The 144179-nt window shown below is 47.2% G+C and overlaps 5 protein-coding genes, 1 non-coding gene and 1 pseudogene across 7 annotated transcripts; 5 read left to right on the top strand and 2 right to left on the bottom strand.

Annotated features, from left to right (window-relative positions):
• The first annotated feature begins 28452 nt into the window (after window positions 1-28452).
• LOC127348039 (uncharacterized) lies at window positions 28453-29214 on the top strand. Its single transcript, XM_051374154.1, has one exon. The coding sequence runs from the start codon at window positions 28453-28455 to the stop codon at window positions 29212-29214; it is 762 nt and encodes a 253-aa protein (XP_051230114.1).
• Window positions 29215-35384: 6170 nt separating this feature from the next.
• Window positions 35385-37295, top strand: LOC127297116 (putative polyol transporter 1). Its single transcript, XM_051327388.2, has 2 exons — window positions 35385-35614; window positions 35725-37295. The coding sequence occupies exons 1-2, from the start codon at window positions 35491-35493 to the stop codon at window positions 37161-37163; spliced, it is 1563 nt and encodes a 520-aa protein (XP_051183348.1). The 5' UTR covers window positions 35385-35490; the 3' UTR covers window positions 37164-37295.
• A 24482-nt stretch (window positions 37296-61777) lies between these two features.
• On the top strand, window positions 61778-64348 carry LOC127297117 (vicilin-like seed storage protein At4g36700). The gene is made up of 5 exons (XM_051327389.2): window positions 61778-62099; window positions 62208-62398; window positions 62486-62566; window positions 62662-62991; window positions 63080-64348. Exons 1-5 carry the CDS (start codon window positions 61811-61813, stop codon window positions 64037-64039), a joined length of 1851 nt encoding a protein of 616 aa, XP_051183349.1. The 5' UTR covers window positions 61778-61810; the 3' UTR covers window positions 64040-64348.
• Window positions 64349-68430: 4082 nt separating this feature from the next.
• Window positions 68431-74592, bottom strand: LOC127297118 (COP9 signalosome complex subunit 4). Of its 2 annotated transcripts, XM_051327392.1 has the most exons (14): window positions 74310-74591; window positions 74068-74219; window positions 72048-72151; window positions 71906-71966; window positions 71743-71835; window positions 71563-71663; window positions 71122-71230; window positions 69992-70036; window positions 69848-69916; window positions 69671-69762; window positions 69558-69600; window positions 69201-69260; window positions 69027-69086; window positions 68431-68807 (listed from the first exon to the last, which is right to left on the bottom strand). In XM_051327392.1, the coding sequence occupies exons 1-14, from the start codon at window positions 74443-74445 to the stop codon at window positions 68733-68735; spliced, it is 1200 nt and encodes a 399-aa protein (XP_051183352.1). In that variant the 5' UTR covers window positions 74446-74591; the 3' UTR covers window positions 68431-68732. The 2 variants fall into 2 exon arrangements, with proteins under 2 accessions (XP_051183352.1, XP_051183351.1); XM_051327391.1 differs by having other exon boundaries at window positions 74068-74592.
• A 9685-nt stretch (window positions 74593-84277) lies between these two features.
• LOC127297119 (zinc finger protein ENHYDROUS-like) lies at window positions 84278-87303 on the bottom strand. Its single transcript, XM_051327393.2, has 4 exons — window positions 86891-87303; window positions 86350-86746; window positions 86038-86258; window positions 84278-85366 (listed from the first exon to the last, which is right to left on the bottom strand). The coding sequence occupies exons 1-4, from the start codon at window positions 87006-87008 to the stop codon at window positions 84513-84515; spliced, it is 1590 nt and encodes a 529-aa protein (XP_051183353.1). The 5' UTR covers window positions 87009-87303; the 3' UTR covers window positions 84278-84512.
• Window positions 87304-127352: 40049 nt separating this feature from the next.
• On the top strand, window positions 127353-127425 carry TRNAF-GAA (transfer RNA phenylalanine (anticodon GAA)). Its single transcript has one exon. It is a non-coding gene; the product is annotated as a tRNA-Phe (tRNA).
• Window positions 127426-128118: 693 nt separating this feature from the next.
• On the top strand, window positions 128119-142804 carry LOC139830263 (putative pentatricopeptide repeat-containing protein At3g25970; annotated as a pseudogene).
• Window positions 142805-144179: the final 1375 nt, after the last annotated feature.

Here is a 144179-nt window from a genome sequence, read left to right as displayed (position 1 = left end):
CTCGGGACGAGCAGAACTAAGCTTGGGGATGCTGATACGTCTCCGACGTATCGATAATTTCTTATGTTCCATGCCACATTATTGATGTTATCTACATGTTTTATGCACACTTTATGTCATATTCGTGCATTTTCTGGAACTAACCTATTAACAAGATGCCGAAGTGCCGATTCTTGTCATTGTTTTTGGTTTCAGAAATCCTAGTAACGAAATATTCTCGGAATTGGACGAAATCAACGCCCAGGGTCCTATTTTGCCACGAAGCTTCCAGAAGTCCGAAGAGTAGACGAAGTGGGGCCACGAGGTGGCCACACCCTAGGGCGGCGCGCCCCCCCCCCCTTGGCCGCGCGGCCCTGTGGTGTGGGGCCCTCGTGCCGCCTCTTGACCTGCCCTTCCGCCTAGGTTTAACTTATCATCTCAATTTATAAGGTAAGATCATGCATTAGACATGATCAACTTATTCCTCACTACTCTCTCTACTCTATTACTTCTCTCAGCACACTCACTTAGATTCTTAGGGTTTATGATCATCACTCAATTTGTAATGATCAAAGTATGGGACTTATAATTATTCATTACTGAAACATGGTTCTTCTCTCCAAGATCCAGTATTGGTCCATATACTTGAGTATACCTCTTTAGGTTGAGCTCTTTTGAATAGGTAGGGTTCCTCTAGGGTTTATGATCATTACCTAGTTGTAATGATCACAACACTTGCCTCTCTATAATTACTAAAGAAATAGTTTCTTACTAAGTCAATTAGAGTTTAGTACTTGACTTATATTTATTATAACATTGGTTAGTATCAACAATTACCTCACTTGGATAAGGTTTAAATATTTAGCTAGGTTCTATTGAATGCATAATATAAGCATATGAATAGTTCTCTCCTTTCTCTAGGTTTAATGGTATGAGTTGGGAAACCAGATTGGAATGATCAAAAGTTAATGAAGAATGAATATGAGTGTTCTTGACTTGGTTCAAGTATTGTAGTTGAAAAGATATACCATGTGACTCATGGTAGGAACATTTATTTAGTAGAAGACATGGATAAGATAAGTATAGAATAGTTTCTTAATTAATTGTGTTCTTTGATTTATAGTTGCATAATTATTCATGTGTTGTTATTAGAATTACCATGTTGAGATCCTTTATAAGATCTTGTAGTTGATCCTTACTTAAAGTGTTGTTTGTTGTAAATCTACTTCTATTTGATCTAGCCCATAGATCAAACCATCTCTACCCAAAACAAGGTTTTAGCAAAGATCACAGTGAAGTTTATAGCGCTTGACTTGATGATCTTCTTCAATTCCAGCAAGTCAAGTGAAACTTCAGTTACTGTGGTAAGTTTTATTTGAAGCGCGAAAATTCCCCGGATTTTCTATGCATGAATGCAATGCACACTTTGGTGTTCTCTCATTTTATATCCTCTAAACCTGGGATATTACAATAGCTACCGGTAGAGCCCTCAGCCTCGGGGGAGAACTACTCCCTCCTCATCATGGGAGACAGCAATGGCGATGAAGATGGCGGTGGTGTCGATGGAGGTGGCTTCGGGGGCAATTCTCCATCCCGGCGGCGTGCCGGAACAGAGACTTATGTCCCCCGAAACGGAGTTTCGCGATGGCGGCGACGTCCCTGGAGTCTTTCTGGAGTTTCGTCAATTGGTATAGGGTTCTTAGGTCACGAGGGACTTTATAGGCGAAGAGGCGGAGTCGGAGGGGCAACAGGGCTCCCTCACCACATGGCGGCGCGGCCAGGGTGGGACCCGCGCCCCCCTATGGTGTGGGGCCCCCTTGGCCCCCCTCCGGCTCTCCTTCGGTGTTCTGGAACACTCCGGGGAAAATAAGGCCTTGGACTTTTGTTTCGTCCAATTCCGAGAATATTGCCTGAACAGCCTTTCTGGAACCAAAAACAACAGAAAACAGGAACTGACACTGTGGCATCTTGTTAATAGGTTAGTTCCAGAAAATGCATAAAATCATTATAAAGTGTGAGCAAAACATGTAGGTATTGTCATAAAACTAGCATGGAACATCAGAAATTATAGATACGTTGGAGACGTATCACGCTTCAGAAGCTCACACCGGCTCCATTGAAGATCTTTGGAATGCGATATTTTCCAATCACGCCAAGAACACTATTTGCACCGCGGTTGCTCGGAATGTTTGGAAGAGCGGGAACCCCCAAGTCTTCAATTCCGCTAATGAACTTCCCCCTCCTTGTTGAGAGACATTGCATTGAAGATGTCCGCCTTTGGACTTACTGACGCCATTAAAGATTTTTAATTTTGCTGGTGTAAGAGTAACACATTTGTTCCTTCCCGAACTGCTCGCGTTTCTGCATTCTCCCTTCGTGGATCAACTATCTTGTAACGCGGCTGTGTACTCCTTTTCAGGTTAATATGAAAAGGTTCAGGCTGGCTTTGGTCCTCTGTAATTAAGGTAAAAAAAATACTAGTTCGCTGAATGCATCTGTAGGAGGACGGAAATATAATTCAACGTTGAGCATATTGCTCAATTTTTCAAGCTTTCGGAGTGAGTATCCACCACATTTAACTCACAGAGGATGCTGCCGACACTTAATTTGGAAGCTAACTAAAAGGGGTTCCTAGTCTTCGTCATCGGCACTTTGTGGCAATTGCAAGCTATGTAAGCAAACCCATGAATCCGCCGCTTATATTCTTTTCATGTGCCGCTTCACAAAGAGAATTTGGGAAAACATCAAGGGGTGGCTTGGCTTTGAAGATATCAACCCGGATGATTGGCAAGACGCACAAACCATCAAAGAGTGGTGGAGTACCTTGTTAAGAAAAAGAGGTTATTCGAGGAAGGACATGGTTTCCCTTTACCATGCCTATCTCATGGGAATTTTGAAATGAGAGGTTTCCGGAACCTCTCGTCGACATTGCCATGGTAGTGACTAGAATCATAGAGGGGGTAAAGGTCTGGGTGCCAAAGCTTTGTATGTTGTCTATTGTAATACCGTGTTTGGGGCCTGGGTTTCGACCTAGACCCATGGGTCCGTAATACTCTAACAACTCCTCTATTAATTGAAATGAAAAATATTTTGACTTGTTTCAAAAATATTACTAGAGAAAAATTATTCTCATAGTAAACTTCCGTCTAAAAGTTACTCTAAATCCAAACGTAAACAACAAAAAGATCCGTTGATTACTACTTTTGTCCTGCTAATCGCTTGAGCAACATGTGATGAGTCGTTCCTTTGAGTTTGAGATGATTGTCCTGGAATGTTAGCAAAGGCCATGTGATCCTGCGTGTGCTAAGAGCATCTCCACTCGTTGGCGCTCCCCACATCCAAATCCGGCGAAAGTTTCGTCCGGATTGGAGGAAAATTTGGCCTGAGGAGCGCCGAAGTTCCAGCCGTCCCCCCGGAAGGAAACCCCAACCTCGACCATTTGACATATTTCAAACAAATTCGATATAAAATTTAACAAGTTCGGCCAACAAGAGTCAGAAAATTGTTGAAACAAATTCGGCGATAATCAGTACAATGTTTAACAAGTGCTAAAACAAATGAAGCACACAATTTCACAAGTTTTGAAACAAATTAAGACAGACTAGTTGGCGTCGGCGTTGGCGTTGCCTCTGAGCGCCCATATGTGCTCCACCAGATCATCTTGCAGCTGTTGATGCATTGTAGAGTCTCGAATCTCCTGGCGCATAACAATGAAGGCGGCCCATGATGTCGGCACCTGGTGATTAGGCTGTGCAAGAGGACCCTCTCTCTCATATGGTGCTTGTTGCTCAGCCAGAGGAACCGGATGTTTTCGCTCATTTTCAATAATCATATTGTGTAAGCAACCGAGGATGAGCATGTGCTCCTCGTCTTGGGCAGCGGCTGTCATCTCTTCTCGCATAAACTCGACGAACATCTGCTCCTCCTCTTCGTCCGAGTCCATGGCCGGCGATGGAAGAACACCTGACGGGCGTCGTCGAGGCAACCCGAGCCGCAAACGACGAGGAGTAGGCCGTCGTCGGAAAACAGGCCGGCGGAGGAAGAGCCAGATAGGCCGTCGTCGAAAGACGGCGGAATATAGGCAGGTGGGGAAGGAGGGACGGCGGAATCTAGGCAACAAGCCGGCGGGGTGGTGCCAGCGGCGAGAGAGACACGCGGGGTGGGGGAGATTTTGAGCGAGGTGGCGGTGGGGTTCGTGTGTCGAGTCACCGATAGATCGGGCCCTTCCCCGCTTTTCACTCGTCCGGACTCCCGGATAGAACCCCGGGGGACCGGGGCTTGGCGTGGGCTCGCCGGATGGATTTAGGTCCGAATCTGGACGAAATCGAGAAACCGGGGGCGCAACTGGACCGAATTACGCCGTCCGGATGGAAAAATCGTCCCTCGAGGACCTCGTCGGGGAGACGAGTGGGGATGCTCCAATCCCACGTCAGAAGATCCACCGTCGTACCTGACAATAGGTCCGGCGTGCACATCTCAGGAGCTCCGTCAGTTGAGTGTCAAGTGTAAGACAAGTCTAAGATGGCAGGCCGCAGGTAGGCACGGCATTCGTAGCTCCAGTCCGTACGGGTCACCTATTCTGCACTATTCATGCCGATGACTGATTGCAATGCTGAAGGTACACCCTACCTAACCTTTTTCGATTGGTACTCTGAAACTACAGGCACCCATTTCCACGGTATAGAGCTGTAGGCTGCATCAGATTTTACAAGACGGAAACCACCACAACAAGTTTGGAGATCGTCGGCGGAGCAATGGGTAAATGTACCGCGTTTCCTATTCGCCGCTTATTGCGGGAGTTAACTGGGGCTCCGCACAGGGCGTTTAAGGTTGGGCCGGCCCATTAGCACGGCAGTTGATTTTTTTGTTCAGCTTTCTGCTTATGTATTTTCTCGATTTTTGACTGTTTTTTATGTCATTTTCGTTGGTTTTGCATGTAATTTTTTTCTGTTTTTTTTAATAAATTCAATAATTTTTGAATTTGAACAATTTTCGAATTTGAATAGTTTTTAAATTTTAATATTTTTTGTTTTGAACAATTTTTTGAAGAAGTTTGAATTTCAACTTTTATCGATTTTCAATTTTTTTTAAATTTTTTAACATCTTTAGATATGAAAATTTTCATTGTTGGGCTATTTACATTTTTAAATATTTTTAATTCAAACTTTTTGAATTTGTTCAATTTTGAAAATTGTTCGTTCATAAAATTGTTTGATTTTGAATTTTGTTCTTGAAATTTGTTCAATTTTGAAAATTGTTCGTTTTTAGAAATCGTTCGATTGAAATTTGTTCGGTTCAAATTTTGTTCTGTTTTTTATTTTGTTCAGATTTTGAACCAAAGTAGACTTAGTTTGGGTTGTCCTGTAGACTAGGAGAGAATAGGACAGACTAAATGGGCCTGGCCCACTGGAGGTCCGCTCGAGCGGAGCTGTTGCTTGCTCCCGCTTAAAGCGGTGAGTAGGCGCTCCCGTAAATTGCCGAGGCGGCGATCAAATACTTTCTCTTATTCGTTCAAAAGATGTACTACCTTTTATTTCATGGACTTCGCTAAGGCTATTGCGGGAGAATGTCGGGCCTTGCTACACGCTACGAGTCCACCTCCGGTAATACTGCCTGTGTCGGGCCGCTATCGGGCTAAGAGAAAAACACTTTCTCGCATCTCCCTGTCACGTTTCAACCCATCTATGGGTATTCTTTTTCGGTGAATCCTATTCAATGCAACCATTAAGGCACCGACGATTAGTCCGGCGACCAGGCCAGCTTGTACTGCACGTCGCACACCTCCGCGCGCGGTACAGGTTCGCCCAGTTAGGTCCAGGCCGTCTTTAATGTCAAAAAAAAAGGTCCAGGCCGTCTTCTTTTTCAATTTTTGTTCTATTTCATTTTTCATTTTATTTTCTATTTCTTTTTTTTTCTTTTTTTTCTCTTTGCATATTTAAAAATTCAGAATTTCGAAAATATGTAGATTTTCAAAATTTTATATTTTTTTAAAAATAAAAAGATTTAAAATGATAAAAGTAAAAAGTGAAAATGGAAAACAATTAATCTTGACAATTGTTCAAGTTAGAAAAATGTTCAAACCCGAAAATATTCAATTTTGAAAAAATTAAATTTAAAATTTAAAAATGTTTAGATTTGAAAAATGTTCAATATTCTTTTTCCCATCAGCGCGAAGTGGGATTTTCGGATTTCTAGTTTTAGTTGTCCTTTTCAATTTCTGCTGATTTTTCGGTTCTGTTTTCCTTCAGTTTGCCTATTATGTTTTTTTGCAGATTTTAAATTTTATTTTATTTTTAAAATTTAACTTTTCTTAAGTTTAAACTTTTTTTTTCCAAATTGGACATTTTCAAATTTTCAAACTTTTATAAATCTAAACATTTTTAAATCTTATTTACTCCAGTTTGAAATTTTAAGAAAAAATTAGATATCATTAAAACTTAAACATTTTATAATATTTATATTTTTTTGAAACGGGCAAAAAAGCTTTTGCCTTATATTAATATAGGAGAAGCAAACAAGGGGATGGCAAGAGCCATAAAACAAAAAAAAAGGAGGGAAGAGGGGGGGCAAACATACCCCCCTCCCTCGAAAGAGAAAACCAATACAATATGGTCAGCCCACGAGCTCTGCTAGGCCCTTAGCACCGGCAAGAATCCAGTCTTTGCCCTCCTCCCTTATTTTGAGCATGATCTCCGAGGATAGGGAGGATTCATTGTTGAACACACGCTCATTTCGCTCCTTCCAAAAAAACAAAAGAAAGAAAAAGTAATATGGTTCGAGCCCATCTTAGTATGGGGCAAACGATCCTAAAGCGACCTTTGGTACCCATCAGCTGGTACCCATCAGCTGGCGCGTGCAAGTGGCAAGAACAAAGTCCAAATTGATGTTATTAATTTGGGTAGATGGCCACGAGGGTCTAGAATAAGGATGGCAATTTTACCCACGGGTATGGGTACACACAGGTACTGTACCCGCATGGGCAGGGTATGGGTACACTTTTATGCCCATGGGTAGTACCCATACCCTGCCCATTAAGTCATGGGCAGGGCACGGGTATAGCCTCGTACCCACGGGTATACCCATACCCTGCCCATTTATTATTAAATTCTTACGTGACACGTCAACTTCTGTTGACTTATGAGTTAGAATATGAGAATGTGATTTTTATATTATGTTAATTGTTATGTACTCAACTACCTATTATTGAGTTGAGATAATTAATTTTTTAATCAAAATTGTTATCGATAAATGTAAAATTGTGATTGACTTGTGTACAATTTATCCTACCCACCGGGTACCCAATGGGTACGGGTACCCGTCGGGTATGGGTATGGGTAAAGTTTTATACCCATGGGTACGGGTATGGGTCAAAGTTTGTACCCATTGACTATACGGGTACGGGTATGGTATTGCTCTACCTTGCCCATACCCTGGCCATTGCCACCCTTGGTCTAGAAAAAAAACTATACACTTATCAACGCCGTGCATTTCGTTTACACTGCATATAAGGGCCACCTATGGACATGGCCCATTATATACTGAGGTAGCACATCGATAATAGTTTTTTCATTTTTTGTCACCGATTGAGTTTCACCTGATTTTTCGGTCGATGTTTGTTTCCTGGTTTTCTTGTTTGTTTTTATGTTCGGTTTTTCTATTTGATTCTAAAATTTTCATACGTTTGAAAATAAGTCCAGATTTTTTAAAGTGGACTTCAATAGCATTTAGATTTTAGAAATTGTTCAGATTTAAAAATGTTTATTTTTAAAATCAGGTTTTCAAAACATTTAGATATTGAAAAACACAAAAAAGAAAATGACAATGAAAATAGAAAGAAAAATGGAAACAACATGAGCCCTGATGGGCCCGTGGCCCAACTGGATGCCCCTTACCTGCGGGATGGGTCGTGTTTCCATATGTCGCCACAACGAGCGGTTAATAAGCACTGCGCAACACGCGTCCACAGTGTCAATCCTATACATCAACCACGTCAGTGTTTACCAAACACCGCACACCCCTGATTGGGTATTAGGCCTAGCCTATTTTCGCTTTTTCTTCATTTTTTAGTTTTTCTGTTTTTTATTTTAATTATTTTAATGTTTTGTTTGCTTTTCTTTTCTGTTTTTTCCTTTTCTTTTCAAATTTTAATTTGAAAAATGCTTACATTTGTAAAAAATTCCAATTTAGAAATTGTTTAAATTTGTAAAATGTTTCAATTTGAAAAGTTTCATATTTCAAAATGTTCAAATTCATAAAGATATTCATATGTAAAAAACAAAAAAAATTGAAAAATATTTGTTTTTAAATTTTAGAAAATATTCAAATTTAAAATATGTGCATATTCAAAAAATTACATATTTTTAAAAATTAGATTTGGGAAAAGATAGTTGACGAAAAATGTTCAGAAAAAAAAATTGAAATTTAAAAATGTAAAAAAGAGAAATGAAATAGTAGAAAAAATAAAAACAGAAAAAGGAAAAACAAAAAGGCGACGATGGGTCGGCCCAACACGCAACCTAGGTTGTGCGGCACGTGGTAATGGCCGACCAAGGTCGGTGTATAGCACCTCATCCACAGGACAATTTTGTGGGCGTCGAGGTGCCATTTCGCTTAGGGCATCTTCAACAGGACGTTGCATTTTGGACACAATTTATGTCTATTTGCATCACAAAAAGTGGTCACATGTCCGCATGCGTGTACCCCTTCCCCACCGGCAGAGATGTATTTTCTGACCGCACGAGCATGCTATGCATTGATTATGTTGAAGAGAGAGAAAATATTTCATTTGTGTGGCCTCTATTGACCAGCACGCCTGCCCTGCATTAAAGGAGGGGAGAGGGGTTATGCAGGTCAAACAGACGTGCAGACGTATTCTTACGCATATTTATTTGATTCGCGGTTACGTTAAAATGAACGCTATAGGCGTCAGAGCGTATTTTTTGTCCATACAAACGTAAACGGAGGCTGGCCGTTAGAGATGCGACCGATCGTGGGAGACGCCCCTTTCCTTTTTGTCTTGTTGTGGTTATGGTTATGTTGTACGTTCCTTGGTTTTCTTTTCATTCGATACTTCCTTCATGTATGGGTTAACAAGTACTCCCTATGCCTCGTGTAAGGGTACATTACCCCTATGTGTGGTTTTGGTAATTAACGACAACCCCTATGGACTAATGTTTTCATTGAGTTTATATGAAGGAATATTCCATAGGTACTACTTGTACTCCATGTGTTGGATTCAAGTATGGATGCCATGAAGATAAATGCATACCTTGTGTATTGGTATCAAGATCATCGGTATGAAGATATATATGTAATATGATCAAGAAGAAGAAATAAAGATGGAGTTCTTATGTGGAACTCAATATTAGCCATTCTCTATCTTATGTGAGTATGAGAAGATACAAGGTTGAGTTGGGCAAGTTCAAGACGAGCATCTTGAGTGGATCACATGCTTGAAGCTTGCCGTCCATTGGGTGATAATAAACATGTGAAGATGTGCATCAATGGAGCTTTCTCATCATAGTGTATGGGGGAGCATTTGTGAGTCTTCACAAAGCAACATTGATCAAGTGAGGCATTCCGGCTTGTGTAGAGCTTGAAGACTTATCATCAAGATCAAGCAGGATGCGCAAGGCAAAGGTATGACCTTGATATGTTTTCCTTTTGCCGGTCTCAAGGTGGTCGATGGGAGACCGGATTATAGGATAGATAGCCGCACTATTAAGAGGGGCTTTCGGTTGGGTAACTTGATCACATCGTCTTAGGGAGCTCAACCCATTGCATACTTTGCATATCCTTATTGCTTCTTGGTGTTTCTCTGTGTGAGGTTCTTGAGCTTGTTGCTAGCTTTACAACAAGCCCAAGTTCATCGAAAACGAAATCCGCATGCATCTCCTATTGCGTTTTCGAGTTTGGACGTCTTCACCGTTTCTTGACGGTGGGAGACTCCCTCTCTAAAATCATCTAAAATGTTCTGTGATGAGTCTCCATATTTCCAACAAAATTGGTTTCATGTCAATCGGGGTCCGGACACAAAAGTTATCACAGTTTTTGTATAACATGTTTTCCTGCTCACCCGGTCAGGGACCCGGTCGGACCGGCCCATGCGCCGGCCGGTTCCGGTCTGCCGCCCGGTCAGCCGGCCTCCCAACCGGCTGGCCCGGCGTGCCGACCGGTCAACCGGGCGCCAACCGGGCGCCATCCGGGCGCCAACCGGGCGACCTCCTGAACGACACAAAGTTACCCCGGTCGGGGTCCGGCCTGCCGACCGGTTTGGACCGGCTGGTCCGGTCTATGGCCCGGTCTGACCGGGCCCTGGACCGGACGGCCCGGCCCCAGGCCCGGTTGACCGGCCTCCTCGACGGTTGACTCAGCCCAACTTTTTCCCAATGGTTATATTTGCTCTTGGGCTATAAATAGCCCTTCTTCCACCTTGGGCTGAGTCAGTTCTTCCCATTCTCTCTCCTCCATTGTTGCATTTGAAGAACTTGCTCTCTCTCTTGTTCTCCTCCATGGTTCTTGCTCATTCTTGAGGGATTTGAGAGAGAAGATCTAGATCTACACTTCCACCAATCCATTTCTTCTCTAAGTGAGGGGAACTCTTGGGATCTAGATCTTGGAGTCTTTTGTTGACTTTCCCCATTGTTCTTCCTCTCCAATCTCATCCTAGCATTTGTTGTTTGGGTGGGATTTGAGAGTGAAGGATTTGAACACCTCTAGTGTTCTTGCTTTGCATCATTGCATAGTGTTGAGCTCTCCACCACGATTAGTTCGAGTGAGAGACCGTGAGCTTGTTACTCTTGGAGGGAGACCTCCTAGTTGGCTTGGCGGTTGGTGCTCCGGTGATCTCTTCAAGAAGATTGTGAAGAGGCCCGAGCTTCTCCTTCGTGGAGCTTGTGAAGTGGTTGTGGAGCTTGCCATCTCCGGAGCGGAGGAAAAGCTAACCATAAGGAAAGAGCCATTATCCTTCGTGGGTGTGGTTCGGAGAATAGGGTGAGCCTTCGTGGCGCGGGGAATCCTTCATGGGACCTCCACTACTCCAAACGTGACGTACCTTCTTGCAAAGGAAGGGAACACAACAATACATCCTCGTCTCCGCGTGCCTCGGTTATTTCTATCCCGAGCTCTCTTTCCTTGTGATAGCCATCGTGCTTGAAGTACATATATCTTGCTATCACTTGTGCTACATATATCTTATGCCTATCTTGCTTAGCTCTAGTTGATATTGTTACACTTAGTTGAGCTTAGCATATTTAGGGTTTGTGCTTGTAAACTAAACGATAGTTTAATTCCGCATTCTTACAAGACAAATCCGCAAGAGTTTTTAATTGCCTATTCACCCCCCCCCCCCCCTCTAGGCGACATCTCGATCTTTCACGTTGGCAGTAGGCTCTATCATGTATGTCATGCTGTGTACTAGACCGGATATCGCACATGCTTTGGAAGCTGAGCTACTGGCATGTCGAGAAGGTTTAGAATTATCCGTTGCTCGAAGCCATATGCCAATCATAGTTGAATCCGACTGTACACGAGTCATCTCGGTTGCTTTGGAGAGGACTTTAGATCGATCTCCATACCTAAATATCATCTCTGATATTAAGTTGTTAGCGAGTCTTGATAGAGTTTGTAAGTTTGTAAAAGTAGACCGTTCGGAAGTTAGGGCTAGTCACTGTCTCGCAAATTTTACGAGAACAGAGCATAATACTTCTGTTTGGCTTGGTTCAGGACCTGACGTGGCTATTCAGGAACTTGAGCGTGAGCTAGTTGTAACCCCAATTTCTTAATAAAGGTCTATTTTACCCGCAAAAAAAAAGTACTCCCTCCAAAATTCAAAAAAACAAGTACTCCCTCCAACCGTATTTAATTGAGGCACAGATCTGAATGGGAGCAGTAGTAGTACTCCGTAGTAGTTACTTGTAGTCCCGTGTTGATTAATTGTGATAAGAGATAGTACTAGCATGGCATGCGCATCAGTGCACCAAGATTCCTAGCTCTATCCCACTTCACTGGGCCATATCCAATGCTCCTCCACAAATCAAATAAAAATGTGAGACTGATGTTTTGGCATTTGGATGCATATGCTTTCTTTATTTTGAAATAAATTTTGAATTACTTTCTCGTTTGGACCGTGACAACAAAGAATATCTTTTTTTGCAAATGTATACGAACACACAAAGATTATCAAGATGTACGTGCAAAAAAAAATTTTGAAATTTTTCAACAGTTATAAATATTTTTTTGGGTGAAGAGTGCACTCGGAAGCCAAATTGAATTTCTGAGAATTTTGTGCTTTCTCCATATTTCCTTCCTCACTCTATTACTTTTTTCTTTGGTTTATTCTCCTTGCACCAATCACGAGCTAGCATAGGGATATTGCGCTTATTTTATTTATTTTATGTTCTTTGTTTCCCTTTTTTACTTTTCATTTTCCATAGTTAGTCTTTGTTTCCCTTTTTTACTTTTCATTTTCCATAGTTAGTTTGTAATATTGATTTCTATTTTATTTCATTTATTTTCCATTTCTCTTTTCTTCTTCTTTCTTTGCCAAAAGGGCCACCGATTCATTAAAAATCATCAATAGCAGTACAAAAATATTAAAGGTAATAAAAATTACAAATAAATGTTTGGACCATCTATGAAGACTATGATCACTGGAGCAAGCCGAAGGCTCACCGCCGTCCTAGCCTCACCATCACCGGAGACGAGCAAAGCTTGTTGTAATATACATATTGGAAGTCGTCATGCTAAGGTACTTAAGGACTAAAGCGACTGGACACCAACCATTGCCAATAACGAGAACCGTAGATCAGAAGATCCAAACCGATAACCACACTGACTAACATGAAAACGGACTGGACCCCAAGAGATCCACGTTCACAAACCTCCACACGCCCTCCGCCGGTGCTAGGTGTACCACCAGAGCGAGGATAGGGCGGGGGTACTTTAATCTGGCGCCTCATCAACATGAAGAAGACACTGAAAACAAGCTAAAAAGAACCCTCCCGTCGACGTGTGGCCGTGGTCCACCCCGCCTCCAAGATCCTAATGAGGAACGGAACCCTACATAGATTTCACAGCCTCCTGGAGTACACGTACACATACGTGTTCGTGTTTCTCCCTTGCTTAAATTATCAAGATGTTACTTCCCCGTTGTACTCGTTTTTACATAGTCCCGAATTTGTGTTCTATTCGTAGTTTCGATTTTATTCCACGGTTGGATAATTTTGTTCCATTGACACTAGGACATTGTTCCGATGTTGTGTAAAGAATTCTATTCCCTAATACACTAGTCCTATTGTTCACGCGTAGCATCAGCCGGGGACCTGCCACGGCCCTCTCACCCGAGACGTCGCCGCGGAATGCTTCCAACCAAGAACCGATTGATCGCAACAGCAAGTGACTAAAATTCATTCCCTTCATTTTCACCTTTAAACTCTGTTGCAGAGAGCAGCTAGCTCGATCCCGTGGTGCCCGTCTACGTACGTTCCACGATCACCGCTCACTAGTGATTTGGACACAAGCTGGGATATCCACGTGAAAATCCCTGTTGCTCCTGCAATATTCCCTTGCGCGCCATGTCGATTTCCCCGTCATTTTAATTCCGGATGAGCGCACGCAGCACCAGCATGAACCGCTCTTATACGTTGGAGGGAAAATCACCGTCCTTGAGCAGAGAAGATATCTGCATTATGATGCGTACAACTAAATGCACTAAATCATCCAATCTTCACACTATAATAACAGAAGGACAAAAATTAACGAACCGTCGTTCCGCTCTTCCTCTCGTGAGAGGCGGTGGCGGCCAGCTCCTCCTATCCAGGGGCAGGCCCAGGATTTGGAGAGTGTGTATTCAAAATTTTGAAGTTTCCAAAAAAAAATTGGCAGTCTAAAATCTAGTTCTGCCTGCATTTTTTATTATTATAGGAGCATCAGTGATTACTGTAAAAACATGTATAAGTTATAACACAGTTTGAGCATAATATGATAGTTTCATAGAACATATCAAAAAGTTTAAACATATATAAGTACCAATTGTTCAACATATCAAAGGGAAACATCTAGAATATATTTATAGGACACAAAATAACAAAATGATAGGAGACTGGATTTCTTACAAGTTAGAGGTTAACTTTCCAATGCTTAATGGCTTGAAAAACTAGTGATGATGTCCACATCTATGACTTGCATATTGTCCTGATTTTTAATTTGATTTGCAGCTTGTCTCTTCTTTCCAACAACTCTTTCTAATAAAGCCTTCAAATGAACAACATGACCATTTTTCTCTTCATGTTTCAGACAAAATAAATCCTATGCAATCTGGAAAAAAACGAAAACAGCATTTATTCTTCTGAATTTTGGGCAAGTTCTGTCTGTACTTTTTCTGAATTTCACATCACCTGCACATCGACGCTCAAAGCTTGCCGATTGGAATGACTCCAAGAATCTGGAGTAGGGAGCTCGCCGGCAGTTCCACCCAAGACAGAGAAACTGTGGAAGGGTGAAGCAGCGGCGATCGGCGAAGCTACGGAGCTCCGACCGGCGACGAAGACGAACCAGCGCAGCCACGGTTGTCCAGGTCGTGAGCAGGGAATCGGAGACGAAGAGACTCGAGATCGAGATGGCTCAAAAAGCGCACGGGGCGGACGAGTGCTACCTGCCTTGCCGACGCCTAGAATCCGCCGTTGTGCGTCGCCGTCGCCCGATAGGTTCAGTTTGGGGAATTGGGGGCTTGGCGATCGGGATTTTGTGATGGGCGGCGCGTTCGAACAGACACGATCTATGGAGAGCGAGCCAGCAATGCCTCTAGTTGGGCTAGTTTGCTAGATGGGCCGCGTTAGTAAATGGAGAATGGACGGAAGTTTGGCTTGCGTCCTTAATAGTCTACGTCTCCAGATGTTTCTTCATAAGTAAAAGATACCTACATGCGCTGACCTAGGCAACTAGGGTTTACGACTCCGCCGGCGACTCCGTCACCGGTGTGAGATTCACGTGGTTTTGGAGTGCTTCTCTACGAGCTGTGTCCGGCCCGATCGGGGGAGCGATCAGGAGATAAAGCTTTACAAAGATTGCTTTGTTCCACGGAGAGGGGTTGCGACGAGTTGCGATCTGCTACCATCTGGTGACAGCTTATCTCATCAGTGTGGAGAATTCGTCCGAGAGCTCTAGTGCTGGAAGAAGGGGTGATGATGGGGATGAGGCCCTAGCAAGGGCACTTAAGAATCTGGAGCTGAGAGAAGGGGAACTTGACGATGTGTTCATCGGGGAGGAGGATCTTCTTAACCTGAAGAAACAGGCGCGCTGGTTAGCGGTAGCCAAGGTGAACTCACGGAAGCCTTTTAGTACTTCAGTTCTGTTTGATACATTAAGGGGGGTCTGGGGCTTGTCGCAAGATCCAAATATGAGGGAGGTAGATGATAACCTCTTTACTTTCAAGTTCTTTTGTCTGGGAGATTGGAATAAGGTCATGCATCAGGGGCCTTGGCTTTTCAAGAAACTTGTTGTCACTTTAGCAGAGTATGATGGGTTGTGTAATCCAGCAGAGGTGAATCTGGATCGCACCTTGGTTTGGGCTCAGATTCATTCAATCCCAGAGTTGTACCGGGTGCCACAGGTAGTGGATCAGTTGGCCAGAAGGGTTGGGAGAGTGCAGAGTGTAGAGATGAACCCTCCGAGGTGGTTTGAAGGTGATTATGTGAGAGTGCGGGCGAGCATTGATGTCACAGCTCCACTCATCAGGTTCGCGCCACTGAGTCTTGGAGCAGGAAAGCGTACTCTACTGCAAGTTAAGTATGAAAAGATTGGTTATTTTTGTCATGTTTGTGGTATCCTAGGACATGACATGGAGGAGTGTGGTGATGGTGTTCATAAGCTAGAGGTTGTTCAGTACGGTGCATGGATGCTGGCAAAACGTAGAGCACAGATTGGTGGAACTTTTAATGGGAGAGCCTCTTCTGCTGGGCGCACAGGTGGACGTGGACGTGGAGGAAGGGGTGATTTCTCTGCTTTTCGTAAGAGAACCTCTATTGATGCTTTTGAAACAGATATAGATGATACTGCATCAAGTCCGGTGAAGAAACCTGAAGATCCAAATAAGCAGCCAGGAGAGGAGATATTGGGAGTTGCAAAAATGCTTGATTTCGAGGAGAAAGGGGAAGTTGAAGGGGATTTGAACATGGAAGAAAAGGATGATACGGGGGTCGAGAATCTGATACCTCCTCCTCCTCCAGGCTATATCCCACCAAGGGAGAAAAAGAGGTCGAAGAAAGCGACTGGCAGTGGCAAATCTGACTCAGCAAATGATGGATCGGCGGCTTCCCTTGAGGAAGACCGCCGGGACCAATGAGTACTCTACTTTGGAACTGTCGTGGGCTGGGCGACCCTGCGACAGTTCATGAGTTGCGCGATTTAGCGCGGGAGAGTGCGCCATCGATCCTTTGTGTGGTGGAAACACAAATCGCAAAGAGTCGAATGGAAGGACTGAAGGGAACCCTTGGGTTCGATTATGCATACGGAGTTGGGAGTTCGGGGAGAAGTGGAGGTTTGTGTGTCTATTGGAAAGAAAATACTCAAATGGAGCTTAGGAATTTTTCTAAGTATCATATCGATATGAAGGTCATAGAGCATGGGAAGGATCCTTATAGAATCACATTTTGGTATGGTGAAGCTAATCGGAGTCTCCGCTACAAAACATGGGACATGATGAGGTTTTTGAAAGCAGATTGCGATCTCCCATGGCTATGTATTGGGGATTTCAACGAGGTCTTGCGGCAGGAAGAACAAATGGGGCCAAATGTACGAGATATGGCACAAATTAATTTGTTCCGTGAAGTGGTGGATGTATGCCAACTTGGCGATCTAGGATATAAGGGGCTAGACTGGACTTTTGAACGGAGAATTTAAAATGGAGAATATTGCAGGGTGCGGCTGGATCGAACTTTAGCTACGGCTGACTGGAGTACCAGGTTCCCTTTGGCGACGGTTCACCACCTAACCGCTGTTAAGTCAGATCATTCGCCTATTCTTTTGCTCAATGAGATGGAGGCCCATAATAGGAGGATCGGTAATGACAAGTTGTTCCGATACGAGCTCATGTGGGAGCGGCATGAAGAATTCCAACCAATGTTAACATCGGCGTGGAGTACTGAAGGTCGAGCAAGGAGTGTGGGTGAACTAAATGACAAACTAAGGAACACAGCAGGCTCGATTCTGGGCTGGTGCTCGCAGTCCTTTGGTGCGGTTCGCACCGAACTTAGGAAGATGAGGAGTCAGTTGCAGGCACTGGGAATGAAGCCGAGCCGTGTGTGGCCACGGACTATGAAGAAAAGAAGGTTGAACAAAAAATCATTGAACTAAGCTTCAGGGAGGAAATAATGTGGCGCCAGAGGGCGCGTGTGCAGTGGCTCACCGAGGGAGACAAAAACACTCGGTTTTTTTATCAGAAGGCGAGTAATAGAAAAAATAAAAATCGTATTACACGCCTGGTTGATGAGAATGGTACAGTACACGAAAATCCGAATGACTTGGAGAAACATACGGTGGAGTTCTTCAAGGATCTATATACCTCAGAAGCGGTTATTGGCACTGAAGAAGTTCTGTCTCATGTTCCTTGTAAAGTATCTAGTGATATGAATGAGACTCTCAATGCTCCCTATACAGCAGAAGAAGTTAAAGTAGCTCTCTATCAAATGTTCCCGACAAAAGCGCCGGGCAGATGGATACCCTGCACATTTTTTCAGAAGCATTGGACATTATGTGGTGATGAGATAACCGAAATAATGATTCGGTTGCTTAGTGGAGATGATTCCCCGGAGGAGATAAACAAAACGTTCATCGTTCTTATTCCCAAGGTACAAAACCCTACATCCCTGTCTCAATACCGTCCAATAAGTCTTTTCAATGTGGTTTTCAAAATTGCATCGAAAGTATTGGCTAACCGGTGGAAGCAGATCCTCCCTCAAATCGTGTCAGAAGAGCAATCGGCTTTTGTCTCGGGTCCTTTAATCACAGATAATGTTATAACAACATATGAGTGTCTTCATTTTATGAAGAATAATAGAAGTAAGAAGAATGGTCATTGTGCTTTAAAGCTTGATATGAAAAAGGCTTACGATCGGGTAGAGTGGACTTATTTGGAGACTATCATGAAGAAGCTAGGCGTGTCTCCAAGATTTGTGGATACGGTAATGAGATGTGTCAGCTCAGTCACTTTCTCAGTTATTTTGAATGGTGGGAGGACAGAAGAGTTTCGCCCAAGCCGAGGAATTCGACAGGGAGACCCCATATCTCCGTATCTGTTCCTTTTGGCAGCGGAAGGCCTTTCATGCTTACTCAAACACGCGATGAGTATTGGTTCTTTGGGAGGAATTAAAGTGGCCCAAACGGCTCCAAAGATCAATCATTTGCTTTTCGCTGATGATTGCTTGCTATTCTGTAAAGCTTCAGCTCAGGAGGCGGAAAGTCTGAAGATTGTTGTGCAAAAATATTGTAGTGCTTCTAGTCAGAGAATAAATAATGCTAAATCTTCCATTTATTTTGGCAAGAAAGTTTCAGCGGCGATCAGATTGGAAATGATGCATACCTTAGATGTTCAACAGGAAACTTTGAATGAGAAGTATCTAGGACTCCCATCTGATGTAGGGAGATCAAAGAATGGAGCCTTTTCTTACCTGCGGGACAGAGTTTGGAAGCGACTTCAGGGATGGATGGAGAAACTTCTCTCAGGAGGGGGGAAGGAAATTTTGATAAAATTGGTTATTCAAGCAATACCAACTTATTCCATGGCCTTGTTTAAGCTTCCACGTGGACTCTGTCAGCATATCACATCTTTGATCAGAAGTTTTTGGTGGGGCAGTAGAAAGGGAGAGAGGAAGACTGAAGGAGATATGCCCTAGAGGCAATAATAAAGTGGTTATTATTTATATCTTTATGTTTATGATAAATGTTTATATATCATGCTATAATTGTATTAACCGAAACATTAGTACATGTGTGATATGTAGACAACAAGAAGTCCCTAGTATGCCTCTTAAACTAGCTTGTTGATTAATGGATGATTAGTTTCATAATCATGAATATTGGATGTTATTAATAACAAGGTTATATCATTATATGAATGATGTAATGGACACGCCCAATTAAGCGTAGCATAAGATCTCGTCATTAAGTTATTTGCTATAAGCTTTCGATACATAGTTACCTAATCCTTATGACCATGAGATCATGTAAATCACTTATACCGGAAAGGTACTTTGATTACACCAAACGCCACTGCGTAAATGGGTGGTTATAAAGGTGGGATTAAGTATCCGGAAAGTATGAGTTGAGGCATATGGATCAACAGTGGGATTTGTCCATCCCGATGACGGATAGATATACTCTGGGCCCTCTCGGTGGAATGTCGTCTAATGTCTTGCAAGCATATGAATAAGTTCATAAGAGACCACATACCACGGTACAAGTAAAGAGTACTTGTCAGGAGACGAGGTTGAACAAGGTATAGAGTGATACCGAAGATCAAACCTCGGATAAGTAAAATATCGCATGACAAAGGGAATTGGTATTATATGTGAATGGTTCATTCGATCACTAAAGTCATCGTTGAATATGTGGGAGCCATTATGGATCTCCAGATCCCGCTATTGGTTATTGGTCGGAGTGAGTACTCAACCATGTCCGCATAGTTCACGAACCGTAGGGTGACACACTTAAAGTTGGATGTTGAAATGGTAGAACTTGAATATGGAATGGAGTTCGAATATTTGTTCGGAGTCCCGGATGAGATCCCGGACATCACGAGGAGTTCCGGAATGGTACGGAGAATAAGATTCATATATAGGATGTCATTTTATGTGAATTAAAATGATGCGGAAGGTTCTATGGGAGGTTCTAGAAGGTTCTAGAAAAGTCCGGAAGAAACCACCAAGGAAGGCGGAGTCCCGGTGGGACTCCACCTCCCATGGCCGGCCAACCCTAAGGAGGAGGAGTCCCAAGTGGACTCCCCAAGGGGGGCCGGCCACCCCCTCCCAAGGAAGGTGGAACTCCCACCTCTAGTGGGAGTCCTAGCTTGGGTAGGTTTCATGAGTTATGGAAGGTTTTGGTTTGGGGTCTTATTCGAAGACTTGTAGACCAACTCTTGGGTGTTCCACCTATATAATGAGGGCCAAGGGGAGGGGGCCGGCCACCCCAAAACCACAAGCTGGCCGCCCCCCTTGAAGTGGCCGGCCACCCCCTCCCAAACCCTAGCCGCCCCTTCTCCTCCATATCTCCCGCGTGCTTTAGCGAAGCTCCGCCGGAGTTCTCCACCGCCACCGACACCACGCCGTCGTGCTGTCGGATTCAAGAGGAGCTACTACTTCCGCTGCCCGCTGGAACGGGAGGTGGACGTCGTCTTCATCAACAACCGAACGTGTGACCGAGTATGGAGGTGCTGCCCGTTCGTGGCGCCGGAGGGATCGTGATCAAGATCTTCTACGCGCTTTTGCAAGCGGCAAGTGAACGTCTACCGCAGCAACAAGAGCCTCCTCTTGTAGGCTTTGGAATCTCTTCAAGGGTGAGACTCGATAAACCCCTCGTTGCTACCGTCTTCTAGATTGCATCTTGGCTTGGATTGCGTGTTCGCGGTAGGAAAATTTTTGTTTTCTATGCAACGTTATCCTACAGTGGTATCAGAGCCGTGTCTATGCATAGATGGTTGCACGAGTAGAACACAATGGTTTTGTGGGCGTTGATGCGCTTGTTATCTTTAGTTTGAGTACTTTGCATCTTTGTGGCATAGTGGGATGAAGCGGCTCGGACTAACTTTACATGACCGCGTTCATGAGACTTGTTCCTCGTTCGACATGCAACTTGTATTGCATAAGAGGCTTTGCGGGTGTCTGTCTCTCCTACTATAGTGAAGATTCAATTTACTCTTCTATTGAAAACATTAGTATCAACGTTGTGGTTCATGTTCATAGGTAGATTAGATCTCTCTCGAAAAACCCTAAACCACGTAAAATATGCAAACCAAATTAGAGATGTCTAACTTGTTTTTGCAGGGTTTGATGATGTGATATGGCCATAATGTGATGATGAATATGTATGAGATGATCATTATTGTATTGTGGCAACCGGCAGGAGCCTTATGGTTGTCTTTAAATTTCATGTTGAGTAGTATTTCAAAGTAGTTGTAATAGTTGCTACATGGAGGACAATCATGAAGACGGCGCCATTGACCTTGACGCTACGCCGACGATGATGGAGATCATGCCCGAAGATGATGGAGATCATGTCCGTGCTTTGGAGATGAAGATCAAAGGCGCAAAGACAAAAGGGCCATATCATATCACATATGAACTGCATGTGATGTTAATCCTTTTTATGCATCTTATTTTGCTTAGATCGCGACGGTAGCATTATAAGATGATCCCTCACTAAAATCTCAAGATAATAAAGTGTTCATCCTTAGTAGCACCGTTACCATGACTTGTCGTTTCGAAGCATCTCGTGATGATCGGGTGTGTTAGAATCAACAAGTACATACAACGGGTGCAAGACAGTTTTGCACATGCGGATACTAAGGTGGCCTTGACGAGCCTAGCATGTACAGACATGGTCTCGGAACACGTGATACCGAAAGGTAGAGCATGAATCATATGGTTGATATGATGAACACTTTGAGTGTTCGCCATTGAAATCACACCTTGTCTCGTGATGATCGGACTTAGGTGCGGTGGATTTGGTTCGTGTGATCACTAAGACAATGCGAGGGATATTGTTTTGAGTGGGAGTTCACTTAGTTTTTAATTATGTTGAATTAAAATTTGAACTCAATTTGTCATAAACTTAGTCTAAACTTTTGCAAATATATGTTGTAGAGATGGCGTCCCCAATCAATTTTAACCAGTTCCTAGGGAAAGAAAAACTTAAGAGCAACGGTAGCAACTTCACCGACTAGTTCCGTCATGTGAGGATCTTCCTCTCTGGCGGAAATCTGCAATATGTGCTTGATGCACCACTAGGTGACCCTCCTGCAGAAACTGAAACCGATGAAGTAAAAGCTGTTTACGAGACTCGGAAAATTCGGTACTCTCAAGTTCAGTGTGCCATCCTGTGCAGTCTGGAATCCGATCTTCAAAACCGTTTTGAGCACCACGATCCTCATGAGTTGATGAAAGAGCTGAAAGCTATTTTTGAGACTCATGCGACTGTGGAATGCTATGAAGCATCGAAACAATTCTTCAGCTGCATGATGGAAGAAGGCAGCTCCATTAGTGAGCACATGCTCGCCATGACCGGGCATGCGAAGAAACGCAGTGACTTGGGAATAGTGATTCCTAACAGACTGGGGATTAATCGTGTCCTTCAATCACTGCCACCAAGTTACAAGAACTTTGTGATGAACTACAATATGCAAAACATGAACAAGGAGTTACCTGAACTTTTTGGCATGCTAAAAGTTGCTGAGATTGAGATCAAGAAAGAGCACCAAGTGTTGATGGTCAACAAGACCACCAGTTTCAAGAAACAGGGCAAGTCTAAGGGAAAATTCAAGAAGGGTGGCAAGAAAGCTGCCACGCCTCCTATGAAACCTAAGAACGGCCCTAAGCCTGATGTTGAGTGCTATTACTGCAAGGAGAAGGGACACTGGAAGCGTAATTGCTCCAAGTATCTGGCTGATCTGAAGAGCGGCCTTGTCAAGAAGAAGAAAGAAGGTATATCTGATATACATGTTATAGATGTTTATCTCACTGGTCCTCGTTCTAGTACCTGGGTATTTGATACTGGTTCGGTTGCTCATATTTGTAACTCGACACAGGAACTAAAGAATAAACGGAGACTACTGAAAGATGAAGTGACGATGCGCGTTGGAAACGGATCCAAGGTCAATGTGATCGCAGTCGGCACACTTCCTCTACATCTACCTTCGGGATTAGTTTTAAGCCTAAATAATTGTTATTTTGTACCTGCGTTGAGCATGAACATTATATCTGGATCTTGTTTAATGCAAGACGGTTATTCATTCAAGTCTGAGAATAATGGTTGTTCTATTTTTATGAATAATATCTTTTATGGTCGAGCACCACAAAAGAATGGCTTATTTCTGTTAGATCTCGATAGTAGTGATACGCATATACATAACGTTGATGCTAAGCGAATTAAATTGAATGATAATTCTACTTATATGTGGGACTGTCGTCTTGGTCATATTGGAGTGAAACGCATGAAGAAACTCCATAAAGATGGATTACTTGAATCACTTGACTTTGAGTCACTTGATAGATGCGAAGCATGTCTAATGGGAAAAATGACTAAGACTCCATTTTCAGTTATCATGGAGCGAGCTACAGACTTATTGGAAATCATACATACCGATGTGTGCGGACCAATGAGCGTAGCATCGCGCGGTGGTTATCGTTATGTTCTAACCTTCACAGATGATCTGAGTAGATATGGGTATATCTATTTCATGAAACATAAATCCGAAACTTTCGAGAAGTTTAAGGAATTCCAAAGTGAAGTAGAAAATCAACGTAACAAGAAGATTAAATTTCTACGATCTGATCGTGGAGGTGAATATCTGAGTTATGAGTTTGGCATGCATTTAAAGAAATGCGGAATACTTTCACAATTGACACCGCCGGGAACACCACAACGAAACGGTGTGTCCGAACGTCGTAATCGAACTCTCTTAGATATGGTTCGTTCTATGATGTCTCTTACTGATTTACCGTTATCATTTTGGAGTTATGCATTAGAGACAGCCGCATTCACTTTAAATAGAGCACCATCAAAATCCGTAGAAACGACACCGTATGAATTATGGTTTAATAAGAAACCTAAGCTGTCGTTCCTGAAAGTTTGGGGTTGCGAAGCCTATGTAAAGAAGTTACAACCGGACAAGCTAGAACCCAAAGCGGAGAAATGCGTCTTCATAGGATACCCTAAGGAAACTATAGGGTACACCTTCTATCACAGATCCGAAGGCAAAATCTTTGTTGCTAAGAACGGAACCTTTCTTGAGAAAGAATTTCTCACTAAAGAAGTGACTGGAAGAAAAGTAGAACTCGATGAGATTGATGAATCTATACTCGTTGATCAGAGTAGCGCAGTACCGGAAGTTGTACCTGTACCGCCTACACCGGCAACATAGGAAGCTAATGATAATGATCATGAAACTTCGAACGAGGAAACTACTGAACCTCACAGATCGACAAGGGAACGTGCCACTCCTGATTGGTATGATCCTTGTCTAAATGTCATGATTGTGGATAACAATGATGAGGACCCTGCGACGTATGAAGAAGCGATGATGAGCCCAGATTCCAACAAATGGCAAGAAGCCATGAAATCCGAAATGGGATCCATGTATGATAACAAAGTATGGACTTTGGTAGACTTACCTGATAGCCGAAAGGCTGTCGAGAATAAATGGATCTTCAAGAGAAAAACAGATGCCGATGGTAATATTATCGTCTATAAAGCTCGACTTGTCGCAAAGGGTTTCCGATAAATTCAAGGAGTTGACTACGATGAGACTTTCTCACTGTAGCGAAGCTAAAATCGTGAGGATTTTGTTAGCAATAGCTGCATTTTTCGATTATGAGATTTGGCAGATGGATGTCAAAACGGCGTTCCTTAATGGAGACATTGAGGAAGAGTTGTATATGGTACAACCCAAAGGTTTTGTCGATCCTAAAAATGCTGACAAAGTATGCAAACTTCAGCGTTCAATCTATGGACTGAAGCAAGCATCAAGAAGTTGGAACCGACGCTTTGATAAGGTGATCAAAGACTTCGGATTTATACAGTGTCATGGAGAGTCCTGTATTTACAAGAAAGTGAGTGGGAGCTCTGTAGCATTCCTGATATTATATGTAGATGACATATTATTGATCGGGAATGATATAGAACTATTAAGCAGTGTAAAGGGTTATTTGAATAATAGTTTTTCAATGAAAGACCTTGGTGAAGCATCGTATATATTAGGCATCAAGATTTATAGAGATAGATCAAGACGCCTAATAGGGCTATCACAGAGTACATATCTGGACAAGATTCTAAAGAAGTTTAGAATGGACGAAAGTAAGAAAGGGTTCTTACCTATGTTACCAGGCAAGGTCTTGAGTAAAACTCAAGGACCGGCTACGGCAGAAGAAAGAGAAAGGATGAGTAATATCCCCTATGCCTCGGCAGTAGGATCTATCATGTATGCCATGCTATGTACTAGACCGGATATAGCACATGCTGTTAGTTTGACTAGCAGATATCAAAGTGATCCAGGAATAGAACACTGGACAGCGGTCAAGAATATCCTGAAGTACTTGAAAAGAACTAAGGATATGTTTCTTTGTTATGGAGGTGACCAAGAGCTCGTTGTAAGTGGTTACACCGATGCAAGTTGGAACACTGATCCTGATGACTCTAAGTCACAGTCTGGGTACGTGTTTATATTGAATGGTGCTGCAGTAAGCTGGGCAAGCTCGAAGCAGTGCACGGTGGCGAAGTCTTCAACAGAATCAGAGTACATAGCGGCTTCAGAGGCTTCATCGGGAGCGGTATGGATGAAGAGGTTCATTGTAGAGCTCGGTGTGGTTCCTAGTGCATTGGACCCATTAATCATTTACTGTGATAACATGGGTGCCATCGCCAATGCACAAGAACCAAGGTCACACAAGAGGCTGAAGCATATCAAGCTGCGTTACCACTCGATTCGCGAGTACATCGAAGAAGGAGAAGTAAAGATTTGCAAAGTACACACTGATCTGAATGTAGCAGATCCGTTGACTAAAGCTCTCCCTAGGGCAAAGCATGACCAACACCAGAATGCCATGGGTGTTAGGTATATTACAATGTAATCTAGATTATTAACTCTAGTGCAAGTGGGAGACTGAAGGAGATATGCCCTAGAGGCAATAATAAAGTGGTTATTATTTATATCTTTATGTTTATGATAAATGTTTATATATCATGCTATAATTGTATTAACCGAAACATTAGTACATGTGTGATATGTAGACAACAAGAAGTCCCTAGTATGCCTCTTAAACTAGCTTGTTGATTAATTGATGATTAGTTTCATAATCATGAACATTGGATGTTATTAATAACAAGGTTATATCATTATATGAATGATGTAATGGACACACCCAATTAAGCGTAGCATAAGATCTCGTCATTAAGTTATTTGCTATAAGCTTTCGATACATAGTTACCTAATCCTTATGACCATGAGATCATGTAAATCACTTATACCGGAAAGGTACTTTGATTACACCAAATGCCACTGCGTAAATGGGTGGTTATAAAGGTGGGATTAAGTATCCGGAAAGTATGAGTTGAGGCATATGGATCAACAGTGGGATTTGTCCATCCCGATGACGGATAGATATACTCTGGGCCCTCTCGGTGGAATGTCGTCTAATGTCTTGCAAGCATATGAATAAGTTCATAAGAGACCACATACCACGGTACGAGTAAAGAGTACTTGTCAGGAGACGAGGTTGAACAAGGTATAGAGTGATACCGAAGATCAAACCTCGGACAAGTAAAATATCGCATGACAAAGGGAATTGGTATTATATGTGAATGGTTCATTCGATCACTAAAGTCATCGTTGAATATGTGGGAGCCATTATGGATCTCCAGATCCCGCTATTGGTTATTGGTCGGAGTGAGTACTCAACCATGTCCGTATAGTTCACGAACCGTAGGGTGACACACTTAAAGTTGGATGTTGAAATGGTAGAACTTGAATATGGAATGGAGTTCGAATATTTGTTCGGAGTCCCGGATGAGATCCCGGACATCACGAGGAGTTCCGGAATGGTCCGGAGAATAAGATTCATATATAGGATGTCATTTTATGTGAATTAAAATGATGCGGAAGGTTCTATGGAAGGTTCTAGAAGGTTCTAGAAAAGTCCGGAAGAAACCACCAAGGAAGGCGGAGTCCCGGTGGGACTCCACCTCCCATGGCCGGCCAACCCTAAGGAGGAGGAGTCCCAAGTGGACTCCCCAAGGGGGGCCGGCCACCCCCTCCCAAGGAAGGTGGAACTCCCACCTCTAGTGGGAGTCCTAGCTTGGGTAGGTTTCGTGAGTTATGGAAGGTTTTGGTTTGGGGTCTTATTCGAAGACTTGTAGACCAACTCTTGGGTGTTCCACCTGTATAATGAGGGCCAAGGGGAGGGGGCCGGCCACCCCAAAACCACAAGCTGGCCGCCCCCCTTGAAGTGGCCGGCCACCCCCTCCCAAACCCTAGCCGCCCCCTTCTCCTCCATATCTTTCGCGTGCTTTAGCGAAGCTCCACCGGAGTTCTCCACCGCCACCGACACCACGCCGTCGTGCTGTCGGATTCAAGAGGAGCTACTACTTCCGCTGCCCGCTGCAACGAGAGGTGGACGTCGTCTTCATCAACAACCGAACGTGTGACCGAGTACGGAGGTGCTGCCCGTTCGTGGCGCCGGAGGGATCGTGATCAAGATCTTCTATGCGCTTTTGCAAGCGGCAAGTGAACGTCTACCGCAGCAACAAGAGCCTCCTCTTGTAGGCTTTGGAATCTCTTCAAGGGTGAGACTCGATAAACCCCTTGTTGCTATCGTCTTCTAGATTGCATCTTGGCTTGGATTGCGTGTTCGCGGTAGGAACATTTTTGTTTTCTATGCAACGTTATCCTACAAAGACTGCTTGGGTTTCATGGGAATCAATGGCTATGCCCAAATATAAAGGGGGTATGGGGTTCAGGGATATTGAAATTTTAACCTTGCTTTACTAGCAAGACAAGTATGGAGAATCCTGGTTGACCCTAACTCCCTTAGTGCACGTATTCTGAAAGCTGTTTATTTCCCCTCGTCAGATATTTTGGAAGCTCCACTGGGGAGCTCCCCATCACAGATATGGAGGTCTCTGTGTGAAGGCCGGGAAATGCTTCAGCTAGGGCTGATTCGAAGGATAGGAGATGGTAGAACTACCATGATTTGGGAGGAGAATTGGTTACCTCGTGAATTTGGAATGAGGCCGTTATGTGCTACTAAGCCGAATCCACCACTGAGAGTTTCAGAGCTCATTTGTTCGGTTACACACACATGGAAAACTAAGGTTCTGAATAATTTTTTTCTTCCTATGGACGTTGAGATCATCCAGCAGATTCCGATCAGCCAGACTAATCAACCTGATTTCTGGGCATGGCAGTATGACAAAATGGGGATTTTCTCGGTTCGGTCAGCGTATAAGATGATGGAAGAAACAAAGAGGAGAAGGGTCGATTGGCTGGAAGGCAGAGAGGCCTCGTCTAATGTCGAAGGGGAGGATGCGAGCTGGAAGAAGCTTTGGAAACTAAAGGTTCCCTCAAAACTGCGCATTTTTGCCTGGAGGTTAGCAAGGTCGTCTCTCCCTACGGGTGAAGAAAGGAAGCGCCGCCATATGTCGACGACAGCGTCTTGTCCCATATGCAACGCTGCATGCGATAGTTGGGGTCATTCCCTCCTTGAGTGCAATATGGCACGCTCGGTGTGGTCTCTGTGGGATGAGGAGGATGTGGAACCACTGATGGTCGATGAAGCAACGGATCCGAAGTTGTGGCTCATGTCGCTATCTAATACCCTGCCGCAGAGGAAGTTTGTACAAGTCCTAGTGACATTATGGGCCATATGGTGGGCAAGGAGAAAGGCGATTCATGAGGAAGAATTCCAGAGTCCTTTATCCACGTTTTTGTCCATTCAGAATTACATCAGTGAGATTGAGTGGGAGAAGAAAGAACATGCCAAACCAGGAGCGAGCAGAAATAAAGATGCTAAGTGGCTGCCTCCGGATGTAGGTTTCTGCAAGATCAACGTGGATGGTGCCGTAGCGAAGTCCTGCGTTAGAGGGGCTGTTGGTGCAGTTTGTCGCGATGAGCGTGGGAGGTTCTTGGGAGCATCGGCGGTTGTCTATGCAGGTGTGACTGATCCCACCATGCTGGAGGCGTACGCTTGCAAGGAGGCCCTGGAGCTCGTGGAGGACCTGAGCCAACACAAGTTGATGATAGCATCTGATTGTCTGAATGTCATCAATGATATTAGAGCTAAGTTTTACAAAGGCTACTACTGCATGATTCTGCGAGACATAGAGCAGCGTCGAGTATCGTTTCAAGCGACCAAATATGGTCACGAACAGAGGGAAGCAAATGGGGAAGCTCACAGGCTAGGATGGCTACCACTTAAGAGGTTGGACGCCATGTTTGGCTTTTGGATCCACCGGATCATCTTTGTATACCCATAAACATTGTGTAATAAAGCTTCCCCTGTTCCTCAAAAAAAAAAAAAAAGTCTACGTCTCCTCTCCTATTTTTCTGTTTTCTCGTTTTTATACCTGTAATACGGAGTACACTATATATAACTAGTTTTTTGTCAATGATTGAAGTGGGCCCGCCCCTGCTCCTATCTTGTCCGGCTATGATGTTGGTCCTGGTCCCCTCTCCCTATGCTCGCCGCTCCGGCCGCAGCATGAGGAGGGGGGATCTCCTTCGTTCATCTGTTCTGGTCTACTAGTCAGGGTTAGGTTTTGTTTCCTCTGGTGCATCGTTGGGTGGTGGGAGCGGCGTCCGAGCTAATAAATCTGCATCAACTCTACTCTCACACCGGCGACGATCTTCTCGCCGGCAGCATCTTGGAGTTGATAGCAATGTGTGGCTGATTGGTCCTTCATATCGACAGCTTGGTCTCTCGCCGTTCTTCAGAGCAAGATTAGTTTCTCGGTGTATCGCTAGCTTTCGTTGTTATCCATGACGTCACTATCGGTCGAGGCGAGGTGGTTTCGTCTGCAACGAAGATGTTGGTTCGGAGGCGGTGGATATGTTGTTCTTCACTTCTTCTCCAACTACGTCGATGGGAGGCGGCGTATCTTGGTCCAAGATAACAAGGGGACGTCCCCGGTGGATATTTCAATGGTAGAGCCTCGGCGTTTCTTCCCGTGTCCGTAGCAGCGGCGCTGGAGTTAGATGGTGGCCGCTGGCTGCGGTGGTCGTGGGAAACTATAAGAATCGTTTTGTATTGATGAATCTTTAGAGGATTTTATTTGCAAATTTAGGATAATCATTTTATACCAATATATCTTTTAGTTTCCACACATATTGCTTCATGTAATTTGATTTTTTTTTGACGACGTGGGCTTAGCCCAGTGGTTGGGGTAGCAGTGGCGCACCCTAACGACCGGAGTTCGATTCCTGTCAGGGACGAATTTCGGAATTGTCACGCCAAGTCCCGCTTCTACTATATCAAAAAGTGTCTAGTTCCTCCTAGACACGGTTTCATTTTTTTTTATGTAATTTGATTTTCAATTAATGAGATATGTGGTTGCTCTTAAAAAAATGCACTAAATCATCCAAATTTAGGATAATCATTTTATACCAATATACTATGGCATGGTAGGCGGCGCCGGAGACGTAGGAGATTCAGCAATTACCAAATCTGGCCGGTGCTGACTCCAATCCACGTGCACCAAAGCGATGTACACGTAGCACCCCTATCACGATTCACCACGCCTCTAGTTTCACGGTAAATGACGTTGAGGACTTGAGGTCCGACAGTGCAGGTGCTAGGTCAAATTTCTGATGCAAGCGGCCAAGAAATAGGATCCTTGCAAGACTAATCTGCTAGCTTATAATTGGCAGTCGCCCATCCAGCATCAGCAAAAACAGCAGATAGTAGCTGGTGCAAAGACTGAAGCTGATCGGCTCTGTCCCCAAATCACAGTCGGATTTGGTCGCCGTGAGAGCACCGGCAAGGTAAAGTATACTTTTTCCGTTTTGAAATACTCTGCATTCTAAGTTTAAAATTTATTGGTAAAGGGACAAACCTACAAGTTAAACACATAAGTTTTTCCATGTCGTTTCTGCACCCCGTAGCTTTCATTGACGGCTGCGGAGTCCATAGTCAAGGTGTGCTGCTGTCCTGATCTTCATTCCTTATTGTTCCTATCGTGGTCTCCAGCACGGTCGAGCTCACTGGACACTATAGTGGTCAGTGATGCAGTTGGACCCGTCGCGCGCGCGCGAGTCATGGGGCTGCCATGGAGTCATGGGTGCTTGTCGCGTAGAAAATTGCGAGAATGCATACGGTCCCTCATAGATCCGTTCGTGGATCGGCCGTAGAACGTTATGAACGACGATGCAGACACGTACGCAGGTGGCGATGGTACGTCCGGCCGCATTTCTAATCTACAATTGTTTTCCTGTTGGCAGTGTCTAAATATTACTAGATCCTACTACTATTCAAAGTTCTTTTTAGCCTCGCGAATTTGGTACTGTACTTGTTTGGTTTGTTTAATTAAAGGGGAGTGCTGGGCGTCCCCCGGGGGATTAGAAATCTAATCCCCCGGGTCCCCAACCGTCCGATCAACAGATCTGAGACGTTTTCGGCCGTCAGATCAAACCAACCAAATTTCCCTCTCCCACTTTTGCTACCATGATGCACCAAAGTAGCAAAAAACGGTTCAATTGTAGCAAACTCTATTTTCACCTAAAACACACAGACCTCGCCGGAATCTCGCCGGAGACTCGCCGGAGTCTCGCCGGAGACTCGCCGGAGTCTCGCCGGAGACTCGCCGGAGATGTCGCTGAAGACCGACCAGAAACCTCACCGGGGACTTAGTAGCAAATAATATATGCTATAGTAGCAAAAACACACAAAGATTGTAGCAACCTTTTTTTGTTATTGTAGCAAAAGCAACCTCGTCGGAGACTCGCCGGAGACCCGCCGGAGAATTTGTAGCAGAAAAATATACTATTGTAGCAAACACCTATAACAAAAATAGCAAATCCTAATTTCAATGGATTCTCGCCGGAGAGATTGTAGCAACAAAATAGAATATTGTAGCGAAACCACAAAACCAAAGTAGCAATTAAAATATTGGTATGTAGCAAAGACCTACTCGTGGAAATGAAATCCACAAAAGCGATGCTGCAAAAAAGGTTGTAGCAAACAAATTGTTCGATATTAGCATAACCGCTGAACAATTGTAGCGAAAAAAATAAAAATCCTATGGCGAGGGGAGAGGTTCCCGTTGACCAGCGATGAGGGCAGGGCGTGGGGAGCTCCCTTCAAACAGCGTGATGGGCACACGCCAGGGGGTAGCGGGATCCTGCACCGGAGATCGAGTGGGCGTCGCCTCCTTGGATGGCGCTCTGGGCGGCGCGGGAGGAGAGGAGGGGAGGGAGGCCACCATGGATAGAGCTCTGGGGCGGCGCGGGAGAGGAGGAGGGCCGGGGATGGCCGCGCCGGATGCCCGCCGGGCGCGAGGTGGGCGGCGCCGGGAGCGGAGGCGCATCCTTGGGGAGCTTCCGCAGCCCATGGAGGCGGAGGCCGGAGGCGGTAGGTCAGCTTCCGCGACTCGCGTAGGCGGAGGCCGGCGGCGGTAGGCGAGCTCGCGTCTGGTCGTGGAGGCGGAGGCCGACGCCCCGCGGCAGGAGCTCGTGCATCGGGAGGTGGAGGTCCAGGAAGGAAGACGACGGGAGAACGTTGCGATAGGATAAGATTTGGGTGGTTGGGGACGTGAGCTGGTGTCGTGGTGGGCCTTTTTTTTCTTTCACGCGTGGTACACGGAGGAGCCGGGGGATCAGAACGCTGTTCCCCCGGGGGAACCTCAGCCTTTTCCTTAATTAAACGGATGCAGGATTTGTGTACCGGAGCACTTCGGATTTGCGAGGCCTATCTAGGGGAGCCAGATTTTTCAAATAAAGTAAACTCACATTTGTACAACAGGCTGCCCTATAGAAGAGGTTATTGCAAACATTCAATATGTAATCAGCTCTCCCACCCCCTCCTGGGCGGTGGCGGAGGATCCATCCCCAAACCCTAGCAGCTGCCCCTCAGGCCGCCGCTGCTGCCGGTTTCGATGGCGGTGGCGGCGCCCCTTTCGTCGAACGATGATGGGGAGGAGAGGGCTTATGCGACAGCGCATCATGGGAGGTGATGAGGCGCCGGTCGAGGACGCCGGGCGGCACGACTGCTTGGCCGGGCCTGATGCACTTCCCGATAACCATGGAGGAGTGTGTGGAGCGGTGGCGGCCTTCGCCCCCGGCGGCGGTTCGGCGGGGGTACGCATGATCCGCGCCGCCGTCTTCTTCCCTAGTGATCCGACAGGAGTGATTGGCGGCGTGGGGCTGCTGGTCTTGCTTCGTTTTGGTGGAGGTCCTCGGGTTTCTCGCAAGCGAAGATGAAGACCTTCCAGCGGTCAGTTTTCCTTGATTTGGCTGGAGAGATGAGTTCCGAAAAGCTCTATCAACGAATGGAATAGTGCATCTTTTGCCCGGAGTTTGCTGAATCAGGTGGTATTCGATCGCGCGCACCCATGTTTTTATTCCGTTCTTGGTTCCTGAGGAAGCGGCGCGAGCTCTATTCTGTGTTAACATCAAGTGACTTTTTTGTCCATGATGAAGTCACAAGAAGGAATATCATGGAGGCCGGATTGGTGGACTTACTAAAGGAGGTTCAAGTCTCCGCGATGTTGAGGGACTTGCTTGGCGTTCCGGGCTCTGCAGCAGTGGTATGAAAGTGGGGGGTGGTAGCACATGTGAAGTTCAGAGTCCTACCTTTCAGGGTGAAAACCCAAGGTCTGGCCTTAACTGGTTGTGTGTGGCAATGACCTTGTTGGAGGCATTGTTTTGAGAGTGGGGACTATCTTCAGGGTGAAAACCTAAGATCTTTGGTCGAACGATAACGGCGATGGTGCACCATTCCCTTCTTGGAGGCATCGCTTTTGGAGACTCTGTATTTCAGATGTTGTCACGGTGGTGATTGTATTGCTGTTGCTAGGTCTGGAATGTTGTAGTGGGACTTTTATTCCTTAGTATTCTTCTCTCTTTTTTGGTTGTGTGCATCCGTACTGCCATTAGGGTGTTATGTTGTTGCAGAGACTGGATGTAATTGGTATCTTTTGATATTAATATATTTCCTTTATCGGAAAAATGTAATCAGGTACAACCCTACTACGAATACACTTGCATGTACAATCAATAAACGATTCTCGCATATATATATGCATAGATAAAAAAAATCACAAGTCATGGAAATATATATATATACAAGCATGTCGACAAAAAACATTTTATGACACATGTCATCGATCACATGCTGACACTTTTCGATAAATGACATTTTATTACTCATAAGACAACATCAAAGTTAGAACCAACAGTTTATTGGATGGCTAGAAGAGGATGGTTGTACCCCCAAACTACTAGAGTTAAAACCTTAGGTTTGACACTTGTGTGCCTCATGAAAGCGGAATATTCTTTCAGTGGCTGACGATATTTCCGTCAATAGCGAGGACGCATGTTGTGACTTCATCAGTCTCAAGACCCAACCTGCTCGGCATAACTACCATGCACACAGACCCAATAATTCAAGAAACACGAAAGTAAATATAACACATGAAATCACATGAATCATGAAGATCATGTAACTCATACGGTGAAGGAGGACAAATCTGTAGATCAAGCTTCTATCCATGGTTGGTTGAACCAAACAATATAGGATTATGGGCGGTGATTCCCTTTTGAAGGTGTTGTCTTGAGAATTTCATGTTCTCAAATGATTCACATATGCCATCCATGCTTGGTTGAGCCTAACAATATAGGCTTATGGGCAGTGATTGCTTTTGCAAGTCTAGTTTCAAGCTTCGAAGATCCTCGCGATGAATATTGCTTTGTTTAAAAAAAAATCTTCATGCATTGTAAGATTATCTGTTTGCCCCGATGACTAACGTGCTTCTAATAAAATTATGATTGTGAACACTCGAATATATACGCCGGAAGGCCTGCCCTCCCTTAAGAAAAATCACCTTCCATTGTAGAGTACTGGATCACTCACTTGCAAGGAAACCATGAGTAAATATAGGTTTGCACCGGCAAACATTTTGATTATAAGTGAGATCAAATGTGGCAATCCATAATCGTTAGTTTTACCGTGCACATCTTCTACAAATAAGGCATTTGTTGGCCGGTTTACAAGTTGTTTACATATCATATACTCCTATATATAACATGAACAAATGTGGTAGTGTTTAACCTTTGTGGGTGTGGAAAAACACAGGAAATGGCGGTTTTGGGAGACTCCATGATCGGTGTTCGCTTGACACAATCACACAACCGGTAGGAGTTTGCAGTACGGTGCTTGTCTACGACATAATTAGCTATAACAGCACACATAATCTACGTTTTTCAAACTTCAATTAGCATTGTACACGAATCCACCTTCAATTGGTGATAATTGGATGGAGAAATAGAATACGGTGCCTCATTTTAGATATGCCTGCATGCTATCACGTGAAAACAGCAAGTACCATAGTACACAAGAAGAGTCCAAGACAATCTCGCAAATGCCCACGCCATTTTCTACTCAAATGATTGCAACCCCGTGATCCTCAGTCCACAAAAGGGTATTTAAGGACGAAGACCAGCGATAAGAGGTGCGAGGAGGCAGGACACGGCGAGTGTAGCTGAGAGCCACGCATCACATACAAACTTCACCTACGCGCCTCCATCTCTGCCGTTTCACCATGTCGAAAGACGTCGCCGCCGACATACCCGTGGCCGAGGCGCCGGCGAAACGCGCCCCGCTCAACAAGTACGCCCTCGCCTGCGCCATACTGGCTTCCATGAACTCCATCCTCCTCGGCTATGGTTCGTGCACCTCTCTCAGTGATTCATGCACGTATGCAAACTACTGAATTTTACTATTTGGAAGTATGTTGTAACATGATCGATGTGCCGGTGCGTCTGCGATCGAGCAGATGTCTCGGTGATGAGCGGAGCGCAGATATTCATGAAGAAGGACCTGAAGATCACGGACAGGCAGATCGAGATCCTTGCCGGCATCATCAACATCTTCTCGCTCGTCGGCTCACTCGCGGCGGGCCGGACGTCCGACTGGATCGGGCGCCGGTACACCATGGTGCTCGCGGCGGTCATCTTCTTCGCGGGCGCCCTCATCATGGGCCTCGCCCCGAGCTACGCGGTCCTGATGGTCGGCCGCTTCGTCGCCGGCGTCGGCGTCGGCTACGCGCTCATGATCGCGCCCGTGTACACGGCCGAGGTCGCGCCCACCTCGGCACGCGGCCTGCTCACGTCCTTCCCGGAGGTCTTCATCAACACTGGCGTGCTCCTCGGCTACATCTCTAACTACGCCTTCCACAGCCTCCCCGTTCACATCAGCTGGCGCGCCATGTTCCTCGCGGGCGCCGTGCCGCCTGTCTTCCTGGCCATCGGCGTCCTCGTCATGCCGGAGTCGCCGCGGTGGCTTGTCATGCAGGGGCGCATAGGCGACGCGCGCCGCGTGCTCCAGAAGACCTCCGATACCCCCGAGGAGGCCGTGGAGCGGCTCGCCGATATCAAGAGCGCCGTAGGCATCCCCGAGGGTATTTCCGACGACAGCGACGAGGTGATCGCGATCGCCCGCAAGAGCAAGGGCGCCGACGGCAAGGGCGTCCTGAGCGACCTGCTGCTCCGCCCGACGCCACCCGTGCGCCGCATCCTGATCGCCTGCCTCGGCCTCCAGTTCTTCCAGCAAGCCTCCGGTATCGACTCGGTGGTGCTGTACAGTCCCCGTGTGTTCGAGACGGCCGGTATCAAGTCCGATGCCAACACCCTCGGAGCCACCATTTCCGTGGGCGCGACCAAGACGCTCTTCATACTGGTGGCCACGTTCTTCCTCGACCGCGTCGGGCGGCGGCCGCTGCTGCTCACCAGCGCCGGCGGGATGGTGCTCTCGCTCCTGACGTTGGCCTCGGCGCTGCACGTGATCAGCGGACGTGCGCCGGCGGATGGGGCGACGGCGCTGTCGGGGGTGAGCATCGCGTCGGTGCTTACGTTCGTGGCGTCGTTCTCGATCGGGATGGGGCCCATCGCGTGGGTGTACAGCTCGGAGATCTTCCCGCTGCGGCTGCGCGCGCAGGGCTGTGCGCTTGGCACGGCCATGAACAGAATCATGAGCGGGGCCATCACCATGTCCTTCTATTCGCTCTCCGACAAGATCACGCTCGCCGGAAGCTTCTACCTTTACGCTAGTGTTGCTGCCGCCGGGTGGGTGTTCATGTTCTGCTTCCTTCCGGAGACGAGGGGCAGGAGCTTGGAGGACACCGAGGTGCTCTTTGGTGGTGGCGATGACGCGGGGAAGGAAGATGGTCATGGGCATACCAAGTCCACGCAGTTGACTACACCTACGCAACACTAGTGAACTGTTGTTAGCGATCGCGTGTTTAGTCCGAATGGTGGGACCGGATTTACCACATGTCACTTGGGCCCCAAGCCCCCAACTATTATAGTCATCGATGGCAACAAAGTAATGGAGACAAGCTTTTCAGCATTTTTCGTTTCACCCACGAATACTTGCAAAATCAACCCACATACCTCAGGGTGGGCATTCGGTTTTAACCGAAATTTCGGTTCGGTTTTTGCGGTTTTTGAACAAACTCGGTTTTAAAAAATGGTAACCGAAATTGGCATGAAAATTTAGGGAGCCGAAGATTCGGTTAACCGACAAATTCGGTTCGGTTTTCGGTTAAAACCGAATGAACCTACTCACTTGAACAAATAGTAGGCATCACCGAAGAAAGCAAATAGTGATTGACATATCAACACAAAAAGCATCAACTGCGCAAGAAATCGACAAATGAGCACCAATCGTGGAGGGATGCTATTTGGTAGGCTGCGGCACTCGTGGTACAGGTGCATCACTCGTGAGCGATTAAAAGGGGTAGCTAAGGCTTCGAGTGACGTGTTCTATTATGCAGGCTTCACGCTATATTCAGAAAAAGCTAGTACATCAAAGACCAAAGTCATACATTGAATGGACAATTTTTGGAACATCAAACGTAATTGGGCTTGTATGGAATGATCGGTTTATGCACAAATTGATGGTAGGTTACTCAATTCGGTCTATTCGGTCTTGTTCGGTTGGTGGGGCTAAAAACCGAATTCTACCAAATTTAATTCGGTTAGTATAAATGGAAACCGAAAAAATAGCGGTTAATGGAAAAAACCGAGATTTTGGTTAGTTCGGTTTCGGCTTCGGTTCGGTTTTCGGTTTCACGGTTTTTATGCCCACCCTGACACATACCTGAGCCCTCCACGGTCCGATGGGTGGACATGCTCTTCGGCTTGTCGATCGATACGTGACGGGCTAAACACGTAGGCCGTATTACCATATGCAAAGACGAGCGATCAACCAGCTACGTATTTATTCGTACGTCAAGCGTACACGTACATGTGCTGGAACCCTGTCATTTAGTGGAAACAAAAGAGTCCGTAGGTTTAGGATTACCGCTCTCGGCCGGTAGCGTTGCGCCTAACTAAGAGTCTAGGGTTGTACAGTTCAAAACAAAAACGAGTCTAGCTAGGGTTATACATGCCCTAGTCTCCTTCGACCCAGGTCATGGCTTCCATCGCGTCCAATCTCGCGCGGGCAGCCGTCGCATGTCGCGCCTCTCCAGCGGGCGTTGGAGGTTGCAGCCGCCCCGTCTCCCCGTGTCTCCCTCTGAGTAGCCGCCGGCTCTCAATACCTAAAAATTTCATCCCCTGGTTCGGAGACATCCCTTCCAACATCATCGTCCGTAGCAATACTGGATGCAACTGGAGGATGACTATGAGGAGAGAAGGTAATGATGCATTCATCGACCAGGGGTGTGTGGCCTTCGCCATCACCCTTCAGCTCAAGGTAGGCCGGTACCTCACCTTCAAGAAGGTGTCCTCCTTCGAGTGTGTGGTCATCTTCGACCACACCTACACTGAGGTGATGAGCAGGTGCCCGTACCATCGCGATGGCACCAAGTTTGTTTTCTTTGAAGAGCATGTCTGAATCTTACCTGGAACTATGTCGTTGCTACTATGTCGTGTCTAGTGTCTAATGGTGTCTACTTGTTGTTCGTGTCGTGTCTTGAACTATGATTGTATCTGAACTATGGTGTGTGAAACAATTTAATAGCGTCTACGATCACTGCTAAGTTTGCTTATGCTTCCATTATGTTCTTGCTTGTGAGGTTGATCACTGGTATCACTTCTAAGTTTGTTTGTCCTTCCATTGTGTTCTTGCTTGTGCGGTTGATCACTGGTAACCTCACCACTGAAGGGAAAAGGTAATTAGAAGCGGATTTTGGGTTGCAACCAAACAACAGGGGCATCGTTCTACGCAGCTACTTGGCCTAAAACCGACCTAGCAAATGGGCAGAGCCCAAATCTCCACGGGGCCAAATAAACTCTGCGCAGGCGACCAAACAACGTGGCTTTTCTGGTCCGTGGCCCGTCTCGGACGCGCAGGTGGTTTCTTCCCACTAGCGCAGTGGTGCAAGAAATCGGCCCAGGTAACCAAACACGCCCTAAGTCTCACGTTTGGACATAGCCCCCGCTATGGTCATTGATGAATTTTACATTGTTTAATTTTTAAAGACCAACTTTGCAGAACCAAAAGGAGCACTAAGATACATCATTAAAGACTCACATTGTATTTGTATAATGTTCCATTTGTTTTTATTTTAATTAAGGAAAATGATTCCTTCGGTGGACGGGAACGCTCGAAACCTCCGGGTCCTACGTCTGCCGCGTGCCACCTATCATGGCCATAGAAGTCGTGGGACCCACCATCTTTACAACCAAACTTATCTTCTCCCGCACGAGGTTTCTCTACCGCTCATGCCCCCTTTCGTCGGAGTAGGAGCTATCCATGCCGATGGCCTACATGTCCAGATGCTCGCATGGCCGTCGGCATGCATCTTCGCGAGCACATCACGCCGCCCGACGGGAGATATCTCCACGACTTACACCTCTGTGAGCTCGCCCCGTTGCCAACCTCCCTCCTGCCCACAAGCTTTCCAGGCTTTGGCCCGAGCCTGTCGCCTCCTCCTGTCGTTGGATCACCTTGACCCTGGGGTCACCGAAGGCCGGCGCGATCGCCGCCGCAGGAGCCCGTGGGTGACACGCTTGAAGGAAATCGTAAATGTGTGGTGCTCGGTGATGGGCGCCGCCGGCCTAGTTCCGCCAGCTCGTGGACGTCCTCAACCTACCATGTGCGCCCAACGAGGTCTCTAGAGGTCCTCTGCCGCCACCGCACGGCGAGGGCGTGCTGCTCGGGGGATCACTTCTGCCATGGCAGCCTGCTACTGCAACCGTGTAACGACCTGGAAAAAATCTATATTAGATTTTTCACCACTTCTTGTTTTTCCATGTCATTCCAAGGTCATATGCATCATGCACCATATCGTCCATAAGATTTTATAAAACAAAAATTATCAAGGACACCAACTAAGGTTTCCCCACTCTATTAAATTTGAAGTAGCTCACCTATGCCATGTTTGCATGCTAATCAACATTTAATTTTGCTTGGTAGAAAAACAACTTCAACTCTAATTGTGCGCCAAGATTCCGATTCTGCTTAACCTGAATAAGTGCATCGCATCATCGTTACCATGCCATGCTTATCATATCTCAATCATGCTGATTCTTCTCCGTAGTAGTAAGACTTGCATCGTTGTGTGTGCCAGCATTTGCTTCTTCCGGATAGGATCACGACAGGTTTTCCGACAATTTCTTCGACGGCGTTCACAAGCGAGCCCACCACCTTCACCTATTTTACAGTTTTACTCTCGTTGCTCTCTTGCTATCCTTGTGTTCCGATTCTTTCGAGTACCGTGCCCTATTCCATTGTTACCCATATGAGATGTGTTACCTATCCGCTACCTATCGCCATTGTTTGTTGTTTGAGCCTTGCGAGTCGTAGCGCTTGTTTAGGGATCTGTTGTTATCTCTATATGTTGGGTTAGTTGGGAGGTTATCATATGTTATATCAGTTGTTGGAGATACTCGTGCTTTATTTTATTGTTAACAACTAAAACTGTAAGCACTTTATCTCGCTGATGCGTGCAATTAACACACGTCCGTTGGGAACCCCAAGAGGAAGGTGTGATGCAGACAGTAGCAAGTTTTCCCTCAGAAAGAAACCAAGGTTTATCGAACCAGGAGGAGCCAAGAAGCACGTTGAAGGTTGATGGCGGCGAAGTGTAGTGCGGCGCAACACCAGGGATTCCGGCGCCAACGTGGAACCTGCACAACACAACCAAAGTACTTTGCCCCAACGTAACAGTGAGGTTGTCAATCTCACCGGCTTGCTGTGAACAAAAGATTAACTGTATTGTGTGGAAGATGATTGTTTGCGAAGAACAGTAAAGAACAAGTATTGCAGTAGATTGTATTTCAGATGTAAAGAATAGGACCGGGGTCCACAGTTCACTAGTGGTGTCTCTCCCATAAGATAAACAGATGTTGGGTGAACAAATTACAGTTGGGCAATTGACAAATAAAGAAGGCATAACAATGCACATACAAATATCATGATGAGTACTATGAGATTTAATCAGGGCATTACGACAAAGTACATAGACCGCCATCCAGCATGCATCTATGCCTAAAAGTCCACTTTCAGGTTATCATACGAACCCCTTCCGGTATTAAGTTGCAAGCAACAGACAATTGCATTAAGTATGGTGCGTAACGTAATCAACACAAATATTCTTAGACAAAGCATCGATGTTTTATCCCTAGTGGCAACAGCACATCCACAACCTTAGAACTTTCTGTCACTGTCCCAGATTTAATGGAGGCATGAACCCACTATCGAGCATAAATACTCCCTCTTGGAGTTACAAGTATCAACTTGGCCAGAGCCTCTACTAGCAACGGAGAGCATGCAAGAACATAAACAACATATATGATAGATTGATAATCAACTTGACATAGTATTCAATATCCATCGGATCCCAACAAACACAACATGTAGCATTACAAATAGATGATCTTGATCATGATAGGCAGCTCACAAGATCTAACATGATAGCACAATGAGGAGAAGAAAACCATCTAGCTACTGCTATGGACCCATAGTCCAGGGGTGGACTACTCACACATCGATCCGGAGGCGATCATGGCGATGAAGAGTCCTCCGGGAGATGATTCCCCTCTCCGGCAGGGTGCCGGAGGCGATCTCCTGAATCCCCCGAGATGGGATTGGCGGCGGCTGCGTCTCTGGAAGGTTTTCCGTATCGTGGCTCTCGGTACTGGGGGTTTCGCGACGAAGACTTTAAGTAGGTGGAAGGGCATGTCAGGGGGCGTCACGAGGGGCCCACACAGTAGGCCGGCGCGGCCAGGGCTTGGGCCGCGCCACCCTGTTGTGTGGCCACCTCGTGGCCCCACTTCGTATCTCCCTCGGTCTTCTGGAAGCTTCGTGGCAAAATAGGACCCTGGGCGTTGATTTCGTCCAATTCCGAGAATATTTCCTTACTAGGATTTCTGAAACCAAAAACAGAAAACAAAGAATCGGCTCTTCGGCATCTCGTCAATAGGTTAGTGCCGGAAAATGCATAATAATGACATATAATGTGTATAAAACATGTGAGTATCATCATGAAAGTAGCATGGAACATAAGAAATTATAGATACGTTTGGGACGTATCAAGCATCCCCAAGCTTAGTTCCTACTCGCCCTCGAGTAGGTAAATGATAACAAAGATAATTTCTGAAGTAACATGCTATCATAATCTTGATCAATACTATTGTAAAGCACATGAGATGAATGCAGCGATTTGAAGCAATGATGAAGATAATGAGTAAACAACTGAATCATATAGCAAAGACTTTTCATGAACAGTACTTTCAAGACAAGCATCAATAAGACTTGCATAACAGTTAACTCATAAGCAATAAGTTCTTAGTAGAAAGCTTTGAAACAACACAAAGGAAGATATAAGTTTCAGCGGTTGCTTTCAACTTCAACATGTATATCTCATGGATAATTGTCAACACAAAGTAATATAACAAGTGCAATAGGTAAACATGTAAGAATCAATGCACACAGTTTACATAAGTGTTTGCTTCTAAGATAGAAAGAGGTAGGTAAACTGACTCAACAATAAAGTAGAAGAATGGCCCTTTGCATAGGGAAGCATGGATTACTATTTTTGTGCTAGAGCTTTTCATTTTGAAAACAAGAAACAATTTTGACAATGGTAGTAATAAATCATATGAGTTATGTATAAGATATCTTATAAGTTGCAAGCCTCATGCATAGTATACCAATAGTGCCCGCACCTTGTCCTAATTAGCTCGGATTAACACGGATTATCATTGCATAACATATGTTTCAACCAAGTGTCACAAAGGAGTACCTCTATGCCGCATGTACAAGGGTCTAAGGAGAAGGTTCGCATTGGATCTCTCGCTTTTGATCATTCTCAACTTAGACACCCATACCGGTGTTGTCGTCAGAAACCCACCGGCGGGCAGCGACGGGCAACACCGTAGAGCCGGGAACAACCTAGAGCTGCGGCTGGCTGAGGTCCCTCCGAGCGACGGCCCGCAAAGCCTTCTGGTCACACGTCCGATGCTGATGCAAGGGCGTGCCACCTGACCTATACCTGGTCAGGAAGGTGATGGAGATGCCTCGCTTAGTTTCCTGCATGGCATACACGTAAACATTAAATACGAGCCTCGATCGGCTCTCAGGTTGTCCTGTGAATCGGCTCAAGGAGCCGATCCACCCATGATTCGTACGGGGTGCACGAATATATGGTGGTCCTGCTTGATCAAGATAAAGCTAATGAGATCTACGACGATTTAGGGTTTTCACCGCATAATCGGATCATCCTACTCCAGGTTGGGCCTCGCGGCCACGCACGGTGATCGTAAGCCGATCCTAAACAAGGCCTAAAAACCAACACGAAGTTGATCCCCGGAACATCCTGTTTAGGACTAGCGAACGACACCCTACGTGCCGCTGGATCCTCCCCCCCTTTGTAAGGCCTAACTATTGCAGATATTAAACTAATCCTTGTAGAACAAGGAGCAACCGTAACGGATCAGATCTACTAAATAATGATCAAGCGGGGTGCCACCCCCACACCTAAGATAGGTGTGAGGGCGGCTAGACATGCAAGGGTTGCACTACGATAGCATGTTACGCGAAGAACTATGCTAACCCTAACATATCTATGATAACTACGTTGCTCGCCATCAACAAGGCTTCAGTACGAGCAACGCATGAACAACGTGGAGCTTGTGCTGCCTAGATCGCAAGATGCGATCTAGGCAGCATGTCGCTTACCGGTAGAAACCCTCGAGACGAAGGAGTTGGCGATGCGCCGAGATTGATTTGTTTGGTTGAACGTTTGTTGTTGTTTATTCCATAAACCCTAGATACATATTTATAGTCCAGCGGACTTTCTAATTTAGGCGTGCACCTAACCGTGCACGGGTAAAACTCTAACTTCTAACTTAAGATACGATCTAATATATTACAGATACAAGGGCAAACTAGCCCAAACTTGGTACACAAGGCCGATTCACGTATTTCTTCCATGTACATATCTTCAAGTCCATCCTGATCGTGGCCCACCTCTGACTTGGTCAAATTCTGGTGATAACACATGCCCCCCTGGTTTTGGAATTATCAATTCCAAAATCACTCCGTTTTTTTCTTCGTCGGGTCATGTCATGGCAGAACCGTTGTAGTATCCTTTACCATGGTGTCTTGTCTCCTCAACTTCTTGCAAAACTTGATAACTTTAGCACCATTTCCTTGGAAACCGCAATGGCTTTAAATCCCCCATTAGGCTTCTCCTTATTAAACTGTGCCGATTGACTAGCCTCCTTCATCCCCTTCCTCTGTTCTCGCTATCAGCACTAAAAAACCCTCTTTCCCTGTAGCAATGTCTTCTTCTCCCTCCGTCTCCTCCGGCCTTTCTTTCCAATCTTCTACCCCAAGCGAGCCAATGTCGGAGCTCGAGTGGGACTTCGATCTCATGTCAGACGGCGACATGCCCCTGACCGATGAGGAGGGCAACCTCCACCTCCTCGTTGAAGGGGAACTGGAGAGCGAAAACGAGGATGACCTCTCCTCCTGGAGGAATCCCACTTCCTACGACAAGGAAGAGGAAGACGAAGATACGGAGGAAGAAGAGGAGGAGGATGACTCCTCCTCCTCCACTGGATACCCGCCGGCGAAGCGCCTCCGTTTTTGGGCAGATAGTGAAGATGATGATGACAACGCAGAGGAAGAAGCTCCGGTCGAGGGCTGGGGCAGCAGTGACGAGGAGTTCTCCGGAAGCAGCGCCGGTGACAACTACGATGCTGACGACGAGGGCAGCGAGGATTAGTGACATAGCATCAGTAGTATGCGAGCAATCGGCTCTTCTTTTGTTCCCCTTTGAGCAATCGGCTCTTCATTGTAAAAAACCCTCCTCTGTTAATGAAGAAGCATTTTCCAGTCAATTGTTTTGCCGATAGTCAAAGTCACACAATCTCCAAAAAGAGCCGATGGCATCGCATCGGTCTCCATCATAAAAACACGAGTATCGTCGACCTAGCCGCCCTTCCAAACGGTAACCTGCGACCTCCATCTGAAAAGGCAAACTCAGATCCCCAAATCGCCGCCTGAGCAGTTCCAACCCACAACCACCTACACAGATCTCGACCACACCGCCCCCGGCTCCTTCAACGTATCCCATGGCGGAATCATCCAATACCGATACCACGGCTTCCGGACTGAAGGTAATCCTCAACCTCCTCTCGCCGTTCGACTTGACATGGGATTAATGGCAAACACCTGAATTAATGTCTCGCTCCGCTACTAATTTAGGTTTCAGACATCCTTCTGCCACACCCTTCTCTCGCAAATTCGATGTGCCTCGGTCCTCGTTCTTCTGAGAGTCCTGCCCTGTTAATTTCGTGCGAAGCTAACCGTAATCCCCTTTGTGAGCCGTAACCTAGATCTAACTTCTTGGGCCGACTGCCTGCGAGCCTGGCCTAATCCTCCTGAGGGTTGGGTGGCATGGTACAATAGAGTATCAAAATCCCACTATGCCACTTGGGAAACCATAGGGATAGCCGATGCCCTGTCATTATCATTATCTCCTCTAGAGAAGAATCAGAACATCCTGAAAACCATCGGCTACTTCTGGTCTGATGCACTGAACTGCTTCATGTTTGGTCATGGCCCTATGACACCGACCCTGCTGGATGTGGCCATGATCACAGGGCTAGACATTGCATCCCCACCCTTCGCATTCAAACTGCCAAAAGTCCCTTTCACTCTCTCCTCTAAAAAAGAGTGTACCAGCTGGGGCGCCTATCTCAATCGTTATATGAAAACCAAAGGCCCCGTGACAGAGAGGGAGCACACAGCCTTCCTGAATTTCTGGCTGGAGCACTTCATATTCTGCGGCCCATCACTTGCTCCCACCAAGAATTACCTCTCCCTGGCCTATGAACTTGCCAAAGGCACCCAACTCGGCCTAGGCAAACTATTTCTTGGAGAGATTTACCGATCCCTTCAATTGATGTCTGTCAAACTGTTCTCTCGAAAGACAGTTAAAACTGGCGGCCCCTGGTGGTTCATTCAGTTGTGGGCCCAACTATACTTCCAAAACCAAATCCCAGACTTCCCATCGCTGATCACCTGCACGTTTCCGGATATAAATGGAAAGGAAATTCGATGCACCAGCTACGGCCAAGCCCTGTATGGTCTCCCGGGCAGCAGGCTGATCCCCAAAGAAGCAGCAGGGTGGTTTAAGATTTTCTTCCAAGGTTTGGACAACCCCCTGTTCCACCCTTATACTGAATCGGCGAATTTTGAAAACCCAGTCTCTTTCCGATTGGATGACTTTGCCGATGACGCCAGCACACAGCATTTGTACTCCCTCATGATTCGTCCTTGCTTCCTCCCTGTTGGTATGAGCACCTCGAACCGGATCATCAAGCCCGGTTATGAGTGTTATCAACCAGTAGTAGCAGCTCGACAACTTGGTCTCGGACAGGTGCCTCCACACTTCTTCTTACACCACCTGACAGCAAGTAGAGCTGAACTGCCTGACATCCTTACTGCCCAAAGGTGTTATACCTTCTTTGACGCTTTGGCCATCCCAATTCCCCACAACCTCCGTTTCTCCTTCACTACCGATGGTTTTGAAACTTGGTGGTCTATGTGGAAGACCCACGTCTTCAGGAGGGCTCTAGGACCGCTGCTGAGAGAGCTTGACGCCGAATATGACATCCCTGCAGACCAGGTACCATCACTTAAGCATTTCTTGTAACCGCACCACGGTGATCGTCTGTGACCTGACTCTTTCTCCTGGCAGCAACAAGATGGTCCGGCTCCCACACAAGCCGACGGTTCCCCTTTCGTATTCCTTCCTCCGGCACCAGTGGTTCTCTTCTGCCAGAGTTCGCCACCCCTGAAGAAAGTCATAATGCAGAGTCAGCCGATTTCACCGAAATTGGCTCCCAAGAGTAAAGCATCTTCGGGGCCAGTTGCCCCCCGAGCCTCGATTCAGGCGAGGACGGCAGTGAGGAAGGTGGCTGCCAGGAAAACCCTGAAGCGTAAGGCTCCTGCCCAAGAAAGCCTACGTGTAAGTTGGCTCAGACCCTGTCCATATTTATCTGCCTTCAAGAAATTTTTACAATGCGCTCGTATTCCTTTTCTACAGACTTCCACCGAAGAAACCTCCAGCAGGGCCGAAGATTCCAGTCAGGGGGACTCGAGCTCGGGCAATTCTGAGAGGTCCACCACCCAAAGCCAGACGGCTTCCCCAGCGCCGGCTTCTAAGAAAAGGTCGATCACTGAACCTCCTGCTCCCCAAGCCCCGACCAGATCGGGGTCACGCACGAAGCGCCGTTGTGTCAAAAGGGCTCGTAAGAACCCACGAGCCTCTCCATCAAGCCAGGAGGTCTCAAACGTAATCATCTCCCCGGTCATACTTCATGCTCCCCGTCGCCATGGGTGGATCGGCTAATCACTTCCTCTTGCAGGCCGAAGAAACTTCTAGCGGCGACGTTGAGGAGATACCGATGCCGTCCGCCACCCTGGACCTAGCCACCTCGGCGATCGCGGCTGCCCAAGTGGCTGACCCATCTCAGTCCACAGAAAAGCCGATCGTCACGACATCGGTTGTTCCTCCTACATTGGGAGAGGTATGCCCCTCTTCTTTGGCTCCATCAATTTCTTCATTGCATGCTAACTCACTTTGTTTGCCCTATCAGGGTTGTGATCTCTCGAGCTTGCTGACGTTTGATCCAGAATCCATCGAACCCACTCCCCCCAAGGCAAGCGGAGAGCCGAGTCCTAGTACGGTCCATGGTCCGCTCCAGCGTCTCAAAGACTTGCTTTCTGCCTCAACTGAGACTCTGATTGAAAATTCCGAGGAAGCCAAAGGCATCCTCGAGGACATCCAGCCTCATCTCCCTATGATCCTGCAAGTGAAGCTCTGGCCCGCTGTTACCCTGTCGGTCTTTAAGTCAAGGGTGCAATCGGCTCGACAAAGGATTACTCTCCGCCGCTCCCAGCTTTCGCTGAGAGCCGATATTGCCGAAAAGTGTCGACGGCTCAATGAAAAGAAGGCTGCTCTGGACTCCAAGACGGACACTTCTGCCAATCGCGCCGAACTCGAGACCCTGCGCGAGGAGCTGGAGATTCTTGAAGAGAGGGTAAGGGTGACCAAACAGCTCATCCAGGACAAGGAAGCCCTCATTGCCCGTTCTCAAGACGAAGCAAAAGGCCTCACAGCCGATCTGAAGACCGATCTGGCTGAAATTGCACTGAGCAACCAGCTGGTGACGGGTAAGGACGAGGATGACGAGGCTGAGATCGCTGAGGCGGATCGCATCCGCGTTGACGCCCTTCTCGCCCTCGGCGTATTTCTTCAGTAGGGCCTTCAGAGACAGATGATGTTTCGCTGGAATGGATCTTTCGCTGGAATGTTTCTGGCGTATTATTATTATTTTTTTTTTACTGGCCGATTTTCCATCGGCTCCTGACATTCCTTGCTCATGCGTCTGTCTGCTGATCATGTGCCTCCCCCGAGCCGAATCTGTCAGGTGACTGCAGATATCGGCTCTGTATCATGCCAAGGCACTGTATTTGCACGTCGGCTCCGTTGGGATTCGTGCAGCCGACGTGGCCGCCGTTCATTAGATCACCGTTGAACCCAAGCCGACCGTGTGGTGAGGATGATTTTAGCCGATTCGCTGGATCGAAGCGCTCCCTGAAGGCTTTGTAATATCCTTACATGGATCTTCGGGGGTTAACCCCAATGTTATTACTACACGGCCTTCATCACGTCGATGCACTTGTGTCCCACCGGGCGTGCCAGAATGTGTTGTCGTCAGAAACCCACCGGCGGGCAGCGACGGGCAACACCGTAGAGCCGGGAACAACCTAGAGCTGCGGCTGGCTGAGGTCCCTCCGAGCGACGGCCCGCAAAGCCTTCTGGTCACACGTCCGATGCTGATGCAAGGGCGTGCCACCTGACCTATACCTGGTCAGGAAGGTGATGGAGATGCCTCGCTTAGTTTCCTGCATGGCATACACGTAAACATTAAATACGAGCCTCGATCGGCTCTCAGGTTGTCCTGTGAATCGGCTCAAGGAGCCGATCCACCCATGATTCGTACGGGGTGCACGAATATATGGTGGTCCTGCTTGATCAAGATAAAGCTAATGAGATCTACGACGATTTAGGGTTTTCACCGCATAATCGGATCATCCTACTCCAGGTTGGGCCTCGCGGCCACGCACGGTGATCGTAAGCCGATCCTAAACAATGCCTAAAAACCAACACGAAGTTGATCCCCGGAACATCCTGTTTAGGACTAGCGAACGACACCCTACGTGCCGCTGGATCCTCCCCCCCTTTGTAAGGCCTAACTATTGCAGATATTAAACTAATCCTTGTAGAACAAGGAGCAACCGTAACGGATCAGATCTACTAAATAATGATCAAGCGGGGTGCCGCCCCCACACCTAAGATAGGTGTGAGGGCGGCTAGACATGCAAGGGTTGCACTACGATAGCATGTTACGCGAAGAACTATGCTAACCCTAACATATCTATGATAACTACGTTGCTCGCCATCAACAAGGCTTCAGTACGAGCAACGCATGAACAACGTGGAGCTTGTGCTGCCTAGATCGCAAGATGCGATCTAGGCAGCATGTCGCTTACCGGTAGAAACCCTCGAGACGAAGGAGTTGGCGATGCGCCGAGATTGATTTGTTTGGTTGAACGTTTGTTGTTGTTTATTCCATAAACGCTAGATACATATTTATAGTCCAGCGGACTTTCTAATTTAGGCGTGCACCTAACCGTGCACGGGTAAAACTCTAACTTCTAACTTAAGATACGATCTAATATATTACAGATACAAGGGCAAACTAGCCCAAACTTGGTACACAAGGCCGATTCACGTATTTCTTCCATGTACATATCTTCAAGTCCATCCTGATCGTGGCCCACCTCTGACTTGGTCAAATTCTGGTGATAACAACCGGGACAACATAGACAACAGACAATGGACTCCTCTTTTAATGCTTGAGCATTCAACAACAGTTAATATTTCTCATAAGAGATTGAGGTTTTGTGTCCAAACTGAAACTTCCACCATGAATCATGGCTTTAGTTAGCGGCCCAATGTTCTTCTCTAACAGTATGCATACTCAAACCATTTGATCATGAAAATCGCCCTTACTTCAGACAAGACGAACATGCATAGCAACTCACATGATATTCAACAAAGGTAAAAGTTGATGGCGTCCCCAGAAACATGGTTACCGCTCAACAAGCAACTTATTAAGAAATAAGACACATAAGTACATATTCTTCACCACAATAGTTTTTAAGGCTATTTGTCCCATGAGCTATATATTGTAAAGGTAAAGAATAGAAATTTAAAGGTAGCACTCAAGTAATGTACTTTGGAATGGCGGGGAAATACCATGTGGTAGGTAGGTATGGTGGACACAAATGGCATAGTTTTTGGCTCAAGGATTTGGATGCACGAGAAGAATCCCTCTCAATACAAGGCTAGGCTAGCAAGGTTGTTTGAAGCAAACTCAAGTATAAAAGGTGCAGCAAAGCTCACATATGAACATATTGTAGCTATTTTAAGACTTTACATTGTCTCCTTGTTGTTCAAACACCTTAACCAGAAAATATCTAGACTCTAGAGATCAATCATGCAAACCAAATTTTAACAAGCTCTATGTAGTTATTCATTAATAGGTATAAGGTACATGATGCAAGAGCTTAAACATGATCTATATGAGCACAACAATTGCCAAGTATCACATTATTCAAGACATTATACCATTTACCACATGCGGCATTTTCCGTTTCCAACCATATATCAATGAACGAGGTAGTTCAACCTTCGCAATGAATATTAAGAATAAAGCTAAGAACACATGTGTTCATACGAAACAGCGGAGCGTAATATCTCCAATATAAAGAATGCTAGGATCCGATTTTATTCAAACAAAAAACAAAACCAAAGCAAACAGACGCTCCAAGCAAAGCACATAAGATGTGACGGAATAAAAATATAGTTTCATTAGAGGAACCTGATAATGTTGTCGATGAAGAAGGGGATGCCTTGGGCATCCCCAAGCTTAGATGCTTGAGTCTTCTTGAAATATGCAGGGATGAACCACGGGGGCATCCCCAAGCTTAGACTTTTCACTCTTCTTGATCATATTGTATCATCCTCCTCTCTTGATCCTTGAAAACTACCTCCACACCAAACTCAAAACAAACTCATTAGAGGGTTAGTGCATAATTGAAAATTCATATATTCAGAGGTGACATAATCATTCTTAACACTTCTGGACATTGCACAAAGCTACTGAAAGTTAATGGAACAAAGAAATCCATCGAACATAGCAAAACAGGCAATGCGAAATAAAAGGCAGAATGTGTCAAAACAGAACAGTCCGTAAAGATGAATTTTACAGGGGGCACTTAACTTGCTCAGATGAAAATGCTCAAATTGAATGAAAGTTCGTACATATCTGAGGATCACGCACGTAAATTTGCAGATTTTTCTGAGTTACCTACAGAGAATTCTGCCCAGATTCGTGACAGCAAGAGATCTGTTTCTGCGTAGTAATCCAAATCTAGTATTGACTTTACTATCAAAGACTTTACTTGGCACAACAATGCAATAAAATAAAGATAAGAAGAGGTTGCTACAGTAGTAACAACTTCCAAGGCTCAAATATAAAACAAAAGTGTTGTAGTAAAATGATGGGTTGTCTCCCATAAGCGCTTTTCTTTAACGCCTTTCAGCTAGGCGCAGAAAGTGTGAATCAAGTATTATCAAGAGATGAAGCATCAACATCATAATTTGTTCTAATAATAGAATCATAAGGTAACTTCATTCTTTTTCTAGGGAAGTGTTCCATACCTTTCTTGAGAGGAAATTGATATTTAATATTACCTTCCTTCATATCAATAATAGCACCAACAGTTCGAAGAAAAGGTCTTCCCAATATAATGGGACAAGATGCATTGCATTCAATATCCAAGACAACAAAATCAACGGGGACAAGGTTATTGTTAACCATAATACGAACATTATCAATCCTCCCCAAAGGTTTCTTCATAGCATTGTCAGCAAGATTAACATCCAAATAACAATTTTTCAATGGTGGCAAGTCAAGCATATCATAGATTTTCTTAGGCATAACAGAAATACTTGCACCAAGATCACATAAAGCATTACAATCAAAATCATTGACCCTCATCTTAATGATGGGCTCCCAACCATCTTCTAACTTCCTAGGAATAGAAGTTTCAAGTTTTAGTTTCTCTTCTCTAGCTTTTATGAGAGCATTTGTAATATGTTTTGTAAAGGCCAAATTTATAGCACTAGCATTGGGACTTCTAGCAAGTTTTTGTAAGAACTTTATAACTTCAGAGATGTGACAATCATCAAAATCTAAACCATTATGATCTACAACAATGGGATCATTGTCCCCAATGTTGGAAAAAATTTCAGCAGTTTTATCACAAGCAGTTTCAGCAGTTTTAGCAATTTTAGGTAATTTTGCACGCTTTGCACTATGAGTAGAAATATTGCCAACACCAATTATTTTACCATTGATAGTAGGAGGTGTAGCAACATGTGAATCATTATCATTACTAGTGGTGGTAATAGTCCAAACTTTAGCTACATTGTTCTCTTTAGCTAGTTTTTCATTTTCTTCTCTATCCCACCTAGCACGCAATTCAACCATTAATCTTATATTCTCATTAATTCTAACTTGGATGGCATTTGTTGTAGTAACAATCTTATTATCAATATCCTTATTAGGCATAACTTTCAATTTTAAAAGATCAACATCAGAGGCAAGTCTATCAACTCTAGAGGCAAGAATATCGATTTTATCAAGCTTTTCCTCAACAGATTTGTTAAAAGCAGTTTGTGTACTAATAAATTCTTTAAGCATGGCTTCAAGACCAGAGGGTACATTCCTATTATTATTGTAAGAATTCCCATAAGAATTACCATAACCATTACCATTATTAGAAGGATATGGCCTATAGTTGTTACCAGAATTATTCCTATAAGTATTGTTGTTGAAATTATTATTTTTAATGAAATTCACATCAACATTCTCTTCTTGAGCAACCAATGAAGCTAAAGGAATATTATTAGGATCAACATTAGATCTACCATTCACAAGCATAGACATAATCACATCAATCTTATCACTCAAGGAAGAGGTTTCTTCAACAGAATTTACCTTCTTACCTTGTGGAGCCCTTTCCGTATGCCATTCAGAGTAATTGACCATCATATCATCAAGAAGCTTTGTAGCCGCCCCCAAGGTGATGGACATAAAGGTACCTCCAGCAGCTGAATCCAATAGGTTCCGCGAAGAAAAATTCAGTCCTGCATAAAAAGTTTGGATGATCATCCAAGTAGTTAGTCCATGGGTAGGGCAATTCTTTACCAAAGATTTCATTCTCTCCCATGCCTGAGCAACATGTTTATTATCTAATTGCTTAAAATTCATTATGCTACTTCTCAAAGATATAATTTTAGCGAGAGGATAATATCTACCAATAAAAGCATCCTTACATTTAGTCCATGAATCAATACTATTCTTAGGCAAAGATAGCAACCAATCTTTAGCTCTTCCTCTTAAGGAGAAAGGAAACAACTTTAATTTTATAATATCACCATCTACATCCTTATACTTTTGCATTTCACATAGTTCAACAAAATTATTAAGATGGACAGCAGCATCATCAGAACTAACACCAGAAAATTGCTCTCTCATAACAAGATTCAGTAAAGCAGGTTTAATTTCAAAGAATTCTGCTGTAGTAGCAGGTGGAGCAATAGGTGTGAATAGGAAATCATTATTATTAGTGTTTGTGAAGTCACACAACTTAGTGTTTTCAGGAGTATTCATTTTAGCAACAGTAAATAAAGCAAACTAGATAAAGTAAATGCAAGTAACTAATTTTTTATGTTTTTGATATAGAGAACGCAAACAAGATAGTAAATAAAGTAAAGCTAGCAACTAATTTTTTGTGTTTTGTTTTAGTGCAGCAAACAAAGTAGTAAATAAAATAAAGCAAGACAAAAACAAAGTAAAGAGATTGGAAGTGGAGACTCCCCTTGCAGCGTGTCTTGATCTCCCCGGCAACGGCGCCAGAAAATGTGCTTGATGCGTGCAATTAACACACGTCCGTTGGGAACCCCAAGAGGAAGGTGTGATGCAGACAGTAGCAAGTTTTCCCTCAGAAAGAAACCAAGGTTTATCGAACCAGGAGAAGCCAAGAAGCACGTTGAAGGTTGATGGCGGCGAAGTGTAGTGCGGCGCAACACCAGGGATTCCGGCGCCAACGTGGAACCTGCACAACACAACCAAAGTACTTTGCCCCAACGTAACAGTGAGGTTGTCAATCTCACCGGCTTGCTGTGAACAAAGGATTAACCGTATTGTGTGGAAGATGATTGTTTGCGAAGAACAGTAAAGAACAAGTATTGCAGTAGATTGTATTTCAGATGTAAAGAATAGGACCGGGGTCCACATTTCACTAGTGGTGTCTCTCCCATAAGATAAACAGATGTTGGGTGAACAAATTACAGTTGGGCAATTGACAAATAAAGAAGGCATAACAATGCACATACTAATATCATGATGAGTACTATGAGATTTAATCAGGGCATTACGACAAAGTACATAGACCGCCATCCAGCATGCATCTATGCCTAAAAAGTCCACTTTCAGGTTATCATCCGAACCCCTTCCGGTATTAAGTTGCAAGCAACAAACAATTGCATTAAGTATGGTGCGTAATGTAATCAACACAAATATCCTTAGACAAAGCATCGATGTTTTATCCCTAGTGGCAACAACACATCCACAACCTTATAACTTTCTGTCACTGTCCCAGATTTAATGGAGGCATGAACCCACTATCGAGCATAAATACTCCCTCTTGGAGTTACAAGTATCAACTTGGCTAGAGCCTCTACTAGCAACGGAGAGCATGCAAGAACATAAACAACATATATGATAGATTGATAATCAACTTGACATAGTATTCAATATCCATCGGATCCCAACAAACACAACATGTAGCATTACAAATAGATGATCTTGATCATGATAGGCAGCTCACAAGATCTAACATGGTAGCACAATGAGGAGAAGACAACCATCTAGCTACTGCTATGGACCCATAGTCCAGGGGTGGACTACTCACACATCGATCCGGAGGCGATCATGGCGATGAAGAGTCCTCCGGGAGATGATTCCCCTCTCCGGCAGGGTGCCGGAGGCGATCTCCTGAATCCCCCGAGATGTGATTGGCGGCGGCTGCGTCTCTGGAAGGTTTTCCGTATCGTGGCTCTCGGTACTGGGGGTTTCGCGACGAAGACTTTAAGTAGGCGGAAGGGCAGGTCAGGGGGCGTCACGAGGGGCCCACACAGTAGGCCGGCGCGGCCAGGGCTTGGGCCGCGCCGCCCTGTTGTGTGGCCACCTCGTGGCCCCACTTCGTATCTCCCTCGGTCTTCTGGAAGCTTCGTGGCAAAATAGGACCCTGGGCGTTCATTTCGTCCAATTCCGAGAATATTTCCTTACTAGGATTTCTGAAACCAAAAACAGCAGAAAACAACAACTGGCTCTTCGGCATCTCGTTAATAGGTTAGTGCCGGAAAATGCATAATAATAACATATAATATGTATAAAATATGTGAGTATCATCATAAAAGTAGCATGGAACATAAGAAATTATAGATACGTTTGGGACGTATCACTCGCTAATGTCCCCTAGGACTCGAGTTCTTGTTATTTGTTCCGAGATTGAGCGCTCTACCCGTACATGGGTGAATGGGACCCCCATCACCCACTACATTTCCTCGAGTATGTTTATTGGGAGCCACAACCTTGGTTTTATTTGCTCATATGCATGAATTACTTCATGTTATCTTCGGGTGTTTATATTACGTATTGTACTCATAACACGGGACTCCTTATCAATGGCCGGTCGTTAGTGCCCGCCTTGGAAGCCGTCGCAAACCTCTGGGTCCGTATGGGAGTACGGCCGAACTTCGTCACGGGTAGCTTAGTTGGGTGACTCCTATTAAACTTGCTTGTACCATTGGGAACGGTCTTGTTGTGAGACTCCGCCTGTAGTAAGCGGGTTCAAGCATGCGTATGGTTACATTTGGGCAACGCCTGCAGTGTGTACATCTTATCGATAAGTCGTGTCCACGGTTATGGACGACTTGGAATTGTATGGCTTGATCATAGAACAACTTACACCTTATATTTGATGCTAATAATTTGTTAATAACTTGCTTAGTAATATTGCATTATTACAACCAATATCTAATAAAACATGTCCACTGTTAAGTGCCTTTTACATTGCGTCTTCGCTTTGTTGAAGGGGATATGTGTATTTGACTGAGTTATGATTGTCAAGTATTTATTTGTTATTGTATGCACTCTCTCATCTTCTCTGATTAGACGGATGTTGTAGTGTGTCTCTGTTGGTTAGTACAAGCTTTAAAGCCGCTAAACTCCACCATATAGCCGGGAAATATATATTGCTCACCGGCGAGCACAACCGGTCTTGTCTCGCAAGTACGTACCTTGGTACTTACCCTCGCCTTTCTTTTTCTTTTGTCTTCCCCTCTTTTGTCAGCAACCCTTGGTCCGATTTTCGCAGGTTTGAGATGACGACGTTAGCAAGTTTACCCTTCCGGCTTGGCGTGGGAAAGGTTATGGACACCACTGGTTATCTTCATGACTCTTCGTCCCATTTGTATCGTGTCCGTGCTCGGACGCTTTATTTCCTATTTGTGACTTGGATCTTTATATTGTATATTTATATTCTTGACTCGTTGGAGTCGTTGTTGTAATATATGTTTCTTGTGGGCTCTATTGTAAATCTGTTGTAAGGTAATTCCTCTAGCATCATGTATGTGATTCGTCGCGCACGTCGTGTCGGGAGGCGTCTCAGAATCGAGACGTTCGGATTTCGGCGGAATCGCCGGAATCCTCATGGTACCCGTTTTGGGACGTCACTGATACGTCTCAAACGTATCTATAATTTCTTATGTTCCATGCTAGTTATATGACAATACTCACATGTTTTATATACAGTTTACATCGTTTTGATGCATTTTCCGGCACTAACCTATTAACAAGATGCCGAAGCGCAAGTTCCTGTTTTCTGCTGTTTTTGGTTTCAGAAATCCTACACAGGAAATATTCTCGGAATTGGACGAAACAAAAGCCCACGGTCCTATTTTCCACGGAGCCTTCCAGAACACCGAAGAGGAGACGAAGAGGGGACGCGAGGCGGCCACACCATAGGGGGGCGCGGCCCCACCCCTGGCCGCGCCGCCTTATGGGGTGGGCCCCTCGGGCGCCCCCCGACTCTGCCCCTTCGCCTATATATTCTCTCCGTCGCGAAAACCCTATCACCGAGAGCCACGATACGAGAAAAGTTACTGAGACGCCGCCGCCGCCAATCCCATCCCGGGGGATTAAGGAGATCGCCTCCGGCACCCTGCCGGAGAGGGGAATCATCACCGGAGGGCTCTACATCACCATGCCCGCCTCCGGACTGATGCGTGAGTAGTTCATCCTTGGACTATGGGTCCATAGCAGTCGCTAGATGGTTGTCTTCTCCTCTTGTGCTATCATGTTTAGATCTTGTGAGCTGCCTATCATGATCAAGATCATCTATTTGTAATGCTACATGTTGTGTTTGTTGGGATCCGATGAATATGGTATACTATGTCAAGTTGATTATCGATATATCATATATGTGTTGTTTATATTCTTGCATGCTCTCCGTTGCTAGTAGAGGCTCTGGCCAAGTTGATACTTGTGACTCCAAGAGGGAGTATTTATGCTCGATAGTGGGTTCATGCCTCCATTGAATCTGGGACAGTGACAGAAAGTTCTAAGGTTGTGGATGTGCTGTTGCCACTAGGGATAAAACTTCAATGTTTTGTCTAAGGATATTTGTATTGATTACATTACGCACAGTACTTAATGTAATTGTCTGTTGTTTGCAACTTAATACTGGAAGGGTGCGGATGCTAACCCGAAGGTGGACTTTTTAGGCATAGATGCATGCTGGATAGCGGTCTATGTTCTTTGTCGTAATGCCCTAAGTAAATCTCATAGTAGTCATCACGATATGTATATGCATCTCTATTTGTCAATTGCCCAACTGTAATTTATTCACTCAACATGCTATTTATCTTATTGGAGAGACACCACTAGTGAACTGTGGACCCCGGTCCATTCTTTACATCTGAAATACAACCTACTGCAATCATTGTTCTCTGTTGTTTTTTGCAAACAAATATCATTCTCCACACCATACGTTTAATCATTTGTTTACAGCAAGCCGGTGAGATTGACAACCTCACTGTTAAGTTGGGGCAAAGTATTTTGATTGTGTTGTGCAGATTCCACGTTGGCGCCGGAATCCCTGGTGTTGCGCCGCACTACACTCCTTCACCAACAACTTTCACGTGGCCTTCATCTCCTACTGGTTCGATAACCTTGGTTTCTTACTGAGGGAAAACTTGCTGTTGTACGCATCATACCTTCCTCTTGGGGTTCCCAACGGACGTGTGCTTTACCGTCACAAGCAGTCACAAACCGCCTATCACCAAAGCGGCATGCGTCGAAGCTACAAAGGTTCATCGTCGATGTTGCATCCTGGGGGGTGAGTGATGTGGAGTGGTGGGCGGCGACGGAGTTGCAAAGGAAGAGCGGTCGTGCCACAAAAGGTGGTCGACGTGCTGTTGCGGTGATTTTGAGCAAAGCTGCGAACGAACAGTGGCGGTGCTACCAGGGAAGAAAGATGGTGCTACCAATGACGAGCGACATTGCTGCAAAGGTATGACGGTGATGCTACGATGGTGGGCGTCGTTGCTGCAAAGTACGAAGTACTACGAGGATGCTAGCTACAGTGGTATAATTTTGATGCTTCTATTGTTTCCGGTTCCGCTACTTTAGCATAATTATTTTTCTACGAGGTCTCCAGGGATGCCTTCGGCGAGATCTTTTTTTCACCACAATAGCACTGCAATGCTACAATAGTATATATTTTTTGCTTCAATTGTTTTACGGTGTTGCTATTTTAGCAATAAAAGTATTGTTGTGAAGTCTCCGGTGAGGTCTATGGTGAGTCACCGGCGAAGCACGGTGCTCCGGCAAGGTCTCTGGTGAAGCTCGGTGCTCCGGCGAGTCTCTTGTGAGTGACCTTTTATGGTCGAACCTTTTCTTTTTTGCTTCAATGAAGGAATAGCAGGACTTTTCTTTGTTGCGATGAAGCAAAATTAAAAAAATTGGCTAAAAGTGAACACGTGTCAACCAGCCAAACCGGAGATTGAAGAGTCCCTAGCCTCCAAAGGATTTCTAGGACTGCCCTTTAATTAACTCTGATTTAGTACAAAATTATTCTAACCTTGTGTCAGCTAAAGTGAACTGAGGTAGTATTGCGGTACAGGAAGAAACTTAGTGTCGGACAAAACGAAGACAAAGACGAAACCCTAGCCCCTTAGCCGCTCCCGCGGGCAGCCTAGGGCTCCCGGCGGCGCCCCCCTCGTCTCCCTCCTCCCCTCCCCCTCCTCCTCGCCGCCGCCTCAGCGCGTCGCCGGTCGAAGCCCGTGCGGCACCGACGTCGGCGGGGCCCCTCTCTCCCCCTCGTGTGGTGGCGCGGCCGGCGAGGGTGCCGTGCTGGACGTGGGGTGCGGTGGCGCAGTTCCTACAACGGCGTGGCGGCTGCATGGCCTGGGCGTGCTCGCGGCGGCTGCTCCCCGGAGTGGTCGGCGGCGGGCGGCGCGAGCTCTGCGCGCGGCAACCTGGTGATGCGCGGTGACGCCGGGTTGAGGTCCAGCTCGGCAAGGCGCGGTGGACGACGGCGCTCGTCCGGCCGGCCATGGAGGAGACTAGCATGGTGGGCTGTGCGAATCCAGATCGGGTCTGGCCGCCTCGATTCGGGCCGGGCAGGGGCCCGGCCCCTTCAAGCTCGTCCATCTTTGCCCAGATATGCGTGCTCCTGCCGCCTTGGGGGCGGTTTGGTGGTCGATCTAGCAGGGGGTGCTCTTCCCAGTGGGTCGGCGGCGGTGCTATGGCGGCCCGGAGTTCTTGGTCGGCGTCTGCGGCCCTCACAATGGTGTCTTTCGTGCTTAGCAATTTGCAGTGCTTAGAGTTGGGTGCCGGGGCGACGGCCCTGGTCGGTGGGAGTCATGTTGGTTGGCGGGCGAGCCAATGACTCTGGTGCTGGCTGGTGACCACGGCCGTGTGGGCGGCGTGGTGGTCGGCGAGTCGAGTGATGTGGGGTGTAGTTGGTGGTGATGTTGCCAAAGGGAAACCTTTGCCCCTCGGGCCACGGCGGCGGCGTCCGCGGATGGCGTTCCCTTGTTGAAGGCTCCGTGAGGCCATTCTCCGTTCCACTACTTCGTCCGGGTGAAAACCCAAGATCCTCAGATCGGGCGGTGGCGGCACTCCTGTGTCATGCTCTTCTTGAAGACATCGTCTTGGAGCCCACAGCGCAAGGCTCACCGAGGGTTGTGACGGAGGTGATTCTTCGGCGATCGTCGGCAAGGCTTGCTCCGTACCCTTCCCTTGTCGAGCTTCCTTGGCGCTGTTGTTCGGTTTGTGAGCAACGAGGGTTGGCCCCCGGTGGTGGTCGGCTTCCGGTGGCGTTTCTGCGACAGAGGAGTTCTGTTGAGGCGCGCGTGAAAATGGCTCACTCTCGAGTGAGCTCTGGCCCGACAATGTAGACTCCAGCTCTTCTCCGAGTCTCGTAGGCGCTTTGGCTGAGTTTGTTGGTCGCGCTTCCGGCTGTAGCTTCTTCGGTAGTAAGTGTGGATGTGCAGTGGCGGAGCCACGTTGAGAGTTGTGTGGTCAATTGACCACACAGCTTTTTGCCATGTTCTTTGTATTTTGATATTAATTTTGTAAAAAATATTTAAAATAAGTAAAAATTATATGTAATTGACATCACAGATTTGAAATGACAACGCTGACTTTAAGTTCTGGCTCCGCCACTGTGGATGTGTGGTGTCGTTCTGTAAGCTGGGTTCAGCACTTTGTATCGTTCTCGCCGTAGATGGTTTTGTTAATTCAAAGTTGGGCACTTGAGTGCCTTTTATCTAAAAGAAAGTATTGCGGTACAGAAGAATTCATCTCGCGTCGGCGCCAGAGGATATAGATCGCGCTGCTCGCAATCCACCTCGCTGCGCCACGCGGGCCAAGTGGCTAGGGTAAGACATATCGCGGACCTCAGCACCGCCTCCAGTCCTCACCTCATCGGGCCACCCACCCCCTTCGTCGTGATCAGGGGCACGTTGCGCCCATGCACGCTACGGCCTCCCACGTAGCTCAGGTCTCACGCCACGCATCGCCACTTCACCAGCTTAGCATCCGTCGTCTACATATGAGACCTCGAACCCTCCCGTTCAATTCAGAGACCGCGCGAGGTCAGGGGGAAAGCAAAAACAAAGACTTCCAATCATGGCGGTGGCGACAGCTCGGTGGCTCATCCTGTTCCTGGCCGTGTCGGCCACGGCGTGGGCGTCGGCGGACGAGGAGCAATGGAAGGCCGGCGGTGCGGTGGGCGGCCAGGTCGTGCAGAAGGAGAAACGGAGGGTGGTCGCGGCGAGCGAGGCCGGCACCGTCACGGCCACCGATGTCGTGGACGCGGCGGGCACGGTGTACCGGCTGCAGTTCATCACCATGGATCCCGGCGCCCTGTTCCTCCCAGTGCAGCTGCACGCCGACATGGTCTTCTACGTGCACAGCGGTACGCAGCAGCACTGCATACGTTTCTTTTTTTGGAGATTGACAGTACATACTAATACTTGGATTCGGCTGTAAAACTTGTTTTATCTGAATGATTTTTGGTGGGCAGGGAGGGGTAATGTGACTTACATCCAAGAAGGGGCCAGCGAATCAAGATCGCTGGAAGTGGAGAGAGGAGACGTCTACAACTTCGAGCAGGGTAGCATCTTGTACATCCACAGCTACCCAAACGCCACCAGAGAGCGCCTTCGGATCTACGCCATCTTCAGTAGCAACGCCATCGGCTCCGATGACCCCTCGGTACGTGCAAGTACAGCCCCCTTCCGTGTTTGTCTATCTGTAATTTGTTTTGGTGATACTGACGAGTACTTGGACCCAATATTTCAGCATCCGACGTCGGAAGCATACACGAGCGTCAGTAATCTACTGAAAGGATTTGAAGTCCAAATTCTTCGTCTGGGATTTGGGGTAAGTAATAAACAGAGTATAAACGTCAAACACGTATGCACGTGCCTTGCCATCTAGAAATTACATCGTTTACATGAATTGTCCATCATGTTAAGGTTTCCCCTGACGTGGTGGAGGCTATCAAATCGGCGGAGAGCCCACCATCGATCATACCGTACAACCCAGATCAAGAGAAGAAGGAAGGGGAGTCGAATTGGACGGAACAAATCTTGGATGCGCTGTGGGGAATCGGTGATCCAGTGAACAAGAAGAAGAAGAAAGAGAAGAAGCAGAAGGGCAAAAAGGAGAAGTCCAAGACGTTCAACTTCTACTCGGGCAAGCCGGACGTGGAGAACTGCTTCGGATGGAGCAAAACCATGACCAACAAAGATCTCCAGAACCTCAAGGGGTCCGACATTGGCATGTTCATGGTGAACCTGACCACGGTAAGTGCCTCGCTCGCTGTTGCCATTCAGTAGCTTTTCAGTTCTCTTGCTAGGACGTACTGCAGTGTCTGAACTGTCCGATTTGCAGGGATCCATGATGGGGCCTCACTGGAACCCGAAAGCGACGGAGATCGCCATCGTTACACACGGATCAGGGGTCGTGCAGACGGTATGCCCGAGCAGCCCCTCGAGCACCGGAGGCGACAGCGGCCACCACGAGCAGGGCGGAAGGGGCGGCCGAGAAGGCGAGAGAAACCACCACGAGCAGTGCAAGAACTCGGTGTTCAGGGTGAAGGAAGGCGACGTGTTCGTGGTGCCGAGGTTCCACCCGATGGCGCAGATGTCGTTCAACAACGGGTCGTTCGTGTTCGTCGGGTTCAGCACCCACATGGGGCAGAACCACCCGCAGTTCCTGGCCGGGAGGCAGTCGGTGCTGCAGGTGATCGGCAAGGAGATCCTGGCGCTGTCGCTGGGGCAGAAGAACTCCACCGCCGTGGAGAAGCTGCTGTCGGCGCAGACCGGGTCGACCATCATGGCGTGCATCTCGTGCGCGGAGGAGCTGGAGAGGAAGGCGGAGCAGGAGGAGCAGGAGGGTGGGCACGGGAAGGGTGGCGGCGGCGACGAGGAAGAACGGAGAAGGAAAGAGGAGGAGGAGAGGAGGCAGAGGGAGGAGGAGGAGCAGAGGAGACGGGAGGAGGAGGAGGAAGAGAGGGCGAGGAAAGAGGAGAAGGAACGGAAGCAGAGGGAGGAGGAAGAGAGGGCGAGGAGGGAGGAGAAGGAGCAGAGGAAGCGCGAGGAGGAGGAAGAAGCGGCAAGGAGAGAGCAGGAGGAGGAAGAAAGGCGCAGGAGAGAGGAGGAGGAAGGCGGCGGTGGACAAGGCGGAGGAGGAGACGAACCACCAAGAGAGAAGGAGGAGGAAGCGGGAGGTCGTGGCAGAGGTGACGAGCCGCCGGAAGAGGAGGAGGAAGGCGACTGGGGAGGAGATTCGGCCAAGAACCTGAAGAAACGCTACCGTGTTCGCAAGGGCGCCGTGTTCCGCAGCGCCTGAAGATCGACTGCTCAATTCCCCCCCTCGCACTGCATTGCATGCTTTCTGCAATTCCGCTGTGAGCTTCCCTGCGTAGTAATAGTACGAATAATGGTGTCCTCGCTCTCCTGATAGCGAGCTTAATCGTGTCGTTTCTGTTCTGTCAACTGTATTTGCAGTTTTGTATGGTCCGATCTGCCACTGTGTGGCGCTGTAGAGTTTATAGAACTTCTGCGTTAGAGCTTGTTTTGGTAAATAAAGAACGTCCTTTGCCCTGACACGCAGTGCATTCCGATGCAGAGGCCTGCAGGATGTGTTTGGCCGGGCGGTAGCAAGAAGTTGGCTGTTAGCTCCTGGAGCGGCAGATCCTGCAATTCCAGCCCGTTCCCTTTTCGGCCCAGCGCGCGGCTCCTCTTTTCTCCACCTGTTTTGTACTCGCCAGCACCGCGCAGTCGCTCCACTCTTTAGTCCCACCTCGGAACTTCACAAACAAATCGACCAGCTTAAATACCCGGCTGGAGCACAGTGATCGCCGAGCTCAGTCACGAGAGCTTGTGACCCATGTGGGGGCAATAAGGTGGTGCGGATGTTTGGTGCGGACTCTGGGCCTGGGCCTATGCTGTAACACGCTGGCTTGCCCGTTCCAAGTTGCGTAGTGGGCTGAGTGGTTAAGGCGAAGGCCTTGGCCCCTCTGTCCCTGGAGTGGCAGGCACTGCGTGAGGCTGGTTTCACAGAGCAGCGTTCACTGTCCGCTTCCAACGGTGGAAGGATAACAGGCCGCTGCAACGTGGGCCCGCTCTGGCCCAGGGTCCTTCCATAGCAGACCACCATTTTTTTTCCTCCTAACAATTGATCTTTTTTTTTCTCCTATCAGCAGGGCCTGGAGGTGCAGAAACAATATGGGTGAGGCGAATGTTGCTGCGATATATCGAATTTATTCCATTCAAAATTGATTCACAGCTGTTGTTTTTCTCCTCGGTCACGGTTCGATGGATGACCAAGGAAACAAAAAGAGTTTGGGATTGCTGACACGTGAAGAGAAAAAAAAATTCAGTCCTGCAATTTCTACATTTTACATTTACTGAGGTCGCTGAGTTGTGTTGCAACGGATTTTAACGACCATGTTTACCTCATGTATTTTTTGTGTTTACTTTAACATGGAGACAGCTTAAAGGCCACAAACTGCGAAACTAAGGGGTTGTAGTGTTGATCCTAACAATTGATCTTTTTTTTTCTCCTATCAGCAGGGCCTGGAGGTGCAGAAACAATATGGGTGAGGCGAATGTTGCTGCGATATATCGAATTTATTCCATTCAAAATTGATTCACAGCTGTTGTTTTTCTCCTCGGTCACGGTTCGATGGATGACCAAGGAAACAAAAAGAATTTGGGATTGCTGACACGTGAAGAGAAGAAAATTTCAGTCCTGCCATTTCTACATTTTACATTTACTGAGGTCGCTGAGTTGTGTTGCAACGGATTTTAACGACCATGTTTACCTCATGTATTTTTTGTGTTTACTTTAACATGGAGACAGCTTAAAGGCCACAAATCGCGAAACTAAGGGGTTGTAGTGTTGATCCTAACAATTGATCTTTTTTTCTCCTATCGGCGGGGCCTGGAGGTGCGTAAACAATATGGGTGAGGCGAATGTTGCTGCGATATATCGAATTTATTCCATTCAAAATTGATTCACAGCTGTTGTTTTTCTCCTCGGTCACGGTTCGATGGATGACCAAGGAAACAAAAAGAGTTTGGGATTGCTGACACGTGAAGAGAAAAAAAAATTCAGTCCTGCAATTTCTACATTTTACATTTACTGAGGTCGCTGAGTTGTGTTGCAACGGATTTTAACGACCATGTTTACCTCATGTATTTTTTGTGTTTACTTTAACATGGAGACAGCTTAAAGGCCACAAACTGCGAAACTAAGGGGTTGTAGTGTTGATCCTAACAATTGATCTTTTTTTTTCTCCTATCAGCAGGGCCTGGAGGTGCAGAAACAATATGGGTGAGGCGAATGTTGCTGCGATATATCGAATTTATTCCATTCAAAATTGATTCACAGCTGTTGTTTTTCTCCTCGGTCACGGTTCGATGGATGACCAAGGAAACAAAAAGAATTTGGGATTGCTGACACGTGAAGAGAAGAAAATTTCAGTCCTGCAATTTCTACATTTTACATTTACTGAGGTCGCTGAGTTGTGTTGCAACGGATTTTAACGACCATGTTTACCTCATGTATTTTTTGTGTTTACTTTAACATGGAGACAGCTTAAAGGCCACAAACTGCGAAACTAAGGGGTTGTAGTGTTGATCCTAACAATTGATCTTTTTTTTTCTCCTATCAGCAGGGCCTGGAGGTGCAGAAACAATATGGGTGAGGCGAATGTTGCTGCGATATATCGAATTTATTCCATTCAAAATTGATTCACAGCTGTTGTTTTTCTCCTCGGTCACGGTTCGATGGATGACCAAGGAAACAAAAAGAATTTGGGATTGCTGACACGTGAAGAGAAGAAAATTTCAGTCCTGCCATTTCTACATTTTACAATTACAGATGTAGCGGAGTTGTGTTGCAACGGATTTTAACGACCATGTTTACCTCATGTATTTTTTGTGTTTACTTTAACATGGAGACAGCTTAAAGGCCACAAACTGCGAAACTAAGGGGTTGTAGTGTTGATCCTAACAATTGATCTTTTTTTTTCTCCTATCAGCAGGGCCTGGAGGTGCAGAAACAATATGGGTGAGGCGAATGTTGCTGCGATATATCGAATTTATTCCATTCAAAATTGATTCACAGCTGTTGTTTTTCTCCTCGGTCACGGTTCGATGGATGACCAAGGAAACAAAAAGAATTTGGGATTGCTGACACGTGAAGAGAAGAAAATTTCAGTCCTGCCATTTCTACATTTTACATTTACTGAGGTCGCTGAGTTGTGTTGCAACGGATTTTAACGACCATGTTTACCTCATGTATTTTTTGTGTTTACTTTAACATGGAGACAGCTTAAAGGCCACAAACTGCGAAACTAAGGGGTTGTAGTGTTGATCCTAACAATTGATCTTTTTTTTTCTCCTATCAGCAGGGCCTGGAGGTGCAGAAACAATATGGGTGAGGCGAATGTTGCTGCGATATATCGAATTTATTCCATTCAAAATTGATTCACAGCTGTTGTTTTTCTCCTCGGTCACGGTTCGATGGATGACCAAGGAAACAAAAAGAATTTGGGATTGCTGACACGTGAAGAGAAGAAAATTTCAGTCCTGCCATTTCTACATTTTACATTTACTGAGGTCGCTGAGTTGTGTTGCAACGGATTTTAACGACCATGTTTACCTCATGTATTTTTTGTGTTTACTTTAACATGGAGACAGCTTAAAGGCCACAAACTGCGAAACTAAGGGGTTGTAGTGTTGATCCTAACAATTGATCTTTTTTTTTCTCCTATCAGCAGGGCCTGGAGGTGCAGAAACAATATGGGTGAGGCGAATGTTGCTGCGATATATCGAATTTATTCCATTCAAAATTGATTCACAGCTGTTGTTTTTCTCCTCGGTCACGGTTCGATGGATGACCAAGGAAACAAAAAGAATTTGGGATTGCTGACACGTGAAGAGAAGAAAATTTCAGTCCTGCCATTTCTACATTTTACATTTACTGAGGTCGCTGAGTTGTGTTGCAACGGATTTTAACGACCATGTTTACCTCATGTATTTTTTGTGTTTACTTTAACATGGAGACAGCTTAAAGGCCACAAACTGCGAAACTAAGGGGTTGTAGTGTTGATCTGTCAACACCTCGCCAAGGTCGGGCCACCTGAGGCAGCGTCCATGTGGAACCTTCGCGAGACTCCAAAGTGGCCGTCAACCAGCCATGAGAAGTGAGGCAAGACGTGTGTCACCCAAAGACAGCAACTACAGATCCTGGCCACACAAGCTTTGCAGCACAATTCGATGCAGAGCCCTTGCCCAACCCTTCCCCCATGATGGCTGGCGAGAAGAGAAGAAAGAGGACCAACATGGGCTTATTGACGGATATGCCGACGGTGCAGCACTACCCCATCTCCAGCTTCAATACTGAAGTACCACAAAGGAGAGGGTGATCAGAGGTTGCCTGATGCAACCAGGAAGCACCGGCGACTCGCAATCAGCTTCTGGCATAGAGCCAACACCTAGACCTCCCTCACCCTGCAGCTCAGCACCGGCTGCTGCTGGAGAGGAGGGGAGGGGCCAGCCAGCCCTGCATCTGGGGTGTAGCAGATGTAGGAGAGGGAGGGCGAGAGCACTGGATATGCACGTTTAGTCAGGGCTAGTCCACAGTTACAGAAATCAGTTGGACACGAAGAGCTTGATAAGCATATTTAAGGAGTAAAACAGCCAACGATAGGTAAGAACGATGCATCAACAGACAAAGAACAGCATATCATGATATCAATCAAGCATGCTAAAGTACATACTACTTGCCGAGTGCTATAGCACTAATTTCCTCCAGCAATGCTTGTGAAACCTATTGTACCAAAGTAACACCAGAGCACATAACTCGTGCAGCATTTTCAACCCAAATTTCACATCAGATCATTGCATAGCAGAATTGGTTCCAAAAGGATGACAGTACTTCCAACAGCAAAACATCTGTACAGCACGTTAATCCAGGAAGTTGATCAGTGTTGGTGCAGGTACCATTTCAGCAATTGGATGGATAAAACCCCTCAGACAGGTATAGCGATCCCCTTGCTCGACATGCTGTCAAGGATGTCGTTCAGCGCTTGGCACAGTCCAGCAATCTGCAGGTGTCAAAAGTGCATGCAAAGCATGTTCAGAAATCGGGGGATCAATTTTCTAGATAGTGGTTGTTGTATTACATAGCAGGCGCTTGTGGAAACAAATTGTTACCAGAGCATGTGGTAAGTGCAAGTATGCAACAGTGCAAATGCTAGTTTATCGCTATGAAAACAGAAAGAAAAACATGCTAAAACCAAGAAGCAGTTCGCTACTAAACCAACCTGCTGGTCCCACTGCTGCAGCCCTTCAGTGTCATCTTCAAAGTGTATCACAGCTTCAACCTGTGAACAAAGATGTAGGAATGGAGCTCAGGTTGACATCATGAAGAAGTTGAGAAAATATGTTCCAGAATTACATGATTTAATTGATAGCAAATAATAATGAATAATAATGACCTGATCAATTGACCCCCGCATTCTATCTTCACAGATCATTCGAGATGCTATCTTCTCAGCCTGCCAGTATAGAAGTCAACAGTAAGTAGTGGCTCCAAATTTTAATGGCTACATAATATCCTATATTAAGTTCAGAACTTTATGCATCATATTTGCATTTCAGTAGGAGCCAAATACAAACAAACAGCTGATCCTGATCTATGTTTCCATGTTGTATGAGTTTAATGTACTCCATTTATGCTTTACAGAGAAGTTAAGTTTCCTTTTACAAGTCATGGGCAAAACATAGCAGGCAGTCGAGGTTGCTGGCAGGGTTCAGGGAAATGAATGAAGCAAAACATGAGCAAAGAATATTACCTTCCTAGGGTCAATGCCTAACAATGTTCCAAGCTCATCAAAGCTGCAGAAATAGTTTGATGAGTTAGATCAATCAACCATGATGTATGTACAAACTATCTGTGAATACTGACCTGATATTGGTGTAAAGTTTGCTGGCAGCAAGGAGATTATGTTCAATCATCGCCCGGTCAAGCACAGTAGACTTGTCTGGCAGAAGAGCTTTCTGTTGAACAGTCGAAAACTCCAATCATGAACACCATAAATGACAACTTATCTGGAAAGAGGTAGATATGATTGAAGGTTCTTACTTGATGCGGCTTCAGCTCCTCTGCAAATGCATCAATTTCTGGTTTCCTCAAAATCCTTTCAAGAAAAACCTGAATGTTTGGAAAAGTTAGAGACAGTATCGGTGAAGATAACTTATATCAGGGGAGCATATCGACATAAAATACCTTCTGCAGTATTGGGTATATCTTGAGCTTCGAGCATCTTTCATCCTGAAAGGGGCAAATCATTATAACATCATGCCATCAGTCATAATTTAGGAGTCATTAAAATAAGATGAACTCTAAAAAAAACAAAAACATTTGTAGATAACTATAATAATACCAAAGTGTTGGTTCTAGGCAACATACCCAAAAGACCAAAGAAATCATTTGGATAGAATAAAGATGATGGCTCAGAGGAAGGCAATAATAAGATGTATAGATTGATTGCCATAAGAGGGTTAAAATTGTTTTATGAAAGATTTACAAAAATAGCAAACCAATATAAATGGTTCAAAGGATTATGTTATTAGTAAATTAGTAATTAGGAACAAACTCAGAACTGAGTGCTAGCTCAGTGGCGAGGCTTGCGAGTGCGCAGCCAGCGCACCCGGGTTCGAATCTCTCCCGTAGCGGTAATTCGCTGGAGGGGCGGACTAAACGGCTTATCATCCGTAGCGGTAATTTGCTGGAGAGTCTCATCCTAACGACGTATAGCCAAGGGAGTGATCATTCCCCCGTTGGTCAACATAATTAGTAACAAACTGCATAATTTCAGAGAACGGGATGATAGGCACAGCTAGGTTTAACGATGTAATGGGTTCCCACAATTCCAGGATGCAATATAATTTATTTCACGTTCCATTATTCGTTCTCATAATAACGAGGGACTATGAATGATGAGTGGCAAATTAAAATTTGTCATCTACCAAAAAAAATACAGAACTAAGTTGGCAAGTTAAACCAGTCAGTCTAAAACTTTTAAGAAGTGGTGCAGCTCCAGAAAGCTGCATTTCTTTGGTTGTTTCCAATTGGCAAACACATGATCAAGAGAGAGAACTAGGACCATCATGAGGTTACAAAGTTATTATAGCAACTAATGATACTCAGGATTCCTCCGTGGCTCTGTTCCAAATTAATTGAGGCAGCTTTGTCTAGATACAGATAATATGTATATACATCCGTATCTAGACAAAGCTCCGTCACTCAATTTGGAACGGACGGAATAGGTGTGAAAAGACATGATGCTACCAGGAGCAATAGGGTAAATATAGGTGTGAAAACATAGGATACTGAGATGAGCAAAGAGCCAATACCTTATACAATGTAGCAAGAACACGAGAGCGCTGTGGACCAGCACCAGCTAATATTGTGCATGTTATAGCAGCACTAAGAGCTTGTTCAAGTGCATTTTCATCAATCTCTCTGAGATAATACACAATGAAGGTTCCATCAAGATTTTTTGTACAACAAAATATAGAAGCAATATTAATTCCAAACATGACTTGCGAAATCAATCTAACATAACCAACAGCAGTATCTAATATAGGTATCGAGTAGGACCATGCTATTATGTACAATGAGTAAATATTGAAATACTTTTGCCTTAAAGGTGCTGAACAGAAATTGGACTAGCAAGACAACAAATCAACCATACACGAGACATAATTTTAAGCAGGGTAGATAAGTAAATAAGAGTTAAGAAGTTGCAGAAGAGAAAAAAAAAAACATATGCAACAGGATGGAGTAAGCCTTACTCATCCCCAATTTGGCGCTGTTCAATTTGAGAGATACCATAGTATCGAAGTGCAGCTTCCAAGAATTTACGCTTAAGATCTAAAATTCTCGCATAGCAGACCTATAAGAGATAAAAAAAAATGTTATTGTCCTCAGTTGTAGACAGATAAACTGTTAAAACTGTTTCTGCGTCAACATACCCTGTATTGTAAGTTCAGAACTTCCTGGTTGCTGTTTGTGACCAAAAACGAGGCTTTGTTAATAAAAGCTTCAGCATTCACTGCATCATCATCCTACAAAAGGAAGAACTACATTAGTCCAGCTGAAAAAGCAATGACAATAAAAGCTAGGAAAACCACTAACCTCCAAATAGAGTCGTGCAATCTGGACACACTTGGATAATTTGTTTGTGTCGTCAAGCATCCTGATTTTCAGAAGATGGTCAGAATTCCCTGACTAACAGAAAAATCCATTCACATATTTTGAGAGACAGGCTTGTTCCTACCTGATTCCCGAGTCCAAGTCAATGCCACTAAGCATTTGTGCTGCTCTCGACCATTGTTGTTCGGATTCATAGAGTTCTGCAAGCTTCTCTCTAATCACTACTACCTGCATTTAGATAGACAGCAAAATCCTTGATTAAGAATATTCCAGCATTTCTTTACATTATATAACACAAGGGTCAAACACAAAGTTGCTCAAAACGATTTAATGAGAAGTTACAGAACACAGAGACAGGCACTGCATAAGTTGTCTGTAATAGAGAAAAAAACAAGACATTCATATTCTCAAACAAGAGATCTGTATATATAATAAACATTTTATATGCAGATTCTGAAATAGCGGTAACATTTCCATATAAAATCACTGGATGAATTATTTCCACAAGATGACAAGCAGTAAGCATTCTTCGTACCTTCTTCAAGCATGGTCATAGATCAACACAATCCTCCAAAACTAGGTACATTTGTTAAAAAGAACACTTATTCCACATTGCTTTACTTTCATGGTGGCTACTGACTACTGCCTAGCAATGAATAGCTAAGACCTATGACACAATTACCATAACTGCACTAACAGAAATCACACTACCATAATTGCAATAAACAGAAATCACACTACTCCATGACGGCTAATTTTAGGGATCGTTTTCGGTAGCATAAGAAAGTTCAAACACATAAGACAGTACAAGTTGCAACTTCAACAAGAGCACCCAAACAGGAAGACTAAATAAGTAACTAATAGATATTTCGATTTCTGAATTGCAATGCACCAGAGGAACATGATTCATGAAGCTATCTCTACATATTTAGAATTCCACATCATATGAGCATGGAATAAGTGGCAGAAGTGATTGCCTGTATTGCATTGCAAATTTACAATCTCTACTCATATACATGATTATGAAGTATAAATAAAAACTAGGAAGAAATGATACGCAGAATCTGTAGAAATAAGGTCACGAAAATAAAATGATTTGATCTAAAACTCAGCCCAGATATGCACTGCCAACTTTTACAATACAATCAATTATCTGCATCCCTAGAAATTCAATGGTCACTAGATCGACTAATAGTTCAATGCACATACAAGGTCTCACACAAGACACAACATTCACTAGAAGATGACGCTCTGAAAGTATCGTTCTTTATAAGAACATGAAACCCTCAACAGCGGAAGCACTACATTTGCTTCTCTGGACTACTTAATGATGAAAAGAATTAAAAACTATTGTAAACCTAGCCGGCAAATTTTCCACCGATAACACATTATAGGCTGACAAGCATCTACGAACTAACTTGCTTTGTAACTCTCCCCTTCCAGTGTAGTCTTTGTCTGCCACCATTTGCTTGATATATGTAAGTTAACGTATTAACCTAACGAGCTTCAGGGCATTAACCTCGAGAGCTTGACTAATAGTTATTCTGCTGCAGCCTAGTATCAAACTATCGAGAGAATACTCAAAATAAGTTAAGCATATGGGTTAATAAGCTTAACGGATTCGCTAAGCTGTTTTAGAGTTCGGTCTTCTTATTAATAATGGCTAACAGACTAACACAGCTTTTAATGGCCGTGCAGTTGACTGGCATAGCTTGACTATAGCTCTATTTTCCGTGAAGAGTATGCTAAGTGAAAACCCAAATGATACGAACATTATCCTCACTACTTGCCCCTGTGTAAACAATCTAGGCCGAGACAGCATAAACGAGCAATACTCCCCTGGAGAAATATCAGCCAGAACCGAAAATTGGCCATTCCAAGCGAAATTTCACAAAAACAACAGGAAATCCCCTTACAGAGGAAGCTCTGTTTGTACTACTAGGAGCTATTTTGTCAGTTCAAACATTCAGTTTGTACATATGTTGGGCAACTGCAAAAAAAAGTAAGTGCTGTGCTAGCAATTTCCCCAAATATACCATGGCATTGTATAGCAGCTATACAGATTGTGCAGTACAACATACTACAACTACTACAGAGCAATCTGGCAGTTCAGATTAGCCTGATAGGAACGGAAAGGTGTGTACCTGCTCCTCGAAGGAGACAACGCGAGGCTGGATCTGCGTGAGCGCGTAGTGGGCGACCTCCTTCTGGGAGTCCGGCTCCAGCTTCCCGAGCTCCTGCGCGAAGGTCTGCAGCAGCTGCCGCGACACCACGAGCGGCACCTCGTCCGACACCACTGCGCTCGCGCCAATCCCAAACCGTGAGAACCCAAGTAAAAACCAAATATCGTGAAATCTGAGGTCAGGGTTTGGGGAGAGCGCGTTACTGTGGTTAAGGAAGCGCTTGGCCTGGGCGATGTCCGGCGGGGAAGAGGAGAGGACGGAGGCGAGGATGTGGCGGTACTGCTCGATCTTCTGGCGCTGGTCGGCGATCGCCGCCGCGCTGGCGAGGGCGCTGTCCATGGCGTGCGCCGCCTCCGCTGCCGCAGAGAGCCGGGGAGGTCGGAGGCTGTCCTCGCCGGCGTGGGGGACGGGGTAGCTAGGGTTTTGGCGTTTGATCTGCGGAGAAGAGCAGATTGGGAGGAAAAAGCTAGAACTGGGTTTTGCACATGAACTGGACTCCTGGCTATATTTCGCTGGAGAGTAAGGCAGGCGATGGGCCGTTTTGATATTTGGACCTAGAGTTTTGTTGCGTCCAGCGAATATGGGCCAACTCAGCCTTCAACGTTTTAACCTTTCGAGGCCCGGTTTTAGATAGACCGTAATAGTGGCAAACTAGGCAGTAGAAAAAAAAAGTTGTCCATTGGAGAAAAGGAGAATCAATCCATGTCTACGCAATGTCTGTTTTCAATTTGCCAAAGAATATATGTAAACAAATTTGCATATTTAATTGTACAATTTTGGTGGAAATTGTGCTTCCCGAAGAGGGAAGGAGGAATGGGATTTCGTGATCGTCACTCAATCTTGCCATGCTAGCTAAGCATGTATCGAGAATGATCTCAGAACCTATGAGGGCCAACTATTATCTTCACGGAAACATCCTAAAAGCGGGTCCAAAATCTGGCATTTCGTTCAATTGGAAGAGTTTGGTCGGGCACGTGGGCTGGCCCATTAACAAGCCACACATAACCGAATGCTAATCGAATTACCGTTCCCAACTCTCCATATATAACCTCATTTAAAGGTTTGAATTGCAACGACCGCTTCGGGATGAGCCACAAATAGGATTTGACGAGAGGCTTCCCACAAAGACGGTCCCAGTATTCCACCTGGCATAGGGATGTACCTTTGTTAACGGGATTTCCGTTGTAGCGTTCATATCATCATCTTCCTCAAGTGCACCAACCGCATAGGTTCTCCTCCTTGGGAAAGTGTTCATCTCGCCTCTTACAGGCCATCCACCATGGTTGTGTCCACGTGGCACAAAACGTCGTGGTTTAGCTGTCCCGTTAGCACGTTGAGTAGAAAACATCCGGCATCCATAATATCCATAATACAGATCCTTCTCCTCCTAAACTCCATTACCGCATTCTTCATGGGCATGGCCAAGGAGGCCACGACGCTTATAGAAAAACGGAAGCTTCTAATACTTCACAGCCGACCTCTTCCTGCCTTTGATGGTTATTAAGAGAAACACAAACCACATGAGGGGTTTTCATATGTCGATCATCACTCTGATTCTAATATTTTCCTTCATAATACAACTTAGGATTCATCTGCACCTCCTTAGGTTTCCCCACTCGCTTTGCAAGATCAACAACATATTTTTCCATACAATTCAGGGATACCATGAATCTGTGCCCAGACGTGCCTGCCACCGGGTCTTCCAGACCATCGTAGTGTTGGATCAACACTGTTGTAAATGTGACAAGCAAATAACAAAGAATGAAAAGGAAAACGCAGCGGAGACACAAGATTTTAACGTGAAAACCCCTCCAACACAAAGGAGAAAAACCACGGGTGCTAGCTAGCAAAACTTGACTATATCGGGGAGTGTTTACAAACGTCGTGGATTATCTTATAATCTGATAAACCCTAGCCGGCGGCTTACAAGAGGTATATATAGACGGTGGCATCGCTCCGCTCGTCAGAAGTTAGCCTCCTTTAGAATGAATTTGGATCACAATATAACAAACACACCCCATCCCATAAAGGTCCATGGACCTTGATGTACCACTTTCTTCCAATCCCCTAGACAATGCATCTGGAGGATGAAGAGTTTCTCCCCAGCTTCTCGGCAGATCGACTCTCGAGCGAAGTTCCAGATTGCCTTCAATGTCCCAAACAAAGCTTCAACGCCGAAAGATCTTCCTGTGATAACCTTACCAATTGCCAACCAGCAAGCATCCTTCTGTTACTACTTGATCTCTTCAACGCCAATCACCACGTCATCCAGTTCATCCTAACGGAGATGTTTCAACATGTCAACGATTTCCGATTTATCTCCCATCGCCGCTCCGGAGGGGCCATCACCTTTTTCCGCCATCCAATCATAGACACCAAACCCTAACCTCACGAGAGAGTCCAAAGAGACATGGCAGAGCAGAAAGACATATCACGGTGCTAGAGGAGTTCCAGGTTAGGGCGACTGGATCGCCGCCGGAGCAAGGAGACCCTAATGAGAGGGTACGGTGTGACCTTGCCTTACACTATTCTGTTCTCAAGGTACGGTGTAACCGTTCTGAAGATTAAATCCAACCAAATGAACTAGCACCCGTGCACCCACTCCTGATACTAACAATTCCAAGCAACAAGAGACAGCCTTAGGTAGGATGCGTCTCCATCTTTTGTGTTCTTTCTTTCCCCTTCGTCAACTTGATTGCAGTGTTCCACATGATGACAATCATGTATCGTAAACTTCAGGGGTCGTAGATTCCACTGTTCTAACCGCCAATTATTCCACGTGAACGTGACCGGCCGATGCGGAGTATCTGCTTCCCTGTGCTAGCTTCCTTCTACATTGTACTGGAAGAAGACGTCCAACTGATTACAACGTCATATTGAAAACTTGGATTCGTAGGTATGTTGACAGTACTCCGTAGTATATTTAAGTTAGCATTGTCAACACAGTACTATGATATTCTAGATGCTGAAATTATCTTTGATCATATGCAAACTGCAGGGCTAAAGAAAGATCAGGGCGGCCGTTGATGGAGGCACGCAGCCAACCACAAGACTGCATCACCAGGGAGTGAAATATCGTACCGAAGGCATCAACCATCCACAGATGCATGTACCTGACGCCACAGAAATAGCAATAAAATGATTTTCAAGGAGAAAAAAAGTTGTTTCTCACTCATTTCTACATAGTCAAAGCCACCATATTACGGATTTACGGAAGTGCTCTGGCTCTAACTAAAGTTATATACTTCATATCAATACCGTATAGCAATCAAATATAACTGCAACACTGGATGGGATATAAGGTAAAACCAATTTAGATGACTGACATTACAACATGATGTTGTTCATAAGTACGTGACAACTAGAGGGAAAGTCCCCAAAATCGTAGTGACTGTACATGTAGTATTGTATAAAGCTGGATATTAATCCCGAAGTGTGGCATTATCTAACCACTTATTCTCCTGAAATCTAATTGTCGGCATGTCCTTAATATGCATGTCCTTAATATTAAACGATCGAAAGTGGGAAAATGTTTCTTCATCGCCATTAAACTGGCCTAAAAATAAGAGTCGCTCGGTTTCCAAAAGGCATGGAAAATGCTTTTGAGCCTATGTATCGAGGAGGGGTGTATTTTTAACCTTAAGGTCATGAATTTCTAGCCCACCTTCACCTTTGGATCGACAAACCACATACCATTTTACCGGCCGATATTTCTTTTTCTCACTATTAGGGATGGCACCCGCAGAGTATGGGTACGGTCCGTACGGGTTGAGCCAGCACATACCCGTTACAATGAGTTGTGGTTGTGCCTCTAGGGCTCCTGGGATCCGGCTTATAAAGACGCACGGATCTAGGGTTTACATGGAGAGTCCTAGCCGGATTACAGGTTGCCTAACTACGGTACAATGTCTTGCCGTGTACGTCAAGGATCCGCCTTCCCATCTACGTCGTACTAGATCCGGGTTCCATATGGGCCTCCACGGATCCGGCTTCCTCCGAAGGTCGGTTGGGATCCGACTTCCCTATCCTGGGCCGGACTTCATCCTTCATAATCAACAACAACTGGGCCGCCCGATGGGCCACATGCCACATCACCATCTATGGGCCACACGGGCTTGCCGGATCTAGGCACTATCGATGGTACACCCATGAAGTATACCCACAACATCTTTGAATAACTGGAAAAAATAATATGCAATACCATATTACTTAGTACCAAATTTATGAAAACTAATCTTCCACCAAGAGATAGTAGCTCCCCTTTCCGATTTTTTTTTTTTTGCAAGAGTCCTCAACTTGTTTTAATACGGCATTTACGAGTGTCCTGAAATTTATAAAAAAAATCCAAATACTTAATATGATAACGGCCTTGCTCACAACCATATAGTTTGCTATAGAGAGCGCCCTTGTCCTTGACCTCCCCGAAACAAAACTGTTCACTCTGGTGAACGTTTATTTTGACCCCAGAAATCTGCTTGAATGCTGATAAACTTATTTTCAAATTATTAGCTTGTACAAATTAATTTATATTCCGTCAAAAGGATAGTACCGTCTGTATATCAAAAAAAAAAGATAGGTTGCGGTTATCTCAGATTTTTGCTTGTCCGCGGATGTGCATTTGTTAAATTCTTCGTAAAATGGGGATTTCAAGATTACAACGGTTTATGGGCCTACTGATGCCGCCTTGAAGGATCAATTCTTCGCCGAGCTCATTTCCCTCAAACCTCCGCAGGGGGTTAGGTGGTTGGTTAATGGTGATTTCAACCAGATTAGGAGGGCTAGAGACAAAAACAAAGGGAATGTCAATCGGGGCCGCATGCTTCGCTTCCGGGCGGCCCTCCAAAGTTGCGAGCTCAATGAGATTCACTTGCAAAATCGTCGCTTCACGTGGTCGAACGAGAGAGCGAGCCCAACCTTATGCAAGCTTGACGCTTTCTATTGCAATGACGAGTGGGACATCCGCTTTGGCACTCATGTCCTTTATGCGCTCTCCTCTTCTCTCTCAGACCATTGCCCGCTTCTCCTTGCCGATGATAGTGGCCCAAGGAGGCCTAGATCGTTCAAATTTGAAATTTTTTGGCTAAAGCTTCCGGGTTTCATGGATGTGGTGTCTAGGGCTTGGGACACGCCTTCCACCCATACCGAGCCTTGCCAAATCCTACACCACAAGATGCAACAAACGGGCAAATGCCTTCAAAGGTGGGGAAGGAATATCTACTCCAACACGAAGGTGTTGTTGCATGCGGCCCTCCTCGTCATCCTCCACTTCGACATGGCTCAAGATGTGAGGCAACTTTTCCCCGAGGAGGTGGTGTTTCGGGCTTGGCTCAAGAAGAAAGTCATAGCCCTTGCCGTTGTTGAAAGGGCTAGAAAGAGGCAATCTTCGAGGATCACCAACTTGAAGGAAGGGGACGTCAACACGAAATACTTCCATTTGAGGGTGAATGCTAGGAGGAGAAAGAACCACATGTACCGTTTGAAGCATAACAATGGGTGGGTTACCGGGCATGAGGAAAAAGAGAAAGTCGTCTTTGACCATTTCAAGTCGATTATGGGGAGAGGGGACCGTGGCTCCCATGACTTTAATTGGGCCGAGCTGAATTTTTCCACACCGGATTTGCACTCGCTCGGGACACCGATAACGGAGGAGGAGGTCAAAGTTGCTATCACTCAAATGCACGGGGATAAGGCGCCGGGGCCGGATGGTTTCACCGGCCTTTTCTTCAAGAGGTGTTGGGATATTATCAAAGGAGATGTCATGGCCGTGGTACATCTTTTTGGGAACCTTCACGTTCACAACTTCCATTGGCTCAACTCCGCAAATATTGTGTTGTTGCCAAAGAAGGAGGGGGCCGAGGAAATATCCGACTATCGCCCCATTAGCTTGATCCATGCCATCGCGAAAATCCTCTCCAAGACTCTTGCAAATCGTTTGGGGCCTTTAATGGATGAGCTCGTCTCCAATGCCCAAAGTGCTTTCATCAAAAAACGGAGCATCCATGACAACTTCCTCTATGTAAAGAATCTCGCCACAAGATACCATAGAAACAAGACCCCGGCTCTCCTCTTCAAGCTTGACATCCGCAAAGCTTTCGACTCCGTTCGTTGGGGTTATCTTGTTGATCTTCTTGAAAAAAGAGGTTTCCCGGTTCGCTTTCAGAATTGGATAGTCGCACTTCTAGTCACCGCCTCCTCAAGGGTGCTACTTAATGGGGTGCCCAGTCTACCAATTAAACATGGCCGTGGGCTTCGGCAAGGGGACCCCCTCTCGCCTCTCCTTTTCGTCTTGGCCATTGATACGCTTGCTCAAATCCTTGAGAAAGCGACTACCCATGGTTTGCTTCACAAGTTGAAAGGGAGGGGAAACATTCTTCGCACCTCACTTTATGCGGACGATGCGGCCATCTTCATGCCTCCGATCAAGGAAGACATCCAAAACCTTACTTCCATCCTCCATGACTTTGGGAAGGTCACCGGGCTCTCCACGAACTTCCTCAAAACCTCCGTTGTGCCCATTAGATGTGGCAACCTTGACCTTGATGACATCCTCCACGGGATCCCCGCGGTGAGGGAATCTTTCCCGCTACGTTACCTTGGGCTTCCGCTTATGGTGAGGTGCCTAAAGAGGGGTGATATTCAACACCTCGAGGATAAATGCGCCGGCAAGCTACCCACTTGGAATGGGAAATACATCACGACGGCCGGACGGGCCGCCCTTGTGAAGTCCGTCATAGCCTCCCAAGCGATCTACTACCTAACCCCGCTCTCCATCCCCGAGGGCACAATTGCCTTCATCAACAAGATCGAACGCGCTTTCCTTTGGTCCGCAAAGGACCACACTACGGGAGCAAAATGTAAAGTTAATTGGGAATCGGTTTGTCGGCCAAAGAAACTTGGGGGCCTTGGCATCTTGCACATGGATAAATTTGCGACGGCCCTTCGCCTCCGTTGGCCTTGGTTGGAGTGGAAGGATCCTACGAAGATTTGGGCGGGATCCGGGAACCCTTGCTCGGAGCATGACATGGAGATTTTCTACGCCGCCACTATCATCACGGTAGGAAACGGGAGAAAAACCCCTTTTTGGCATGCCCTGTGGCTTGGGGGGAAGAGACCTATCGACATTGCGCCTTTGATTTTTGACTCCTCCAAGCGGAAAAATTGGAAGGTGGCGCAAGCCTTGCATGACAATGCTTGGGTGCGGAAAATTGACTTCCACCAAGACTTCTCCTTCGACCATCTTTCCCAATTTGTGGACCTATGGAGTCTACTACAAGACTTCCAACTCAATGACAACTCGGAGGATGATATCTCTTGGAGGCTCACGGAGAATGGGTGCTACACTTCTAAGTCCGCTTATGAGGTGCAATTCCTTGGGTCCACTATGTCACCCCTTTACAAGTCGGTTTGGAAGGTTTGGGCTCCGCCGAAGATCAAATTCTTCGCTTGGCTTGTTAATCAAGATAGGATTTGGACAGCCGACCGGTTGGCCAAGCGGGGATGGCCAAATTGTGGCCTTTGCCCCCTTTGCAAGCGTTGCACGGAGTCGGTTGATCATCTTTTTGTGCATTGCCGGTTTACCAAGAGGCTTTGGGAGAGGGTCAAGGAGTGGTTGGGCATCCCACACATTCGCCCAAACAATTGGGGAGTGCTCTCCTTCCCGGAATGGTGGGGGTCGATGGCTGATACGTCTCCAACGTATCCATAATTTCTGTCGTTCCATGCTTGTTTTATGACAATACTTACATGTTTTGCTTGCACTTTATAATGTTTTTATGCGTTTTCCGGAACTAACCTATTAACAAGATGCCACAGTGCCAGTTCCTGTTTTCTGCTGTTTTTGGTTCCAGAAAGGCTGTTCGGGCAATATTCTCGGAATTGGACGAAATCAACGCCAAACATCCTATTTTTCCCGGGAGGCTCCAGAACACCGAAGAAGAGTCGGAGAGGGGCCAGAGGGGACCATAAGGCGGCGCGGCCTAGCCTGGGCCCACGCCAGCCTATGGTGAGGAGCCCCCAGGCGCCCCCTTGCGCCGCCTCTTCGCCTATAAAACCCCTTTCGACCTAAAAACGCAGGACCAATTAACGAAACTCCAGAAAGACTCCAGGGGCGCCGCCGCCATCGCGAAACTCCAATTCGAGGGACAGAACTCTCTGTTCCGGCACCCTGCCGGGACGGGGAAGTGCCCCCGGAAGCCATCTCCATCGACGCCACCGCCTCCATCATGCTCCGTGAGTAGTTCCCCCATGGACTACGGGTTCTAGCAGTAGCTAGTTGGTATTCTCTCCTCCATGTACTTCAATACAATGATCTCATGAGCTGCCTTACATGATTGAGATTCATCTGATGTAATCGGTGTTGTGTTTGTTGGGATCCGATGGATGATACATTATGATTAGTCTATCTATAAAGTTTGTGAAGTTATTGTTGCTGCAATCTTGTTATTCTTAATGCTTGTCACTAGGGCCCGAGTGGCATGATCTTAGATTTGAGCTTTATAATTATTGCTTAGATTGTATCTACAAGTTGTATGCACATGTTGCTGTCCGAAACCAATGGCCCCGAAGTGACAAGAATCGGGACAACCGGAGGGGATGGCGGTGATGTGAGGGACACATGTTTTCACGGAGTGTTAATGCTTTGCTCCGGTGCTCTATTAAAAGGAGTACCTTAATATCCAGTAGTTTTCCTTGAGGCCCGGCTGCCACCGGCTGGTAGGACAAAAGATGTTGTGCAAGTTTCTCATTGCGAGCACGTACGACTATAATTGGAAAACATGCCTACATAATTAATAATCTTGATATTCTTTCTTAATGCTTTGATTCCTATCAATTGCCCAACTGTAATTTGTTCACCCAACACCTGTCACTTATTGGAGAGTTACCACTAGTGTAGATCGCTGGGAACCCCGGTCCATCTCTCATCATTATATACTCGTTCTCTATGTCATTGGAAGTAGTGTCAACTATTTTCTGGTGCCATTGCTCTCATATTGCTATTACTGCTGCTGTGTTACTTTTACTACTGCTCTCATATCACCCCTGTTACTAGTGCTTTTCCAGGTGCAGCTGAATTGACAACTCAGTTGTTAAGGCTTATAAGTATTCTTTACCTCCCCTTGTGTCGAATCAATAAATTTGGGTTTTACTTCCCTCGAAGACTATCGCGATCCCCTATACTTGTGGGTTATCAATGGCCACGGGTCAAAGCCGCGGAGGGGTGGCCTCGCTCTCTATGCTTATCATTTGGGAGTTGTGGAATGAGAGAAACGATAGGATCTTTAAGAACAAGCATGCTCCCGTGCAAGTTGTCTTCGATAGGGTTAGAAAGGAGGGTAGTCTTTGGGTGTTAGCCGGTGCAAAAAAGTTGGGTCTTTTGATACCGGGAGAGTGATGTTGTAATTTTTCTCGCCCTCTTTTTTTTTTGTAAAACTCCTTTCTTAATCAATGAAATGGGCAAAGCTTTTGCCCACGTTTCAAAAAAAATAAAAAAAATAGGCCACCATAAAAAAATGTGGAACTAGCCATTCATTCCGTCCATTTATCTGCTTGCCTATGCAAGCTTTCTTCTACATTGTACCGAGGAAGATTACGTCCAAATAATCACAGCATCATATTAAAATGGACTCATAGAATCAAAGGTACGTTTCCGGTAGCAATATATTTAAGTTAGCATTGTCAACAGAGCACAATGATATTGTAGATGCTGAAATTATCTTTGGTCGTATGCAAACTGCAGAGCTAAACAAAGATTAGGTCGGCCGTTGATGGAGGCAGGCATCCAACCACCCACCGAAAGACTGCATCAGCAGGGAGAGTGAGATATCCTATTTTAAGGCGTCAATCACCAACACATGCATGTACCTGGCGCCACAGAATTAGCAATAATATGAATTTCAAGGAGCGGGAGAATTGCACGCAATCTGATCGATGACCAGTGCTGGGAAATCATTTGGGGTACGTAGTAGTAGCTTGAATGCTCGTGGTCACCCATTGCAAGAGCTCGTCCAGCTGAAGGCAGGCAGGTGGGCACCAGATTTAATTCCACTTATGTATCTGCTTTTACTGTCGTGGTTAAATGCAGGGGCCAGTCAGGTGGCAGCAAGATGACAAGAACAAGGAAGCAAACGAGGAGGAACAAATGCAAGACGACAGAGAGAAGACCCTGAAGAGAGAAAGAGACTGATGAAGAACTCAGGTCTCGGGAGCAGGCTTCGTGCTAAGCAAAAGAAACAAAAGACAGTAACTTACTTGTAGTAACTTCGTGCTAGTGCTAAAGAACAAAAGAACAAGGAGGGTGGAAGGACTACTCCAGCTGCTAATTAGACGTAACCTGGCCTCTCCACTAACTTAGTTTTGCCGAATTCACAGCTGCTGCTACATGTTGCTATTACCCAGCAGTACTAGCATTACAGGATCGGCGAGCTGCTCGGATTCCTCTCCCACGGCTTGGCCTGAGGTCCACGGCCGGCGACGCCGAACGTCTCCGTGGAGCCGGCGCCACTCCCGGCCATGCCGACAGCACCGCCCATGGGCTGCATGAACACGGAGAAGCCCCTGCTGGTCGTCGCGCCCGTGGGGCTCATTCCCAGCCCCAGGAAATCCACCGTGGCTGGTTTGCCACTGAACATCGACGACTGACCCATGATGAGCTCCGGGAAGCCGGCCGGGCCGCCGGTCGAGTCGTAGGGCAGCCCGAGGCCGAGCCCGGCCGACATCATCGGCGCCGGCTCAGGCTCCATCCGCGGCGGCCACTGCGGCAGCGAGCCGTCCGGGAACGGTACCTGCTGCATGGTTCCTCCTTGATGGCCGTGGAGCTGCTGACCAGACGACGTGGACGCCTGGGACGACGACGAGACGTCGAGGCCCAGCCCGCGGAGGAAGGAGGAGCTCGAGGAGGTGGCGCCCATCTGCGCGGCCTTCTGGAGCAGCGCGGTGGCCGACATGTGCGGCGACGGGGACGGCGGCGGCGCGAGATGCTGCTGCTGCCGGTCGGCTGATGCAGGGGCGGAGAAGAGCGAGGAGGAGGCGTCCGTCGCGAGGCACAGCGGCGGGGGCTTGTTGGCGCGCTCCGGGTGGTACTGCGGCGGCGGGGCCACGGAGGAGGGCGCGAACATGCTGCCGAGCAGGCTCTGCGAGTTGGCCGACACGCTGCTGGTGCTCGCGCTGACGTTCGCGCCGTTGACGGAAGGCGGCGACTGCATCATCGGCGCCGGCGGCGTGAACTGGACGACGGGCTCGGGCGCGGCGCTGATCTCCCGCTCTGCATGAAATACAGAGTGTCAGCAAATCAGGAGCAAGATTCAGATTACAGCCAGTAGATTAATCGTAAGCTCCAAAAGCTCGTGAAGTAAAGACAGACGCGGAAAGCAACGAGAGTGAGGAGGCCAAGTCATGATGCGGGCCTTTCTCGTGGACAAACTTTCTCGGCCGATGATTCGGATTCCAGAAAGGTTCTCCACTCACTCCAACTGGGATTACATCAGAAAGGCCCTAGATCAGAGCTCTCAGAACAACCTTTGCACGATCCCAAAAAGAAACTAGCAACAAATCCCCCAAAGTCCAAAGATTGATTGAATCTTGCAGTATCCTGATGTATATTGTAATCTAACGCGTGCGTAAAATAATACTCCAGGATATCGAGATGCGCGCGAGGAAGAACTTGTATATGTACTCGGTCGCTACTCTCGGACAGTCAATTTGTTTCTGGAAGCTCTCATCAGAGTTCTAGACAAAAATCAAACACTGTAAGTATGACTGTAATTTGTCCCAAGTGTGTCCACGAGTTCACAGTTTTACAGACAATCCAAAATAGCGCAAGCAAGCGTCAAAGAAGTGGTACTACTAGCAGTACTGTCGATTTTGACCGAAGACATGGATGAGCGCAGCTAACATGGACGGACGAATAGTATTGCGTTGACCATTACTACTCACCTTGGTTGTCCTCCTGTTGCGGCGCGGGCGCCGGGGCCGGCGGTGGCGGCACCTGTTGAAGCGGCACCGGTGCGGCGAGTAGTGGCGCTTGCTGCGGCGGCGGCGGTAGCGCCAGCGGGGCACCAGCCGCCGAGGTGCCGTCCTCGGCCGGCGGAGCGCGCGCCTTGGCGTCCTCGGCCAGCGCGTCGCAGAAGGCGCGGTGGGTGATGAAGCTGTCCCTCCTGCACGAGTGAGTCAGCACCACCATTAGTAATTCTTGACGGAAACGGAAGCTATTTGTGGCGGCGACGAAGAACGGCCGGTCGAACGGACCTTGAGAAGAGCGTGCCGCAGTCGCACCGGTACTCCCTGGAGCCGCAGGTCTTGGCGTGCGCCTTCCAGTCGGACTGCACGGCGTACTTCTTGGCGCACTTTTCGCACTTCCACTTCTTCTCGCCGTGCTTGCGGCAGAAGTGCTTCTTGATCCCCGTGAGGTCGCCGAGGGCGCGGGACTTGTCGTGGTGCACGCAGGTGGGCTCGGGGCAGACGTAGACGCGCTTGCGCACCTCCTTGCCGCTCCGCTGCCGGAGCTTCCAGGGCAGGTTGTGGCCGCGCCGGTGCAGCTGCAGGTTCTGGTCCCGCTGGAAGCCCTTGCTGCAGATCTCGCACACGAACCGGTTGGTCGCCATCAGCGTCTTGGGCGACAGCGCGATCACCTCCGCGTCGGGATCTGCGTTGCGGCGGCAGAGGAGACATGAATCATACTTGCCATCGATCGATCGATCGATCGCCCTCATGGGAGGAAGCAACACTTGTTGATTGACTAGGTAAATTAATCGCGCGGTTTTGGTCAATCGTAGGTTAGAATAGTCACCTGGCATGCCGGGGAGGGCGCGCTTCTTCTTGGCGGGCGGGCCGGGCAGCGGCAGCTGCGTTGGCGGCGCCGCGGCGGAAGATGAGACGCCGCGGTCGGACGATGCCTCGACCTCCATGCCGGAATCTTGCTTGTGCTTGAAGGTCTTCCGGTGGGGCAGCTGCTGCTACTACTGGTGGAAGAGTCCAAGAAGGGAGCTGCCTGGAGCATAAAAGCGCAATCGGAAGGGGGGGACGATGTACGTGGAGCTAGCGGCCAGTCGCGGGCGCGGCAACCACCGGTCGCGGAGAGGGGACGGGGGTCAGGCGGGCGGGCGGCTGCTCGTGGGCGTGGCGTGTGGTGATGAGAATGAGAAAGGTGGGAGAGGGAGGGAGGAGCAGACCGAGCTGGGGCGAGTAGAGTATAAAAAAGAGGTAGGCAAGAGCGGTGCATTAAGTTGGGGAAGAGAGCGGCTGTGAGGTTACCCACCCTTCCATCATCGGCGGGCGGTGACGACGGCGACGCGGACGGGATCGCCGTCGTACACGTGGGAGAAGGGTTTGGCATCTGGCTCGCCTAGTGGAGTCAAGCAAGGCGCAGGCGCCTTTGTCGTCTTGCGCGCCTCCTAATATTCCCTTGGACTTTTGCGGCCTCCTTTTTTTTTTTCTTCCCTCCCTCCTACTCCTACTACAGTTATTTAGCTGGGTTTGTTTCGGAGGGGAGGAAAAAGAAAAGAAAAGAAAAAGGCAGAAGAAGGATCAGGCGAGGAGCTGTCTGTGTCTGCTTTGATTGCAGTCTGCTTACATCTGATTTCGGGAGTTTCTGCCTAAATTTTGCGGCTACTCGATGTCAGCTGAAGCAAACCCTGTATCGCGCCCAGGTGTCGACCAACGCGTATTTCAGGCAACCGTAATCCAACTCGCCTTGTTTTCACAACAATTCCCTGCACTTCAGTTCAGTTTGTGCCCCTCATCTTATGGTGTGAACTTCTTCAATGTACTCGCAAGCAACAAGCCTCCCAAAGAGTCCCTAAATGGATCTGGGGCGCGCCGAATAAAAAAACATTTTAAGTCGCGTCCTCTAAAACCGTTTTTTGTCCGGCGCGTCTCGATACGGTGTCCGGTGTCCCGAGGCCGTCCCCGTCCCATAGGGGACACAACGAAAAACGAGGCGGGGTCCCACATGTCAGCGAATATTTCCATAAACTGTTGGTTCGCGCCTTTTTACTCGACGCTTCTTCCCTGCCGCGCCTCCCACCCCCCGCCGCCGCTGGATTTGCCGGCCGTTTCGACGACTGATCTCTTCCGAGAGTCCGCATCATCGTCGCGGCTGGCACTCTCGCCGGTCGTTCCGCCACCGCCGCTTCGCCTACGCGTCCTAGAACGCGGCGTCAAATCCGCACCACCTCCGCGCACACAAGGTGCTCGACGACTTGCCATGTACGCGCGATTGGGCGATGTTCGTTACGCCGTCTGCCGCGGCGCAATTTTAACCATTGATTTTGCTTCAGACATGGATAGCGACGACGAGATGATTGCCCTATGATACGCGTACAGCACGCGTCCGTTGGGAACCCCAAGAGGAAGGTGTGATGCGTAAAGCGGCAAGTTTTCCCTCAGTATGAAACCAATGTTTATCGAACCAGTAGGAGCCAAGAAGCACGTTGAAGGTTGATGGCGGCGAGATGTAGTGCGGCGCAACACCAGGGATTCCGGCGCCAACGTGGAACCTGCACAACACAAACCAAGTACTTTGCCCCAACGAAACAGCGAGGTTGTCAATCTCACCGGCTTGCTGTAACAAAGGATTAGATGTATAGTGTGGAAGATGATTGTTTGCAGAAAACAGTAGAATAGTATTGCAGTAGATTGTATTTCAGTATAAAGAATTGGACCGGGGTCCACAGTTCACTAGAGGTGTCTCTCCCATAAGATAAACAGCATGTTGGGTGAACAAATTACAGTTGGGCAATTGATAAATAAAGAGGACATGACCATGCACATACATATTATGATGAGTATAGTGAGATTTAATTGGGCATTACGACAAAGTACATAGACCGCTATCCAGCATGCATCTATGCCTAAAAAGTCCACCTTCAGGTTATCATCCGAACCCCTTCCAGTATTAAGTTGCTAACAACAGACAATTGCATTAAGTATTGCGCGTAATGTAATCAGTAACTACATCCTCGAACATAGCACCAATGTTTTATCCCTAGTGGCAACAGCACATCCATAATCTTAGAGATTTCTGTCACTTCCCCAGATTCACGGAGACATGAACCCACTATCGAGCATAAATACTCCCTCTTGGAGTTACAAGCATCTACTTGGCCAGAGCATCTACTAGTAACGGAGAGCATGCAAGATCATAAACAACACATAGATATAAATTGATAATCAACATAACATAGTATTCTCTATTCATCGGATCCCAACAAACACAACATATAGAATTACAGATAGATGATCTTGATCACGTTCGGCAGCTCACAAGACCCGACAATTAAGCACAATGAGGAGAAGACAACCATCTAGCTACTGCTATGGACCCATAGTCCAGGGGTAGACTACTCACACATCACTCCGGAGGCGACCATGGCGGCGTAGAGTCCTCCGGGAGATGATTCCCCTCTCCGGCAGGGTGCCGGAGGCGATCTCCTGAATCCCCCGAGATGGGATTGGCGGCGGCGGCGTCTCTGGAAGGTTTTCCGTATCGTGGCTCTCGGTACTGGGGGTTTCGCGACGAAGGCTATTTGTAGGCGGAAGGGCAGGTCAAGGGGCGTCACGAGGGGCCCACACCCTAGGTCGGTGCGGCCAGGGCTTGGGCCGCGCCGCCCTATGGTTTGGCCACCTCGTGGCCCCACTTCGTCTCCTCTTCGGTCTTCTGGAAGCTTCGTGGCAAAATAGGATCCTGGGCGTTGATTTCGTCCAATTCCGAGAATATTTCCTTACTAGGATTTCTGAAACCAAAAACAGCAGAAAACAAGAATCGCACTTCGGCATCTTGTTAATAGGTTAGTTCCAGAAAATGCACGAATATGACATAAAGTGTGCATAAAACATGTAGATATCATCAATAATGTGGCATGGAACATAAGAAATTATCGATACGTCGGAGACGTATCACCCTACTGCTGGAGGACGAGCAAGCCTTCGACGACGACCTCCGGGAGCATTTGCTGATCATCGCGGCCCTCCAGTACGTGCATAACGCCGAGGCGGAGAAGAGGAAGAGGCCGTGTGATAACCCACAAGTATAGGGGATCGCAACAGTCTTCGAGGGTAGTATAACCCAATTTATTGATTCAACACAAGGGGAGACAAAGAACACTTGGAAGCCTTAACAGCGGAGTTGTCAATTCAGCTGCACCTGGAAACAGACTTGCTCGCAAGAGTTTATCAGTAGTAACAGTTTTATAACAGTAGCAGTAGTGAAATAGCAGCAGCAGAGTAATAGAGACAGCAGTAGTGATTATAGTAAACAGCAGGATTAAAATACTGTAGGCACGGGGACGGATGACGGGCGTTGCATTGATGAGAGAAACTCATGTAACAATCATAGCAGGGCATTTGCAGATAATAATAAAACGGTGTCCAAGTACAAAGCAATCAATAGGCATGTGTTCCAATTATAGTCGTACGTGCTCGCAATGAGAAACTTGCACAACATCTTTTGTCCTACCAGCCGGTGGCAGCCGGGCCTCAAGGGAAACTACTGGATATTAAGGTACTCCTTTTAATAGAGTACCGGAGCAAAGCATTAACACTCCGTGAACACATGTGATCCTCACGTCACTACCATCCCCTCCGGTTGTCCCGATTCTTGTCACTTCGGGGCCATTGGTTCCGGACAGCGACATGTGTATACAACTTGCAGGTAAGATCAATAAACAATGAATATCATGATGAAATAATAACATGTTCAGATCTGAGATCATGGCACTCGGGCCCTAGTGACAAGCATTAAGCATAGCAAGTTGCAACAATATCATCAAAGTACCAATTACGGACACTAGGCACTATGCCCTAACAATCTTATGCTATTACATGACCAATCTCATCCAATCCCTACCATCCCCTTCGGCCTACAGCGGGGGAATTACTCACACATGGATGGGGGAAACATGGCTGGTTGATGGAGAGGCGTTGGCGGTGATGATGGCGATGATCTCCTCCAATTCCCCGTCCCGGCGGAGTGCCAGAACGGAGACTTCTGGCTCCCGCGACGGAGTTTCGCGATGTGGCGGCGTTCTGGAGGCTTTCTGGCGATTTTGACTTCTCCCCGTGCGTTTTTAGGTCGAAGGCATTATATAGTCCGAAGGAGGGCGTCGGAGGCCGGCCGAGGGGGCCACACCATAGGGCCGCGCGGGCCCCCCCTAGGCCGCGCCGCCTTATGGTATGGGGCCCTCGGGCCTCCACCTTACTTGTCCTTCTGGCTCCGTCAGTATTCTGAGAAAATAGGGCCTTCTGCATAAATTCCGAGGATTTTCCCGAAAGTTGGATTTCTGCACAAAAACGAGACACTGTAACGATTCTGCTGAAAACAGCGTTAGTCCGTGTTAGTTGTATCCAAAATACACAAATTAGAGGCAAAACAATAGCAAAAGTGTTCGGGAAAGTAGATACGTTTTGGACGTATCAACTCCCCCCAAGCTTAGCTTATTGCTTGTCCTCAAGCAATTCAGTTAACAACTGAGCGATAAAAGAACTTTCACGAACACATTTGCTCATATGATGTATATATTCTCATGCTATGGCTAATACTTAAGCAGTTCATAATGAGATACATACAAATAAGATCATCTAACAGTTATGTCAATCATGGAGAGGTACCAACAATTAATAATAAGCATCATGAATCATGTATATAAGCAGGATTGCAATGTTCATAAGAGAGTATGATAAAGTGGTATCTCGCTTGCCTGTATTTGATTGGCAAAACATAAATGCCCGGGCACCTCTGGAGTTCATAGAAAGACTAGAAGTAGTGATTGTCAAAGATAAAAGCATCAAAGTTATACCACAATCAATCATATTTTGAGACAAACATATTATACTAAGAATGACAGTTGTGCTCTCAAGATAGTGCTCAAAGAAATAATGGAGACACAACATAAAAGTAAAAGATTGACCCTTCGCAGAGGGAAGCAGGGATTAACATGCGCTAGAGCTTTTCATTTTTGAAATCAGGAGTAAAATTGTTTTGAGAGGTGTTTGTTGTTGTCAACGAATGGTAATGGGTACACTAACTACCTCGCCAACCAGACTCCCAAGAGCGGCTCCCATGAATTATTTGCATATTTATGTGGCACTCCTTCCAGCCTTTCTTACACAAACCATGGCTAACTGAATCCTCGGGTGCCTGCCAACAATCACATACCATGAAGGAGTGCCTTTTTATTTTATTTTTATTATGATGATGACACTCCCCCCAACCTTTGCTTACACAAGCCATGGCTAACTGAATCCTTCGGGTGCCGTCCATCAATCACAAACCATGGAGGAGTGTCTATTTAAGTTAATTAATTCGGGACTGGGAATCCCATTGCCAGCTCTTTTTGCAAAATTATTGGATAAGCGGATGTGCCACTAGTCCATATGAGAGTCCGTCAAAAGTAAATGACAAGGTTGAAAGCTAAACACCACATACTTCCTCATGAGCTATGAAACATAAACACAAATTGAGAAGCATTTTGAAGGTTTTAAAGGTAGCGCATGAGAATTTACTTGGAATGGTTTGAAATGCCATGCATAGGTATTTATGGTGGACACTTTGGAACAACTTGGTTTTCAGGTGTTTGGAAGCACGAGCAGCGTTCCCACTCAGTACAAGTGAAGGCTAGCAAAAGACTAGGGAGCGACAAATCAAGAGAGCAGTAACTGTCATAATCATGCTTGCGGCAAAATAAATTAACGGAGGCATAAAAATGATACAAGAACTCTGAAGCAATATAGATCATCGAGGCTTAATTGACTTTGGTTCAGTCATATGCATGCGTGAGCATGTGCCAAGTCGATATAAATGAATTATTCAGAGGAGGATACCACAATGCCATACTTACTTATGAATAAAACAATGCAAGCAAACATCCATGACATGCTACTCATATTAATAAATTGGAGCTAAACATGAGAGATCATAAACTACTAGACTTTCTCAAATAACATATACCTCACATGAACCAACTAAGCATGCTCACATAGATGAGTATATGTACAAAAATGAAAACAAATAGAGTTCATACCAGCATCTCACCACAATCCAATTGTCGTAGATCGTCATTATTGCCTTTCACTTGTGTAGCTTGGATAATATGAAATGAAAACCACGCTCCAGCCACCGAAGACCATTGAACTCATAATGAACTTTACAAACCAAAGAAGAACAGCAAATATTTTTGGTGTTTTCGAATTGGAAACAAGAACAAAAGAAAACAAGCAAACAAAGCAAAATCTTTTTGGGTTTTCTTGTAGCAAACTAGCAATAGCAAATAAAACGAAACAAATGCAAGAAACCAAAGCAAACAAATGGTGAAGAGAAACAACAGAAATATTTTTGGTCTTTTTGTGTTTTGGAAAAGAAACAAAGCAAAAACAAGAAATAGCAAACTAGAAAAGTCACATAAACACAAAGCAGCAGAAATTCGTCAAACTTGACAGCAGTACAGTACTCGATTTTTAATAAATTCTTCCACTGCTCAAATCGAAAAGTGTTCAACTAATGAAAGTTAGATAACAACCTGGGGAACATGCACAAAAATTGGCTTCGCAAAATACTGCTCTGGCTATTTTTGAGAATTTTTACGGTAACAGTCCAGAATCTGTTTTCAGGCAGCACTTCCCCAAATATCATCTTCCTCTCATTAGAAAACCACTCAAACAAACAAAACAAGTATATACAAGTATCCAGCAATCATAATATGCAAAGAATTAGTGATGTCGGTATACCTCCCCCAAGCTTAGGCTTTTGGCCTAAGTGGAGTTCAACCCCAACGAGGGTCGCTGTTCCTCGCCGGTGGATAATTCATGGCGTAGTCATAGTAAAGTTCCTGTGCAGAAGAAAAGCGTGGAGGCTCCACATGCCCAACATGTTGATGCGAGGAACTTGCTGCATCGGACGATGAGTCGAGGTGTTCCTTGGTCTCCTCCGTGTTGTCTCTTGCATGATGGCCTCCTCCCTCTATGTGTGCATTCAGTGCACCTTCTGTGACCGACCAATCTTCCCTGGAATCAAGGTTAAACAGAACAGGCGCAGGCAATCTTACTAGTTTCTCAGTTTTCTTAGTTATTCTCCAGACTTTCTTATAAAATGTCATCTTGTAAAACAGGTTACCCAAGTTGGAGGAGTCAGAAACAAATTCATGTCTAATCATAGAGACTATGTCAAGTTTTTCTATGGAAAGTGGAATGTCAAGATGATGAGGTTCTACATTATGCAAAGCTAGTAAACGAGAGGCGATGAGACCTCCACAAATTCCACCTTTCTCACGGTTAGTAGCAAGTCTATAAGCTATCAATGCCCCCAAATTATAAGTCCTACTACTTTGCAGTGCCGCAGCTAGAAAAGCTAAATCCGGAATAGATAGTCTACTACCAATCTTTCTAGCAAGAACGCATTTAGTAATGAAATAAGCAAAGTAGCGGATAGCTGGGAGCTGAATACTAGTGATTTTACCACTATCCTCTGAGAAACTCCTCCCATAGCAAATCATCTTGAAGAGGCTTAAAAGTTCTTGCGGCGATCCCCTTATCTTCTCGCATGACCCCCATTGCGGTACTCTAATTGCTGCACAAAAATCACTGAATGGCAAGTTGACAGTTTTATTATAAATCTTATATTGAACCATGGGGTTAGATCGCGACCAATTGAACTTAAAGTCCTGCACAACAGACATTGTTAATTTTTCATATTGGCTTGGCTCTCCTTCAACAAAATCACTCAGCCTGCACGAGAAATTAGACTCCGAACATCTTCCAATATTCCCGCGCTTCTCATGAAATCCGCGCACGGGTAGTAAGAGGGGTATACTCCCTCTTCACGGTTCACTCTCATGACTTGTTGGACCTCCAATTCTTGTTGGTTAAGTTGATATCTATTCCACTCCATTTTCTGAAATTTTCAACAAACAATATAAAATTTGATTTGGTAGCATATAATTAAGGAGAACTACTATAGGAACTTGCTAGAGTACTAATCATGCATCAAAACTAGTTTATACAACTTAGAACAAGCATGCAAGCTCACTAAACATGTTACCTACAGCAGCAAAATATTCAAGATATACTCAACCAAACAAAATTCTACTTGGATAGGCGGAGGAGTCACATACCGTAGAGCAAATGTGCCAAATTTCAGACAGAAATCTGGGCTGAGCAAAGAGATCGAAAAATCCTGAGCTCTTGAGCAAAAACGCGAGTGAGAGAAAGCTGGTTCGAGTTTTTTCGGGAGAGAGAAGATGCTGGGAGAAAGAGATGAAGTAGTGGGGCAAGGAGGGGCCCACACCACTGGGTGGCGCGCCCCCTCCTTGGCCGCGCCGGCCTGTGGTGTGGCACCCTGGAGTGCCCCACAGGTCATCCTCTGGTGCTCCCATGTGCCTCTTCGAAAAATAGGACCAACGGTATAATTTTTGTGAATTTTTGAAAACTTTGAAAAATGCACATTTCTGGGTATTAAGTTTATTATTACTGGCCAGGAAATTTTTTGGAAACTCTAATTAACTAAGGAACTTTGCAAAACAAAAGTGCTACAGCAAATAAGACAAATGGAGGAAGAAAGAGATGTTGTTTACCGCCTCTATGCATATAAAAAGTATTCGTTAACAAGGTTGATCAAGTCTTGCCCCCGAATAATTTTTACATAGCATATGAAGAAATAAACCTCAAATCAATCATGTTACCTTGAATTGTATTGATATGGATCCAATCATAAGATTTTGATAACCTTCTTTAGGCTCATATATAGGACAATCGATAGTTCCAATTTTGATAGTTCTCACATTAGAAATAGTATTGACTCCACATACTTTATCAATCTTCTTGGGGAAATAGACGGTATGCTCCTTATCATCAACATTGAAAGTAACCTTTCCTTTATTGCAATCAATAACAGCCCCTGCGGTGTTAAGAAAAGGTCTCCCAAGAATAATAGACATATTATCATCTTGAGGCATTTCCAACACAACAAAATCAGTTAATATCAAGCAGTTAGTAGTAACTTGAACAGGAACATCCTCACATATACCAACAGGAATAGCAGTAGATTTATCAGCCATTTGCAAAGATATATCAGTAGGTATCAACTTATCTAGATAAAGTCTCTTATAAAGAGAAAAAGGCATAACACTAACACCGGCTCCCAAATCACATAGAGCAGTTTTAACATAATTATTCTTGATAGAACAAGGAATAGTAGGTATACCTGGGTCGCCCAACTTCTTCGGAACTTTGCCATTGAAAGAGTAATTAGCAAGCATAGTGGAAATTTCCTCATTGGGGATTTTCCTCTTATTAGTAACAATATCTTTCATATACTTTGAATAAGGAGGCAATTTAATAGCATCAGTCAAAGGGATTTGCAAGAATAAATGTTTCATCCAATCACAAAATTTATTATAGTGTTCTTCTTCCTTTGATTTTAATTTCTTAGCAGGAAAAGGCATTTGCTTTTGCACCCAAGGTTCTCTTTCATTACCATGTTTCTTAGCAATAAAATCTTCTTTAGTATACTTTTTATTTTTATCATGCTTTTCAGGTTCATCTTCTACCTCTTCTTTATCAGAAGCATCATTCTTATCATTATCATTATCATTATTATGTTCATTACCACTTTCAGTTTCAGCATCGGAAATAGAAATACTATTAGGATCATTAACAGGTTCAGAGGATTCTACAACATTTTTATGTTTCTTCTTCTTTTTCTTCTTAGAATGAGCACTAGGTTCAATGCGTTGAGAATCTTGTTCAATTCTTTTGGGATGCCCTTCAGGATATAGAGGATCCTGGGTAGAGACACCACCTCTAGTTGTTACTTCATAAGCATGTTTCTCTTTAGAATTATTATTTAGCAAGTCATTTTGCACTTTAGTGAGTTGATCAATTTGAGTTTGAATCATTTGAAAATGTTTAACAAGCACCTTAACATCATTGGAGGTTCTCTCCACAATATCATGCAAATTGCTAATAGCTTGAGAATTTTCCATTAGATGATTCTCTACTCTTATATTAAAATTTTCTTGCTTAACAATATAATTATCAAACTCATCTAAGCATTGCGCAGGAGGTTTTGAATACGGAATATCTTCCCTAGTAAAGCGTTGAAGGGAGTTTACCTCAATCATGGGTGAAGGGGGAATTATCTCACATATATCTTCTATAGGAGGTAGATTCTTCACATCTTCGGATTTAATACCTTTCTCCTTGAGAGACTTCTTAGCTTCCCGCATATCTTCATCATTTAATTCAATTAAACCCCTCTTTTTCAATATTGGCGTTGGAGTTGGTTCAGGTGCTTCCCAATCATCATGATTCCGGCTTATTCTAGCCAATAAATCTTCAACTTCGTCTGGAGTTCTTTTCCTGAAAACACAACCAGCACAACTATCCAAATATGCTCTAGATTCAATGGTTAGTCCACTATAAAATATATCAAGTAGATCATTCTTTTCCAAATCATGTCCAGGTCTAGCTCTGATAAGAGAACAAAATCTTGCCCATGCAGCAGGCAATTTCTCTTCATCTCCCTGATCAAATCTGTAGATTCTCTGTAAAGCAACATGTTGAGCACTAGCAGGAAAGTATTTTCGGAAGAAAACATCACGCAACTCAGTTGGATTTTTAATAGAACCAGGAGGCAAATTATTATACCAAGTTTTAGCATCATCCTTTAATGAGAAAGGAAAAATTTTAGCGACAAAGTAAGTACGCATCTTGATATCATCAGAAAACAAGCTACTCATAGAAGAAAGTTCAATCATGTGTTCTACAGCACTTTCTTTTTCAGTACCACAAAAGGGTGTTTTCTCTACAATAGCTATATGAGATAGATCAAGAGAAAAATCATAATCTTTATCCTTAATGCATATAGGATATGTAGCAAATTCAGGATCAGGAGATAGCTTATGTTTAACAGTATATTGTGCGAGAAACTTTTTAATGTTTCTTGTATCAGTAATAGAATTGCATTTATCAATAAAATCATCATTAAGCTCCACATAATCTTCATCAGGATCATCACTAGAATAATCAAGTTCAGGTGAACTAACAGGTGTAGTGGCATTTTCATCAGGAGTTTCAGCATTTTCAATTTGTCTAGACCTAGCAATTGTAGCATCTAGAAAGGATCCCAGTGAACCACTATCATCAAGCACAGCAGAAACATTATCAATATTATGAGAGTTTTCAGATTCAGCAGACGTACCAGCTTGTGGCGGTGAAACAAGTTGACTTATCACAGATGGTGAATCAAGTGTACCAGAGGTACTCAGAGTTGTACCTTTTCTTGTAGTGGATGGTAATATGGCGACTTTAGAATCGCGAGCTTTACCCATGACGGAGAATTTGCAGCGAACAATATCAATCCAAGTGAACTTCCAAATAAAGCTATGCTCCCCGGCAACGGCGCCAGAAAACGGTCTTGATAACCCACAAGTATAGAGGATCGCAGCAGTCTTCGAGGGTAGTATAACCCAATTTATTGATTCGACACAAGGGGAGACAAAGAACACTTGGAAGCCTTAACAGCGGAGTTGTCAATTCAGCTGCACCTGGAAACAGACTTGCTCGCAAGAGTTTATCAGTAGTAACAGTTTTATAACAGTAGCAGTAGTGAAATAGCAGCAGCAGAGTAACAGAGACAGCAGTAGTGATTATAGTAAACAGCAGGATTAAAATACTGTAGGCATGGGGACGGATGACGGGCGTTGCATGGATGAGAGAAACTCATGTAACAATCATAGCAGGGCATTTGCAGATAATAATAAAACGGTGTCCAAGTACAAAGCAATCAATAGGCATGTGTTCCAATTATAGTCGTACGTGCTCGCAATGAGAAACTTGCACAACATCTTTTGTCCTACCAGCCGGTGACAGCCGGGCCTCAAGGGAAACTACTGGATATTAAGGTACTCCTTTTAATAGAGTACCGGAGCAAAGCATTAACACTCCGTGAACACATGTGATCCTCACGTCACTATCATCCCCTCCGGTTGTCCCGATTCTTGTCACTTCGGGGCCATTGGTTCCGGACAGCGACATGTGTATACAACTTGCAGGTAAGATCAATAAACAATGAATATCATGATGAAATAATAACATGTTCAGATCTGAGATCATGGCACTCGGGCCCTAGTGACAAGCATTAAGCATAGCAAGTTGCAACAATATCATCAAAGTACCAATTACGGACACTAGGCACTATGCCCTAACAATCTTATGCTATTACATGACCAATCTCATCCAATCCCTACCATCCCCTTCGGCCTACAGCGGGGAAATTACTCACACATGGATGGGGGAAACATGGCTGGTTGATGGAGATGCGTTGGCGGTGATGGTTGATGGAGGCTTTCTGGCGATTTTGACTTCTCCCCGTGCGTTTTTAGGTCGAAGGCATTATATAGTCCGAAGGAGGGCGTCGGAGGCCGGCCGAGGGGGCCACACCATAGGGCCGCGCGGGCCCCCCCTAGGCCGCACCGCCTTATGGTGTGGGGCCCTCGGGCCTCCACCTTACTTGTCCTTCTGGCTCCGTCAGTATTCTGGGAAAATAGGGCCTTCTGCATAAATTCCGAGGATTTTCCCGAAAGTTGGATTTCTGCACAAAAACGAGACACCAGAACAGTTCTGCTGAAAACAGCGTTAGTCCGTATTAGTTGTATCCAAAATACACAAATTAGAGGCAAAACAATAGCAAAAGTGTTCAGGAAAGTAGATACGTTTTGGACGTATCACCGCGCCGCGAAGCATCAGGGCCGGGGAGAAAGAAGTCGAAGCCTCGGCAGAGGATGGAGGGGCATACCATGCTGCACAACGACTACTTCGCAGATGACGCAACACATACCGACAATTTTCGGCGCCGGTATAGGACGAGCAAGGGTTTGTTCATGAATATCCTCCACGGTGTTCGAGAGTTCGACCCCTACTTCAAGCTCAAGCACGACGCTTTAGGCATTGTCGGGTTCTCCTCGATTCAGAAGTGCACCGCCTCCATGAGGATGCTTGCATACGGAGCACCTGTAGATACACAGGACGACCACCTTCGCATGAGTGAGTCTACTGCCATTGAGTGCATGTACAAGTATTGCTGAGCTGTGGTGCGAAAGTTTGGCAAATACTACTTGAGAGGGCCAACTGAGGAAGAGACTGCAAGGATCATGGCACAAAATGCTGCCAGAGGGTTCCCTGAAATGCTTGGAAGTATCGATTGCATGCACTGGTCATGGAAGAACTGCCTGTTTGCTTGGCAAGGAATATACAAAGGGCATCATGGATATTGGAGTGTGGTGCTTGAAGCTGTGGCAGATTATGACCTCTGGATTTAGCATTCTTTCTTTTGCATGACCGGATCACACAATGACATCAACGTGTTGCAGCAGTCTCCGGTGTTCAGCGGACTAGTGGAAGGGCATGCTCCACCATGCAACTATGAGATCAATGGACACCAATATACCAAAGGCTATTATCTAGCCGATGGTAATATCCAACATGGGCCACTTTTGTCAAAACAATCTCGAATCCATCGGGTCAGAAGAATTCCCACTTTGCTACACGACAGGAGGCTTGCAGGAAGGATGTCGAGCGGGCATTTGGTGTGCTTCAAGCTCAATTTGCAATTGTTCGGTACCCTGCTCTAAGCTGGTGTAACATCCCAAAATTTCAAAGCAATGAATAACATGAGTTTCCAATATTCAAAAATGGGAACCAACAAAAACTTTTATTAAAAGATGTGTTATGCATAGTGTTCATGCAAGATTTATGTGACATTGCCATGATGATTGCTTGAGTGCTTATCAATGTGGCTAAAACCCTCAACCATGATCATTGGATCAAGCAGTGAGAAAGAAAAAGAAAGGAAAAATCAAATAACCTCACATAGGTACTTATGGCTATTTTTGCCAAACCTCAACCTAGGCCTTTGTACTTTGTTTCAATGGTTGTATAACTTTACTAAACTCATAAGAACAACATTTGAATCAAATAAAAGCAAATCAAATCAAATCAAAAGAGAAAGCAAAACACACTCACATAAGATAATGGTCAAAATTGACATTTATATCAGGGTACCCACACTTTGAGCCCCTCTATTAAGAAATTTCTAAACTAAACACTCCCAACTCTTTGCACCTCATCCAAGACCTCATGAAGATGAACAACTTTGGTAAAGACCAACCCTGCAAATTCTTCCTAAATTTCTTAATATCATCAAGCAAAGATGCAACATCAAATCAGATTTAAGATTATGTCATATTTGGATTTTCACAAACCACCTCCATTTTGCAAACCAACACCACCATTGTGTGTCAAACATTATTTGAATCATATCCATAAAATATTTTGGCCAAATTCAAAAAATTGCTTCATGCGGCCATTTCATCAAACACTTGGCAGGCAAGAATCTGCTTTGAGCACACATGCTAATACCCACTGGATTTTGGCCTAAACCAGAGATCAAACCTGATGATTACTGTACTTCTACACCCCCTGGACCAAACCATGATCTTGCCTTTGAAGATTAAAGTGAGGAGAAGACCAGACCGTGGCCATGCCATGCACCATGCCATCCTCCATGCCACTCCTCCTCTCTAACCTCTCCTTTCACTTTAAGCATGTCCAGCAGCTTCTCCTCTCTTCACTGGTCAGGACCACGACGGCTGTTGGCAAAGGAGAGGCTCACATTGGCCAGCCCCGTACGTGCCCAGAGCGCCCAGGCACGCCAGCACGTGCACGCGACGACGCCTGGACGTGCCAGAGCGCGAGCAAGCCCCGTCACCTCAGTCCTCCCCCACCTCTCCGCCTCTGCACAGCTCATCACCACGCCACCAGCTAGCGCCTAGACGTGCTCAATCGCCCGCGCGTGCCATGTCGCCGCCGCCCGCGTCGAAAGTCTCCGCCGGACCCGTGGCAGACGCCGCAGCATCCTGAGCCATCCCATCTCCCTTTCTCTGCGCCAGCACGCCCTCGAGCATCGCCATGATGCCTGCAAGCTCATCCTGTGCTCGCCTTGCCCCTTCGCGGACCAGAGAGACATCGCCATGGACGCCACCGTGCACCCCCGCAACACCCTCGCCCGCGATAAATAGGGGCCTTCCCCTCTCAAATTCCTCACACCATTCGCTTCCTCTCATCTTTGATTCTCCTTGATCACAACCACCACTCAATTTGCACTGTAGCTCCCCAATCGTTCGCCGGAGTGCCGTGGAGCCGCCGTAGAAGGAGGCGGAGCTAGGATCCACCTTAGGCGACGCCACCAGTACCAGGAGGATCGCCGTCATCGACAACGCCGCCCTACATCAACGCCGACGACCGCCGGACCTCCGATGAGCCGCCGACCCCCTACTGCTTGCCGCCAGTGAGGTTGCGCTCGCCGTCGACGACGACGAGCGTGAGCCGTTCGATCGTCGTCTAATCCTGCAGCTCACATTTGATCTTACCGTTTCGCTGTTTAAACGTCGCTGACAGGCGGGTCCCGCTGTCAGGCAGCCCACTCGTGCGAGACACACAGCTGGGCTGGCCCATCTTTCTTTTTCTCTCTGGCCCAGTTCCTTTTCCCGCCAAGCCCAATTGTTTGAATTCGGAATAATTCAATTAGCTGAAATTCTTTACTCGTGCCATATTCAAAAATTAATAGAATCAAATCTACTGAGCCAAATTTGATGGATTTTATATCTTTGGAAAGCTTAGGAAATTCTCTAAACAACTACACTGGTCTCAACCCTAGATTGATTGTAGAACACCTGTAGTAAAAATAACAAGGAAGAGCCTTTTTCAAATACAAACAATTATTAAAAATCAATCATAATTCATTTTGAGTTGATTCCAACGCTCATAATTCACATTTCAAATGCTCTACATGATTATGTAAAAATATAACATAGTTGTTTACTATGATCATGGGCTAGAGCAAAATAATGGCTATGTAGCCATTTCTAGTTCATTTAAATTACCTCAATTAATTAATTAAATAGTATGAGAGGTACTCTCTCATTTAAATCATTGTCCTAAGTAATCCAGTATGAGGTAATGACTTTAGTCTATAGCACCTCATATTTAATTACTTAGTGATATTAAATTGTTCCATAGTAGTATTTAAATTGCATGAGAGGAGGTCTCTCATTTAAATCATTTTCCCAAATGGTAAATATGAGTTGTGGACTTTGGTCAACATGATCTCGTGCTTATTATTTGTGGATGTTAAAACCTTAGTAATATTCAATGATAGGAAATTATTTCTCAAAGGAAATAAATAGAAACACTAATAAATATTTCAATGAGAGGAAATTATTTCTCTTAGAAGAAACCAAAGCCAACCACCATGCTAATAATGTTGTGATGCTAGGCTAGCTTGTGTGAGCCACTTGATTGTTAAGTACTTAAGTTTTGTTTGGTGATTGTGTACCTCGTGTCCATTTATAGACGCTAGTACCGAAGGCTTTGAAGAAGAGGAGGTCTTCTACGAGGAAGAAGAAGAAAACTGTGATCAATACACCACTCAAGGCAAGCTATACTCTTGCAAGCTACCCTAATGCAAAGCTCTACTAGAGCAAGGCACAATTACCAATTTACTTTGTGTATAAGGATTCCTATCCCAAGTTTTTATCTTGCAAGCTTTTACTATTTGTTATTCAAAGTCTATTTGTTCATAGTTCACTTTGGTATAAATATGGAGTATCACAAGAGCATCAAAGTTAGCCAAGAGAGCTACAAGTTAGTTAGCACCCCTCATGACTAGTTGCTAGTGCTAAAACTAAAATTGACTACTCTAGATGGGAACATGTGAATCAGATGACTTTGAAAACCTTGGAATGATGACTCATTCTATTGAAAGATTTTGAAGGTGAATATGACTTGAATGACATGGTGAATTTGATAAAAACTGATGATTGGGTTCGGATGCGATACCATTCCAATTTTAGAGTACCCCCACAATACCTGATTATGGGTAAGTCTTAACTAGAAACTTATGTGCTTTAGTATGGGTTCCCTCTAAACAAGCGTCATAGGGGTTATGCCGAGGCTGCCTCCGTTGAAAGTGAAATGACGTGAAATGAGGTGAATGTCCGACCCAAGCACTGTGCAGTTCCCGGGACAACAGATTGCTATCACTCGGAGGCCAAACTCGTGGGGAGAGGTGCCTATACTAGGGTATGTAAGTGAAAGGTTAGGGTTGATGATCCGCATACTGAGTATGATCATTCAGGGTTATCCCTGACGGATGTAATCAACAGTTGTGGCACAAGTGTACAACCTCTGCAGAGTGTAATTCTATTCGAATAGACGTGTCCGCGGTTATGGACGGTTGGATGGCCATATTGTTCCGTTGTCAGATGTTTTTCTAAAAATGCGAATGGTGAATTGAAAGGTGAATTTGACTTGATCACAACAAAGTTGTGGGAATGACACTAATGTTCCGACTTGAGTTAGTTAGGCAATTAAAGAGTCTTTATTACCAAAGTACTTATGAAATAATACTGGCTTTATGCAAATAAACCTAGAGCTTAGAACCCCTTTAAGCTACTAGGTAGAGTTTACACTAGTATTAGTTTGCAAGTACTTTAAAGTACTCATGGCTGTGTCCCTGGCTATTCAAATGGCCAGACTGTGAAGAGGAGCATCCGTATCAGGATGACGGACAGCAGGATGTCTACGATAACTAGGATCGTCTTCAAACGTCAAGCGTTGCCTGTGGACTAGATGGACTGCTCCGACTCCGTTTCCGCTATGTGTTGTGTTTGTTGATCATTAGATCAACTATTATTGTAAGTGTGGACCATGTGATCTATTATTGTAAGACGACTATGGTTTGTAATGAATGATGACTCTATGATATCAACTGTTATGTCTCGCAAAAATAATCTTCCTGGGATTGCGATGTATGACATAATAGGCATCTGGACTTAAAAATCCGGGTGTTGACAGCTGGTCTCACTACCAAATGTGGTAGGTGATGCAGACTTGTGTGATCATGCACAAGATGATTATCGAGGATGACCGCAAAAATCATGCCAGATCACATGTTGGTCTCTATGAGTGTGAAGGCCCTCTTGTGGAGGTTGATCATGAGTTGCCTGCAGATTTTTCTGATTTCCTCGCCATGCACGCAAAGATCCGTGATAGCAATGTTCACGAGCAACTTCAAGCTGATCTCATTGAGCATTTGTGGAGGATCAAAGGAAATGCTGCGGCACATTGATCTAGCCCTATTTATTTATTGTTCGTTGTATTTTAATTTGAAAACAATCACCTCAAACATATTTATTTGTATACTATATTTAAAAAATGGTTGTGTTTTCAAAAATCCTTGTTTAATGTTTTGGGGCGGCGTTTGGGGGACGCGACTGGGGAGCGACGTCCCCCAAACGCGGCACGAACAAAACACGTCCCCCAAATGCTCGATCCGGCGCGCTTTGGTGGACGGTTTGGGGGACGCGACTGGAGATGCTCTAAGGATAGGAAAAAATTTGCTCTAGAGTCGCTCCCAAATGGGTGAAAAAACGCATCGCCCGACTCGTGGGTGCATTGCCAGTCAGGGTAAGGGGAAGCTGAGTCGGCGGACTCGGGTCGATGCTAAGACTCCAATCGCGTCCTCCAAACCATTCCCCAAACGGCGCTGGATTGAGCGTTTGGGGGATGTGTATCGTTCGTGTCGCGTTTGGGGAACGTCGCTCACCAGCCGCGTCCCCAAACGCTGCCCCCAAACATTAAGTTTTTTGTTTTTTTGCATTTTTATTTTAATAAAGAGAAGAAACATTTCACAAACTAATACATAATTGGGGGTTTACACGAAGACATAGTTTGGAACATGGTTTTCTATAAACTAATACATAGTTTGAACCATGATTGACACAAATATAAAACATTTCAAAATAACTAAATCTAATTAGACCGGGCATCGAAGGTTTCATGTGTTTACTGCCAAGAAAGAACACTCGAGGGCACACCCAGTCACCCAAACTGGAAAATCTACTGTTGAGGGTGTCCATGTTGGTTCTTCCGAGGAAGAATAACCAGAAACCTCCATGCATATTTTCGCTGCGAGAAACAACACTCATCAGTAGTCGTCCTCCTCGGCGCTGTCGGCAGCAACGCGTCTCGTCGAACATCTTGACGCTCATATCCATGTCGCCAAAGTAGGAGAACAGGAGCACGAAGCCGGCTTTGAGGCGGTGGTAGCGCGCTAACTTCTCCCAGCCGATGTGGAGGTACATCTTGCCGCGCGCATCGTAGATCACGTCCACGATCCACCGGCAGCAGCCGCAGGCATCCTCCCGCAGATACAGCGTGCCCGGGCTCCCGTCACCGACGACGAAGTCGGCGAAGTTGTCCGACAGCCTCTGGATGGCGTGTGGGTCGTCCTTGAGGACGACGACGAACTCGAACAACACGGGCCCTCCTCGTCCTGCATGTCCAACGATGAGGATGTCGACGATGTCGCAGGCGACAGCGGGCGTGCAGCTCTGCCGTGGCCATGACCACGGCCGCGAGCTCGGCCTCCGCCTCTACCAGCCATGGCGTCGACTCTTGAGATGGTGGCAGCTAGGGTTGGGTAGAGAGGCTCTAGGGTTTGTGTGTGAGAGGGACGATGAGAGGCGGCCCTTTTATAGGCCAGAGGGAGGCGGGGGAGCGGTGGCGCTCATTACCACCGGCACGCAGAGCTAGGCGCAACGAGACGCTTTGTTGCGCCTCTGCGGGAACTGCATCGTCGCTGCGCGCCAATAACTTCCTTCGCGAGGTATGCGACGGTTAGGTTCAAATTCAATGTGCCGCTGACGCGTCGGCCCCGCCACTCCCCGCCTCGCTTTTCGGTGTGTCCGGCGTCCCCGGAGCGTCCCCTATGTAGCGGGGGCGGGCTCGGGGTGCCGGACACCGTATCGGGCCGCGACGGACAAAAGGCGGCTTCGGGGGACGCGGTTGGGAACGTTTTTTTGTCTGACGCGCCCCAAATCCCTTTGGGGGCAGTTTGGGGGACGCGACTAGTGATGCTCTAAGAGTGGAGTAGCGGGCAGCGGGTATGCGTAGCGCTCGAGTCAATGCCTCATCACCAGTAGAGATACAGGGAGCGCTCCCATGCTGTAGTCACGATGGCAGGAACATCGGTCCTGAGAGCAGACCTATGGGCTTTGGCGGGCCGAAGGGGTTGGGTACGTGGCACATTACACAGTGGAGTTGGCGCCGATCAAAGGAGCGGCTAGGCACCGTTGGGTAGCCGTTGTCAACTGCGGTGGAGAATCGACGACATCCTACATATGGGTAGGTCCTCAGTGGTAGACAAGGTGGGATGGTGGTCAATGCCCTCCTGATTGTCGATGATGAGGTATGGCTAGTTTCTCAGTGTGGAGGCTCGGGTTTTGCCCTCTTCGATGGAGTTTTGCGCTAGCGTTTGGGGCAGGGCAAAAGCTCCGCACTTAGCTGACGGAGACAACGTCTGCATGCACCGTCTCATCCTTGTGGGCGTTTTCATGGACGCAATCGCGTTACCCACCCCAACCGCCAGGAGAAACTCAAGATCCGACATTTTGAATTAGGAGGCGGAACCATGGTGTCGTTCCCCCTTGGAGGCGCTGCGTGGGTTGCTCGTGGAGTCCTGAAGAGTAGTTACAGGTGGCTACAACTTACAACATGAGTCTCAAGGGTGCAATGTACTCCTTGTCGAAGTTTCTTGGACGTCGCCTTTCTCCAAGTGGGTAGGGTTCTGTCGATCACTTGCCAACTTCCTCTTGGCACTTTGAGGTGGACGGTATGTTGACCGGCGCCATCTAGGTTTAGGGTCATGGTAGTTAGGCTCCTGGTTTTGGTAGTGGCGTGATACGTCTCCGACGTATCGATAATTTCTTATGTTCCATGCCACATTATTGATGATATCTACATGTTTTATGCACACTTTATGTCATATTCGTGCATTTTCTGGAACTAACCTATTAATAAGATGCCGAAGTGCCAGTTGCTGTTTTCTGCTGTTTTTGGTTTCAGAAATCCTAGTAAAGAAATATTCTCGGAATTGGACGAAATCAACGCCCAGGGTCCTATTTTGCCACGAAGCTTCCAGAAGACCGAAGAGGAGACGAAGTGGGGCCACGAGGTGGCCAAACTATAGGGCGGCGCGGCCCAAGCCCTGGCCGCGCCGACCTATAGTGTGGGCCCCTCGTGTGGCCCCCTGACCTGCCCTTCCGCCTACAAATAGCCTCGGTCGCGAAACCCCCAGTACCGAGAGCCACGATACGGAAAACCTTCCAGAGACGCCGCCGCCGCCAATCCCATCTCGGGGGATTCAGGAGATCGCCTCCGGCACCCTGCCGGAGAGGGGAATCATCTCCCGGAGGACTCTACGCCGCCATGGTCGCCTCCGGAGTGATGTGTGAGTAGTCTACCCCTGGACTATGGGTCCATAGCAGTAGCTAGATGGTTGTCTTCTCCCCATTGTGCTTAATTGTCGGGTCTTGTGAGCTGCCGAACATGATCAAGATCATCTATCTGTAATTCTATATGTTGCGTTTGTTGGGATCCGATGAATAGAGAATACTATGTTATGTTGATTATCAATTCATGTCTATGTGTTGTTTATGATCTTGCATGCTCTCCGTTATTAGTAGATGCTCTGGCCAAGTTGATGCTAGTAACTCCAAGAGGGAGTATTTATGCTCGATAGTGGGTTCATGTCTCCGTGAATCTGGAGGAGTGACAAGAACCTCTAAGATTATGGATGTGCTGTTGCCACTAGGGATAAAACATTGGTGCTATGTTCGAGGATGTAGTTACTGATTACATTACGCGCAATACTTAATGCAATTGTCTCGTTGTTAGCAACTTAATGCGGAGGGGTTCGGATGATAACCTGAAGGTGGACTTTTTAGGCATAGATGCATGCTGGATAGCGGTCTATGTACTTTGTCGTAATGCCCAATTAAATCTCACTATACTCATCATAATATGTATGTGCATGGTCATGTCCTCTTTATTTGTCAATTGCCCAACTGTAATTTGTTCACCCAACATGCTGTTTATCTTATGGGAGAGACACCTCTAGTGAACTGTGGACCCCAGTCCAATTCTCTATACTGAAATACAATCTCGTAATATCGTTTCTCTTGTTTTACGCAAACAATCATCATCCACACTATACATCTAATCCTTTGTTACAGCAAGCCGGTGAGATTGACAACCTCGCTGTTACGTTGGGGCAAAGTACTTGGTTTGTGTTGTGCAGGTTCCACGTTGGCGCTGGAATCCCTGGTGTTGCGCCGCACTACATCTCGCCGCCATCAACCTTCAACGTGCTTCTTGGCTCCTACTGGTTCGATAAACCTTGGTTTCATACTGAGGGAAAACTTGCCGCTGTACGCATCACACCTTCCTCTTGGGGTTCCCAACGGACGTGTGCTGTACACGCCATCATGGCGTAGCTTTGTTCCTCTATGCCTCGTCTCTTCGCCATTGCGACTGGAGGTTGGGCAATGTGAGCTCTCGTTCTGCGGTTGTTTGGAGCTGTGTTGTAAGCCGATGGGCATGGGTGAGGCTTGAGGGGGAATGCGTGGAGTGGTCGCCATTCAATGTATTTTATAAAGTTCTCCTTTTCTATTTAATATAGAAGAAATGCATCTTGCGTGTTCTTAAAAAACTAGCTAAGGGGCGGTCCCATCCCACTTTGAACCCGACAATTTTGATAGTCCTGGATAGAAAATCGGTCGTACTCGCCCTCTTATTCGTTTACGTCGGGTGTAGATCCAGCAGGCCGACTGAATGGATCGTTAGTGAACAATAGGGGGTGGGGTGAATGGTTGCTACACAAATTTTATAGCTTTCTTCAAAGCGGTACTACCGCTGCCGGCACCGTCGGTACTGGCAGAGCCTCTGCGAGTCCCGGACTCCCTCCCGGTACCATGGCGGTACCAAGACGGTAGTGCCGTAGCTTGCAGTTACAATACCAAAGCGGTACCTGTTCGGAACTACCGCTTGTGAGCGGTACTACCGGTCAAGGTACCGTCAAGGTACCGTAATGCATACTGTGAGCCCTTTCCTCGTGCAAAGCCTGTTGCGGTACTGGTGACCGATACAAATAGCGATAGCGGTACTACCGCTTTTGGTACCGGTGAAGCTGAAACTAGTTGTTTCCTCTTTTCCTCTTCAGCCACGTCACTTCGACACACAGACAATACCAGAAAACATATAAGCTACGCTTGAGTCTTCTGATCCTGATGCGTTCAGCGAGGGCACCGTGCACCTGCAAATCTATTCAAAGCAAACTATGTACACGGTGAAATTCATTCTAGTGTTGTTATCAAACACACAAAACACGAGGTATAGATTTTGCTCTTTCACCGGTGCATTCATTTGTTCTACAATGTCATGGACACCGCGATGATCAATGCCGGGCGTCCCTTGAACTAACGGTCTGATGAGTTCCCGCGTGTTGAAAGACGGATGCCTAAGTGCGTCACAAGGCAGAGGAGAGGGAGCGAGGCCACCATGAGTGTGACCAGATGAAGATCATGTCTATGTCCAGGTTCGATCGTCGCTGCGATTAGAGGGAGTCCCGCTGTGAAGAAGCAGGAGCGCGAGATTTGGGTCTCGTGCTAGGGCCCCAATGGTGTTGGCCATGCCAACGTCTAGTAGGGCGTGTGGCTCCGAGTAGCCCGGCTATGGTAGGGCGTGCGACGACGACCCTCTGTAAAAAGATGGATCAGTTTGACTAAATATTAATGAGAAATCCATAGTTTATTTTTTAAACGGAGGCAAAAGCTTTGCCTCATCTATTAATTAAGCAGAAGGTGCCCGGTTTTTAGGAGAAAATCGGGCAAAAACCTACAAAGACAGGGCCAAACCCACACCCACCCACACGACGCCACGAAGGCACACCGAGCCACCATGGCTACACACATAAGCTACACAAACGCGAAGCTCGAGTTGGCCTATGCCAAACAGATGGCTCCCCAAGAAAAGGCCGGTAGCTCCGATTCTGACGACGAGCCGCGGAGAGGAGACGCACAAGACCTGCGCCGAAAAGGACCTTTACCGTCGAACCGTCCCTCGAAGGTCATCGTACACCACCCAAAGGCAGCTTCGACTTCACAGCAAGAGGAGGCCAACCTGAAGACATTCGGAAACACCGGGACGGAGCCGACTAACACGGTCTTGCAGCAACCAAACCATGCCCAACGCCATTGTCGTTGCCGCCCAAGCCCACCGCCGAGAGTCACCTTATCGCCCAAGCGACCCAAGGTCAAGCACCCTCGAAGATGACGAACATTCGGAGCCGCCGCTCCGACATACCGCTGCTCCGTCGCGCCCTGCGCATCCACCAAGACCACCACCTTCCGGGGCCGCCGCCCCGACATACCACCGCTCGCTCTCGAGCTGCGACGCCGCACGAACCGTCCCCCCGCAACCCAAGCTGCACAGGGCAAAAGGCCGCAGACCACGGGCATCACACCAACTCTTCCGGGGCCGACGCCCCGACATAACGTCCGACCGTCCCCTCTAGGACGCGTCCGACCGAGCCGACTGCCCTACTGCCCACGCAGCCAGGGTCGCCACCCAAGCCGTGACAAGCCGCATCCTTGCACCATAGAGATGCTGCCCCACCGCCTTCCGGGGCCGCCGCCCCGGCTCACAGCCACCTACCCGAGGCCAGCGCCTCGGCATCCTCCAACGCAGACGGTAAGGCAACGCAGTCCGGCAAACAAACCACCCTTGCCGAGTGAAGTTCACGCCCTCCAAAGACGACGCCTCCAAGAAGGGAAGCGACGAGACCGCCGCCGTCGCCCGCTCCGGCCGAGGCAAGAGCTTGGGTTTTCACCCAGAGGGCATGAATCCTCGAAGGCAGGAGAGGTGGAAGCTCCACGACGATGCCTCCAAGAAGGGGAACGGCGCCCTGAGGCGTCGCCATCGCCGGCGCCGACCAGGTCGGGCAGAGCTTTCGCTCGGAGCAAGCACCCTCCCGCCGAGGCTTCTTTCACCGGCAGGGAAGCCGGAGCACGCCATCATGCTCACCAGCACCGTCAACCACCTCGCCCACCATGACACCGCCGCTGCCCGGGGCTTCCGCCCCGGCACACCACCACCAACCAGCAGCCACTGCAACCTGTAGCACCTCCACGGCCAGGGGCCCTCGCCTGCCACAAACGCCCAGACCTCCCGTGGCCGAGCTGGCCCGCAAGGCCCGGATCTGGCCCGACCACACCCGGCGCCGCCGCGCCACGCCACATCCGCACAGCCTCCACGTGCAGCCCGTAGCCAGCAGGGCTGCCGCGCCTGCCGCCCGCCGCCGCGCCCGTCGCACGCCGCCGTGCCCGTCGTAGACTGCATCCCGCCGCCGCGATTCCCCCAATCCGCGAGCTAGCCTCCGCCGGCCGGAGAGAGGACAGGTCCTGCCGCCGCCGCTCCACGCGGGCTTTGCCCGGCGGAGACCACCGGCGACGGCAGGGGACGGAGGGGACGGAGGGGGAGGGGTGGTTGCCGGCGAGTGGTGTCGCCGCCCGTGTCGCCCAGGGGAGGAGCGACGTGGGGGCCGTTTTGTTCTGAAATCCATAGTTATTTTTCTGAGTTAATGAACTAGCCAGACTGGAGCGGAAGAGGGGGAACACGTGGACGGTCTGCGATGCGTTGGGATGACACATTTCCATGCTAAATTTGGAAGGGCGCTAGGTCGGCAGGGCACCTCTAAGAGCATCCCCACTCGTTGGCGCTCCCCACGCCCAAATCCGGTGAAATTTTCGTGCGGATTGGAGGAAGATTTGGCGTGGGGAGCGCCGAAGTTCCAGCCGTCCCCCCGGCAGGAAACCCCCAACCTCGACCATTTGACATATTTCAAACAAATTTAACATAAAATTTAACAAGTTCGGCGACCAAAAGTATGAAAATTGCTGAAACAAATTCGGCGATAATCAGTACAATGTTTAACAAGTGCTGAAACAAATGAAGCACACAATTTCACAATTTTTCAAACAAATTAAGACCGACTAGTTGGCGTCGGCGTTGGCGTTGCCTCGGAGCCTCCATATGTGCTCCACCAGATCATCTTGCAGCAGCTGATGCATTGTAGAGTCTCGAATCTCCTGGCGCATAGCAAAGAAGGCGGGCCATGATGGAGGCACCTGGTGATTAGGCTGTGCAAGAGGACCCTCTCTCTCATATGGTGCTTCTTGCTCAGCCAGAGGAACCGGATGCTTTCGCTCATTTCAATAATCATATTGTGTAGGCACACACAGCAGTTCATCACCTCCCACATCTGATCTTTCGACCAAGTCATAGCGGGGAACCGGACGACAGCAAATCTCTGCTGGAGGACACCAAATGCACGCTCGACGTCTTTTCGGCAAGCTTCTTGTTTCTTGACAAACTCGCAAAGTTTGGGGGTGCTAGGGTTGGAGATAGTCTTCACAAATGTTGCCCACTTTGGATAGATACCGTCTGCAAGGTAGTATCCTTTGTTGTAGTGCCGACCATTGATCACATAGTCCACCGGGGGAGCATGACCCTCAACAAGCTTGGAAAAGACCGGGGAGCAGTTTAGGACGTTGATGTCATTGTTGGATCCAGGCATACCAAAGAAAGAGTGCCAAATCCAGAGATCATGGGTAGCCACTGCTTCAAGTATCACAGTGCAACCTTTTTTGTGACCCTTGTAAATTCCCTGCCACGCAAACGGACAGTTCTTCCATTGCCAATGCATGCAGTCAATGCTTCCAAGCATCCCTGGAAAACCCCTAGCTTCATTGGTTGCAAGGATCCTCTGAGTGTCTTCGACAGTGGGTGATCTCAAGTAGTAGTCCCCGAACACTGCTATGACGGCCCCGCGTAACCGGTAGAAACAATCAAGGGCGGTGGACTCCGCCATCCGAAGATAGTCATCTGCGGTATCACCGGGAGCTCCATACGCCAAAGATCCTCATAGCCACTATGCACTTCGCAGTGAAGAAAATCCAACCAAACCGAGTGCAATCCGCCTTGCATCCGAAGTAGGGATCAAAGTCTCGGATGGCATACACAATTTGCGAAATAGCTTTCGCTCATCCTGAAACGACGCCGGAAAACACTCTCACCGTGCAATGGATTGTCGGCGAAGTAGTCGGCGTACAACATGCGGTAGCCCTCCATTCGGCTGTCTCGGCTTGCACTTCCGGCGACACGGTGTCGACCCACCACGTCGACCAGTTGCCAGTCCGGCGTACATGCTTGCCAAGCAACCGAGGATCATCATGTGCTCGTCGTCTTGGGCGGCTGCTGCCATCTCTTCTTGCATAAGCTCGACGAACATCTGCTCCTCCTCTTCGTCCGAGTCCATGGCCGGCGAGGCAAATGGACGAACACCTGACGGGCGTGGTCGAGGCAACCCGAGCCGCGAGCGACGAGGAGCCGGCCAAAGTCGGAGAACAGGCCGGCGGAAGAGCAGCCAGATAGGCCGTCGTCGAAAGGCGGCGGAATCTGGGCAACAAGCCGGCGGGGTGGTGCCGACGGCGAGAGAGATACGAGGGGTGGGGGAGATTTTGAGCGACGTGGCGGTGGGGTTCGTGCGTCGAGTCACCGACAGATCGGGCCCTTCCCCGCTTTTCACTCGTCCGGAGTCCCCGAGCGCGCCCCGGGGGGCCGGGGATGGCGTGGGCTCGCCGGATGGATGAAGGGCCAAATCCGGACGAAAACGAGGAACCGGGGGCGCGACTGGGACGAATTTCGCCGTTCGGATGGAAAAAATGTCGCTCGGGGGCCTCGTCGGGGGACGAGTGGAGATGCTCTAACCTTCTGCATTGAGCCGATGGGCTAGTTTTTCTGACCTTAGTCCGTGCGAATCAAAATGAATAACCACACTGAAGAAGCCCTAGAGGTAAAATGTGCCCGCAACTCTGATGCTGTTGCTCCCACAGTACCACACATTATCTGCAAGAAAACAAGAAACAGAGGGAACAGTCAGGATCGCATTAGCTGATGGACCATCAGCGGGACAGCGCCAATAATTAGGACCGGCGGAGACATTGCTTACACTCTCAGTATTGAGGAGGAGCAGGTATCTATTGGTCAGAGAGACATCTGGATGCAAAGCCATCGGATCTTGGATATGCATATGACCGTCCAAAGGAATTGTTGCTATCCTTGATGAGTCCAGAGTCCTCGCGCATCTGGATTCTGGGGCATGGATGCCGAACCTGGATAATAGCACGGCAATGCCACACTTTCGCCCAACAAAAACTGTTGCGTGCAAGATTTTAAGGTGCTAATGTGCTACCATGTACGATCGTTTTGCTGTCAATCTAAATCTTGAATGTTTGGGTAGAAAGAGTGAGATCATAACGACGATATTATCATCCTATGGTTGAGTACTCGAGACGCTTAACCCGATCAATGAACGATCATGCTCACCTTTTTTAAAGATAGAAGGAACACGGGAAAACGACCATTCAGTTGCAACGCTCGCATCCTCTGAAGAAGTTTGTCAGCTGAAGAAAACAACACACCTCGTTCTCGCGCACAGAGCGAAAATGACATGCGCCGCCACGGAAAACAAAGCTGACGCACCTCTCGTTCAAACTACTACAAAGGACCGACATAGACGGATACGTGTAAAGACTGTTTTGCTCTTTTGAGAAAACTTTTTTGCAAATCGACTTCTACAAGCATATTCTGCTTTGGCGAAAATCCTACGAAGCTGAACCGTGGTGTACAGGGTATTTCGGATCTCTAATGAACGCTAGCATTAGGCGGCGCTCCATCCCCTTTCTTTTCATTTGTTGAGAACTACTGCTGTTTTTCGTTATCTCCTGATAATGAAAATCGATCCCCTGAGGGGTAGATCGCTTGGAAAAAATAAAAAAACAGGGTATTTCGGATGCGGGAAAGGACAGTTCCGTATATTTGTTAAAAATCTAATCTAGCTTTCTAAAAAAATTACATTTCGGAATGGAGATAATACTTGGGATTTGGGGAACTCCGACTCATAACCTGAAGCTTCAAAATGCGGAGTGAGAACATATGGAAGAAAGATTGTAGAAACACCTAAGTAATTTGAAAGGTGAACATCTGTCCTCGGGGGAGGGGGGGTGACGACAGTTCCTGAACAACTGTTCTTCGATTATAGTGATCTTATGTCTTATCGTTGAAGTGTCGAAAGGGTGTCCTTACTGCTAGATCCTCTAAGGAGGGAAAGATCGTAGGTAGTATGAATTGGAAGAACGATTGATTACTTTGCATGTTGTTTGCAAAGTGGCAACAAGGTGAAACAAAAAGAAAGTGCCGCCTAGCCAAATCGAGTGTTATTTGTCGTTCAAAAGATCAATGTGCCCTCGAGATTCAAGATCTTGACACAAAAAACATGACAGTCCTTGGTAAATGATTGTTTAAACTTTTATTGGGATCATGTTTGAAATGGTGTTCTAAGTATATAGAAAAACGGTTATCTTGCAGGTCTAAGGACATCTCCAGCGGGACGACGCATATTTATGTCCGTTTGCGTCGGGCACGGACATAAAAAACGTCCTCATGTCCGCATGCGTCTGGCCCTTCTCCAGCCGCAGAGACGCATTTATTTGACCGCATGCGTGATTAGAGAAGAGAGAAAGATTCTATTTGTGGCTAGGAATGAACGCATACGTGATTAAAGGAGGAGAGTGAGGGTTGCATGCTGCCCAACCGGACACAAACGGACGCGCGACGCGTCCACATAGACGCATTCCTAGCGCATATTTGGTCCACGTTTACGTTAGGGCGGACGCTGCGGACGTTTTGCGTCTACCCGCTGAAACGCAGTTCTTATCCGCGCGAATGCAAACGGACGAAAAATGTCCGTTTACGTCACCCCGGTGGAGATGCCCTAAGAGCATCTTCAACCGAGGCCAAATACTTGGCACACACCCAAAAAATGCATTTATACGGCGCGGCAGCGCTCCAGGCCGTTTATATACAATGAGCTTGTACTGTACATGTCTGCATTTTCAAGTTTTTAAATAGAGATGTTATTTCTTTTACCTAGGAGCGTACACTCTTGTGAGTTGTTCTCATAATATCTCAAAAGGGCTTATCTAATTAATTTTCTCCATGCTAAAACAAATGCAGTTTGACAGGTTGAAAATTTAAACAACCGTAGGCCGTTATAAAATGCCTCCTTTGCGCTGCATGATTGCATTGCATGCCACATAGCTGATCAAGATTCAAGATGATAGGTCTAGACAGACGTACCAAAAAGCCGGCCTGTGTTTCTTCTTGCAGAACTTTTACTTCACCATCATCACACCCACTGACTAATGCCATTGGCAGTTTGGCACCATCTGCTAGTCTTTACAATCCCATCAGGTCTACTCCTCCTAAGGGCATCTTCAGCGGGACGACCCATATTTATGTCCGTTTGCGTCGAGCACGGACACAAAAAAATGTCCGCATGTTCGCATGCGTCTGCTTCTTCTCCAGCAGCAGGGACGCATTTATTTGACCGCATGCGTGATTAGAGATGAGAGAGAGGAAAAAATTATGTTTGTGTGGCTAGGAATAAACGCATGCGTGATTAAAGAATGAGAGAGAGGGCTGCATGCAGCTCAATCGGACACAAACGGACGCGCGGACGCGTCCAAAGAGACGCATTCCTGACGCATATTTGGTCCACGTTTGCGTCAGGACGGATACTGCGGACATTTTGCGTCGCCCCGCTGGAGAGCGTTTTTTGTCCGCGCAGACGCAAACGAACCGTTTGCGTCGCCCCGCTGGAGATGCCCTAATTATTAAATGGCTTAGTCCACTTAACCACTCATTGGTTTTGGCCGCTTAGATTACCATTGTCATAGTTTTCCTTATCTTAATGAACTGTTTCTGTCCATTTATAATTCCTCTTGACGCGGCCAGGGTTTGACAGCGAGATGTGGGACCAATTTTGTCCATGGTCCACATGTCAGTGGCAGATGATACGCTTAGAGAGCACGCCCGGTCCGGAGTTTCGCCTATTTTATGCTGCAGACCAAGCTTGTCGCTATCTGCTTATTTTAAGAGAACATTTGTTTAGTTGACAAGGAAGATTCCAACATTTTAGTGTAGCCCCATAACTAAACAACTGCGTGACCTTGGAGCTGGGAGCCGGTCTGTTCTACTCCCTCCGTTGTACTACGAAGTTATCAAAAAAATTATTAAAATTTAGATGTACGGAGTATTTAGATATAAAATGATAAATCTCAAACAACCTTTATAACACGAAGAGAGCATTTTCATTTGCGTAACAATCTGCTAGACCACACAAGTTGATCAGCCCGATTTTCGTCTAGTTTTTTCGTAATTAACTAGACGACTTCTTCTTAATCAATGAACAGGCAAAGCTTTTGTATGTGGATTTTTCTTGGGTTTCAAAAAAAAAAAAAAACACAAGTTGATCAGCTCATTGTATGTGGATTTTTCTTGCCGCCGACGTTGTGGATGTTTTTTAGGTCCCTTCTCGCAGAAGTTTACGTAGCTTCACGTGGTCTTTTCCTAGCCGTTTTGGACTAGGCATATTGTTGAATCCAGGCAAAGACCATTAGGTACAGTTTTTCCACTTAGGCACAGTTTCTTGTTCCATGCATAACCATGGGTAGTACAAAAATATGTAGTGGGAGACGGATACTCATGATCCTATAACTTGCCGATTCTACAATTCGTATTTCTAAGGCTCCAAAAAATAAAAATAAAAAGTTTCGTGTAGACGACACAGGTATGTATATGTGTACCAATTTTCCATACCCAAATTTAAAAATATATAGCTTAGGCAAAAATCACAATTTTCAACTGAAAAGTATAAAGAAAACCCACCCTTTCTAAAATTTCTGTAATTGGTGGTCGGTTAACTGTGTAAGTTGATAACAGAGTAAGTTTAGTCAAATTTAGGAGTACACATTTCCAAAAATGCGCACTCTGCTTAGAACTCTTTCATCGCTCCAACAGACGGTCAGTAGCTCACGCATAGGCAACCGTCGTACAACATGACTGTCGTGCTCCAACAAAGGAGTCGGTCGTGCTAGAAAGTTATCTCAGATGGCCGATCTGAATCTCACAAGGAACAACACACGGGGATTGTCGTAATACCATGCACTATGTGTGAAAAAGAGGTTCCTATAAGCATTTTCACTCGATCTCCTCTAAGTCCTTCCAAACGGTTTGGGGCGTTGGTTAAAAAAAAACCACTCCTCTTCCCCAAAGCATTATTTTGGTTGACAAAAAGCCTGTTTCTAATCCGAAGCTCGCATGCTCTAATGAACGAGTCGGGGCTTCAAACAGATCTGAAAATGGCGTGGGCAAGCGATGTCGGTGACCTCAGAGGAAAATAACCGCATTTCGTCGCTCTCCCCTCCCACCCTGCCAGATTGCCACTGGCACCACCTCCGTCCACCTTTGATGTTTCCCACCTTTGTAAAATGCCTGGCCACCGGAGGCGGAGTCCGCAGTCGTCAATGAAGGTCTTGATTGCTAAAGGCTGGCGCCGGTCAGCCTTCTGTCGTCAGGTGGCTTTCAAGCAGACCCGCGGCACGCACGCTATCCGTGTCAATGCATCGGTTTTCTAAATTTGATAGGTCGATGAGTCGAGCTAGACGGATGGGTTTACTTGGATCGCCCCACTAAAGCGTGGGCAGCCAATCAATATTTATTCCTCCTCTTTGAAACGATTGTCTGCGCGAATTGTTTCGGATATCCGAGAACCATTTAGATCGGCCGCTGGATGCTCCTTATTTGGTCCGTGGTTGGTGTAGGCGGTGTAGCTAGCCTCATCCGGGTAGATGTAGATCCCGTGGCGCGGCGGCCTCTGGTGGCGTGCAGAAGTGATCCGGTGGGTGTGCGCGCAGAGCCACGCATTGAAGTTGGTGACGAGGCGATTGGACAGGTAGGGGCAGGCGGCTGCCGAGACTGGGCGATGGGCCGTGCGCGTGCATGCGCATTTAATGTGGTTCGGCTCCACGTTGAGACAAGCGAGCGTGCAGCTTTTATCGGGGCCGAGATATTATGAGCAGAGTCGCAAGCTGCGGCACCAGGTCAGGTGGATCGCCGATGGTGTGCGTGTCGTGTCGTGTCGTGTAGATCTCTCTCTTTCTTCCTTGATGATGACCAAAGCTAATTAAGCTATCGTGAGGCCACTCTAACCCAGTTCGTGCTGCCAAATTGATTGCATTATTGTCCGGCTGTGCATGACCGAACCGAAGCCGTAATTAGATTGTAATTTTTTCAGTTTTAAGTTAGGTTACAATTTGCGAAATAGCTAACCATATGTGAAACGCTTAATTCGGCTAATAACCGAAATAATTCGATTAAACCAAATGAAACCGAATAGCTCAATCAGCGAAGAAATTCTTTCTCCTGCCCAGCCAAACTTCGCAGTATACGTTTATACAATACAAGGTTAGAATTTCAGTGTACCAAAAACTGAAAACATCTTGGCGTCTTGGTTGTTTGTGCTATTTGGGCGTAGGACGTGAGTTCGACTTCCAATGTCGGCTCCATTTATGTTTTGGCCGCACTTTTTTGTATTTTTGTGTGTTTCACCTGTAAAATATTCCGCAATCATGAAAATAAAAAAATATGAAATATATATCCATAAAACTTACGTGTTATTCAATAATTCGCGTTAACTTTGGTTAGTTTGGTTATTGCCGAAACTGAACTGATATTTTGTGGTTCTTAACGAAACCTTACCGTATTTACCGAAGTCTTGAAACCGTATTAATTGAAAAACTGTATCAACCAAACCGAATTAACTAAATTAACCGAACCCGCAACTGGACATTATGGTATGATAGCGCTGGATGGGAAACATGGCCTTTCCCATTTTGAAGTCTCCTTCATTTCCCCTTGCAAGCTATGGATAGGATGTCAGGTGGAATCCAATTTGTAGTGCATTTTATTTTTTTGTAGTATAAATTTTGAAAGTAAATTTAAACTAGAAAAGAATAAATACACTATAAGTGAAATCCCACCGGAATCCCACCTTACCACCCTAGGTCCCTAGCTATAGACACCTAAATCAAATTTGTAGTGCATTTTATTTTTTTGTAGTATAAATTTTGGCACTAAATTTAAACTAGAAAAGAATAAATACACTATAAGTGAAATCCCACCGGAATCCCACCTTACCACCCTAGGTCCCTAGCTATAGACACCTAAATGCAATTTGTAGTGCATTTTATTTTTTTGTAGTATAAATTTTGACACTAAATTTAAACTAGAAAAGAATAAATACACTATAAGTGAAATCCCACCGGAATCCCACCTTACTACCCTAGGTCCCTAGCTATAGATAGTGCGCGGTATGGACGCGTCAACGCATGCACGACGCCTGCCTATTGAGGGTGCCAACTAGATTTTAAGCTCACGCGCCCCCCCCCCCCCCCCCCGTAATTCCCTAGCACATGTTGGAGGCTAATAAAAACGCCAAGAACCATGTATCAGCCCCTACGCGCAAGGGCTTGGTGGGGGCGCTGGCCCTCAAGTCCACGTAAGATATCGCCCGCCGGTCCGGACTGGCAACCACATAACCCAAAACCCTATCTATTCCCCAATTCCCCCTCCCACTCCATTATTCTTCCCCCGAGAGCATGCCCTCCCATGCCGCCTTGGCTGCCGACATGCCGTCGAAAAGGAAGGCAATGACGACGGACAAGCCGCACAATGCAATGTTGAAGGTGAAGTCGGCAGACATGGCACATAAAAATTTGTAGGTCAAGCGCGACCGGTGCCATCTCGTGACGGTGGACCGCAAAAGGCATCGCATGGCCAGCGAGGCGTAGGCGGCCTCGGAGGCACACAATCCGAAGGCAGGTGCGACTTCTCACCACCATCGCCTATTCAAGGAGCGCGCGTCCCCTTTGTCATCGACATACTAAAACGAGAGGTACGACCCACCACCGCTCTTGCAGATGCATTTCAACTGGCGGAGGAAGCGAAGATCTTCACATGTTTATTGTCCATCATCAATCCATTGGCGAGGGCATGGCACGAGACGTATGATGATCGCCCCCACAAGACGATGATTGATTCCCAAGCATCAGTGGCCTTGGAAACACCGCCGATGATGAAGGAGCTGGACGTGATGGAGGTGTCGATACCATTCATTTGATCTATGTTGGCGAAGGAGAGTTGTGTTCTTTGGTAGAAGAACATTGAAGGCGATTTGCTTGCCCGATATGCTGGCCGGAACTTGGTGCGCCAGAGACTTTTTCATAAGCCTAGACTTTGAATTTTGATTCCCATAGTGAGTTTGAATGTATCTTTTTGGGTCCAAATTTCTACTCGGGCCGGTGACGAGGGCAACCTGGTGTACTGGTATTTGAGCCAGTGATGCCACGGTTTAAATGGCCTAAATGTCTCTTGAATTTACCTGTTTGTGATGCATTTGTTGTACTCAAACATACCTAGACTTTATGGACAGAATGGATCGGGCCCCTCAAGCTACCTGATGGAAACAGCCAATCAAAACTAGGCAGCGAATTTCGTATCCGCTGTCCAACCTATACTCACGTAGACAATCACTTTTGGTGATCAAAAATGCATTGGACCGCTGGAGATGGCCCTCAGGTATAAACTTCCTGGCTGAGAAAACCCCGAGACGCAAACGGCAGATCATAACCCAATAACTAATTTTGTGTCCACCAACCAATGCAAACTTTTGGTGACAGAAATGCGTGGGAGCGATTGACAGATACTCAACTTCCCCATGAGTAAAACTAGGTTTTCCGCATGTGATATGGGCATGCCGCTTTTGTACTGGCATGATGACTAGTGACTGCAAAAGTCTGAAGATTCCCGCGTAGCTGCAGCCTAAGATGAAGTACCGTCTACGGTGTGGCAGAACCAGCAAGAGTGTATGGAAAGCTCGTGCCGCTGGGGTCGATGATAATTTGTACGTACTCCGTACATGTGATTGCTTGGTTTGGCTTTGGTCTCCGAAAATCGCGGTGCACAAACGCTAGGGCGCACGGAATTGTTTCCATGGAGGCATGGAGCAGCGTGGAGTTGGAGATTCTTATACTAATAATTACGCTCTTATCAGTCGAAGTGCATTAGTTTGCGCTGATCACACTGGAGACTAGACTGTGGCGTTTTCACCCGTAGCACGCGCGCGTGCTGGCCGGAGTACATAGTGTAGTCTGTAGCCCTGTACATCCACGATCGTGATCGCAGCTTTGCCGGAATCCGCGTGCCGTGGCCGGTATTTCAGCACGCCCTGGCTCCACTCTACAGTGCGCAGAAAGATGTGCTAGCCAGCCGCCATTCATCCATCGTTGACATGCATGTGGCGACGGAGCAAAGTCCAAGCTAGCTCTGCAGTTTTTGTTTGCTTCACACGGTCGTTGAAGACGTGCGACGCCGCGAGCCTCCGACCATGTGGTATGGTCGCGGCGGCAGTCAGGTTTTGTGGCTACGCGCGGAATTTGGGTGCGCTGTCGTTCACACGCGGACAAGGGCCGGCGACGGGCATTCTCCTTCTCCCTTCTTCCCGTCGAGGAGTGGCAATGCCTGATGTAAATATGCGCAGATTGGGCAGGACCGAGGCGAGTTAAGAAGAGCAGGACCAGGGGGGCGCGTCAGGGTGGCTTCGGTCCCCGCCGATCGGAATGGAGGAGACAGAATGGTCACCGCGGCGTGCCTGTCGCCGAGCGACGCCGGGCGCGCGCGCGCGCACACCGGCCATGTTTCCGCACTCGATCTATCGACAAGACTTCGGACCGCGGCCCAGCCGATCTCCCTGAAATGGCATCTGCCATGCGCGCGCGCGCCATCTCGGAACTGTACGCCGGAGCTCGTCGCTTGCGCGGGAAGCCCACGCGCGCCGCGTTCGCACTTGGCACGGACGTTCGCAGACTGCAGCCTTCACATGCATGCATGGATCTGTGTTCTGTGACCCTGGCCGTCCGTCCGGTCAATCGCGACAGCTGCAAGTGAATGCCGTCCACCCCACACGTCAGGTCGATCCATCGCGTACGAACTGTACGAGCTAGCCCTAAATGCCAGGCAGCCCCACCCACCCTCACCTGTTCCACCCATTTTAATGTCTTGTCCGGCCGGTGAGGCAACGTGGCGGCCGCATGATCCGTGGCGAACTTGCCAGGTGAAGTCCAAGCGAGTGTTGTCTCGTTCTGGTCTGCAGGGGCGGAGCCAGGATTTGGGCATGGGTGTGTGTGGGGGGGTGGGGGGGGGGGGGGGGCGGGGGCGGGAGCATGTTTTTTGTTCATAAAATGAAATCCCTATTAACTCTTTTGGGTATCTTTTTTTCCCATAAGGATATTGAATACAAGTAACCCTCTTTAGTGGTACTGTAATTTTGAAAATGAACACGCAAATACCCATCAAATGTAAGTAAATATATCCGAAACATATAAAAGGCAGTTAATCCTGCAGTAAAGGAGGCTATTATTCCAAAAAAGGGCGAATAGAACCAACTAAAGAGAAGAGCCCGGCTTTAAATGAACAAAATCTATATAAGCACAAACATGCAGGTCAGGTCCACTGTATTCTACATTTACTGGATGTGTGTGAGTTAATAATGTTATCAGAGCCCTATAAGAAGTGCTAACCTATTAGTACAGTTTAATTCTGAATTTCTGAATATTCAATCTGTCATTCTGTCCTATTCTTTTTCTTTATTGTTAAGCTAGAAAAGTATATAACAAACTGAAATACGAACATATTTGATTTATATCTCTCATCTTAGCCCATGTAGGCATTAACACATCAGATATCACACGAAGTATATACCTTGATAAATTGATGCTGTGGTGATTTTACTGGAGTAGACGGTTGTGAACCGCAAATATACCTCTGTCCTCCGAAGCGTAGCAGACGTATCTTGATCTTGACTTCGATCCGGCTGTATGCCGCGGAATTGGACGGCGAACGGCGGTAGCCGCAAGCGCCTTACAGTACCCTAGGAGCGAGATGGAGAGATAGAGGCGGCGGCACTCACACGCTGTGTCCTGCTTTCGATCAATCGATCAATCTGATCGATCGCTCGGCTGTGTCCAGGTTCAGACGAGAGCACGATGGCCATAGCCTGGTACATGGGCTGTTGTATAATGGGCTTGACTTCGGTATGCAGTGGACCAGTTAATTAGCAGTGGGCTAATTAAGCTATTACTTCCGGCCATTAGCACATGTATACGGTGTTATATTATACGCTGTACTAGTATTACCTACTGACGATCATTGAGGGGGGCCAACCATTGGGGGGGGGGGGGGGGGGGGGGTCTAGCCCCTGCTCGCCCCTGGCTCCGCCCCTGCAGGTCTGGTCTTCCTTGAACGTGCATGCGCGCGCTGATGCGGCTCCGTGCCCACCGCCACCCATTTCGATGGAGGAGGAGGACGCCTTCGACGTCGACGTCCAAGGGCCCCTGTCGATCCTCACTTGTGTTCAAAAATGCATAGCACCGAGAAGAAGAAGAAGGGGCCACCGTGTGGACGTTCGAAGCATGGGAGAAAGAAATGAAAGCCCCACGATAGAGGATGGAGGGTCAAACCATACTCTACACCGACTACTTTGCTCTACCATGTGCAACATACGTGCCAATTTTCGGAGACGCTACAGGATGAGCAAGGACGTGTTCATGTCGATTTTTCATGACGTTAGAGAGTTTGACAAGTACTTCGTGCAGAAGCACGACGCTGTTGGCACCCTTGGTTTCTCATCAATCTACGAGTGCACCGCTGCTACGAGGATGGTTGCATATGGAGCCATGTAGATCCACAAGACGACTACCTTTCCATCAGTGGCTCAACTGCCATTGAATGCACTATAGGTTTTGCAGACTGGTGGTCAGGAAGGTTGGGAAAGACTGCTATTTGAGAGGGCCAAATGAAACAATGACTGCTAGGATTATGGCACAAAACGCAACGAGAGGGATTTCATGTGATGCTTGGCAGCATCGTTTGCATACACTGGTCATGCAAAAACCGCTTGTTTACTTGGCAAGGTTTGTACACATGACATCATGGATACTACAATGTGGTACTTAAAGTTGTGGCAGATCAAGACCTTTGGATTTTGTATTCTTTTTTTTGGCATGGCCGAATCATAAAATGATATCACCGCGCTGCACAACACTCATGTTTGCGAAACTAGTTAAAGATCATGCTCCACCATATAACTCTGAGATCAATGGCCACACATATACGAAGGGGCACTACCTAGCCGATATCATCTATCCTAGATCGACTGCATTTGTGAAGACAATCTTCGAGCCTCTAGATCAGAGGAAGTCACGCCTTGCAGAGCGCCAGGAGAGCTGCACGAAGGATATCGATCGGGCATTTTGTGTGCTCCAATCTCGATTTGCTATTGTTTGGTACCCTGTTCTTACTTGGTCTCAAGATCAAATGTAGGAGGTGATGCATTCTTGTGCGATCATGCACGACATTGTCAGAGAGAGCGACCTGAAGACTCGAGCCAATGGCCTTGTTGGTCATGTGAGTGTTATGGTCCTCTTGCGGCTGTTGATCACCATTTGCTAGTGGATTTTGCTGATATCTCACCATGCATTTGAAAATCCGTGACATAAATTCTCATCAACAAGTGCAACATCATCTCGTAAAGCATTTGTGGATGCTCAAAGAAGAGTCATCAACTGTGTCGCCGGTTTAATAAACTTTAACTTCAAATTATTTGATTTATTATATTCTTTATTTACAAATAATATTGTAAAAACAAATTTGTTCAAAAACTAGAAACTGCAAAAACATAAATGAGAAAAAAACGGTTCACCGATGCGTTTTGAGACGCAACTAGGAACGGCCGTATTAGAAAGATGGCACCACGTGTCGGTATTCTCAACCGATCACTTCTAATATTATTTAGACGACGCGACTGTAGATGGTCGTCGAAGATGCACACTCAATTGCATTAGGTCGCAGAGGGCCTAGTACGTGTGTAGCCTCTAGGTGCACGATTGCGCTGAAAGTCGGGACGATTGGTCGGCACACCGCATCCGCATACCATGCTTTGCGAGAGTATATATACCGCTGAAGTGACAGGGTTTGTAAATCCAGATTCCTCGACGTGCAGTTGACTTGGAAGCATCAATCATCTACCTCATTCTTGCTAGCGATGGCGGTATCACTTGTTGGAACAACTTTCTTCGATGTGCTGAAAGTTGAAACTTGGACCTAGTGGCCCGATTCCACAAAATCAAGCTCAATAGTCATCTACTAGTACTTACGCTCTGTGCGGCTGCGGTCACGAGCAGGTCGACCCCGGATTCGGAGTTCCAAACTGTATTCCTGGCTGAGAACTGGATATTGCTGATGTAATGTCTCAAATAAGTATCTTTAATTACACGACAACACCATTAGCGGGGATAGCTCAGTTGGGAGAGCGTCAGACTGAAGATCTGAAGGTCGGGTGTTCGATCCACCCTCACCGCATTAGTAAGTTTTGCTTTTAAGTGAATCGTTTATTTTTTTTTAGATCACGACGCCAATCTGCCATTTTCAATTCAGGAGCAGATACTCGGCCCAGAAGCAGTAGAGCTTTCGGTCCGGCCCAGAGCTGCAACATCCTGGGCCTTGTCAAATGTTCAGTTCAGCAAAGGTTTGACGAGTTTCATATGAGAGTTTCCCAGGTTTGACCCTGATTCTAACTTTCACAGAACTCAATGATGGAAGATGTGCACATGGACGGAGAAGGCCTTGGCTGTGCCGGTGGTGGCACCAGCGGCGGCCCTGCCCAGACCCTGTCTCCTGGAACTCCTTTCTCACCGCGTACGTGTCACGCCGCATGGAGTCTCCTCCGAGCCATGTACGGGCAGGGTGTCGCTGCCAACACCTTCGCCCTCGGCTCAGCTCTCCGCTCTGCTGCTGCTGCCTCACGGTGCCCTGCTCTCGGCACCCAGCTGCAGCCTGCAGCAGCTCGCTTTCAAGTGCGGCCTCAGCAGGCGCCATGCTTGGTACCACGTAGTTGGTATGCATGCTAAATGTGGCCGCATTTGGTATGCTCACCGTGTGTTTGATGGAATGGCGGAGCGGAACATCGTCTCTGGGAATGCTCGGTTATGTTGAATCTGGGAAGGCGAAGCAAGCACTAGAGGGAGGGAGGGAGGGACGGAGGGAGATGTGCACATGTGCTTTGATTCTTTACTGCTCAAGGATACAGTCTCCTGGAATTCTATGTTAACTGGGTACTCACAGCACCGTATGAGTGCTGATGCCCTGAGATTCTTCATCTGTATGCATTCAGCAAATATTAGAACTGATGAGTATGTAGACAGATACAGTACATGGTTCAATCATCCATTCTGGGTTTGCTTCCACTAGTTTTGTTTCCAGCTCACTGATCTTCATGTACTCTAAGACTGGTATTCTCGATGATGCAAAGCAGTCTTTTGAGGAGGCAGATAAGAGTAGCTCTGTGCCCTGGAACTCTATGATGTTTGGTTATGCGCAGCCTGGACAGGCACAAACTGTGCACAACCTCTTCAACGAGATGGTGGAACAAAAGGTTCCTTTGGATCATGTTAACTTTCTGATTTCTAGTGGACGAAGATTCAGAAATTCTCAATGCAATGGAAACTAGGTATGGAATTCCTCTTCTGATGGGAAGCATTATGTGTGTGACATTGCATTGATATGTATGGGAGGGCTCGGCAGCTTGACAAAGCAAAAGAGCTCATTGACTCTATGCCATTTGAACCAGATGCCATGGTGTGGATGACCCTATTGGGTGCTTGCAGAATCCATCGGTATATGGAGCTGGCAAGTGAAGTGACGAGCCATCTTTTAGTGGCAGAACCTAGACAGCATTCAACCTACATTTTCCTCTCCGACATCTACTCTGGTTGGTAGAAACTAGGGTTCTACCGGGGCGAGGGCGTAGGTTGTAGGGGTGGAAGTGCTGCTAGCGAGAGGGAGGAAGGCGGCGCTGGCGGCAGGGCGCCGTCGCGGGCGCGCGGAAGGCGGCGGCTAGGGTTTGGGCGGCGCGGACGGGAGAAGGCCGACTCCTCTGGGAGTCGGCAATAATGATATTGATTATTGCTTGATTGATTTAGTCTATTACAACTTGTATTTATAAGAGAACTTGCGAAACCCTAATCTGCTAACTAGGCTAAGCCCCTAACTAAGCCTGGCCGGTTGGGCCAGTGGGCCCCCTCCGGCGGTAGACCAGGCCGATCATAACATCTCTCCCCGCCTGCGCAAACAGCTCGTCCTCGAGCTGGTAATCTGGGTAATGCTGCTGGAACTCCTCGCGGGGCTCCCAAGTCGCCTCCTCCTCGAAAAGGCCCTCCCACTGCACCAACAAGTGCCAAACATCACGACGTAGTTGAGCGCGGAGCACCTTGGCCGGACTGGGCAGCAGACGTCCCTCGGCCGTCGGCGGAAGTGGTGGACGTGGCACCGCGATAGGGCTTCAGTAGTCCCACGTGGAAGACGTCATGAAGGCGGGCCCCCTCCGGCAACTGAAGTCTGTACGCCATGGTCCCAATCCGCTCGACGATGATGAAGGGCCCCGCATAGCGCGGACCAAGTTTACGCTTGGCACGCGGGTCGAAGGACTGATGAGAGCGGTGCAACAGGCGAAGCCACACCCAGTCACCCACCGCGTACTCAACCTCACGATGTCGCCCGTCATAGTAGTGCTTGGCGACCTGCTGAGCTTGGACAAGACGCTGCCGCACCTCGGCCAGCATCTCGTCGCGGGCGCGGATGAGCTCGCCAGCTGCCTCCGTCCGCGCCGTCGCTGGATCCACCGGTAGAATAGGTGGTGGTGGCCGACCGTAGACCACCTCGAATGGCGTAGCGCGCAGGGCAGAGTGGTAGGAGGTGTTGTAGCAGTACTCCGCCCATGCAAGCCAATCCACCCAAGCGCGCGGACGATCACCTGTAACACAGCGCAAATACATGGCGATCACCTTATTGACCACCTCGGACTGGCCGTCCGTCTGAGGATGGAACGCCGTGCTGAACCGAAATTGGACCCCAGCCATGCGGAAGAGGTCCCGCCACACGTGCCCCGTGAACACCGGATCTCGGTCGCAGACGATGGACGAGGGAAACCCGTGTAGGCGGGCCACAGACGTTGCCGTGTAGGGATGGCCAAGCGCGATGAAGTGGGCGTACTTGGAGAAGCGGTCAACCACCGTGAGGACGACAGACTTGCCGCCCACCCTCGGAAGGCCCTCGATGAAGTCCATGGAGATGTCCGCCCACACCTGCGAAGGAACGTCAAGCGGCTGCAAGACGCCAGCTGGGCGCAAAGTCTCCGTCTTGTTGCGCTGGCACGTCTCACACGAACGCACCCAATCCTGGACCATGGCCCGATCGCCAGGGATGTAGAAGTCCGCGCGAAGATGGTGGAGGGTCTTCTGGACACCCTCATGACCGGCGGAATGCGCCAAGAGCAGCACCTGGTGGCGGAGGTCATCATGGTCGGGGATGAACACGCGGCGCCCGTGGAGGAGAAGGCCGTCGATGACGCGCCAAGGGTCGTCCAGCTCGCCCGCGTCGAGCTGCTGTCGCAGACGCTGTGCATCCGGCGTGGACACCGTCGCCTGGCGGATGCGGTCGAAGAGGACGAAGGAGGGCCCCGAGCGGATGCAGAGCAGGCTTCCGTCCGAGGCTCCCTCAGTAGCGTCAGGATCGGCGTCGCGACGGGACAAGGCGTCGGCCACCGTGTTGAGGCGCCCCGGACGATACTCCACCGTGAAGTCGAAGCCAAACATCTTGCTGATCCACTGGTGCTGGGGCACCGTCGACAGCCGCTGGTCCAAGAGGAACTTAAGGCTGTAGTGGTCCGTACGTACGCGGAACGAGCGCCCCCATAGGTAGGGACGCCAGTGGCGGACAACCTGAACCAAGCCAATGAGTTCCTGCTCGTACGCCGCAAGCTTGAGGTGGCGTGCAGCAAACGGCCGGCTGAAGTAGGCGAGCGGCCCGTCACCCTGGTGAAGGACGGCACCGAACCCCGCCCCGGAGGCGTCGCAGTCGACGATGAACGGCTTGTCGAAGTCCGGCATCTGGAGGACGGGGCCCGTCGTCAGGGCCCCCCTTGAGGGCCTCGAAAGCAGCGGTAGCCTCGTCGTCCCAAGCGAAGGCCTCGTGCCGCAGCAGGCGCGTGAGTGGCGAGGCGATGAGGCCAGAATCCCGGATGAACTTCCGGTAGTAGCCGGCGAGGCCCAGGAACCCGCGGAGGGCGCGTGGTGAACGCGGCGTCGGCCAGGCGGCGACCGCCGCCACCTTGTCCGCATCCATCGCCACCCCGTCGGCGGAGATGACGTGACCGAGATAGGCCACCGAGGTCATCGCAAACGAGCACTTCGAGCGCTTGAGGTGAAGTCGATGCGCTCGAAGCTCGTTGAAGACGATGGCGACATGCTGCAGGTGCTCCGCCCATGATGCGATATAGATTAAAATATCATCGAAAAAAACCAGCACAAAACGACGTAAGTATGGGCGAAGGACATCATTCATCAGGGCTTGGAAGGTCGCGGGCGCATTGGTGAGGCCGAAAGGCATCACCACGAACTCGAAGTGACCATGGTGTGTCCGGAACGCCGTCTTGGCGATGTCCTCCGGGTGCATGCGCACCTGATGATAGCCTGAGCGGAGGTCGAGCTTGGTGAAGAACCGCGCGCCATGGAGCTCGTCAAACAGCTCGTCGACCACCGGGATCGGAAACTTGTCCTTGAGCGTGAGGGCGTTGAGGGCGCGGTAGTCGATGCAGAAGCGCCACGTGCCATCCAACTTGCGCACCAATAGCACCGGCGCGGAGAACGGGGACGTGGAAAACCTGATGATGCCCGCCGCCAACATGAGCGCGCACTGGCGCTCCAGCTCGTCCTTCTGCAGCTGAGGGTAGCGGTATGGGCGCACCGCCACTGGCGCCGGCCCTGGGAGCAAGTGGATGCGATGGTCACACACTCGTGGGGGCGGCAGGCCCTGCGGCTCCTCGAAGATGTCGCCGTGCTGCTGCAGGAGGTGCGTCAGGAGGGGGTGCTCGGCGTCGTCAGCCCCAGAGACGAGCTGGAGCTGCGGCGCGGGGGAGGCGCCCCCCGAGACCCTCCCAGCGAATGTGGCGTCCCTGGCGCCAGAAGGTCATCGTCAGGGCGTCGAAGTCCCAAAGGATGGGTCCGAGCGTCCGCAGAAAGTCGACGCCAAGGATGAAGTCGAAGCAGCCCAAGTCGATGCCGGCGCACGTGATGACGAAGTGCTCGTCGCCGATGGTAAGGGGGATGTGCTGGACCACCCCATGGCAGTGGAGGCGGTCACCGTTGGCCACGGTCACGCGGAGGGTATCCCCACCTGTCGGCTGTAGCGCGAGGCGGCGCATAGTGGCGGCGGGGAGAAAGTTATGCGTAGACCCCGTGTCCAGTAGCGCCACCAGAGGCTCGCCCTGGATAGTGACCGGAAGCAGCATCGTCCGCTCGTGACGGATGCCGGCGAGCGCGTGGAGGGACACGACGAAGGCCGTGGCAGCCGCGTCGGTCGGCCCGGCCATCTCGGACGCCGCGGCAACCGGCCCGGTCGTCGGGTCGCTGATACGTCTCCGACGTATCGATAATTTCTTATGTTCCATGCCACATTATTGATGTTATCTACATGTTTTATGCACACTTTATGTCATATTTGTGCATTTTCTGGAACTAACCTATTAACAAGATGCCAAAGTGCCAGTTCCTGTTTTCTGCTGTTTTTGGTTTCAGAAATCCTAGTAACGAAATATTCTCGGAATCGGACGAAATCAACGCCCAAGTTCCTATTTTCACCGGAAGCATCCAGAACACCCGGGAAGGACCAGAGGGGGGGCACTGGGCCCCCAGACCATAGGCCAGCGCGGCCCAGGCCCTGGCCGCACCGCCCTATGGTGTCGTCGCCCCTTCGACCCTCCTGCGCCGCCTCTTCGCCTATATAATGCCCCTGGATCGAAAACCCTGATGCGTTCGACGAAAACCACAGAAACCTTCCAGAGCCGCCGCCATCGCGAGGCCAAGATCTGGGGGACAGGAGTCTCTGTTCCGGCACCCTGCCGGAGCGGGGAAGTGCCCCCGGAAGGCTCCTCCATCGACACCGCTGCCATCTCCACCGCCATCTTCATCACCGCTGCTGCTCCCATGAGGAGGGAGTAGTTCTCCATCGAGGCTCGGGGCTGTACCGGTAGCTATGTGGTTCATCTCTCCTATGTACCTCAATACAATAATCTCATGAGCTGCTTTACATGATTGAGATTCATATGAGTTTTGTATCACTACTATCTATGTGCTACTCTAGCAAAGTTATTAAAGTAGTTCTATTCCTCCTGCACGTGTGTAAAGGTGACAAAGGTGTGCACCGTGTTAGTACTTGGTTTATGCTATGATCATGATCTCTTGTAGATTGCGAAGTTAACTATTGCTATGATAATATTGATGTGATCTATTCCTCCTACATATGCATGAAGGTGACAGTGTGCATGCTATGCTAGTACTTGGTTTAGTCTTTTGATCTATCTTACACTAAAGGTTACTAAAATATGAGCATTATTGTGGAGCTTGTTAACTCCGGCATTGAGGGTTCGTGTAATCCTACGCAATGTGTTCATCATCCAACAAGAGTGTAGAGTATGCATTTATCTGTTCTGTTATGTGATCAATGTTGAGAGTGTCCACTAGTGAAAGTGTAATCCCTAGGCCTTGTTCCTAAATACTGCTATCGCTACTTGTTTACTTGTTTCTTTGCGTTACTCTTTTGCAATACTACCACCATCAACTACACGCCAGCAAGCTATCTTCTGGCACCGTTGCTACTGCTCATATATATTCATACCACCTGTATTTCACTATCTCTTCGCCGAACTAGTGCACCTATTAGGTGTGTTGGGGACACAAGAGACTTCTTGCTTTGTGGTTGCAGGGTTGCATGAGAGGGATATCTTTGACCTCTTCCTCCCTGAGTTCGATAAACCTTGGGTGATCCACTTAAGGGAAAACTTGCTGCTGTTCTACAAACCTCTGCTCTTGGAGGCCCAACACTGTCTACAGGAAAGGAGGGGGAACGTAGACATCAAGCTATTTTCTGGCGCCGTTGCCGGGGAGGAAAGGTAAAAGGTACTCACACTCCGGACCTCGGCTACCAAGCTATTTTCCGCCGTTGTAAGTACTCAAAGCTATTTCCTTTAGATCCTGCAATTGCAACTTTTTGTTTCTTGTTTACACTAGTTTGGCATAATGGACAAGAATGATCTTCTTATTCTATTTCCTGATTTAAAACATGGATTGTTTGATGCGAAAATTAAAAAACCTATGGAATCTTATTTGCATGCTGGTAGTAATATTAGTATGAACGCTTTGAACACCATTGTTGATAATAATATAGAAAGTTCTAAGCTTGGGGAAGCTGGTTTTCATGATCTTTTTAGTCCCCCAAGCATTGAGGAGAAAATTTTCTTTGATGATACTTTGCCTCCCATATATGATGATTATAATGATAGTGGTCTTTTGGTGCCACCTACTATGGAGAGTAAATTTTGTTGTGATTATACTATGCCTCCTACACTTGATGATAATAATAATGATAGCTACTTTGTTGAATTTGCTCCCACTACAACTAATAAAATTGATTATGCTTATGTGGAGAGTAATAATTTTATGCATGAGACTCATGATAAGAATGCTTTATGTGATAGTTATATTGTTGAGTTTGCTCATGATGCTACTGAAAGTTATTATGAGAGAGGAAAATATGGTTGTAGAAATTTTCATGTTACTAAAATGCCTCTCTATGTGCTGAAATTTTTCAAGCTATACTTGTTTTATCTTCCTATGCTTGTTACTTTGCTCTTCATGAACTTGTTTATTTACAAGATTCCTATGCATAGGAAGCATGTTAGACTTAAATGTGTTTTGAATTTGCCTCTGGATGCTCTCTTTTGCTTCAACTACTATTTCTTATGAGTGCATCACTAAAACTGCTGAGCCCATCTTAATGGCTATAAAGAAAGAACTTCTTGGGAGATAACCCATGTGTTAATTTACTACAGTACTTTGTTTTATATTTGTGTCTTGGAAGTTGTTTACTACTGTAGCAACCTCTCCTTATCTTAGTTTTGTGTTTTGTTGTGCCAAGTGAAGCCTCTAATCGAAGGTTGATACTAGATTTGGATTTCTGCGCAGAAACAGATTTCTATCTGTCACGAATCTGGGCTGTTTTCTCTGTAGAAAAATCAGAAAAATATGCCAATTTACGTGCGTGTTCCTCAGATATGTACGCAACTTTCATTAGTTTTGAGTTTTCTGATTTGAGCAACGGAAGTATTTATTAGAAATTCGTCTTTACGGACTGTTCTGTTTTGACAGATTCTGCCTTTTATTTCGCATTGCTTCTTTCGCTGTGTTGGGTGGATTTCTTTGTTCCATTAAACTCCAGTAGCTTTGAGCAATGTCCAGAAGTGTTAAGAATGATTGTGTCACCTCTGAACATGTGAGTTTTTGATTATGTACTAACCCCTCTAATGAAGTTTATGAGAAGTTTGGTGTGAAGGAAGTTTTTAAGGGTCAAGAGAGGAGGATGATATACTATGATCAAGAAGAGTGAAAGCTCTAAGCTTGGGGATGCCCCGGTGGTTCACCCCTTCATATATCAAGAAGACTCAAGCATCTAAGCTTGGGGATGCCCAAGGCATCCCCTTCTTCATCGACAAATTATCAGGTTCCTTCTCTTGAAACTATATTTTTATTCGGTCACATCTTATGTGCTTTGCTTGGAGCGTCTGTATGTTTCTTATTTTTGTTTGTGTTTGAATAAATTGGATTACATCATGCTTGTGTGGGAGAGAGACACGCTCCGCTGGTTCGTATGAACACATGTGTTCTTAGCTCATAGTATTCATGGCGAAGTTTCTTCTTCGTTAAATTGTTATATGGTTGGAATTGGAAAATGATACATGTAGTAATTGCTATAAATGTCTTGGGTAATGTGATACTTGGCAATTGTTGTGCTCATGTTTAAGCTCTTGCATCATATACTTTGCACCCATTAATGAAGAAATACATAGAGCATGCTAAAATTTGGTTTGCATAGTTGGTCTCTCTAAGGTCTAGATAATTTCTAGTATTGAGTTTGAACAACAAGGAAGACGGTGTAGAGTCTTATAATGTTTTCAATATGTCTTTTATGTGAGTTTTTCTGCACCGGTTCATCCTTGTGTTTGTTTCAAATAAACCTTGCTAGCCTAAACCTTGTATCGAGAGGGAATACTTCTCATGCATCCAAAATACTTGAGCCAACCACTATGCCATTTGTGTCCACCATACCTACCTACTACATGGTATTTCTCCGCCATTCCAAAGTAAATTGCTTGAGTGCTACCTTTAAACAATTCAAAATTTATCACCTCTGATTTGTGTCAATGTTTTATAGCTCATGAGGAAGTATGTGGTGTTTATCTTTCAATCTTGTTGGGCAACTTTCACCAATGGACTAGTGGCTTCATCCGCTTATCCAATAATCTTGCAAAAAGAGCTGGCAATGGGATTCCCAGTCCCAAATTAATTAACAAAAAAATAGACACTCCTCCATGGTATGTGATTGTTGGACGGCACCCGAAGGATTCGGTTAGCCATGGCTTGTGTAAGCAAAGGTTGGGAGGAGTGTCATCATAATAAAACTAAAATAAAAATGCACTCCTTCATGGTATGAGATTGTTGGCAGGCACCCGAGGATTCGGTTAGCCATGGTTTGTGAAAGAAAGGTTGGAAGGAGTGCCATCCAAAAATAAAATAAAATGGGAGACGCTCTTTGAAGGTTTGTCTGGCAAGGGGGTTAGAGTACCCGCTACCATTCGTTGACAACAACATACACCTCTCAAAACTTTATTTTTATGCTCTCTTTATGTTTTCAAAATAGAAGCTCTAGCACAAATATAGCAATCGATGCTTTTCCTCTTTGGAGGACCATTCTTTTACTTTTATTGTTGAGTCAGTTCACCTATTTCTCTCCACCTCAAGAAGCAAACACTTGTGTGAATTGTGCATTGATTCCTACATACTTGCATATTGCACTTATTATATTACTCTATGTTGACAATATCCATGAGATATGCATGTTATAAGTTGAAAGCAACCGCTGAAACTTCATCTTCCTTTGTGTTGCTTCAACACCTTTACTTTGATTTATTGCTTTATGAGTTAACTCTTATGCAAGACTTATTGATGCTTGTCTTGAAGTGCTATTCATGAAAAGTCTTTGCTATATGATTCACTTGTTTACTCATGTCATATACATTGTTTTGATTGCTGCATTCACTACATATGCTTTACAAATAGTATGATCAAGATTATGATGGCATGTCACTCCAGAAATTATCTGTGTTATCGTTTTACCTGCTCGGGACGAGCAGAACTAAGCTTGGGGATGCTGATACGTCTCCGACGTATCGATAATTTCTTATGTTCCATGCCACATTATTGATGTTATCTACATGTTTTATGCACACTTTATGTCATATTTGTGCATTTTCTGGAACTAACCTATTAACAAGATGCCGAAGTGCCAGTTCCTGTTTTCTGCTGTTTTTGGTTTCAGAAATCCTAGTAACGAAATATTCTCGGAATCGGACGAAATCAACGCCCAAGTTCCTATTTTCACCGGAAGCATCCAGAACACCCGGGAAGGACCAGAGGGGGGGCACTGGGCCCCCAGACCATAGGCCGGCGCGGCCCAGGCCCTGGCCGCGCCGCCCTATGGTGTCGTCGCCCCTTCGACCCTCCTGCGCCGCCTCTTCGCCTATATAATGCCCCTGGATCGAAAACCCTGATGCGTTCGACGAAAACCACAGAAACCTTCCAGAGCCGCCGCCATCGCGAGGCCAAGATCTGGGGGACAGGAGTCTCTGTTCCGGCACCCTGCCGGAGCGGGGAAGTGCCCCCGGAAGGCTCCTCCATCGACACCGCTGCCATCTCCACCGCCATCTTCATCACCGTGTTAGTACTTGGTTTATGCTATGATCATGATCTCTTGTAGATTGCGAAGTTAACTATTGCTATGATAATATTGATGTGATCTATTCCTCCTACATATGCATGAAGGTGACAGTGTGCATGCTATGCTAGTACTTGGTTTAGTCTTTTGATCTATCTTACACTAAAGGTTACTAAAATATGAGCATTATTGTGGAGCTTGTTAACTCCGGCATTGAGGGTTCGTGTAATCCTACGCAATGTGTTCATCATCCAATAAGAGTGTAGAGTATGCATTTATCTGTTCTGTTATGTGATCAATGTTGAGAGTGTCCACTAGTGAAAGTGTAATCCCTAGGCCTTGTTCCTAAATACTGCTATCGCTGCTTGTTTACTGTTTTACTGCGTTACTACTGCTGCAATACTACCACCATCAACTACACGCCAGCAAGCTATCTTCTGGCACCGTTGCTACTGCTCATATATATTCATACCACCTGTATTTCACTATCTCTTCGCCGAACTAGTGCACCTATTAGGTGTGTTGGGGACACAAGAGACTTCTTGCTTTGTGGTTGCAGGGTTGCATGAGAGGGATATCTTTGACCTCTTCCTCCCTGAGTTCGATAAACCTTGGGTGATCCACTTAAGGGAAAACTTGCTGCTGTTCTACAAACCTCTGCTCTTGGAGGCCCAACACTGTCTACAGGAAAGGAGGGGGAACGTAGACATCAGTCGCCCTCCTCTACGTCGACTGTCTCCAGGTAGAAGAGGCGAGGGCACACGTGACCGGGCGTGTATGGGTCGTCGCAGTTGAAGCAGAGTCCCAGGCGGCGGCGTTCGAGTTGCTCCGCCGGGGTGAGGCGGCGGAACGTGCGTGTAGCCGCGGGGGCAGGGCCGGTCGGTCCAGGTGGGGCGGGGCGGGTGGCGGCCGCGGCTGGAGGAGGAGGCCGGGCGGCGCGGGTGCCGCGGGCCAGGGGCGTCTGCTGAACCGCCTGGGCGCGACGCTCATAAGCGCGCGCGTAGTGCATCGCCGTCTGGAGGTCCCGCGGGGCCTGTAGCTCGACATCCACGCGGATGTGGTCCGGGAGGCTGCCAATGAAGAGCTCGGCGCGCTGTTGGCCCGTCACGCCGGGCACATGGCATGCGAGGGCCTGGAAGCGGTCGGCGAAGTCCTGCACCGTGGTGGTGAACGCCAAACGCCCAAGTTCCGCCAAGCGGCTGCCGCGGATTGGAGGGCCGAAGCGGAGAAGGCAGAGCTCACGGAACCGGTCCCATGGAGGCATGCCACCCTCGTCCTGCTCCAGGGAGTAGTACCACGTCTGGGCGGCGCCGCGGAGGTGGTACGAGGCGAGCCACGTCCGGTCCAAAGCCAGGGTACGCTGTCCCCGGAAGAACTGCTCGCACTGGTTGAGCCAGTTGAGGGGGTCCTCGACGCCGTCATACGTGGCCAATTCCAGCTTGGCGTAGCGTGGGGGAGCGAGGCCGGTGGCGCCCTGGGCGGGGTACTCCGCGCAACCAGCGGACGGCTCGGCGAAGCGGGCGGGCGGCGGGTCCGGGAAGGACGGGCGCGGCGGGTCCCCGGCGGTAGTGTAGACGGGGGACGGCGCCGGTGCGGCCGAGTAGATCGGCGGGGGCTCCGTCGCGGTCACCCACGCTGGGAGTCGGGAGGGCGACGGCGGGAATTGGACCCGCTGGATGGGCACACCCCGGGACGGCGAGGCGGGGCCCGTGGCCGGGGGCCGGCGGCCAGACGCCCACGGCGGCGGCGGCGGTGAGGCCGGGTAGGGCTGTCGGCGCGCGCCGAGTAGGCGGCGAGGGTGGCGACCGGGCCGGCGTAGTCATCCCCGCGTGCACCGATGAGGTACGGGCGGATGCCCCGGACGGCGGTGGCCAGGTCGCGGATGGCCGTCGACAGCTCTTGCCGGCGAGAGGAGGGGCGGCGCCGGCGACATCTGCGTGGCGCCGCGGCGCCCGTGGAGGGCGGCGGCAGATGCGCGGCGGCGGAGGAGGCCGGCGGCGTCTCGGAGGCGGCGGCGGTGGCGGCGGTGGGCTGGCTCGAAGACATGGTCGTAGAGGTCTCTGATACCAAATTGGTAGAAACTAGGGTTCTACCGGGGCGAGGGCGTAGGTTGTAGGGGTGGAAGTGCTGCGAGCGAGAGGGAGGAAGGCGGCGCCGGCGGCAGGGCGCCGTCGCGGGCGCGCGGGAAGGCGGCGGCTAGGGTTTGGGGCGGCGCGGACGGGAGAAGGCCGACTCCTCTGGGAGTCGGCAATAATGATATTGATTATTGCTTGATTGATTTAGTCTATTACAACTTGTATTTATAAGAGAACTTGCGAAACCCTAATCTGCTAACTGGGCTAAGCCCCTAACTAAGCCTGGCCGGTTGAGCCAGTGGGCCCCCTCCGGCGGTAGACCAGGTGGGCGACGGCCTAGGGCCCAGGCCATGAGAGGGCCCTAGATTGCGCGGTTCCTTTTACGGCTGAAGAAAAAAACTCTAGCACAGGTGACAGTTCCAGCGAACGTAAGGGCATCTCCAACCGCGCGACCCAAACCGCGCCCGCGCGTCCGTTTGGGTCGAGCCGGACAAAAACGCGGCCCAGCGCGGGGACGCACCGCAAAAGCGGACGGCCGCGGCGTCCGAAACGACGCAAACCCGGCCCAAATCTGGGCTAGGTTTGCGTGGCCGCGGATGGCACGCGCCGTCCGCTCGCGTCCGTCGGTCGCCTCGTCTCCCTTGGGCCCACCCGTCGGTGACCAGGGAGACTATTAAATGGGGATCGGAGGGGATCCGGCCCTCCACTCCGATCCCCACTCCACTCCCCGAGCAAAACCGCCGCCATGGCCCCGAGCGACGGTTCGCTCCCGAGCGAACGACGACGAGGCGAGCGGCCGGCCGCCGTCGTCCGCCGGCGTTGCGGCCGTCGGGGAGGAAACCAACGCGGCCTCCACATCGGAGAGGCCGCCCGCGGCGGTGCGGCATTGCCGCAACCGCCGCCTCTCCTCCTCGAGCCGAAGCCGGAGTCCTCGGAGGAGGACCCGGACCACCGCGCCGCCCTGATGATCTCGGCGGCGGAGGAGGAGGCGAAATGGCCGCACCTCCATGCGGCCATTCGCACCTCCGAAATGGAGGAGGCGGCGCGACGGGAGGTGGAGGAGGCGGAGGGCTGGGAGCTCTACGCCCAGGCCCTCCAGGCGCGGCGGGAGGAGGAGGAGGAGGCGGCGCCGCGGGAGGAGGCCAGGCGCCGCGCCGGCGACGAGCGCCGCCGCCGGGGAGGACGAGCGCCGCGCCGACCAGCGGCGCCGCCAGAGGCTGTGCGCCGCGCCTGGCAGGAGAGGCAGCAGCGCCTCAGGGAGGAGGCGCTGCTCCGTGCGCCGCCGCAGCCGCGGGTGGCTCCGGACCCCCACTCGCCGTGGGAGGAGGCCCTATGGTCTCCGTGGCCGGAGTCCCCGGCGCGGTCGAGCCACAACAGCGCCTCGCCGCCCGGGGACGTCGACGACGTCGCCGACGACGCCCACAGGGGCTAGGCGACGCACCGGCGGCCACCGCGCCGCCGACCAAACCCTAATAGAGGGTTTTTAAATATTAGTTTAAATTTAAAAGCCCATATAGGGGCTTCTTTTGTTAGTTTTAAATTCGCCCAAAATAGGGCTATGTACAAATTTGCCCAAAATAGGGCATATGTTCAATATAATTTCGTTTAAATTCGTATTTTTTTTGTTTTCCTGTTTATACGTTTTTTGCGATGCGTCCGCACGTTGAGCGCAGTGCGCGACCCAAACGGACACGCCGTCCGCGTGTCCGCGTATCCGCTCGGCCACCCAAACGGCCCAAATCGGACGGCCCAGCGCATCCGTTTGGGTAAGATACCTTAAGCACGCAAGCGATCCATCCGATCGGTCCATCGCATCGGGAGTAGTTCCACTACAGCGAGCGATGGAGCTAGACCGTGCGAGTGATTTCCTAAAAAAATAATTACACAAGCAATCAGAGTGAGGCGTGGTTCATCTGTTCGTCTCTCTCCCTCGTATTCGTACGCCTCGCCTGGTCGCCTTGACGTCTCCTTCCTCGTTCCTCGTCCTCAGTGTCATAGGCGGCGCTGCTCCTCCCTGCTTGATCGCCTCGCCGATCGGCAGACGGCCAAGTCCATCGGGAGTCGATCAGTACTTCACGCAATCACGTCGAGTCGCCGACATGCCCTGTCATAGTCCATGATCTCTGATCTCTGGTCTAATTTTTTGTCTAAAATCTATAATTTAATCCCAATTAGGGTTCTAATTTCATGTAAATTTCTTTGCCAGTAATAGGTGTTAAAATGCCAAAATAATTGTTAGGTTCTGCGAAAAGGACTAAAATAAAGAGAGCGAATTTGTGTATTGAGTAGTAAAGAGGTGTTTTAAATAACTATTTTTCAGCAAAAGTAGTGTTAATATCAACAACAATAATCAAAGGCAAATATCTGATTTGAGACAATATTATGAGGATAATACAAATGCAGATCTTGAGGTCAATGAATAATCATCGGATAACTATGTAGTTGTGCATATTATATATTAGCTTTAAGGGGCCTTTTTGTCGACTTCGCCCTAGGGCCCCGAAAAATATACAGCCGGCCCTGCAGGCCGGTCATAACACTGGTCTTGAGATGTGGAGTGACAGAGCAATAGTGCAGAGGGCAATGAAGAACAGAGGCTTAAGCAAAGTCCCAGGTTGGAGCTGGATCGAGGTGAATAACGAGGTGCACTCTTCAATGCGGAGGATAGGTCGCACCCGAGGATGTATGAGATATATGAGATGTTCAGTTTGCTGTTTCAAGTGGCAAAGATTTTCTCTTGTGAAGATGATGAGGCTATAATGGCAATTTCCAGTTACGCATGACTTGTACCTTTTATTTAGCCCATTTCCTCAGATATCTTCATACTTATCCTGACAGTGGTATGCCATTGCTTTTTTATGGTACTTCCTCTGTTCTCTAATATAAGATGTTTGGACAAACGCACAGATGATGCCGAGGCTCCGCGGCCTCTACGACCCAAGCAAAGTCAGCAGCGGTTTCACATCAAAAGAAAAGAAGTCAGCAGCGGCTTGTCAGTTCAGATGTCACTTCCACTGAATTTTCTTCAGTTCCGTAACTCCCGCTGTTTAATTGCTGCAGGTAGACGTTATGGTCATGATCGCCGCAGCATAGCCTTCCGGCAACGTAGTGGCCGCCGAGTCGGAGCGAGCGCATGCGAGCTGGGTGGTGCTACACAGGTAACTTTGACAGTCTTGACGGTGCCACACTAGCTTATTTTCTTCTATATTGGCAGTTTAATCATTTGTTGTTGTTCCTGGTGGTAACCCCTAATTGACCAATGCTGTGTGTGTGTGTGTGTATGTGTGTGTTGCATTTCTTCAGGGATGTGAAGCACGAGGAGAGACGCGGCATGCAGGTCATCATGAAATGCTCTTGGCCCAAAGTTGCCAGGCTCAATCTGGTGAGGTCACCCGAGAAAGAGCTGGAGGAACCATCTCCTCCTCTTCCACCGCAGCCCCAGCTGAGTGATTCAGATGGCGAAGCCGCAGGCAATGTGGAAGATGAGGAGACGGTTTCAATCCGAGGCCCCGAAGTGATGCCGAGCTGCAGCCCGGAGTCGGAAATGCCGTACGGTAATACTGATGATGGAACATCCTCTGTTTCGATATTAATAGACCCAAGGGCCAGCAATTTCTGACTGAATGGGTGAGTTCACCCAATAATTTATCAATTACTACTACTGTATTAATTTTTATTCTAGACTTCTGTTTTGCTGGTTAATGATAGTGTGATAAGGACCTATCATAGTGGTATGAAACTATGAATAGACCAAGACAGTAGTAATAGTTTTCAGCAACTCAAGATTGTGCACAAAAATAAGAAGAGGTAAACTTTGTCCCTGTAAATGTAATTCCCTGTGTTTTTTTTATTTTATATTGGTGCCCCTAGTGTTCAATTTGTAATGCTCTTTTTTTTATCATCTCCAACAAATGGGTCTGACCCATTGCCGCCCAATGTTTGTAATGTTGTCCAGCCCCACCAGTGCAAGAAGTAGAATCCTACCATAGATATGCAGATTTTCCATTTGGTATCATATAGCTATTTGACTTATTATTACAAGCCAATTTAATATGAAGGACTTGGTTTTGGTAATACTTCTGCAAACAGTAATCGGTAGACAGAAAACATTTTCGTGCTATGCTTTTCTGAGTAGCTTCCTGCTTGTAATATAGATTG

The sequence above is a fragment of the Lolium perenne genome, chromosome 4, assembly GCF_019359855.2.
Source record: "Lolium perenne isolate Kyuss_39 chromosome 4, Kyuss_2.0, whole genome shotgun sequence".
Classification (NCBI taxonomy): Eukaryota; Viridiplantae; Streptophyta; class Magnoliopsida; order Poales; family Poaceae; genus Lolium; species Lolium perenne.
The sequence above is the reverse complement of the archived record's forward strand: the minus strand, read 5'-3'. Positions and strand labels throughout refer to the sequence as shown.

What these genes read in the sequence shown, in the direction of transcription:
- LOC127348039 (XM_051374154.1), top strand. Translation starts at nt 28,453, where the DNA reads ATGGCACGCTCGGTGTGGTCTCTGTGGGATGAGGAGGATGTGGAACCA.
- LOC127297116 (XM_051327388.2), top strand. Translation starts at nt 35,491, where the DNA reads ATGTCGAAAGACGTCGCCGCCGACATACCCGTGGCCGAGGCGCCGGCG. An exon ending in CTCCATCCTCCTCGGCTATG is followed by an intron (nt 35,615 to 35,724) that starts GTTCGTGCACCT and finishes GCGATCGAGCAG; the next exon opens with ATGTCTCGGTGATGAGCGGA.
- LOC127297117 (XM_051327389.2), top strand. Translation starts at nt 61,811, where the DNA reads ATGGCGGTGGCGACAGCTCGGTGGCTCATCCTGTTCCTGGCCGTGTCG. An exon ending in TTCTTCGTCTGGGATTTGGG is followed by an intron (nt 62,567 to 62,661) that starts GTAAGTAATAAA and finishes CATCATGTTAAG; the next exon opens with GTTTCCCCTGACGTGGTGGA. An exon ending in TCATGGTGAACCTGACCACG is followed by an intron (nt 62,992 to 63,079) that starts GTAAGTGCCTCG and finishes TCCGATTTGCAG; the next exon opens with GGATCCATGATGGGGCCTCA.
- LOC127297118 (XM_051327391.1), bottom strand. Translation starts at nt 74,445, where the DNA reads ATGGACAGCGCCCTCGCCAGCGCGGCGGCGATCGCCGACCAGCGCCAG. An exon ending in TATACCCAATACTGCAGAAG is followed by an intron (nt 69,917 to 69,991) that starts GTATTTTATGTC and finishes CCAAACATTCAG; the next exon opens with GTTTTTCTTGAAAGGATTTT. An exon ending in AGGAGCTGAAGCCGCATCAA is followed by an intron (nt 69,763 to 69,847) that starts GTAAGAACCTTC and finishes ACTGTTCAACAG; the next exon opens with AAAGCTCTTCTGCCAGACAA.
- LOC127297119 (XM_051327393.2), bottom strand. Translation starts at nt 87,008, where the DNA reads ATGGAGGTCGAGGCATCGTCCGACCGCGGCGTCTCATCTTCCGCCGCG. An exon ending in CGCCCTCCCCGGCATGCCAG is followed by an intron (nt 86,747 to 86,890) that starts GTGACTATTCTA and finishes GCCGCAACGCAG; the next exon opens with ATCCCGACGCGGAGGTGATC. An exon ending in TGCGGCACGCTCTTCTCAAG is followed by an intron (nt 86,259 to 86,349) that starts GTCCGTTCGACC and finishes TCACTCGTGCAG; the next exon opens with GAGGGACAGCTTCATCACCC.